Source organism: Abrus precatorius, unplaced genomic scaffold (genome assembly GCF_003935025.1).
Source record: "Abrus precatorius isolate BTA unplaced genomic scaffold, Abrus_2018 Scaffold9, whole genome shotgun sequence".
Lineage (NCBI taxonomy): Eukaryota > Viridiplantae > Streptophyta > Magnoliopsida > Fabales > Fabaceae > Abrus > Abrus precatorius.
Window position 1 is genome coordinate 20,840,724 of NW_020874439.1, and position 101,762 is coordinate 20,942,485.

The following is a 101,762-nucleotide window of genomic DNA, read 5'->3' on the forward strand; positions in this document are numbered from 1 at the left end:
CGACAACTAGAAATACGTCACCGTTTTAGAGCAAAGACCTGAAGACCAGTGTTTCCCTAGCAGGAACATTTTGGCGCCCACCGTGGGGCTCGATTAGCCTCATTTTTCAGATTAATCATGGTACTAACAAGAAAGTCAGAAGGAAGGACATACTCAACAGGGAGGAGCCTCTCGGCAATATGTGGAGGAGGTTACACCAGATGACCCAACACCTGAAGTTGTGATGCAAAGGGGAACCGACGAAAGTGTTTTAGCTGTATTGAGGCAGCTTAAAGCAGAAATGACGGAGATGAAGAAGGAGAGGGAGAAGGATGCACTAGAGCTCTCGGCTCTGAGAAGGAAAAATGCTAACTTGAGAGAAGAGATAAGAACACACATCCCTTCCCAAACTACACCCATCTTCCAGGATCAGGGGGAATCCTCAGCGTTGCAAGAGAAGTCAAAGCAGGTTTATCAATCTGAAGCCAAAAATGACTGAAACGATCTCGTGAATCGAAGCCCCTTTGTTCACCATATCCTGGAAGCTAAGTTGCCCGATAATTGGAGAGGATTAACAATAGATAAATATGATGCCACATCTGATCCGGGGGAACATTTGGATGTCTTTACAACCCAAGTCGGTCTGTACACCGAGAATGATTTTTTATGGTGTAGGATTTTTCCCACCTCACTCCGAGGGCCTGCACTCAGTTGGTTTACCCGGCTCCCCCTTCATCCATCGACTCTTTTGCAACACTTGCAAGACTGTTCAACTTACAGTTCGCCACAAGCCGACCACATCCCTTTACATCCCTGGCATTGGTTAATATTCGTCAAGAAAAAGGAGAGTCACTTAGAGCGTTCATGGAACGCTTTGGCAAAGTGACCCTTTCGATTCATAATTTGGAACCAGCAGTGGCTATGCACCACCTCACAACAGCTCTGAAACCAGGACTTTTTGTTAATAGCATCTGTAAAAAACCACTTGTCGACCTAGACGAATTAAGAAGTAGGGCTGCAAAGTATATGCAGATGGAAGAATTGTCTGAGTACCGAAACCAGGTGCGGATGGACCAAGGTTCTAATTCAAAAACGCAGACAGGAGAGAAACTTTCAAGGCTTGGCAGGAAAATAAGAAGAGAAGAAATGAGCTTGAAAGACCGACCAAGGGACCAAAATATCCTTCCTACACTACGCTCAACACTAATCGATCCAGAGTACTTGACCAGGCATTGGCCACAGAAATATTGAGAATGCCTAGACGCACCAACACCCCTCCTCGGGCAGATAAAAGCAAGGCTTGCCACTATCATCAGAACAGGGGTCACACCACCGAAGAGTGCACAACGTTAAAAGATAAGATTGAGGAATTAGTTAAGGAAGGGCACTTAAAAAATTTTGTACAAACAAATCTCATCGGTCAAACTAACAGAGGAAGAGACTGATACCCTGAACCACCGAGGAGATCTGACAGATTTGAACGACAGAGAAGTCGGTCCAGGGAACCCCCAACTAGAAGATACAATGAACGTGAGAAGTATCCTAAAAGAGTCATTAATACCATAGCTGGAAGGTTTGCCGGCAGAGGACCTACCCATTCAGCCAGAAAGAGACATTTGAGACAAGTCAGATCAGTCAACAATGTCACACTCGGTAGCAGGATTCAGATTCTCCCTATTACATTTACTGATGAAGACTTTCAAGGAGTAGATCCTATACAAGACGACCCTATGGTGATAAGTGTAGACATTCTTAACTGCACTGTCTGGAAAACACTCATAGATCAGGGGAGTTAGCCGACATCCTCTACTGGAATACTTTCAAGCAATTGAGAATACCAGAAGAGAAACTTAAAGAATATCGTGAACCCCTAGTTGGTTTTTCAGGAGAACGGGTGGAGACTCGTGGGTGTATTGACCTTTACACCTCATTCGGATCAGAGCATGAAGGAAAGCGCATCAAGGTCACGTATCTGGTAGTTCATGCAAATACCTCGTACAATATACTACTCGGAAGACCATCCCTAAACAAGTTAAAGGCTATAGTATCTACTCTGCACTTGGCCATGAAGTTTCCATCTGAAAGGGGCCGAATTGTTATAGTCCACGCTGATCAGAAGACAGCTAGAGAATGTTACTTCGCAAGCCTACGTCTTAAGTCTTTCTAAGGAGGTAGTCGAGATGTCAACATTGTATCCCCTCGGTCCAGAAAGGAATTGGATGTTGAACTTGACCCTAGAATGGATGAGGGGTATCGGGTTGAGCCTAGTGAAAACAAGCAGCCGTTCCAACTTGGATCAAAGCCAGAACAAGTTACTTACTTGGGGGTCGGTTTGACTATACAAGAAAAGCAACTCTTTCAAAAAAATTTGCAGAATAACGTTGACTTATTTGCTTGGGCAGCTTCGGACATGCCTAACATTGACCCGACATTTCTATGTCATCACTTATCGGTTTATAAGGGGGCTAAGCCGATAGCTCAGGAAAAAAAGGAAGATAGGCGGTGATAGAGCAAAAGCAGTAGAAGAAGAAACTAGTAAGCTGCTACAGGCCAGCTTTATCCGAGAAGTCAGGTATTCAATTTGGTTAGCCAACATGGTCATGGTTAAAAAAGTCAATGGTAAATGCCGAATGTGCATAGACTTTAAAGATCTCAACAAAGCATGCCCAAAGGACGCGTACCCCCTACCAAACATTGATACCTTGGTAGATGGCGCAGCCGGTCACAAGATACTAAGTTTTTTGGATGCTTATTCTGGATATAATCAGATACGAATGTATCCCCCTGATGAGGAAAAAACGGCATTCATCACGAACTCAGTGAATTTTTGCTACCGAGTGATGTCATTCGGTTTGAAGAATGCAGGGGCGACATACTAGAGACTCATGAATAAAATTTTTGAGAGGCAAGTGGATAAATGCATGGAGGTGTATGTAGATGACATGGTAGTTAAATCCATCGTACTGGAGCAACATCTCGGCCACTTGGAGGAGGTATTCGGGGAGGCCAGAAAGCATGGTATGAGGTTTAATCCCAAGAAATGCACATTTGGGGTAGCCGAAGGAAAGTTTCTAGGATTTATGTTGTCTGAAAGGGGAATCGAGGCTAATCCTGACAAATGTCAAGCCATCATCGAAATGGTTAGCCCTCGAAATGTAAAAGAAGTTCATAAACTTGTCGGTCGGATCGCAGCCCTCGCTCGATTCTTACCAATCATGACAGAAAGGTCTTGACCTTTCATAAAACTGCTCAAAAAATCCCAAAAATTTGTTTGGTCTAACGAGTGTGAGGCTGCCTTCGTTCAATATAAGCACACGTTATCAGCACCTCTTGTACTGACAAAACCAAGGCCTGAACAAGATATGATTGTTTATTTGGCCGTATCAGATAATGCCATCAGTTCAGTATTGTTGCAAGAAATACCTGAACCGACCCCTGTGTATTTTGTTAGCCGAACACTTCAAAGTCCCGAATCCCGTTACCAGTTGATGGAAAAAGTAGTATTGGTTTTACTCCATACAGCGCGTCAGTTAAGATATTATTTCTAAAGTCATCGAATAATCGTACGCACCGATTGTCCAATGGCCAAAATTTTGAGAAAACCAGAGTTGACTGGTCGGTTGGTAGCATGGACAATAGAACTCTCTCAATTTGACATTCATTTTGAGAATCGACGCCCCATTAGAGCTCAGGTATTAGCCGACTTTGTTAATGAATTCACTGCAAAAAAAAAAACTACTTCGGATATGTGGAACCTGCACGTTGACGGATCATCAAATCGACTCGGTAGTGGAGCAGAGGTTATACTCGAAGGACCAAACGCAGTTTCCATCGAACAGTCCATTCGGTTTGGATTCAAGGCTTCTAACAATCAAGCCGAATACGAAGCTTTACTTGCTGGTCTCAGATTAGCAAAGGAGATGGGAGTTAAACGCATTACTGGCTGGAGTGACTCAAAAATTGTGACAGAGCAGGTTAATGATACATATCAGGTTAAGGACTCGGTTATGCTCCAATATTACAAAGAATTCAAAAAAAATAAAAGATGAATTTGATGAGGTATGTGTTCGACACACACCAAGAAACATGAACGACCGAGCTGACAAGCTTGCTAGGCTGGCTAGCCAAAGGAAACCTGGGCAATTACAAAGCATAATTCACCAGGAAATCCTTAAACTGAGCGTAGCAAAACAAGAGTGCATAGATATAGAAAAAATGCCTCACAATTGGATGACACCCATTATCCAATACTTGACCGACAGTAGTCTGCCAAATAATCCAGATTCGGCAAAGAAAATAAGGATGCATGCAGCTAAATACCTCCTCCTCGGTAAAAACTTGTACAGAAGAGGGATTTCAACACCTATGCTTAAATGCCTAGACGACGACCAGGCAAACTATGTTATGAGGGAGATTCACGAAGGTATCTGTGGTACCCATTCGGGTGGACGAACCATGGCGGCAAAAATACTTAGAGCTGGGTACTATTTGCCAACACTCTCGCAAGATTGCCATATGTTTGTAAAGAAATGTATCCCCTGTCAACAACACAGTCCACACTTACATCAACATGTCGACACCCTCCGCCCTATTAGCTCTTCTTGACCCTTTGCCATTTGGGGTATGGACCTCCTCGGCCCTTTCTCCTTGGTAAAAGGGCAATGTAAATTTCTAATTGTCGCTGTGGATTACTTTACCAAATGGATTAAAGCTGAATCCCTTGCTACCATCACGGCCAACAATGTACAGAAATTCACCTGGAAAAACATCATCACACGTTTCGGCCTCCCTCATGCATTAATAACAGACAACGAATTGCAATTTACAGATCGACGATTCAATGAATTTTTGGAAGGGCTTCATATTAAGCATAGGGTTACGTTTGTTGAGCACCCTCAGACTAATGGTCAAGCTGAGGCCGCAAACAAAGTAATCTTGCATGAATTAAAAAGAAGATTGGGTTCGACAAAAGGAGAATGGGCAGAGAAGCTGCCCGAAGTGCTATGGACTTGTCGGTGCACGCCGCAAACCACAACAAAGGAAACTCCTTTTCGGTTTACCTATGGTACTGATGCCATGGTGCTGGTAAAGATTGGAGAACCTTCATTTAGAAGGGAGAATTTTCAAGAATCAGCTAATAATGAGGCTCTGGCCATCAACATGGACTTAATAGATGAGGTGCGTGGCCAAGCAGCCATTATGACCGAGGCCAGTAGAAGAATGATGGCTATAAAATTTAACTCCAAAATCAATCCACGACAATTTTATGAAAATGACTTAGTATAGCGAGTAACAGGAGATGCACGAAGAGACTGGCGAGAGGGGAAGTTGGCGGCTAACTGCGAAGGCCCCTTCCGGGTAGCAGTAAGATTAGATAATGGAGCATACAAGTTAGAAACACTAGAAGGAAAGCTTATACCGAGAACTTGGAATGTTACACACTTGAAGCATCATTATAGTTAAAAGCTTGTAATTTGTAATTGGTGTACTCTTTTCCTCTCTCAGGTTTTGTCCTCTTAAAAGAAAGTGAAAAAGAGATTTTCCTAGGAAGGTTTTAACGAGGCACCTTCTCAATGAAATACTTCTTCTCATCTATACGGTTTTTTATGCATCACGATTTCTTTCAAGCACTTCATTTGAATTAAATTCCCTCTTGAGTACCCTACTCGGCCAAGAATGAATCTATTATAATTCCCTCCCAAGTATTTCTACTTGGTTAAGGTTGAGTTAATTCCCTCCCGAGTACCCCTACTCGGCCAAGGATGAACCTATTAAAATTCTCTCCCAAGTATTTCTACTTGGTTAATTCCCTACCGAGTACCCTTACTCGGCCAAGGATGAATATATTAAAATTCTCTCCTAAGTATTTCTAGTTGGTTAATTCCCTCCCAAGTACCCCTACTCGGCCAAAGATCAATCTATTAAAATTCTCTCCCAAATATTTCTACTTGGTTAAGGTTGAGTTAATTCCCTCCCGAGTACCCCTACTCGGCCAAAGGTGAATATTAAATTATTCCCTCCCGAGTACCCCTACTCGGTCAAGGATGAATCTATTAAAAAATTCCTCCCAAGTATTCCTAATTGGCTAAGGTTGATTCCCTCCCGAATACCACTACTCGGTTAAGGATGACTCATTATTTTATTCCCTCCCGAGTGCCCCTACTCAATCTAGGATGAATCGTTAAAATTAATTCTTAAGTACTCGGCTAAGGATGAATCAATTACCTATGACTAAGAATGAATTCATCAATACCGTCACATGTACCCTTATTTGGCCAAGAAATGAAACAGAAATATCTTCGGCTAAAGAAAATTTGGAACAAGGAGGAATTAAAACTTCTATTTCATTGTCAAAAAGATTACAAAATTTGGGCACTATCGGCCTATAAATGCAAAAGAAAATTAAAAAAAAACTATTAATTCCCCTCTTCTCCTGCATTTGGACTGGCGACATTAAGGTCAGGAGTTCCAACACCAGGGGCTTCGCGATCAGATGTATTTTCAGCATCAGGTCGAGGAGGGGCTTTAGCGTCAGGTTCAACATCCTCATCATACGATAAAAACCTGCCGCCAAAAAAGTCCTTGGTGAGGTCAAATTGAAAGTCAGCTGGCACTTGACAAATTCCATAACATTGGCGAACTGCCTTATTAAAACTCAACTCATGTTCAAAAGCAACTTGCTCCGAACACTTGTTGGCAAAAGCTTTCAGGTCAGCCTCCGCTTTTTGCTTTTCAATAGCCAAAGCCGCCTCCAATTCAGCAGATTAGGTTTTTAAAGCCTCAATCTCCAAGGACTTTATTTTTAAAGCTGCCTCCATCTCTGAAGTCTTCACCCTCAGCGCCTCGTCCATCTCCTCTTGCTTAGCTCTCAAAGCATGCTCGACCGTCTGAAGCTGACTTTCGGTTATGCAATAATGCTCTTTATATTGAACAACCTCGGCTTCCAATGACTGCATGGTCTTGGTCAGACTTGACTGAGCTTCCCTACTATCAACCAAAGATTGTTGGGACGCCGAGTATGCCTTCTGGACATTTTTTAACTCATGTATAGGGTCCATAATTAATCTTCGGAGCATGGTTGCAGACCGCACTTGCATCTCCGCATAACACTTCCACAGCGCATCAAGCTCCTAGTTGTTGACCATATCTTTTCCTAAGTCAGAAAGAAGGTCTGGCGCAGTTAACCGGCCGGCATGAACCCCAGGAATAAGGAAGGAATCGGATAGAACAACTGAAGGAATTATATTATTTGAAGAATTGCTCGCCATAGCTGTCACAGGACTTCGAGCTTGCTTGCGAGTTCCTTCGTCATTATTCGGCCGAACCGAATGACTGTGCTTCCTTTTCTTCTCTCTCTCTGGTTCTTTCTCCTTGCCTTTTCGGCTGCTTTTCTGCAATGACAAGGTCTCGGGGAGGAGGTTGGGGCTCGGTCACATCAGGAATATGATCCAGCTGAGGGTTTCGATGCTCCTCAATGAGTGTGTTTTCAGGTGCCTTGGTCTTCAGAGTTTTACGATATGTTGGCACATGAACACCGCGCTGAGCCATTATACCTACAATAGAAGCGAAGAGTCAAATCAATACAACTTAAATATAAAAATGAAACCATAAGGACGGAGCATACCATCCATGTCAGACAAGGTTGAGGGGATTTTAATACTAATAGTATGTGTCGGGCAGGAAGCTCTCGGGGAAGAGACTTCAAGTAATCCAAAGCCGACAACTCCCTAGCCGACAACATGTCCTCAGGAATCCAATCATACCAACGAGGCACCCGGGTCCAGTGGAATGGAAAAAGGGGGTTATTTGCATTATCAAAGAAAAAATTTCTACCTACAAGGTGAACGATTACTTTGAAGTAACCAGTTTTAAAACATTGAAAGACGAAGCATAAGGCTTAAATAATAGCAATTCTGGTTGCCTTATTAAAGATATCCATCTTGCCAAATTAGATGGACCAGTACAGAAAAAATAAAGAAATAATCCTACACTTGGTTCTATATAATGAAATTTACATAGTACTCTAAAAGCTTGAATAGCCGCCCACCCGTTTGAATGGAGTTGCATCGGCGCTACGTTTTAAACTCTTAATACCCCCATTTAGAAGTCGTCAAAGGGTAATTTTATACCTAATTCTCTAAACATATAATCATACACAAAGAAGGTGTCGACCATCCCAGCACCTCTTAGAAAAATAAATTCAGGGTCTTCGGTCTCGTCTCCTCAACAAGGTTCAATGGATATAGGGTAGGGATCGGAAGGTTCCCATAATGCAATATCAACATGGTCAACAAAAGATTGAAGAATCTTGTTTCTTTTAAAACGAGAGAAGTAGGCGACTACTTCATCGTGTACCCACTCGTATCCAAGAACTGTACAGGGGGGAAATACGAGTCTTTCCCTAGGAGGGCTCATACTCAGTAGTGGTTCAGAAGAGTCAGAATCAGTGGATTCAGACTACTCGGCTTCGTCATTGCATTCCCTAGAGCGAATCTCTACCTCTTCCCCACTCGGTCTTGAAGCAAAATTCACCCCTCTTCGGTTCTCTCAGCATTTTGAATATTGACACTAGTCGGCCTAGAGGAGTCCAATAACGAGTCCTCCCATTCCAAGGATTCGGCCATGATAAAATAAAGAAGGTAGAGAAAAAACTAAACGTACCTCACAGGTAGTCAGTTTGGAAGAATAGAGAAAATTTGCACACCCTTCAGTTTGGAGCGGTAGTATATACTTCTCGGTTTAGAGATAAAGTGGAGAACAAAAGACCTGGACCACCATGTATTTATAGGGCCTTGGGCCCTCAGACATATGAAGAGACACCTCTCTTCCGAACCAACAGATCTCTTCAAGATTGGATGGTTAAGATCAAACACCCTTTCGTTTCGCACACACAGATCAAGGAAACCCTAAAAACCCTAAAGATTCTAGAATAATCTTTTTTATTATTTATTATTTACCCTTTACTTCAATATTTCCTATAATGATTTTCTGAAGAACCGAGTACTCCTTTAAAGTACGTCAGCTCGGTATTTTTCCTTCAAGATTGGATGGTTAAGGATTTCATATCTTAAGCTTAATACCCCCTCGGTATCCTTACACTTCCAACAATATGGATACCCCCTTATCTCTGTGTTTTATGATACTTTATATTTACAGCCCTTACTTCGTACCTCTTCGGGCTTGGGGGGCTAGTGTACTGGATAAGGAATAACTCGGTCCTAGTTATAGGAAAAGCAAACCGAATACCTATTCGGCCTAAGTGGCCGGATACTTTTTGTCAGGATTAAAAGGTAATTAAACCAATTAAGGTAATAATCAAGATATTATTTATTTTAATCAAAGGGCTAAAGATCAAGACTGACTTAGCAGGCCTATTAGCCCATTACAGTGCCTATATAAGGAAGGTAAAAGTACAGGTAAACGGTTAACTTTCATTATTAAATACCATTTATTACTCAGAACCGAATCTTGACTTCAACATCTAAGTGCCTTTTGCAGGTACCCTCCCCACGTCAGCGACAACTAGAGATACGTCACTGTTTCAGAGTAAAGACCTGAAGACCAGTGTTTCCCTAGCAGGAACAAAATTAATTTAATTATGAGTTTTGTTGACTGAATTTAAATATTTATAAATAAAAAAGTTTTATAAAAAAATATATAGTTATTGTGTTGAAGATTTAAAAATATAATAAATATTTTTTAATAAAGTTTTATTATTATTAACTGCTTATTTTTAATCTTTAAAATTGAGATTAATAAACTCCATTAAATATATATATATATATATATATATATATATATGAAATTTTGAAAATATTGTTTAATTCAACAGATTATATGTTAAGTTGATAGAGTGGTTTGATCGTGAATTTATGAAATTGAACCACTGGGCCCAGCTAGACTTGACCAGGGGAAAAATGGGTTGAACTGTTCAAATTTGACCTGTAAATTTTTTATTAATTTTATTTGGTTAGTAGGGATGGCAATGGGTAGGGTATGGGTAGGGTACTACAGTACCCATCCTCATACCCGCGTTTTAAAAAAATACCCGTACCCGGTCCCATACCTGCATAGGTATGAACATTAATCCCCGTACTCGTACCCTCTGGGTACCCGCATACCCGTCTTGTACCCATTACCCGCGCTTGTTTGAGAAAAAAATATTTATAAAGAAAAATATGTTTATATAACTTCACATAAGTAGCATAATAATACAAAAATTCAATATGTAGTTGTCGAATAAGGTACAAATATAGATAAAAAACAAATATTCAAAGATCATAAATGTTAAATATATCTTAATATAATAATTTTCTAAACTAAAATTCTTAGAAACAATAAGCAAAACAAAACACACAAGTTATTTATCAATGATAATCCTATCTTGTGTGAGATTTAATTGTTGGTAATGTTAGAACGACAATGAAATAGATCTGTACAATGGTTGTCCTTTCGTGTGGGATCACTTAGTAAACTCTTGTGACGACATTAACAACTAACTCTAATGAATAACATTTTAGCGAGACAGACATTGAGAATGAGAATAGAGTTAGAGTAGAGAAGTACAATACTAACAATAGAAAGTTGATACATAAAATATTTTTTTTAACTTTTGAATTTGAAATTGTAAGAAAAATAATAGATTTAATTAAAATAATATAATATAATTAATATATATATATATATATATATATTAATACTAGTATTTTTTAACTCATATACTATACGAAAGTATTTATCAAAAATATAAATTTTTGAAAAATTATTTGAGTGAATTAAATATTTATAATGTATATAAATTTAAAAAAAAGAATTTGAATAAAAGATAAATAGTTACAATAAAATTTTATAATAAAGAAATATACGTGTATATTAAAAAAATTATACTTTTTTATCTTAAAAAAATTAACAAATAAAAATTAATAATAATTTTTTATATTTATATCTTTTCAAAAACTTCTTTGAATGTGAATAAATAGTAAGAATAATATTATTTAGATTCAATAGATTATAGTTGTACTTGTAATACATATGTTACATAGAAAAATATTATTTTAAATTAAAATATAAAAATAAAATTTAAATATTATTAATAAATAATAAGTTTACGGTAATAGTAGGTGATTGTAAAATTTATAAAATATTTATAATATATTTATTATTTATCATTCACTTTATGATTTAAATATCAATATGATTTTATTAACAAAAATATTTGTGTAAAAAATATTTTATGTGTCATATATAAATAATATTTTAAAAAAAGTCAATCTTATATTAACTATGTAATAATTAAATTATGTTAGCCTAATTAAATGATATAAAATAGTAAATAAATTTTTATATTAAAAATATAAACCAAAATAAATTTTTTGGTTTACTTTATTATTAAATATATTTTTATATTAATCTTATATAACTTCACATAAGTAATATAATAATACAAAAATTTAATGCATAAAAATAGAATAAAGTTCAAGCATATATATATATATATATATATATATATATATATATATATGCGGGTATGGGGCGGGGTGGATACTTAGATACTCATACCCGCACCCATCCCCATTAAAATTTGCGGGTAAATACCCTACCCATTGTGGGTAAATTTTGCGGGTGCCCATCAGGTACTTTACCCATTGCCATTCCTATTGGTCAGTTAAATAAATAAATGTAAGTTAAAAATTATATTTACTTAAATTATATAAATTCAAACTTTCACTTTATAAACACTTAAATAATTATAATTTTATTTATGATATTTATTTAAAAAATATTTTTTATTGTTATCATATACACACACACATTATTTACTTAATTTCAGTTTTCAAAAGCTGTATTTTAAAGATTGATCATAATATATTTTTAAAGAAATATGTTATTTTCTAATTTTCATCAAAAAATGGTTTCGTTATATAAAAAAGTAAAACAAGTTATAAACAAACTAATGAATTAAATTTAGAGTTCAAATTTTTTAACAAATTTTAAATTTGACTTATTTAATAAATAAATAAAATTAAAACATTTGGCTAAGCTCATTTACTCTCCCAGTGTAAACGACTCATGATAGTTCACTACTCAATTAAACTAATTCACAGATTTTTCTTTCTTTCTTTCTTTTAATATAAGAGCTTTAATATGTTTTCAACCTTCATATGTTAGGGACTTTTTCAATTTTAGGCTCTTTAAATAATTTTTTATTTTTTTATTTATATCATTAATGTGATTTATTAAGAGATTAGAGACTAAAACTAAAATAATTTATTCAAAGGAATTTAAAAAGTTGTTACGTTATATAATATGATATTATGCAGATAGAAAGAATGCAATCAAGTTTATATATATTTACATATATTTTAGTCTAATGGTTGATTAGATACGTATTATTTAATAACTTTTTATATTATATAATATTGATTAATCTAATGGTTGAATTATTTCATATTATCTTTGAAATAATATATATTAAATTTTATATAATTTAAATATTTGTTATAAAGAAATTAATAATAAGTCAGTTAATTTAGCCACAGTTACTGTGAATTATTCTCATAAAAATGTGAATACTTCTTGCTGTTGAATATTAGGGAACTATAAGTAGAAAGGACGTTAAAAACTGAACTAAATCGATTTTAAATTATTAAATTAATTAAAAAAATTAAAACTGTTGAGTGTGTTTTTTTTGTTGTTGTTGTTGATCAATAAAACTATTTTTGTTTTGAAAGCTTAAAAAGTGATTCAATGATTGAAACAATCTATAACATATACCAGAATAGTTTGGGCCATAGTCTTCAGTTTCCACTCTGCTCTAGACAAACTCTATTTGTTTTTCCACCCCTTCAGATTCTTACAAACTTGATCTTCCTTATAAAATAAAAAAATTGAGGTATATGTTTCTCAACCGAGTTAGATTATAAGAGTTATATTTAAGAAAGAAAGAGAAAAGTCAAAAGGAGTTAATTTTTATTTAAGAATTGTTTAATTAATTAAGAGAAAAAAGTTTTTGAATTTTCAACCTCTTCTAAATACTGAATTTTTTAACTTCTCTTAATTTATTTATTTTTTTCTCTTCTCTTCTTTCTCATATTATTTTACGAATAGAATTTTAACATTTTTTTTTAAAATAACTTAAATCAAATTGTAAATATAAGTTTAGCTTTATTAAATTTGAATTTTTTAAATAAAAATTAAATATATAAGACTCTACCGTACTGAAAAAATGAACCTGAAAAATCTTTTAATTTAGAATTAAGATTTGGACTAAAGCATTGCACGTCTAATTTTATTTTTATTTAAAAAAATAGAAAAAATGACAAAAAAAAAAAACTTTTTGACTCATAAAAAAGACGTGGGTATAGGAGGAGGAGAACGAAGACATTAGATATGGAAATTGATAAAAAAAAATGTTAGATATAAAAAATAAGAATATAGAAAGTTAAGAAAAGAGACACAAAATTCACTTAAATTAATTTGATGTAAAATAACTTTTATCATGTTTTTCAGTTTTCCTTAAACGACTGCAGCACAGTCGGAACAGTGATGGGTGTAGTTTACTCAAAATGTAAAGAATCCTTATCCCTAATTTAGGCGACCTTTTTCTGGGTTGGGTCTCCACTCTCGAATGACCCTTCTTCACCCAACGCTGATTTTTGCCTTTGAAGTCGTGCTAGTGCATAGGTAAGTAATTAATTGAACCCTTGTTATGTTCACCAAAAAATCAATATTGGGCCTTTATTATATGATCCGAAACTTCAACAAAGATCGCTAAAACAATAAAAATAACTTAATGAAATATAAAGTATAATAAAAATAATTCAATCAGAGTTTTAAAGAAAAAGTGTAAAATATAATTAAGTTCTCATTCCTAATAGTAATATAATTTGCTAAAAAGCTTTCAATTTATATTTGTTATCCTCTAATTTATTTAAAATTCCTAAGTTACTGTAAATGTAGTCAAATGACCTAAATCCAAAAGTGTGATATTCTTACGAGATTCATGCCCTCCAAACATATGATATAATATACACTTCTATTATAATTTAAATTTATTTTCTAACTTATTAACATAGCACTCTCAATCAATCTTTTATATATATAACATATATATATATATATGTTATATAATTATCTAAGGTTGTTTTGATTTTACAATAGTAAACCACTATAAATTAGAATGAAAATAAGCTAATTTAACTTAACTATTTGAAGTTATTGGTGATCATCAGTTAAATTTAGATGATTTTAGTATTAAAAGAATCTATTCAAACAAAACTAATTTATTAATAGTCTAAGCCTATCTCATCTACTTTAGATTTTAGGTGTATCAAGTGACAGGTTTATTAGTTTTATGAGTTAGTAAATGGGTCAAAATGAGTTTGTTGCCAAATAAAATCAATTTCACCACTACTACTTTGATAAGAAACTCAAATTTAGAGATCTAACCGCTATAACAATGAGTCATCAACCTTTGTCAGAAGCTACTATATATCTTTCTTTATCTCATTCTTTAGTATAAGGGTGTTAACCTTGGCTTTAGACTTTGAGTTCTCTTCCATCGCTAAGCCAACATTTAAATTATGTTCCCTTTCTTTGAGACTATGTTTAGATTTAATATTTAGGAAAAAAGAGAAGGGAAAAAGAGGGTTTAATAGGATTTAACCATTGTTTGAAAGTTAACTAGTTATGAAGAAAAATATTAAGAAATTTTTCTAAACTCTCTAAAACTCTTCTAAAATTAGTTTTTTGAATTCTCTATGAAGGTTTTTAGATAAAATTTTAAAATAACTAATTTATCCCTTCTTTCTTTCTTATCATTTTTTCTTCAATTTGATTATTAAACAAATGAAATAGTAAAAAAATATTTTTAAAAAAGTGTGATGTTAATTTTAAAGAAAAGAATAGCAAGAGAATATTTTTTTCAAAATAAGTTAGTTTATAAAGTGAGAATTTTTAAAAAATATATAAAAAATTAATTTTAAGATATTAATTTTTAAAGAAAAAATATTTAATTTTTTGTATTTTTTAAAAAAATTAAAAAATGTCAATAAAAGATATAAAAGAGAATAATGTGATTTGCATGATTAAAATTTCATATCACATTTCTCTCTTAATATTAAACATTTAAACCAAAAAAAAATAAAATTAACTCTCATTCCCCTTCCCTTCTCCTCTCCACTTTCTCCATTTAAATCCTTTCATTTCCACCTTTTTCAAACATCTAAATAAAAGCTAAATAAACAAACATAACAAATGAAGTCAAGTCCATTTGATTTTATGTTAGGTATAGAAAAAAAAAACTAAAGGTATGTTTATTTGCATTTTTAAAAAGAGTTTTTTTCTTTTAAAAATTAAAAATGTAAACAAACATAGTTTAAGTATCTAGTTTTTGATAAGAATAAATGAAATCCAAATTTGCAAAACCGATTCTAAGTAAATCTAGGAAAAAAAATATAGGGACTTAAACATTTCATTTTATTAAAAATTATATTTTAAAACTAGTTTGATTTTTAATATAAATTGGACTTGTATATTTAAATTCTTTGTCCGACCTAATTTTAACTAGCATTTATTAGTTTGCTATTAATATATTTTTTTCATTTGTATATTTAATCATTTGAATAATTTATACTTATAAAATAATCTTTGTTGTTTTTCAATCTTTTAACACACTTTAATTAATAATTTTTTAAAATTATGCCGCATGTGTGAATACACATTTTTTTATTTCAATTAAATAATGTAAAAAAGAAAATAAGGCTTCGTGAAATGAGAAACAAGCAACCTGCTCTTGCTGTCGGTAAAAATGGCTCCCACCGAATGAAAAAGTCCCATAAAAAATGAAATTGCAAGAAATAAGAATAACATGTATGAGCAAATGAGAAAGAAAGTGAAACAGAGGCAACAAATAAACATACAAAAATTTGAAAAAAAAAGAAAAGAAAGAAGCAAGAGCATAGAGTAAGAGAGATATAAAAAGGGGAACGAGAGCATTCGGGGGAGGTTAGTTGAAAAGAAAAAAAAAGAGAAGAAAGGGAGCACCAAAAAATATTAAGAGATAGAACAAAGAAAAATAATGAATTTTTGAAAGAAGAAGGGAAAAATTAACAACAACAACCAACAATCAAAAACAAAAAGTTTCAGATAGGGAAAGCAAGCCTAGGAAAAATATGGAAGGAAGGATTAAACACACAAAAATCAAGTAATTTATTTCGTCTATTATTATGAGTTGTATAAATTGAGTCCAGTTTTATTTATTTATTTATTTTTGTTAATGTTTGAGATTGCTTGGATTTTGTTCTGGATATTCTTACCATTTCTTAACATAGATTAAAAATATGAAAACATAATGCATGTCAAACACAAAATACCAAAGTCCAATAATGTAAAATACAATGCGTATGGCACTCGATGCACATAAAAAAAAAAAGGAAACAAGAGAAGTGATAAAAAATAAGTTCCAAATAGTAATCTTCACTTTACCTCCATTGTGAAACCATGACCTTTGTTAATCAAGGTTGGCTATGGAGTTCTAATAACTCAACTTACACATCTCCTCCCAAATCACATCTCCCTTTCATTTCCATATATCACCCCACCTTATTGGACGTCTAATGAAAACCCAATGGTAACCATCATCTTCCTATTTTGTTCTTTCCTTTTACTTTTTGCATCACTAGTGTGTAGTTTCTCTATCACTATGCATTATAAATAATCGAGATTCATGTATGCACGCGTTACCATGGATCTCTTACGATATTCTCAATAAGTCAAATCTCATTTTCAATTTAATCCATTAAATATATTTTCAAAATAATTATAAAGTATCTTTTTAAACATTTGTTACACTTATCACTAATCAATTTATTTATCTATTTATTTTAGAATCATATTTCACATTTAAATAATCAATTAAATATTTTATCAAAATATATATGTTTACTCTCTTTTTAGATATTTTTCTTTATAATTTATTAAAATTATTTTATGCAACAATTAATAACGTTATCCTATAACATCTCTATCATTGTACGTTTTAAATTGATAAGACATTTGTATACCCACGTTATCTTGGTCTCACTCAATATAAACTTGTTAAAAATATATTTTAATTTTTCTCAATTAAATGTCTATCTTTATTGATCAATTTAAATATATTAATTTATTCTCTTTAAATATTTTTTGTTAAATAAAATTAATATTTTTTATTAAATAAAATTAATTTCATATTTAAAAAGTTTAAATCATGTTTTCAACTCTAATAAATTAAACAGTCGATTATTTAAGTATACTTCTCCATTTTATAATATAATGTTTTACAACATCGATGTGTGATTTACATTGCCTTCGATTGTTTATTAAATTATCAAAGATTTATGTATAGCTTACGCTATCTTAAAATTTCTTTCAACATTAATCATAATCAAAATTAAAATTCAAATCCTACAAATAAAATATTTTAAACGATTTACAATGTAGTTGTGTGATATTCCTTCACCTTCTATATTATTTCTTGTAGGACATATGCATAACCGCGTTATCTTGTATATTATACATTACAATTTTATGAAAATAATTTTAATCTCAAAAGAAATTTTTTTTACTAAACTTAATTTTAATCAGCCAACTTCGTAATTTTTTTTATAGAACTACGTGACTTTAAGTTCTTTATTTGACTCAAAGATACGTAGAAGTAGAATCATATCTGTCGAGTTAAAATAATTTTTAAATATTTTTTTTCTCCTTCTCTTTCACCTTTTTCTAAGATAACTTAATATTTTAATAAATAAATCTTTTTTCTTTAAAAATAAAAATAGCAACATTTATTAAGGGATTAAATAAATGCTTTTCAAAATTATAATAAATTTGGTTGTAAAGATCAAAATTTTAAGTTTTTCAAAGTTTTCTTTGATAAATTTTGATGGTAACTTTACTAATTTTTTTTTTTAAAAATATTTTTCGTCGTACCGTTGTGACTGTCCGGTTGCTACAACATGATAAAAAGTTATATAATATAAATTTTTATTAAAAGTTATATAATTTAATGTTATATCCGTTGAAAAAAATATTTAATTAACTGTATAACTAATTTTAATTTATTTAATTATAAAAGATAAAATTTTAATTAATTTTACTAGATAAAATAAAATTTTCTTCAAAGTAAAAGAATACAATAAATAAACCTGCAAAATTTTTCAATTAATTTTTTAAAATTCCCAACTAAAAACCAATTTAAAGCCTCCCATTTCCTTGATTGTCCTTAATTTCGTAGTTGCAAACAAAACTTAAGTAGCTATGTGTTAATACATTTTCACGCAAACAAAATTTCATGAAAGAAACTTTTATCCGTCAACGTTTGCCTAAATTTGTTGGCATTTATCTACGTGCCAAAGCATTGACACGTGTAACAATTTTCTGTATATATCAGCTTCATCTCACTTTGTCTTCACCGAAGTCCGCCGCTATAAATTTTGGAGTGGGTTTGGACCCCATTCATTAAAGACTCTGTTTCACCAAAGTCTAACACAACAGGATCGTGTTACTCCTTATTTTTTAGACTTGGTTTTAAATATATTAAAACAATAAGATTTTTTAAAATTATTTAGTAATTTTCATTTTATCAGATATAAATAAGTTTTGAGGATAAGTATTTTTCTACCTTATTTAGCTTTCCTTGTCATAACGAGGAATAACAATATAACATTTTCATAAAATTATAATTACCTACTTCTAAATAAATACTACATAAATGCATCGATCAATTCTAAATTTAGTTTCTTTAAATATTAAACTAATTTTTTATAAAAAAAGTAAAAGATAAAAAATGACTATGTATAAAATACTACAATATAAGGTTTATTTTTAAAAAACTAAACCTAATTTTTCATTAATATAAAATTATTTTATAGAATTTTTTTACTATTCTTTCCTTTTTTAAATAAATAGAAAATTTTCTATGAAGTATTAATTTTATTTTTAATTTTTAATATTTTTACACTCACCTTCCCTTGCTTTCACTTACTCTCTTTTTATTTTCTCTATCCTTATTAGACCCAAAAATAAAAAAAGCTTAGTTATAATTATTCCTCTTTCACTTTTCCCTCTCTCGGGTAAGACTTTACTAGATATTTTTTAATATAAACTTAATCATCGTATAAATTAACTAGAAAAGTTAGTACACAATTTTGCTTTATTAAAATTTATAAAGATGTTAAATTTATTATTAAAGTAATAATTTTTAGAAAAATCATGTGGTATTTTGTTAGTGAATGAGTTTTAAAAATAAAATATATAATATTTTTAACTATGTGTGATTATTGTATCACTTGCAACAGTACTCGCAAGTGACGTTCATAATAATAATGTGTCAATTCTTACCAAACTGAATCCAAACCTCATTATCAGATGTGAATCAACTAATACCTAACCATTGCAATAACTTTATAGAGATCTAAATTCGTTTGGGATGACACAATTTCAGAATAATTAGTTGAGAGGATAGCATTTAACTATCTGAGAGAGATTTGTGAATGATATGGTTTCATCACAGGCACGTATATATTAGATTAGTTGAGAGGATATCATATTAAGTGAATAATCCACCACTCTTTGGTTGCCATCGTTTCAATATACGAGGACTACATAGCAAAATATGAAAGCAATCTATAACGTTCTGATTAATTAGTTTTACAAGTTAATTTAAATATATTAACAGTAATTCAATAATAGATTGTGATATTAGAAAAATTTATTAATTTTTATGTAATTAAAATAAATATCATATAATTCATTTTAATTAATTTAAAATACTAACAATGTAGTTAAATTAAACTCTTAATTTTGTAAAATAAATAAGAAAAAATATGAAAATTATGAAAGAAAATTGAAGAAATATACAAAAAAGGAAAAGAAAAAACGGAAAGCAGAAACGATTTGAAACCCCGCCCCCAAGCCGCTCAATCAATTAAACGTCGGTGCATATAATAATAATTTTAAATTTAATTGTAATTTAAATTCACCATGTCTTGATCCCTCGACATAATTTTTTTAATGAAAATAAATATTAAAAAAAGTGTTTTTCATTTTTAATTTAAAATATATTTCAATATAAATATATAATTTTGAATTTTGAATTTAATTGTAATTTAATTAAATGCATAAATACTATAGTTTTTATCAGCTTCATTTGATTATAAATTATCATACAATCAAAAGTTATTAATTTTTTAATAATTATTTCAAAGTTTATTTCTAAAATAATTTTTAATATGACAGTATACAAATATTAAACTTTTTAAATTAATATAATAATAATTTATCAAAATTTAAACAAACCGACATTTTTTCAGCTAACATGAATATGGTACAGCATGACAGTGGAACCTTTTCCACTGGATGTGAATCATGAGACTTTACAGAATTGGAGAAGTCAAAATCAAACCTATGATATTATGCCAGTTGCATAAACGATAAAAAATGTTATTTCAAGCATTGAATTCAACACAACGACCAACTAACCACTCATGCCAGTCAGCAGCCACAAGTGAATTACTTAGTTTGAGAGAAGGATAAATACACTTAACTCTCTTTAAGTTAATAATAACTACATTAAACTTTACTTGATTTTAAAATAATATTTACATTTAAATAGTACAAGAAAATAGTTTATTTGACAAAAGCATAAAGAGAAGGTAATGTTAAAATCGTGATTAAAATTTTCAAAATATTTTCAACACATCAAGAAAAGATATAAAAATATAAGATAGATAATATTATAGAAAACATATATTATAATAACCCAAACATTACCGATACTCATTTGATACTATTTTTTTCTATCACTATTAATTGCATGATGATAAGAGATGTCACACTCACATCTATACTTTTTTATATCTTCCTCTCTCCGAATGTACACGTGTCAAGCAATTGCAAATATGTTTCTTTAATTATTATACTCCTCCTCCTTCTATATAAACAACACACCCTGCGGCACTAATACACACCAAGTGAATCAATAATTTAGCAAAAAAAGTAGTACTAATTAGCGAATTAATTGCTTTGTGAGTTCAATGGCTGGGCTAAAGTTTGCTTGCGTGGTTGCGATTATGTGCATGGTGGTAGTGAGCGCACCCATGGCAGAGGCAACAATCACATGCGGTCAAGTGACGTCAGCCCTAAGTTCATGCATACCTTACATTCAGAAAGGCGGAGTACCGTCCAAACCCTGCTGCAGCGGAGTGAGTCAACTGAATAACGCTGCCAAGACCACCGCCGACCGCCAGGCCGCATGCAACTGTTTGAAAAACGCTGCAAAGGGTCTTGGGAATAATTTCAATGCCAACAACGCTGCTTCTCTCCCAGGCAAATGTGGCGTTAGCATCCCCTACAAGATCAGCACCACCACTAACTGCGCCACGTATTTACTATAACTTTCTTCGCATCTTTCTATTTATTTTATATATATTGCTAATGAATGCATACCTAATGAGTGTCTGAAAATTCTTTTGTCATCCCTCTTTAATTTTGGTAATTATAAATATAATAGAGGGAAAGAGTTGTTACTTTGATTTGATCGATTGTTATATAATTAATTTTGATTTATTTGTTGGTTACACTTACAGCATCAAGTTCTGAAGAGGATGTGTCGAGAATGCAGAGCATTGGTAACTCCTCACTAGTATGAGAGTGGCCTTAATAATATTGGGAATAAGAGTGAGGTGACGAGGGCTTCACTTATGCCCCTCTCCTCTTGTACGAGATTTGTATTCCATAGTTTTCAATTATGTTTACTTTGTTGTTTCCTTCTATATATGAGTTAGAAAATAATAGTAGTACTCTATTTTAATATTGGGTTCTCCCAAGTTGTCTTCTTCCTCTATTTTGGATTCATGATCATCCCTCACGACTCAATTGTTCAATAGCTAAGGGGAAAAAAAAGGACTGACACTCGATTGATAATGATTAATTGGATTTAACTTTTAATTTTTTATAACATATATATATATATATATATATATATATATTTATCGAGATATCATAATTATTTTACAATATAAGTGAACTAGAAATTGTTTTCGTACATGGTAAGAATATTTAAAACTTTAAATAAAATAAATTCAAAAATTCATTTATTATATCATTAATAATAAATATTTTATTAAAGGAACCAGATTTTAAATTTTGAAATATTATAGCAATAAATTATTAAAATTAGGATAAAAAATATTTTGTTAACATAGTATAGTATGTCAAAATTTTAAAATTAAATTTAAATTGAGTTTGATTAAGATTATAACAAGCTGAAGTCTTAATTTATTTAAAAAATAAAGGTATCTTTAATTTTGTGAAGATTTAAAATTTAAATTGAATTAAAATTAAGGAATAGAATTTGAAAATAATAAAAATTATAAAAATAAAATAAACTAAAATGTTCAATATAAAAAAGACATCTGACTTAACGAAGATGAAAATATTTTCTAAAATTAAAACTTAAATTTATAATATGAAGATGTCACCTGTTTAAAAGCTAAAGTTTTTTTTCCTTCTAGAGATGTGTAGTTAAAAATTAAAAAAGTTAAATGAAAGTTGAAAATTAGTTGTTAAACTAGCTAATAAATATAAAATAAAAAATAAAAATACCATAAATTTTTTTCAAAATGTGAAATTTAGTAATTATATATTTTTAAATAATTATAAAATTTAAATTTTACTATTATCTTAAAAATCTTTTATTAAAAATAATGAAACTATATGAATTAATTTATATTATTATTTTGATGCTTTAATAATTTAGTTATATTTTAATGAAATTTAATGAGGAAAGTAGTTTAAAATAGTTAAATATTAAAGTAATAAGGTTTTTAAAAGTTGGAAGAGAAAAAAGAAAAAACTTATTAAATAAAATATAAAAAATTTAAAATTTAATTTCAACCAATAATTATTAGCGTTTTTTTTTAAAAAAAAGCGCTTGGTAAAGCAACGTTCTAAAAATGTTAATCACCATCTGTTTCAACTATCTCATCAAATAGAACAATTTTTGTTAAACAAGCTTTTTCTAGTGTTGATGAAACGTGCTTTTAGCCAACTGAATGCCAAACACATTCTAAATATAATATATTTAAAAAAAATTAAAAAGTAAAAATTCTTAGTAATTATAATAATATATTATCCTTTTTATTTATACTTATTTAAATAATTCTTTATTTTTAGTCTATAATTTGTACCTTAAAAAAATAATTATCAATTAATTAAAAATAGAGTATAATTTTAGTGCATTATTAAAATAAGAATTATATTGTTAACTAACAAAAACATATAATTGAACTATTCAATAAATTTTTTTTACATTGTTAATATATTTAAATTAAATTATTATAAACAAATATAATGTGATAAAATTATAAGGATTTTTCAAACGATTATATTTATTTAAATAAAATATTAATAAATGGCTCTTTTTTAATAAATTTTTTATTTTGAAATTACAGAAACATGAATTTTTTAAAAAATTCTCAATTTACAATATTTTATTATTGTTTTAAAATTTGTTTTTGATGAATTTAAATTTTTTAATATTTTAAAAAAAAATTATTGACAATTTTTAATATTCTATAATTTTATAAGTTTTTATAGTTACATAAAAAATTGTCGATGACAATTTTAAATTTTATATTTCATAATAATTTAAAATTTTCATACTTTTTAATATGTTATTTTTAAATACTATGTACAAAATATAATTCAAATAAAAAATTAAGCATTTACTGTAGTGGAAAAGTAAAAAACAAAAAAAGAAAGGTTGCTATTTTTAATTTAAGTAATTAAAAATAAAAACCATTGTTTACCGTATTAATTGGACTCTCCACCGTATTTGTGCCTACTTTACACCATTTTTTTAGATGACATTAAAAATGATTTGAGCCACAAGATCCTCTCCATCACATCTGTGATTTGTCAAACCCAAATAGGATGAATATGCCAGAAATTCATTTCGTGAATAACCACTTCTAAATCTTTATTACAAATTTTTTTCTTTCTAACTTTTAATTGCAGCTATTTTTTTAATTATTTTAAAACTTCTATTTCATTTTAATGTAAAAAATATTAATTAAAAATAACTAGATAAAAGTAGTTGTCGCTATTTTAAAAGAAAGAATATATATATATATATATATATATTATAAGACTATTGAAAGAGTTTTCCTATCGAGTAGATACTCCTATAGTACCTACTTTCTTGCATTTGTTATTCTTTGTTTGATAATTTCATTAGTGTTCATAGATGTTTTGTACTAATTTTGTATGTAAAAACATTATGAAATTCAATAATTGCTGGAATGTTTTGAAAAGGTTTTTCACTTGCAATAAAGTGTTTCTAACATTAATGAATAATTTAATTGTTATTCACTATTAATATACAGTAATTTTACACGAACATAACTTTGTATCTCACCAACTCATATCCTTTTGTCCCGTCACAATTATCTATTAAACTAATTTCATTCAAATAAATTTTAAAAAAGTAATCTTAATTTTCTTCTTGTGCTTCCTCTTGACTCCCTTCTCCTACCTCCATTCCATCAATGCACCTAATTCCTTAGCCGTTTGAAGTTTTTCTTGCCACGTTGTACTATTTGTTTTTTATTTGAATATAATTTCTTAAAATAATTAAAAATAATTAAAATGCATATTTAAATTAGTTTCAATTTGGGACGAAATGTTAATTTTTTTATGTAGAATGAATAGGCCATCATGAAAAATGACACCACATAATGTGCTGACCAGATTCATGGAACCACCACCAATGTCATATCTAAAACGGCATGGGCTCATTATGCATTCATTGGAAGATGATGTTAAGTTTCAACGATCACAAGGGGGAACATTTTGGGTTAGCCTCTCTTATTTGTAGCATTTAAGAGGGCAAATCATTAATGACCAAAAAATGAAAAGAGGGTAAATGATTGATATTTTCTACAATGAACTTGGCCAATGCAAGCCACAATGTTTCCTTTAGTCAACATTTGCACATGGTCACTTATAGGAGCCTTACTTCTGCGTTTATGTCACTTCATCATATTCAATCTTTGTATAAGATTTTTTAAGCATATTTCTCCGTTTTGATTTTCTAGGTTTTAGCTATTTTTTAATTTTCATCATTACAATAAATTAATATTTATTTGTAAAAATATATAATAATAAGTTAACTAATAACTTTTTCGTGAAATTTATAATTTTTTTTGGTAAACTCTTAAAATTGTTTCTACAATTGTATGAGTTATATAATTTAGTCCCTAAATTCTCAAAATGGTTTCTCAAATTGTATGAGTTGTATAATTTAGTCCCTAAAATTACAAAAATTTTTACAGTCTCCTCATTTTATCTTCCACCCAGTTTAATTCTTAATGACAGCTACTATTTGTTCATGTTAACGTAATCATAAGCTAAAACATGACATAAAGAAAAATAAATTTGTATTTCAATGAGTAAACCTACAAAATGGATCTTAAGATTGTAGAGGTCATCAATTTAGTTCATAAAATTTCAAAATTTATCGGTTAGTCCCTTACATTCTTTCTTCTTTCTTTGATATCATTTATTGCTCTTACAAAATATTGAGTTGTTATGTTAAGCAATAAGTAAGATAATAATATGAGCTCAACGACATATTTCAATAAGAAAAACGTTATATGATTTTTGTACTAAAATACAGTCCTAACATGTCTTCTTCCACCATTTTCTCACAATCCCGATTGTTAAGTTCTATCTTTTGATGTCTTATACCTTATTGTTAGATTTTTTATTTTTTTTTGTAGGGACACATGCATTCATCTACGACAAGAATAAGATGTCTTATACCTTATTGTTAGATTTATTTGTTTTTTGAGTGACACACGCATTCATCGACGACAAGAATAATAGTGTAAGTTCCAACATAAGTTGTGCTTTAAGACTTCCAGGACAATGGTATAAGTTAGATACCAATGACAATGCAGATAAAAGAAAATAAAAATTGGACCATACAAGGGAACATTCATTGAAACTAAATTTTGCAATATCATGCTTATCATTCTTTTGCAACTAAAGCTAACATTAAAGACTAAATTATATGATGGAACAAAACTTAGAGAACTAAGTAAATTTTGAAATCTAAGATTAAATTACATAACTTTTATAATTTTTTTGTTGGATATTAGACTCTCATCTTATATAAAGAAATGTCTAAAATAGTCAACCTAATTTGTCTCATTTATAAAAGTAGAGATGAATTTTTAGGTCCGAAAAAGATGAAAGAATAACCACCATTGTGAGTGAAGAAGAGAAAAAAATCATTCTTTAACAAATTCAAAACAGTTTTAGTAAATATACTTTTATAAAGTCGTTTACTGTTAAATAAGACTAAAACTTAAGAATAGTTTGTTCTTTATTTAAATAATTAGATCAATAAAATAAGGTACGATTAATCATATTTACATAGTAATTCAAATTTTTAGATATTTTTATATTTTTTTTAATTTTATAAATTTTGTTATTAGAGTTGATTAACCGATTAATAAACACGATTTGTGAATTTATTTATAACTCTATTGTACCTTTATTTAGTAGAACTATTTATTTGATTTAAATTACTAATAAAAAAAGGATCAAAACATAAATTATTTTTAAAAGAGATTAAACGGTGAACCTGTTTAATCTCTGGCTTACTAAAATGCATAGGAACATTAACTAACAAAGATGCATTGAGGAAATTTACGAACAACAGTGACATTGTTGGGCTTCTCGTTGTGGCTAGGCTATGGTGGCTATTGTTCAGATTTTTTATTGATTTACTTGTCCAACCAGAGCAACTCATGCTGTTACCTCTATCTGATAAGGTTGCTTAGTGGTTGTAAAATCTTGTCAGTTCTTTATCTCTCTTGTTTTTAGTAATTTGATAGTGGGCCAAACTAAGCGTCATTATTTTGCTAGCGTCCACGATTCTTGACATGTTTTTTCTTAACCCTTGAGGCTGTTCTATAGCTACAGATTTCGGCCATCTTGTTACTCTTGCTCGGTGGTCCTTTTCCAAGGCCCTTTTCCCTTTTGTGCAATGAAATGCTTTTGAAACAAATTTGAAAAAGGCCACGACTAAAATAAAAATAAAACTAAAAATCGGTAAAGGCACAAGAAAACATAAAAGGAAAATTAAACTTCAAACAAATTGTGCGTGGAATTAAGGACAACTCGTTATGAATTATCCCAAATTATTTCTATCAACTTGAGTTACTCAACTTTATTTAAAACTAAATAGTAAATTTATGTAAATTAAATTTAAATAAAAAAATTTTAAAGACCCGTTTGATAGGTAGGATAAGAGTAAATAAAATAAAATAATATATCATATTTGTTTTTAATAAATGTTTATTGAATCATAAAAATATAACTAATTTACTTATCTTACTTTGTTAGACTATTGTAATTTTTTTTATCGTGCAAATAAAGTTGAGTTGGAAAGAAAAAAGTAAAAATAACAATTATTTTTTTCAAAATTACCTTTAGTTTATTCTATTATTTCTTCTCTATTTTTTTATATTTATGTCATATCCTAAAGTTATTTAATCCACTTTAAATATGAAATATGATAATATATATATATATATATATATATATATATTATTCAGTATATTGTTAAATTTACATCAAATTTTAAATATAGTTGATAAGATTTTATTATACTTTTATCTAAACTTCTTAACCTATTTATCCTTATTTTATCCTGTCACCAAACGAGTCATAAATGATCTCAATTATTTATGACATTCACTTTAATGCGGGTAATCCAAGCTAATGCAATCAAGATGTCCAAAACCGACTTGTAATATAGGTTTAAATGAATCAAGTTAAAAAAAATTTATATAATCGAATATGAAATTTAATAATTCTAATATATAATATTAACAAATATGTTTAACTTATCAATGATACTAATTTATTTTATCAACTCTAATAATGTTATGATTCGTTAATTAAAAAAATATATGTTCAACATGACTTCTATGAATATAAGTACGTGTTTAATTTATTTTATTTTAAAAAATAATTATTTCTTTTTATAAGCTCTTTTCAAATAAATGATGAAACAGTTCTCTACGATGGAACAGTGAAACAGAGAGGGAACTAAGGCCTATAAGGAGACAAAGTATTGGTTATTTGTTTGATGGGTACACGAATGAAAACAGATTCAGCAACATCGTGGCAACTTTAACAACCAAATGTTGTCGAAACTGGTTGGAAACATGTCTGATATGGTAAGAGAAGAGATTTTAATGGAGAAAGCCCCTGCAATCTTTGCAATTAAATGGAGAAATCTGAGATCCTGTGTAACTTGAGAACTGACTCACTGAGGGTGCAATATTATTATAATTATTATCTCTATTATTTAAATAGAGTAATTAATAATAAAATTATTTTCTAAAATACTATTAATAAATAAAATATTTTGGTATCACATATATATTAAGATGTATTGCACCCAATAGGAATATGGCCATATCATTTCTCTTCCCATGACCATAATACTCTTTACATCAAGTTCGGATAAAGCTTTTGAATATGATTTAAGCCTTTAGCTTATTTTCTAATAACATAGCATATCATAAATAAATATTATATTATTACTTAAGTAAAAGGTATTATTTTTTTATCACCAACTAATTAATACGATATTGTTGTCTTATTGCTATTTCTAACATTTCTTTGATGTTAGTTTCATATTATAAATTTTTGTAATATCAAGTAAGTTTTTATTAAATTTAAAATATTATAAATTAATTATTTTTAATTTTAAAACTGAATAAATAATGTAATATTAATTATCTTTTAAACTACATAATAATTTAGATAATATCATCATAAGAATAGAAGAATTCATATCCGTATATAGTAGGAACTAGGAATACAAAGTCTAGCATATTATACTATAATGATATTTTTTATTTATTATAAACATAATAAAATTTGATTTAATACATAATAATGAATATTACATGCGTGTTACTATAAACCAATAAAAAAGCTATAAATAAATAAATTCTCTTCAGTAAGTGTCCACGTTTCGTGTATCTGAAATTAGGCCACGAAAAAACAAACCACATGGTTATATGTAAAAAGTTTGATCACTTCTGTTTGTGTTTGGGTCTCATTCAGTCAGGAACATTTTTTTTGTAAAGATTTAACGGTTCAAAATTTTATATAATTGGAGATAATAATTTGTAGGGAGAGTTTACAAGATAGAACATCTATCTGAATAATGAAATCAAGGCTATGCTTGCATGAAAAGAGCTTGAAAAACAAATCAATAATGATAACGTTTTAAATAATTATCCTAATTTGATCATTTTTACAATATAGATGAACATACCGAGATGTTATCATATAATCTTTCAATTGTTCTTCATTTGCTTTTGTAAACTTTTTGTTACTCACTAAATTACATTTTTTGTTTTCTGAAGACAAGATTTTGTAATTAAACATTACTATAGAAGGTGAATGAATTACTATAAAGGGTCGAGGTACGAAATCTTTTTTAATTCCTAAGAATTATATCCTTTGGGAATATATTTTTTGGAAAATTTTATTTCCTGAGAATGTTAAAAATACATTTGGTACATTTTAAGTATTCTTGAGAATGTTATACAATAATTCTTGAAAATATTTTAATAGTAAGTTTATTTTAAATATTATTTCTTGAAAGTATTTAATATTTCTTTCAAAAATTCTCTTTACTGTTTGTGATAATTAATAAAAAATTGTATTATTAAATTAAATAAAATAAAATGAAAAAGTGAGTAAAAAAAATTAAAATTATACAAAAATAATATAAAAATTGAGAAAATGTTATACCCCATGAAAATTTTCGATTCTCACTCATCCCATAGGAACATTTTCTTGATAAAATTAATTTAAAAAATTCTTTCAAATGTTAGTTTTTCGAAAAAAAAATTGAATATTTATACTAAACATGGAAATTTAACTTTCCAACTTAAGATTCTTAAAAAATTTTAAAGAAGTTTCCTACCAAACTTCCTCAAAAGAAATGTTAATAATATAATATCTAATATCATTTTTTTATTAATTAAAATTTCTTAAAATTTACAAAACTTATGTAAATCTGACTTTAATTTAGTGAGTTTTATTTACTGATTAAAATTTATTAAAAATTAAAAGTTAGACTTATTAAACTAAGAGTAAGATTTACATATTTTTCAATAAATTTGAATCTATCAGAAAAATATATTATTAACATATCTGATAATTAATTAAAATAATTATTAAAGAGTTTATTCCCGATACACCATTTCTATAAAGATCTCTAGGTCCATTTGGTTCGGAAAAAAGGTCCACTTTACATCACCAATGAGAGTCGTTGCATGTTCTCACGTGTGTCCCTAAGAAAATTCTACACAGCTATGGAAGATGGAAGATGGAAGACGGTAATTACTATATTTGAAATTGCCAGAAAAAGATGTAGCTTTGCTCCACTCTTATAAAGTATAAGGCATTGGATTTTTATTAATATTAAAAAGTTGGCATCATATATAATTTTTTTAATTTTTATATAAAGTCTTAAATATTAGCTAAATATTCAATAATATACACTTAAAATCAATGTTTAATGAGCACAAAAGTATTTTTTTTAAAATATAAGCACATATGAACCATATACATCTCCAAGTATATATCAAATAATAGTTTGAATGCTTATTATTGCTCATTGCAAACAACAATTTTAGTACCTTGACTACACTGCCAACATCTGACACAACATATACCAAAACCGAATTTTTATGATATGGTATTGTCTATATATAGTCAAGCTATAGCATCGATCATTATTCTCCATACCAAAAATTCAAATTAACTACAAAGCTCAAAGTCCTTGATCACCCTGACCAATATGGCTAGCTCAGTGGTCATGAAAATAGCTTGCATGGCGATTATGTGCATGATGGTTATGGGTGCACCACTACTAACCCATGCTGATATCACTTGTCTCAAGGTGGAAAACACTGTGATACCATGCAGTGAGTACGTCACGGGAAATGGTGGTGTTGTCCCTCAACCATGTTGCACTGCGGTTAGGACCCTAAACGACGAAGCCAAGACCACACTTGATCGTCAAGACATTTGTTGGTGCATCAGAAACGTTGCTCAGAACCTGCGAGGACTCAATCTTAGTACTTTTGCTGCCCTCCCTGCCAATTGTGGGATTCATTTGCCCTTCAAGCTCAGCCCCTCCACTGATTGCAATAAGTATATGCATACACCATATTAATTATATTTTCTGAGTAATTAATCAATTTAATTACCTCGCGTTAAAAATTTTCTCTCATCCTTTCTTTTCTTGTGAATAGGATAAAAAAAAAAGATATGATATTGTCTTTTAATCTTATCTTAATTTTAATGTTTGTTGAATTAGTGAGATATGATTTCATTTTTTTTCTAGTATAAATTTATCTTCTAAAGAAAGTTAAGTTAAAAATATGAAAAATTATGATAATATAATTTATCTAATTTATTATTTTAAAATGCATTAAATGTAAAATAAAATCAAAAATTTGCGAGTACTTACGAAGAGTATGTGAATTTCTTTATGAAAAGGTAAAACCTTAACGTGGGAGGATTCATTTTTTCATCTTAAATCCATGTGATTAAGGTCAGAACTTCAAATTGAGCTTATATATATATATCCATTCACTTTGATTTTTGCTTGCAGGATTCAGTGAGCAGCTATGGTGAAAGTAGCAACTAAGGAATAAGATGGAGGTAGCAAAAGAGGCAATAAAGACGTACGTCGGGAACTCCAAGATATGGATGTGGATCACCCGAATCTAGACTTTGTATTTAATATGTGGGTTGAGATTGCCATACAATATATTATTATATCGGCATATTATAATATTGGTCTTTCTTTACATACAACCATTTGTTACTTAAAAAACAAAAGTCTATCCTACTTTTTCCCTTGAAGAGATAAAGTTGCATTTCTAACAAACCATATAACTAAGAAAAATTATAAATTTATTACCATGACCATGAGATTTAAATTTTCGTAAAATTTTAAAATTATATCCGACTCCTTAGATTTTAATATATGCATAATGAAAGTTTTGATAATTTAATTCTAAAATTACCCTTAAAAAATAGCGTAAAAAATTTAGACCATTTGTTAACGAATAAATTACATATAATTTAAATATTAAATAATAATAACTTTTGGGTGAATTATTAATTATTTTTTATATTTATTTAAAAGTGAAAAGTAAAAATTCTAAAAAATATATAAAATTCATACTTTAAAATATAATAATACAAAGTACCTTCGTGTCAAAAAACTTCATTAACTAGGATTAAAAGATTTAATGACATTTTTATCTAGGATATGTCTTAAATAAATGTGTTGATATTATCAGAAAGAATATTTCCTGTTTTATATTTGTAATATTTGTCACTATGTTAAGAAAAGAAAAAAACTTTTATTTTCCATTATTGCATTAAAGAAAACACAATATTTTAACCATATACACATTGATATACGAGGACCTTAATTTCAACCATTCATTCATGGACATAAATACTTTCTTATAATCATTGATGATTATTCACATTTTATTTGTGTTTTTTTTTAAAACAAAAATTTGAAATAACAAAAATATTGCAAAATTTTGTGTCCTTAATCTAAACGCAACTTGAATCAAACGTAAAGATGATTAGAAGTGACAATAGAAAATAGTTTTTTATGTTTAATTTTAAGCTTTCAAATTAAAGAATAATTTATCAAACCACTTATGTTAACACACCTCAATAGAATAGTATTATTGAAAGAAAGAAATATAAATTAATGACTAAATTATACTAATATGTTATTGCTTTTGATACTATTAATTTAATTTATTTTTAAAGTTTATAAAATTTCACAATATGTCACAACCTGAATATGTTTTTGATAAAAAAAATTCTTTGTGTGTAAAAAGATTTTACATAAAAAAATAACTGAAATAACTATTAATTGTAGAAAAAAAATTCTTTGTAGTTTTAATCTACTAACACTTGTTAGGTGCTTGCAAAATTGCAAATAAAGGTATTTTTTGGTGTATTATTCTCTCTCTATCCATCTATCTATGTATGTATATGGTTGCAATTATATATTGCAACATGTGTCAAATTTAGTAAATGACATTTACAATAACTTTGTTAATTCAGCCATTGAATTTAAAGTATCATGAAGTATATCAATAAGTAAGAAGATATAGCAAAACTCTTTAGGATATTTTATTGCATAACTTAATTTATTTTAACATATAATATATCATTTAAAATATAAGTAAATCACTTATGTTGAATTATATGCTTACATACGTTTAAGTTGTGTATAATTTATATAATATTTTTTATAATGATATACATTACAAAGATTAATTATTTCATTGTTCAAATTCACTTTTATAAAAATACTATTGAAGGTATTTAATCCTGACCCAATATATATTTCTTCTAAAACAAAATTAAAACACTTATTGTCTAAATATGTTTAGCTTAATAAATTCATTTAACTTTCATTATTAACATTTAATTTAACTCATATACATATTTCTTGACTTTTGGGTTCCATCTTTTTAAGTTCTAACTTTAAAAAAATTACAGCTATCCTTTCTTCTTTTATTTTTTTCCAACTAAAAGCAATTAGAATATATTACTTTTAACAAGTTTTATTTTATCACACGTATTTATTTATTTTTCATTTATCTCATGCATATATTTCTTGATTATTCATATTTATAACCCTCAAATATAATTTTTTAATTTTATATAATAGAAAATTAAAAGCACATTAAAATTTTTAGTAAATGAAAAAAAATTCTTTCGTTATTACATTTATTGATCTCAATTAAGGAATGTACTCATAAAAATATTTTGAGATTTTTCAAATTTGAGAAAAAAAATTGAAGTTTTGATTGATGAATGTTGAGTAAAAGACAAGTTAAACAATTTAATTTGTATACATCAAAAATTTTAATTTATAAATATTTCAAATGGACAATAAATCTATACAGGTTAAAAGTTGATTGACTTAATTAACTAAAAGAATTAGAGAATCAAAGTTATATATAATTCAAATTAGAGAGAATACCGATGCAATTAAATCTATTTTAAAATTTTATTATCTTTCAATCTTACCATTGTACTACTCAAGAAAAAGAATAATTGAATAATGTCTTTTAATTTGATTTATTTTGTGTTATTTATAATACAGTTCAGTTTTATATTAACATAATGAGCACTAAATTAGATAATAAATTTCCACAGAATGATATAACTATTTTAGGAAAATAAATTTTTGTTTTACAAAATTTATAAAAATAAAATAAAATAAAAGGTTAACGCATTAAAGGTTGTGTGTGTGCGTTTTACAAAAGAAACTGTAAATTACATTTACACACTTTAAAGTTTAACAAAACTTTATTTAATATATTAAGTGCTACATTAGTGATGAATTTTATGATTTAATTAAATATTTGTTAAACAGTTTATATTTACACATTAAACCTGTGGGAAAATGATAAATGATAAATGAAGCTTTCAGGATGAAAGACTGCTTCCATTTAGCAAACTTAAACAAAAATGTCCCTAATGCACCACTTAGTTAATATTGCATCTACTCCAATTCCAATTTCCCTTCAAGCATTAAATTTAAATTTAGTACCTCAATCCTGTCACTTCCCCTCTTGTCAATGCCACCCTCAATTATTTTCACTTTAAATTTGCATCACTGTCTACTTAACTTCATGACCTTTTCGTGATTCACTTATTGAATATTCACAACTAATCAACAATATCTAAATATTTTATCTGGTAAATTCTTTGTAAGCCTAATCAAACTTCTACCATATATCTAATTATTACAATCACAATTTTTGTCTCTAAATATTATCGCTTAAATTTATCCAATTTATTATCCTTTTTTATACTAATATGATACTGAAGTTGACGAAGGTAAATAGACAAATTAAGGTTGGTCATAAGTGATTGATTAGAGAAAAAGGATTTTAATTTTTCTTTTTTGTGCGTTGCGGGGTTTGAAGGACATGCTTCAGTCATGGGAAAGGGCTAAGCTTGATGTGGCCAGTTCTCAAGAAGGGACGGTAGAACGATAAAAAAAAGATTAAGTGGTTGTCATATAAGGCTACATGGTGACTTTACAGTGATGAGGAACGGAGAAGACAAAAGGGTCTGAATATGCTATTTTTTTAATTTAAAAAAATAATTTAATAAATGCATTAAGTATTAAATAAGAAATTAGAATGTTTTTTCGTTTCTTTTGCATGAATCTTTTCATTTGTATTTAGTGATGGAATAATTTTTAAGAATTTATAGCGAATTGTGTTATGAGAAAATGCTACTCAACACACTTTTACTACAATTTCTAACACATTCCACAATGTGATACTAAATAAAAAAATTGATCATTTAATTCTTAATCAGTGCCTTTTTTTTCTTCTTCTTAGAATACTCATTAACACCACCTTTATTTTTAATATTATTCTAACGATAGCCTTCAATCAATTTCCAAATATAAATATTAATATACTATTTGATTATATGGAAAAATTGAAATCAATTGGAAAGGAAGGAGAGGGAAATTTTGTTTATAAAATTATTTTATTTAGTTTACTAGAGCATTTTGACCAAAAGGGGATAATTTAAAAAAAAAAAAAAAACAAATAGCATGCTCTTTTGAATTTTATTTTATTTTTATAGTCAAACCTTGGGAGTATATATATATATAATTAAAGAAATGCTGAATTAAGTTGTGCACCTAGATACACTATTATATTATACTAAAAATGAACTAACCCTAAACTCATTTAGTATCAAAGAATTATTTAAATTTTATAAGAATTCGTTTCGTAATATTTCTAGTGAATAAAAAACATCTTAATAATTTATTGTTGAAAAGGTGGATGATAGAAAAAATCGGTGCTACATTGAAAATGGGTACAATGATTTACTTCCTGATATGTAGCAGTGATTCCAGTTCAGTGTTTATAAATGTTACTTCAATGAGTTCTTACCTTCCTTTGAAATATAGACATAGTTATGGTTGGCCTGGATCTCTTTCCTCAGATAGTAAATGTGGCATTTAACTTACCCAACCATAAGCCATTATGGCACTGAATTCATCTCAACTACCAAATAGCACAGGCACATGGCTGGCCACATGCACTTCCTGCTTCCACCGCATAGCCCCATATCCATATACCATACCACACCCTTCTTCCATTATATATATAAAAGCCTCAACCCACAATAGAGTAACTCAAAAAAGACCATAACTTGGAATATAATCTTTAGAGGTAAGGCTACAATACATAAACACAATCTCATGGCTAGCTTGCAAATTAGGCTTGTTTGTTTGGCAATTGTGTGCTTGGCACTTGGCGCAACCATTCCCAAGGCCCAAGGAGCAGTGACATGTGGTCAAGTTGTGAACAACTTGACCCCATGCATTTCCTATGTGGTTTATGGTGGAAACATGGTTCCTGCCCAATGCTGCAGTGGTGTCAAGAACCTCAACAGCATGGCTCGAACCACACCAGACCGCCAAACCGTTTGCAACTGCATAAAGAATGCTGTTAGCAACAGTGGTTTCACTTACACTAGTTTCAATCTTAATCTTGCTGCTGGCCTTCCCAGGAAATGTGGTGTTAACATTCCTTACCAGATCAGTCCCAATACAGATTGTAGCAGGTACTTACGTTATATTATAGGAAAATGTTAATTAGTGCTTTTAGAACATTGATTAAAGAATTAAAACTAAAATTATTTTATTAGAAAACATAAAATAAGTGCATTCTCATTTTTAAACGTATTCTAACATGAATTTTAATTAATACGAATTACGGTTTAATAATTCTTTAACTAAGGTCTTAAAAGTACTGGTTAATTAGTAAGACTCAATATTATGATTTATTATGGTTATTTTTTTATCGTGCATCTAATTTCAATGTTTGTTTTTGTTTTGATGCAGGGTGCAGTGAGGTTGATGCATGATGTATAGAGAAGTGCCTCAAGAGGGATGCTATGTTGGTAGTGTTTAAATAAGAGGCCACATGACATGTCATAACATGAGCATGACTGGAAATTGCTTCTTTATGGCTTGTACTAGTTTTCTTGTGTCTGGAGATGATAGGGTGTAGCTGAGGTCGTAGTGCTGTTTTGTATGCCTATTGTAGGCATTAGTAGAAGATAGTGTCATTAGAAGAAATGGGTTTGTAAGCTGCTGATGTTCCTCTTTAATGATATAATTTTGAGTATTACTCATCTTAGCTAATTGAGGCAATGAAGTATTTAAAATCCCTCCTTTGTTCAGTTTACATATAAAATTGTCTTGTATTTTTTTTTCGTATAAAATGATTACTAAAACTCTAAATACTTAAAATGAACATTATTTTATGCATAGTTTTTTATATTAAAATAAATAAATAACAAGTCTTTTAGATTATTTTGTTTCCTTAATAAGTACCACAATCAAAATATTTTTGTTGTCCATAAGCTGAGTTATAATCATAGATTTGAGAATTAAATCCAACCAATTGGTTGAGCTGGTCCCATTTTGAGCTGACCACTAGCAAGATTGAACTCGAGCATTACTGGTTAAGCTTAAGCACTTCCCCATCTGCACATGCATATAGTATAGTGTCAATATCTAACATGAATGGTAACAGACGTTATATCCATTTGTTATTTATAAAAACATATTCATAATCAATGCAAAATCCTCGCTTGACGGATTTAATTTAGACGTAGAATGGATAAGTATCCATATCTATTTACCTTACATATTATTAAATTATAGTTTTATACTTTATTTAATGTACATATAATTTATTAAATAAATGAATAATTATTAGTTCATACTAATTGTACCTATAATTTTTTTTAAATAAAGGTATAAGGGTTGACATTATAATACCCTGCACAAACTCTATTTATTACATTATATTTATTATATAGTTGCAGTGAATATCTATTATTCCTATAAAATGTTTATTATCACATTTTTGTTTAAATATATTATTAGTAATAATTTAATTAGTTAATAAAAAAATATTATTTATATGAAACTATTTAAAAATGTGAGGCAATAGATATTTTCAAGTGGTAACAGAGTAATCATGATTTTGAAGTCAAGGTGATATGAAATATGAGAGAAAACTAATGCCTTTGATCACTTTTGACAAAAGGTTAACACACTTTTAATGGTAATAAAAATTGTATGTTTCTTCATTCTACAAATATAGATAGCAAAATTAACAATTATGAGTAGTACATGTATTATGTAACATGAGATACAAAAACAGGTTGAAAAATAATAAATTTTTACATCCTCCAAAATCAAATTTTAACTCCAAACGAAAGGTTCAAAACTTGCTAGCTAGTAGTAAAAATTGATTGTGACTCTTCACAAGTTGAGTCATAATATTATATTATATTATATTTATTTTAGTTAAACTAATCTGTAAGTTCTTCAATTATTTAACAACTTTTAACTAAATTTTTATATTTACAAAAATTATAAATAAAATTTTAAAATATTTTCATATAACTTATAAGATGACAATTTTGCCTGCCTAACACCTCACTCGACCAACCACGCATCCTTTAAAAAGGGTGTACAAGACTGGTGTTCTCTCACTAACCCATTTCAATTCCACATTAATTTTGATAAATTTAGATTTTTAAAATTAAATTTAGTGTATTTTGAAGATAAATTTGGGTCATAGTTTAGGTTGCCCTAACGTGACTTTTTTTTTTAATTTATATTTTTAAGTAATTGTGTTAATAATCAAGCTTTAAAATTTGATAAATAATATTTTGCATATCATAATATTATATTTATATTGATACAATTTTTTAAAAAATATATGTTGTAAAATATACTTTGATTTTAATTTTATATTTTGTGATTTAATTATACATAATAATATTAAGATTGATATATTTTATTTATAAGTTGAGATAATTCAATCATGTTCCAAATTATTAGATATCGATCAAGTTGAATTTGAGTTTAAAATTATGATCTTATCAAAAACTTGGATTCGAATCTTCTCCCATTGTGGCGAGAACTGAATAGCCAATTTCATCTTATTTATGTTAAACTAAACACATGAAAGCAGAGTTCGGGGAGAATAATTTTGTTCAAGTTACCTGTGAGAACTATATGGATGACATTGATAAGGTTAAGTCAGGTCTTAAAAAATTAATACATTTTGACATGAAATTTTAAATCCAAACATTGTAGCATTTAAGGGAAGACCTAGAGAAGAAGAAAACGATATATGCTGAGTCTTTTGCCATGCATTGCATATTTCCCAATATAACACGCATAAGCGCCCATACCTTTACAGAATTATGTCAAATTTTAAGATCTTCAAGTAAAGTGAAAGATTCTTTGAAATCCACGGTTGAAGAGAAAGTTGCCAAATTCATTCCAATAATTGGTCATAATACAAAGAATCAAACTGTATTTTTCTTTTTCCACGGTTGAAGAGCATGTTTTGCACGGTATCATATCTTTAGTGAAACAATACCTTGTCCAACCAAATGGTGTAGATTTACTAGCACAAATTCTTAGTAATAGGAAATTTTATCCTTTCTTCAAGGTAAATAATAGTGTTTACTATTTTGTAAGGCTTATGATATGTCTATGTTTTTTCATTACTAACTTAAGTTGTATTTAATAAAATAAGGATTGCATTGGAGTGATAGGTAAAACACATATTCGAGTCATGGTCCCATAGATAGAAGCCCCAAAATTCCACGGTAAGAAAGAGTATCCCACACAAAATGTCTTGTCAACGTATTATTTTGATATAAAATTAACGTATACTTTAATGAAGTGGGAAGGGACAACCTTAAATTCTAGGATTCTTAAAGATGCATTGACTAAGGAAGGCCCTTTACTAATTCATCAAGGTTAGTCTGATGACCATGAATAACCATTACAGTATATTGTATAGTTGTCTATTTTCTAATATACTGAGTTATATATGTATATATCTTTTTTGTAAGGAAATATTTTCTTGGAGATGCAGGTCTTACGCTAAAAGTGGAGTTTTAACGTCATATTTGAAGGATTATTCATCTCGAAAGCCATAAAATTTCAGAGTTATTCCATTTGAGACACTCATTATTGCAACATATGATTGAGAGATCATTTGATGTTTAAAAAAAATAAGGGATAGAAACAAGTTGTATTACTCATTTTAGACTATGACAGAAATTGTCATTGCTTGTTGCATATTGCATAACTTTTTTATGAGAGTTGATGTTGATGAAAAACTATTTGTTGAAGTATACCATAAGTTGAAACATCGTGAGATATATCAATCTGTTACTCAACTACGTGATGAAGATTATAGGCAAGGTGTAACATCCAAAACAAACTTTCATATAATGAACTTCTTATCTCTAATTCTTAGACCTGGAATGGAGGAAACATTTTGTCTTTATTATCACTTATATATTATTTGTTATAATAAATAAAATGATTTCACGTGTCGTGAGCCATGTAAACATAATATGTAACATCCAGCCATGATGTAAAGAATAATTAATCCCTTAATTTAATTCCCATTAAATTTTAAATATAAAATTATTTAGAAGCTAAATTAACAAACTTTAAAAAAATAAACTTCAAAGCATGCATTAAGAATTAAAGCCTAAATGATGATAGAGACTAAAATGTTTAACAATTGTATATGTTAATAACTAAAATGATCAATGATTACATATGATAAAAATTAAAATGACATTTTATTTAGATTATGAACTATGTTAATGAATTTTTGAAATTAAAAAAAAACTAAAATGAGTGGCAATTTCATAAGTTAGGGACTAAAATGTTATTTTACTTAATTTAAGGACTATTTTAACGAATTTTAAAATAAATAGAACTATTTTAATGGTTTACTCTGTACTTTTTTTATTGTATCAAATAAGTGAAAATAATTTTTCTATTTTTTTAAATTTATATATAATAAAAAAATAGAAGAAATAAGAGAAGAATTTTTTTTATGGATCTCACCACAAAAAAAAATTATTTTTCTTTTTAAAATATTAAAATAATATTAAAAGAGTTAAAAATAATTAAGAAAACTATTATAATTAAAAATGAAAATTTTAGATTAATTTTAATTTTAAAAATATTTTTATTTTATAATTTAATTAATTTCAATTTTTTTGTTCATTAAAACGATAAAAAAATATTATTTTTGATTATTTTAACTAATTCAAATATCAAATATTTTTTACTTTATTTCTATTTTATTTTTCATTTTATGATTTCTTTCTCTTCTATTATACATATAATCTAAAGAAACCATTAAGCATGGTATAATTTTAAAAATTATTTTTATTTTTAATTATAAAATTACTATTTATTTTATTTTGTTTCATATTTTAAAATATTTACATAAAAATAAAAGAATTTCATTTTATATAAATACTTTAAAGTATAAATTAAAATAAAAAGTAAGGTGATATTTTCATAATTAAAAAAATTACCTCCTTAATTTTTCATCTCATTTGTGTTAGTTGAAATTTCTTTTTGGCGTCAAAACCAGTTTCTTTCATCACGGGACCTTTCTCGCTATATACAACCTTCAGAAACTTCACCAAAACAAGGAAACATGTACCTAACACATCACCCACTCCACTTTTAAGCGTAATGAACCCTTGTCATAAAAAACACTGCATAGACGCCGCACCAAGCATACGTGCCCCCCACAACAACCAAATCACACCAATGCCCTCAACAATCACTCCCTCAAGTGAGTCCCCACCGTCAACGTTGTCTCACCTTCCCATGCCTAGAAAGATTTGTAATATAATGGTTTACACTTTAATTTATTTCACTATCCATCTAAGCCAATAATAAGTTGTTCCTATGAATCTTTGTTACTCCTATATTATTCAACTTTTTCATATTTTACTAGAATTTTTTTCAATTGGTAAACCAAGAAATTTAACAAGTTATTGTTCTAAAAATTAAGTAATGGTTACTTAACAGTGAAAAACAGTTAAACTTTTAAAAGTAATTTCATAAAAAAAAAATACTTTTGAAGTATAAGACAGTACTAACATCATTTGAAATAACATGGTCATTAAAGTTAAGAAAATTATTAGAACAATTTTTTATAAATATAAAGGTCTTAAACTAAAAGACAAAAAATTATGATTGCAGAATAAAAGTATCTGAGAAAAAATTGAAGATAAAAAAATGTGTTTTAAATCTTTACATGTATACCTTAAAATTGAACATGTATCAAAATATAAAAAAAAAAAAAGTAGTGAATGAAACACGTTTATGACTTTTAAAGAGTTTTATCAAAATTTTGAAGAAAAGTACAGTAAAATAAATATTTATAAACTTGTTAAAAATAGAGAAAGAAAATTTATAAATTTAGATCATGTTAAACATACAAAAGAGCATCAAAGTTAAATGTGAGAATTATTTTTGTAAACTTTTTAGTTATAAACAAAGAGCAAATACAAATATAATAAGATTAGAAATGCAAGTTATTTATCTAAATTTAACAAATTATCATAGATTTTAAATTAAAAAAATAAAGAAAACTCTTAAGAAAATGGATAATAATAAAGCAGTTAATTTAATAATATCCTTATTGAAGTTTGAAAAAACAAACAATTAAGTGACTTAATGAAAACATGTATGAATGGAAAAAGACTACTTTGATCTTTATATACAAAAACAAAGATGATAATCAAAATGGTGCAAACTATAAAATGATTAAATTTATGAATCACATTATGATGTCATTGTAAAAAAGTGATTAAAAATATATCAAAGGATGAAACTAGAATTGCAAAACATTAATTTAATTTTATATTAAAAAAATTTACAACAAAAATTATATATCTTTTACAAAAGTTGATGGAAAAGTATCACTGCAAAGAAAAAATTATTTATAATTTTTATTGCCTTGAAAAAAAAACATATGATAATATACCAAGAGAAATATTATAGAAGACTTTAAAAAAGATAGAAGTTTAAATATCATATATTCAAGTTATACAAGACATGTATGAGAGAGTAACTATACGTGTAAGAACTTCTAAAAACATATTTAGAGATTTTCTTATAAAGTTAAATTTACATTAAGACTTACTTTGAGCCCTTGTTTAACCTAGTCTTAGATATGCTTATAATTAATTTAAAAAAATTATCTATAAATACATATCTTTATAGAGTGTTAATTAAAGATTTAAAAGAAGAGATTAATACTAAACTTAGTTATGAATGGAGAGTTTAGAATCTTAGAATTTTTACTTAAATAAAAGTAAGACAAAGTATAAGTATATAATTTTAATACAATAAATAAATAAATATCATGTGTTGAAATTTTAAATTTGATATGATATTATATTACAAGTCTTAAAATTTTAATAATTAAAACTAATTTTTTAAAATAATAGAAAAATTAATAAAATATTACTCATATAATACAAGTAAGGGCTAAGCAGTTAAAGTGGAATAAAAAACATAAAGAATTGTTTATAATTGTAAAACACTTAATAAAATAAAATAAAAAATTATTATTATTACAATACAACCAAATTGTCCTATTAGACCTTAAAAGAATAACACGAAAAAGAGTAGAACAAAAAATTATATATACATAAAAATATTAGAATACACTTATAGTAAAAAAATAATAATTAAAAATCATCTTAAATAATTTAGTCACATATGATAAGACTTTTAAAAAATAGATAACATAACTTTTTACTTCGAAAAAAAAACTTATAAAAATTATTAAGAGTAATAATAATTTTAAAAAATTATTTTTTAATCAAATTTAATATTGTCAAATTATTTATATAACCAACTTCACTTATTCATTTGATAACGTCACCTTAGCCAAGCCTAGAGTCACTGTCATTTGCACCAACCCATGCCACCACCTTAGCTATCCTTGCCAACCAGGTGTGGCAGACAAGTCTTTATCAAATGTGAGTGGGGACAAGAGGCTGGTTAAGAATAAAAGGAACGAAAGAAACGGTGCCAGGAAAATATGGGGACCAGTTTCGGATCTTTTTTTCTTTCCTTTTCTTTCCTTTGTCTTTTTGCTTTTACCTTTTTCTCTGTTTGGGAGTTTTCTTCTAATTGTGAGGGAAACTACAAAAAATTTTCCATCCCATACATAAACAGCTGTTACTGCTGTTGTCAGGAAACCCAAAAATCCAGGGGATGGAGGATAACAAGTAGATCAACTCAACGATCAAAAATAAAAATGTCCGAAGAAAAGTTTACCGGGGCTCTTTGTTAGGTCTCATGATGCTCATGAAAAGAAAAGGATAATTATATATCATTTGGAACTCCAACCTTTTGTGTTTGGATAAGTACATGTGCAATCTGCTATATAATAAACAACAAAGGATGTATTTCATGGCTTTACATAAAAGAAACCTCCTAACACTACCTACACGCAAATTAGAATGAATATTATTGTTTACCTTAGCAATACATATATACATACACTTCGCTAATCTGTACTTCGCAGAACTGGGATTGATCAATGTAGCGGCTGCAGCAAGGTCTGAAGTTTGGGGTTGTTTGGGTGCAGAGCTCTAGCGCTATAAGCAGCTAGGTAAGATTAGGATGAAATTCAAGGATAGCATGTTTACTCAGTTGAATTAGTTTCAAAATCCAAAACATGTCTATCCATTCGGTCCAAAAATGTACTTATTGACATCCTTAAAATTCTGCTTTCTTCTCTCAACAAGTCCAGCTCTTTCTTCAAATCGGAGTTCTGCTCTTGAAATTGGGTATTCTGCCTACGAAGTAGTTCATTTTCCTCCATTACTTGGCCTATTTTCATCTTCAATTCAGTGTTTTCCTCTCCTAACATGACATTTTTCTTTGTTAAATCATCCTGCTAATCAAAGAAGTTAATTTTATTTGAGATGATTCAATGTTGAAAAGCTAAAGATATATATGACAACACCCAAAAGAATAAAGCAGAATAAAATCTCACATCATAAGAGCTCGACTTTGGGGCAGTATCCTCCACTATGAGAATCTCACCATTGAGCTCTTGCTCTCTGTCTACTTCGTCAGCATTGCTCAAATATGTCGTGGTGTCCTCAACCACCACTACCAGGTTTTCAAGATCCATCTCTTGCTCTCTACGTACATTGCCACAAATGGTCAAATTTGGGGAAGTGTCAAATGCTATGAATTTTTCACGATTGAACTCTTGCTCTCTGCCTTCTTCATCAGCAATGCTCAAATTTGTCGAGGTGTCCTCAACCACCACTACCAGGTTTTCAAGATCCATCTCTTGCTCTCTATGTACATCACCACAAATGGTCAAATTTGGGGGAGTTTCCAATACTATCCAGTTTTTGAGATTGATCTCCTGCTCTTTATTCTCTTCATCACAAGTGCTCAACCTTTTGGGAGTGTCCTCCACTACCTGATTCTCAAAATCATTATCGTCCTCTCTATGTACTTCATTGGAGATACTAAGCTGTAAACCTGAATCTACATCAGGAACCTGTCGATGTCCAACTATCAATCAACAGTGAACGAACAACCATATTCCATGTGAGCATTGAAATAGAAGAAATAAAACTGTACAGTATTGATTAATATTTAAACTTCGAACAATAGATAACCATTTTAATAATTCATACATTCTAATCTATGAATTGAAGAATTGATGACCAACAATCTAACATTAAATTCATGTCAATTAAGGTTTAGCTCAAAAGATAAGATCATCCTACATCAACTCAAACATTTTGACTCTCAAAGTTTGCTATGGCTGGTGGTATGCACTAACCTTAGAATGGGGTAACTCCTCACCCCAAACTTTTAGGAGCAGGATAACGTGCAGTTCATAAAGAAACTGCAGGTTCCTACAGTTAAAATCAGGTCCAACAATTTTGAAGTTACATTTTGTTTCATTATGCAATGCATATTAATTAATTGTGATGGTGAAGATCTTCTGCAGTTGAAAATTCAACTGCAATAACCTCGATCCAAACTTTTATGTATCAGAAATAGAAATAGAAATAGAAATATAATCACTCACCTTAAATGGTGTGATTGTCGAACATTTTTCTGCACTTACAAGAACTTTATTTCCAACTAGCAACCCCAGTGCTTCTTTGATTATCTCTATTTGTAACTCTCCAGAAGTAGGTTGAAGTTTCCAAATCACCTGCATACATATAGGTATAGACAAAGGAATTATAACCCACTTTTCCTCGTCTATTTTTTGATAGGGACTTCAGTGTGACAAATAAAACCAAGGTAACCATCATTAATTCAAACACAAATTTTATTATCTGCAGATTCAGACTAAAGCTTAACGGATTGGAGAAATGCTTTGCTACTTCAACGATTACGTCATCGACTGAATATAGCAAAAAAATGGCAGTACGTTAAGACAAACACACGTTTTCTCCACTGTCCATGTTATATGAGGAACCGATGACTTAAATAATGCACTCAACATTTAACAGATATATAAGCAAGTTTCCATGTTACCTGGTCATCATGCAGGTCTTTAAACCCTGAAGTACCCCGTTGTCTTTGGTTAGATTTACTATTACCCCAACGACAAACGCGAGGAAAGGTTAAATCATGATCTTGCAAATGTGGCCGTGCGACATCAAAATGCTCATAAGACCATGTCTGCTCGCCAAAGAGAAAAACAAAAATTAAAAGTTAAAAACATTTTACCCAATAAGCATTTTACAAATGGCACTAAACAAATATTGCTCCTACACATCTTATCCATCAAAAAACTAATGCATACACACTTTTTACTTCCAGGACAAGACAACGCATATAGCTTTTATAATCTATCTAAATAAGACAATGACAAGACTACAACAGCAAGAGAAACTGAAATATTCAATCGACATCAATTTAGTCTTCGAGAACTTGTTTTCACTGATTGATTACCCTAACCTTAAACTTTAATTCAGTTGTCTACATTTTATGAACTAAATTGATACTACCTAAATATTGGGGGTCCTTCTTATGAGTCAAATTCGCAAAATAAGCACAATCCCGAAAACATCAATTTAGGGGTATTAAAAGAACTTACAGAGTTTGTGAAAATATGTTACAACTCACTAACTCTTTTTAATTTATTTCAATAAACTTTTGGAGTAGTTCATCAAAATAAAATCCTTTCAACTTATTCAAATAAATTCCATGATCAAATTTATATCATAAACCGTTGTGTGATAAGTGCTTAATTAAACTGTTTATACAAACACAATTATACTCAAATAAATTAAAAATAAATATCAGCCACACCCCTAGTATATATGATGAAAAGAGCAACATTAACAAACCAGTAACTAACACTCTTTATTATCAGCTTAATTTCTTTTAAAAAAAAAAATACTTGTCCATAAATAGACCACTTTTCCATGTCAAGTATCAACATTTCCTACACAGCTTAATGCCAAACTGTGACATGGAGAAACTTACTTGGAGAAAGATAAGACAACCACCCACATACTGCACATTATGTTCCTTCCTCTTATCCAACCACAAACACAAATCATGAACAACAGCAGCACCCCAAGCGAATCCAGAAACCTCACTCAAGTTCCGTAGAAAAGACAAGTATCGCGAATCGACCTTCCCATCATTTGAAGCTAGAAACGTCCCAATCGTGTAAAGCAAAAAGCTCCTCACAAAATCATCGCTCACAACATCCCCAACTGAATCAAGCCTGTTCTCTAGAAAACTCATTGCCACCTTCCTCTTCCCCTTCGTTGCCCCATACAACTCTTCCAAATCGGAGAACGGTTCCTCCTCCTTCAGCGTCACCGGGCTACCGGCAACCGGCAGGCCCAGGATCAGAGCAACGTCCAGCAACGTCATCTGGATTTCGCCACCGGAGAGTAGAACAAACGCGCGCCTCTCGCAGCTCCACGTGTCCATCAGCTCCGTCAGGAAAACCTTGTTTAGCGAGTGGTTCGGAACCGATAACAGGTTCCCGAAACCCGTTCGCGCTATCGCGGATCTTTGTTCCGGTGTGAGAAGCTGCACGCGCTTCGCGTACGACGTCAGAGAAAATCGAGTACTGAAATTCCTCACCTAACATGGAAGGGAAAAAAACGGTGAAACTTGAGCGCGAAATGTAGTCAAAATTGAAATCGAAATCGAAACTGAAATTGAAATTTGATTTTTTTTTACTTGAGCCTGCGTGAGGCCGATGGAAGAGAGTCTGGTGGACTTTCTCATCGGAGATGGGACTTGCCGGCGCCGGCGACGAAGAAGGGAAGGGTTGAAATCAAATGAACGAAAAGAAATGAGAACGAACACTACTAGTGCAGTGCCAAAGCTTCCGAGAGAAGCTTCAAAAATTGAATGACGTGTACATAAGATAGAAAAAAAAAAGGCGCCAAAATAATAAATATCAAATTTATCATCCTTTTTCTTACTTGTTTTTCTTCCTCCCCCAAAATATTACTAATTTATTTTCATTTATAAAATTATCTACGACATATCTATACCCTATCCTTGTTTGTTTGAAAAGTAGTTGCCGCTACGACTTTACATTATGATTTTTTTTTAAAATTTACCTAAATACTCTTTTTAAGAAATTTCAATATTTTAGAACGATAATCTAGCTCATTTTAACACTTCACATATTTTTAAATGTGTTTTATAACTTTTTACATTTTTTATTAATAAAAATATCATTATAATAATTAAATAAATTATCAAATATATTGTCATTTAATCCAATAAAATATCATTAGATCCATAAATTTTATATTTTGTCAAATATTGGTTTTTTAATTAATAATTTATATCAATTTCATACAAATTGTATACTACATCTGATCATATTTATCATAAAAAATTACCAAAACTTTTTTCTTAAATATAAAAAATAAAAACTTTTTTTAAACATGTCAATTACTAAATTCTCTTCATACTCTTATTTATTATAAAATTAGTGTTAACAACTATCCACTTTTTACTAATAAAATTTTATATATTCATTCATTTAATGTACAATATACCAATTTGACTATTTAATATTGTAATTATTTTTAGAACAGAGTATAATATGATATATATATATATATATATATATATATATATATATATAATGATGAATTAAGTACTTTTTTTATAAATAGAACAAAAAATAATATATTATAATTAAGTCTAGTAATTTTAATTCTAAAATTTATGATACTTCAATACACATGTCATAACATGTATAAGTCTCGTAACTTATATATACTTTGTAATTTTTATACCTCGTATTATTAGTATTATAATTATTATTAATATTATAAATAAAATACTATATTTATTTTTAAAAATTTATTTTTTTATTTAATTTTATAAATATATGTACATGTGTATGTATACATGTAAATAAAATAAAAAGTAATTCTATAATTTTAAAATACGAAAATTGAGTAGCATGATTCTTTTCTCTATTTACCAAGTGATTTTTTTATCTCCTCTACATTTTCAGAATGGATTTTAACTAGGGATGTGCATAGATTAAATTTTTAAAAAATCAATCTAGATTCATTTAAATCTTTTTATATAGATTAAATTTTGAATCAATCTATTTTAATTTTTTTAAAAATAGGTTTAAATTTAATTTTAAAATTTAGATTTAGTTTAAAATTATAAACTGGATAAAAATATACTATAAATATTTTTAATAATATTATTAGATTATATTAAAAAATATTAAAATTTTATAATAACTAATATAAAATTATATTTACATATATTTTAATCTATTAATAATATAATTTTTCTTATTTTTATGTTTTATTAAAATAATATATATTTTTATATATTCTACTTTTTATCATATGTCTACCACACAACCTAATTATATAAATTAAATTTTAAATTATTTTATTTTATTTTTTTAATCAGTTTAAAAATAGTTTTAAAATTTAAGTTTAGTTTAAAAATTAATTTTAAATTTAATTTTTATTGAAACTAGTTTTAAATTAAATTAGTTTAAATTTATTTTTTAAGGTAAAACTGATTTTTAACATATTAAAATAAAATTAATTTGTTGTATGTACTATTACATTAAATTAGTGTTTTAAGAAGATTTTGATAATATTTATTAATTATATTATATTTTATAGAAATTTATAAAATATTTATTATAATTTTTAACTTATTTTTTAATAAATCGAGTTCATAATGAAAGTTTAAATTAAAACTTATAAAAATAAAAATTAATAATATAAATAATAATAAAATTATTTGTTATAATATTTTAAAATTAAAAAATAAATATAAATATAAAATTATATATATATATATATATATTATTTATATCTAAATCATATGTATCTTTCACTAAAATCATGTTCGGATGTTATATTATATTTATTGGGATTTAAACTCAATATCACAAAATAATATATTACTTTAAAATATAAAAATATTAAACATTTTAATTAATAATTAAAAACATAAAAAATACAAAGATCTAAAATTATTTATTACAATGATTTAAATATTATTTTAATTTTTGTATAATTTTTTATTTTTAATTTATTATTTATATAAAAATTGTAAATAAAATTTAAAATATTATTTTTAAAATAGTCTTTTCTATTAGTTTTTGGAGTTACATTATCATCTCATATTCTAAAAAGAATCATATATATATATATATATATATATATATATATATATATATATATTATTTCCAATTATTAGTTGTAGTCCAAGCTTAAAGTAAAATTTTAAGCCGAGAATGAAATTGGGACCCATTGGAAAGATTATATAGAGGAGGGACTAAAATCAGTTCTGATACAATTAAATCTAATTTTATAAAATGAAATCTAAATTATATTTAGACTAAAAATAAAAGACTGAGTATCTCATTTTTTTTAAAAATCTGAATTTTTTTAATTCAATTTAGTTTAGGTTATTGATTGGATCTCAATATCCGAATTTTTTGACCACTCCTAATTTTAACTTATATTTTTTGTTGGGGCTAACCCCACAAGGATGAAACGCTCAAAACTAAGATCCTAAATGAATCAATTACCCATGGGAATGCTACTTTGATAGTAAAAAATATTATCCATACTTTGGGCCAACCCGACATCTTAATTTTAATTAAATTTGCACATCATTGAATACTCTTTCGGCCTAGAAACAATATTGGATTTAACCAATTGAGTTGACCAAAAATCAAAGTCAAGTGAAGGACAAATGTAACCCATAATGGGTATTCTGTTGGGGATTCTTGAGACAATTCACCTTTGACATTAAAATATGGAGTTGAGTTATTTAATTACATCAGCACGATTTCCTGTGAGACCTGGATGATTACGATGATCTAAAACACCATCTTAAGATACTCTAAAATACAAAAGATCAAATGCACTCTTAGGTCTCCATTCTGTGTGTTTTTGGCCATGTATCACATCTAATCACCTATACCTGTTCCATTAAAATTAGAAGTTTTGTTAAGGACATGAGAAATTTAAAATCAATGCTATAAAAACTGTACGAATTTACCCATAAACTGAACTATCAGTCAATCTGGTCAAACCACTTAAATTGATAAGTAGCAACTAGCCAAATCACACAGGCTTTTGTACGGTTCAATCGATGAACGATTGTAAAGATTGATCACTTAAAAATATGGTCCTTTCAAAATGAGGGAATCAAGAACAAAATGCAGACAGCATATTTATGTATGAGTTTTCATTAATAACGGCATACAAAATGAGAATTTACCTTATGAGCCAAAACAGAAAATGCAGACTATTAAAAACCACAAGCCTTGAAATGTGTGGTAGTTTGGACAGATAATAAGTGACAGCAAAGATACATAAACAGCAAGTATACCACCATAATTTTCTCAACCTTCCATTTCGAATTTCATGGTTGATCTTCAAAAATATAAATGCAAAACTTATAAAACAATACTCGTAAAATACAGATTGTCATAATGTATGCTGGTTATATCCCCCAATTAATTTATTTGAACTGTTTAACATTCAAAGTGACCAAAACAAAATTATAGGCCACCCTCATGAAACTATCAGATTTTATATCAAACAATAATAAGATGTGAAATACAGAAACCATTAAGAAAGAAAATATGCATGCCTGAACAAATTCCTGGGTAAACTTATCAAGCTTCTATTGCTAGGAGTTCCTCACATTAAAAATGTACAAACCGTTAAACAATTAAAGTTTCTTACCAATTTTCAGTTCCTCCAAACTTTCCTTGAGATAGACATCTGATGTTCTATTCAACTTCAAATATATTTAACAAAATGTTTAGGATGTTTCCACCCTGACACTTAACCCTCAAGTGTGTCCACCATATGTAAATGTTTGTTCAGTGTGGAACCAAGGTCTACATGTAGAATTCAAATCCTGTCAAAGAAAAACAAAGAAAGATATTACCTCTTTGTTTTGCTAGAGCCAAAACTCAGTAAAAGAGTATTCCAATTAACTACCTGACTAGAAATTGAAAGGACCAAACATCTGGCAATCAGTTAATAGTTCCAAAATATTTGGTTCCTTCGATAATGTTTCTTGAGATATTTTTGTATCAAAACCCGGTAAGTCCATTGCCTTTGTGTTTTGAACTCAAAAAATGCTTCTGAACTCATGTGGAAGTCCCCTTTACCTAAGGCCTCATACACAAAAGGATCTGTTAACAATTCTGGAGAATCATCCAAGTTCATTTTGTTTAGAGCAAAATCCAAGTTTCTTCCAAGCCTTCTATCCAAGTATGCATCAACAACACACCCAAAAGTCACTAGATCAGGAATGACCCTTTCATGCTTCATATGTTCAATGCTAAGGTGGAGGTCCCAGAATAGAGACATCCTAGAAAAGGCAAGAGCACGGATATTAAAGGTTGTAAGATCAGGACGGAACCCAGATTCCACCATTGTAATAAATTCTTTCTGCATGCTTTTCATTTTGAAATTGGCAGCATAAGAAAGTAGCATAAGATTCCATAAAAGGTTTCCAACATTTTTCCTACCTAGACCCACATCTCTTAGGAACTCACCCAACTCATAGAATTTTCTCTCCTTTATATATGCAGAGGCCATGGCTCGAATCACTTCCTCCATTATCAGAAATCTAGATTTCTTAAGGCGGCCATATGCATTCTCCATCTCTTTCAAAGAACCAAAAATACTATAATACAAAAGGAAAGCATTAGCAGTTCTAGAACACATTTTCAAACCTCTAGCAACCATCTCCTTTGCCGTTTCTTCCATCAATTCAAGCTGTCCTTCTCTTCCAAAACAAGAGATAGCCAATGAGTACACATCAGGTAATATACTCAAATTCCTCATATCCATATCATGTAGAACATTGATCACTTCATCAAATCTCCTATGTTTTCCATAAGCATCAAATAATTTTGAAATGAATCTAACTGGAGGCACAAAAGAACTATTGAGGAGCTGCTCCCATATAGTCTGTGCTTGAGGAAAGAGACCATTCTCTGTATAATATAGCATCAACACACACAAAGTAGATTGTTTGGGCATGTAACCATCCACTTTCATATCCTGAAAAACACCATCGGATTGATGAAACATTCTTTTCTTGCTATAGTTTCCAATCAATGAAGAGCAATCTACACACTTTTCATTCCCCTGCCAGACCACCTGCTCAAAGCACATCCCCCAAACGCAAAAAAATTAAGCAAACTGTTGGCATTTGAAGAGTATTTTTAAAAAAAATTTGTTCCTAGAATGATAACAAAGACATCACTTTTCTTAGAAGAATCCAAACAAGCACTAACTGTGTCTAAATTAAAAATAATAATAATGAATTTTTTATTCAGAGTAGAGTAAGACCACTATAAAATATTTTTTTAATGTATTTTTTATCCGAACAGTTAGAATCACTGCGAACAACAAAATTCTTCTTTTTTGAGTATTTGCAAGTTGATTCACGTGCTCATTGGTATAAAATCAATATATTGATAACATTAATTTTAATTTTTTATTTCGCTCTTAAAAATAAACAATTAAAAAGGCGATAAAATATTGGTACAAATAACTGAGCCCCAGCTCTTTTTTGTATACTCTAAGTCACAGCTCTTAACACTGAATTTAAGCACCTAAAAATAGTAAGTTTTATTAAAAAAAAAGGTATATATTACATATTTATAACTTTAATCTAATAAACGTATTTTATTTTTAATGTATTTTAGGTGTTTAAAATCGGTTCTAAGGACAGACAAAACCCAACAAAGAATTAAGGGAGTTCAACTGGATCAAGTGTACTAAAGACTGATAAAAATAAATAAATTCTTGGAGAGATTATTTAAAAAAGAGATGAATAATGAGAAATTGAGAACCTTGTTTGGTTGATGTGGAGGTGGGGTGGCAGAGTCCTTTAGCAGAGTGGTGATACGGCATGAGGGGAGTGATAGAGAGTTGATTTGCATTGAGAAGGAGAATGATTGAAGAGTGCAATGAAGAAGGAATCATAGGAACAGTGATAGAATGGAAGATGTTTGTGCGTGGAACTTGAAACCTTGTCCCTGTGTTGTGTCCAACCAATAACTCCAAAGACCAAACTGACCCTTATCTCGTTTGTTTCCCAGTTCACGCTCACTGCTTTCAGTTCAGTTCATTCATTTCAATTTATTTACGCCTTGTTATGGGGAGATTGGGCCAAGTCTCCACACTGAAGATAAAGCCCAAGGAATCTTTAAATTGAAATTTTCACTCCTCTCCTTATCATCGTTTTTCAGTTATTCTCAATAAAAAAAAATTAACATATGACTAACAATACATGTTAAAAATTTATTAAATAATACTTATTAAAAAATTATTAAATAATAAAATTTTATTGAAAATAGTAATCATAAATTCTTATTGAATTCTCTTGCATGCGCATTAAAAATAATAAATAAAAACTTAACAGTTTACTTGTGTATACATTGAATATTTTAAAATTGTATACATCAAATATTTACTTTTTTATAAAATTAGAGATTTTTAAAATATTATCATAAATTGATAATCACATGTTGATCAGACGAATTAAGCATAAATCAATAAACCAAAGTCTCAAGCAGTCCATGCATGAAAGAGGTAATTAATACTGTTTAAATTCATAAAAAATTAAATGAAAAAAAATTTATTGTCTTTTTCTAGTTACTATAAAATTTTAAAAGTATTTATTGTTTGTTTAAATATTTATCTTCATTTAAACTTTTTCAACTTCTTAATAGTTAATATATTAATGAAATTTAACCTTAATTATGAGTAAAATTGTATTATTTATAATTACCTTTTTAAAAATAATACATTAATTGCTTATAATAATTTGTTTTAATTCTTAAAATATCAAAAAGAAAAAGTGTTAAAATAAGAAACAATGAATATTAGAATTTGATGCCATTAAATAGACCATTACGTAACAAATACACCATAGAATTACGAACATTATACATAATTTGAAAATCGAAATTAAACTCATAAAATATTGAAATAGAAAATAATTAAACGACTTGGAGTAAAATTCTCCCTTCAATAAAAAATAAATATTATTTTTTTAATAATTCTTTCTTTAAATTGAACATTAAAATACTTGAGTTTAAATTTTTAGTAAAAACTTTAACATCATTCAAAGTGTAAACTTCCATCAACTTTCTCAAATTTCAGAAAGGAGAAATTTTGAGAGATTTTGTGAATATATAGATACCTAATCTTCACTCCTATAAAATTGCAAATCAACAGTGCCCATCATTTATGCGCCTCCTTAAAAAATTGCATCTTACATCTTACATATATATGTTTGTTTCTTGCATGTAACACTAGATTCTTGGACAATTTAATAGTTGAATTATTATCATAGAATATTGTGGTTGCACTCAGTTGTTTGTTGCATCCAGTTGTTTGAAATTCATTTCTTTAAGAATTCTTTAGCCAAATGACTTAACATAGGCTGTAACAATAATGAATTTAACTTCAGTATTTGACAAAAGTAACAATTTATTGCTTCTTAGAGGTACAACATTTGTCCCCCACATAAACATATAACTTAATATACTTTTTCTATTATTTTGATTGTCTGCATAATCATTATTAGTAAATTTTAATAAATTGGATTTTTGACCCCTTTTATAAAACAATCCAAATTCTCTTGTTCCTTATAAGTAGCAAAACATCCTTTTTCAGCCAACAAATGCATTTATGTAGGATTCTCCATATATTTGCTTATCATACTTACATAGAATATTATGTCTAATCGTGTCATAGTTAAATAATTTATTTATAAAGTGTTGCTATCAAACTTCTCCCCTTCAAGATCCTTATGAAGCTTCAAAATGGACTCTAACGGAATATTTACCATATTACAACCTTCATTTTAATTCTGTCTAAAACATCTTTCACATGTTTCTTTTGACAAATAAAAATTTCATCAGCTAATTAAATCACTTCTATGCCTAGAAAATAATAAATCAAATTAATATCACTCATTTCAAATTTATACATCATATATTTCTTAAAGTACTTAAAAATGACATTGTAATTTATTTAGTAAAAATAAGATCATCAACATATAAGAAATAAGTAATTTACCTTTATCTCTAGATTTAACAAAGAGTGTGTGTGCTTAAAACGACATTTTGTGAATCCAACTTTAAGAAAATAAGCTTGGATGCAACTATAACGTGCTAGTGGAGTTTGTTTCAGCCCTTAAAAGAGCTTTCTTCAATTTGTATATGCTCACTTTTATCTTGACATAACATGGTGGTTGTTCAATAAAAACTTGTTCCTTTAAGTACTCATATAAAAATATTAATTTAACGTCTAATTGGCCATACATTCTGTGTCCAATAATCTAACTGTGTCATGTCTTACAACAAGAAAAAAAAAAAAAACTCTTGTATAGTCAATTTCATATTGTTGCTTGTATCCCTTTTTCACAAATCATATCTTATATTTGTCAATTTCACCATTTTCCTTCAACTTTGTTTTAAAGACCCATCTCTTCCTTGATAACACTATCAAAAATTGTAGGATCACAATAAGATAACAAGGCAAAATGATTAATTCAATCCAGAATTTCAATTACCCCGAAGTCTTCCATCCAAGCTGGCCTTTGTCAATATACAAGAAAGTGATTAATTGGTAATATTAATTAATATTATTGTAATGTTAAGAAATTATAAGGATTAATTGATTAACTTGTTTCTAAAAACTAAAATGTAAAATCTTTAAAGATTTAAATGAAAATAGATGTTAAGTATAAAACAACATATTTTTTTAATTTAACTTTTTAATTTAATCATATAATTTCAAAAAGCGACATTTAACATTGAAAAAAAAATTACTTATCATAACTTGATTTGCTAATATAATAGCAAACATATAAAATAACTTTATGCAATATTTTACTCCTAATCATGATTGGTCTAGATCACTTTCAATAATGATTCATGATATGTAAATTAGCTTAAATAGGTCTCATTATAGCGCTTTTTTTTTTCTTTTTTTTTTTCTCTTTACATTTTATAACCTAAGCAACTCTTATATCTAATGGCATATTTTTAAAAAGGTCACTAAAGTTACCCACCCACCAATACATATAATTTAATTTATATTTATTTGGATTTTCTTCTTTCTCGCTCATGAACATTGACATAATAATTATAATGATTGTGCTATTTGTCTATTGGGTGCTTATTTAAAGAATCGTTACTTAACTTCTTTTGCCACCATATCTTTCTCCATCTAAAACCAGTTTAGAAACCGTAACTTTTCTTATGCGTGGGAAATTTTAATAAGCAACATTTACCGATGACGACCAATATTTATTAGAACTCGAATAAAATTGTCATTAATGCTGACACACAGCTATGATATAGATGGAACACTTGACTGAAAATGTTTGGGGAACAAAAAGAAAAGAAAAGCGTGCAAATAATTAATGCCATGTTATTTTTCTCCTTTTTAATATTTTTTATTTTAATACTTAAAATTAGATTTCATAATAAAAAATATTATTTGAGTAAAATTTTTGAACTATAGTTTTTCCACTTATCTAAAAATGTTAGCCACTTCTATTGCAATATATTTTCAACGTCTTTGTGTTTGAACTAATACCTTGATTAATATTTTAGATAAATATTAACATACTCAAACAATACATGCATGCAAAATAGCTCTAAATTTTTAATTAAAAAAGGTTAATAATTAAACATGAGTGTTTTCTTCGTATAAAAAAAAGTGAATAAATTTTGAACCGTTTGTTACATGTTTTAAATATTTTATCTATTCAAAATATTCATTGACATACATATAGTAACCTTAATTAATAATAAAATTGAGTAGAATGGGACAAATAAGGTAACAATAAACTTTTAGGTTTATATAGAATAATAAGACTGAACAATAATTTACATATTTAGATCTTAAATTATTTGTTTGTATTATAAATTGATCAATGTTTACCAATTAGGACATAGAATAATGAGATATTGTAACTAGATTGAAATGTTCTTTATATATATATATATATATAAAAGATTTTCTTACATCAGTGTAAGTCTAGAAATTTTTATATATAATCTGAATATTTCATTTAACTTAAATCTAACGGTCAATGAAGTAATAAATTATAACTCATTAGATTTAAATTAAATAAAAAATTCAGATTGAGTGTAAGAGTTTTTAAATTTATACTGATGTAAAAAAATCCTACTTTTATATTATATTATATTTCATAAGTAAATTTGTCATCATCTGTACATGACACTAAAATTGTTTAGATACATAAGTGTATTTAGTGCTTGGTATATATGATATGTCTAATAAAATTAATAATGTGTCAAATATTAGAAAGATAGTTATAGGGTTTAGGGTTACCAAATTCAAAATGAGTCTAAGCAAATGGTTTACCTGCAAGTTAATAGGTGACATGTAACTAACATAATATTTATGAATACAGTAAATAATGAGCTCGACAAATGTTTCCTTTCATGATGGATTCGAGCAAAGAGATAGTGGTAAGATAGTTTGATAAGACTCGACTATTTGCCTCTAAATTATAAAGAAAACATTAAAAGATTAATTTTTGATTTATTTTAGTTATATTTTAAAAATATTCATTTAATAATTTTGAAATAATTTTGTGAGATATTTCTATTTTTTTTTGTTATGAAAATTATTCGATAGTTTAATTTTTTTAATTACCTTGAACATAAAACTGTTATCTTCGGCCATGTTGTGACTTTTTATTTTAATCAACAACATTTTATATTCTACACATCATGTCTATAATTTAATGAGTAAATGTAAAAAAGAAATATAATATATATCAGTATAATATTTTTAGAAATTTTTATTTCTTTAAATTTATTCTATGCACTTAGTGCATGACATAGAAGAATGATTTAATCAATGGTGCATCGTCGTGTTTTGCTTTCGAAATCTTGGCTACGATGCGGTGCACTGGGTTGGATTTTGTTCCCTTTTGTTTTTAAAAAGAGGAAGGAAAGTGGGACCCACTTCCATTTTTGAGTGGTCAAAATTTGGTCAATTTCTTCGTACAAAACAAAGTTTGAGTCAACAATAAAGTTTGACCACCGTGCTGACTACGCCTGACCAATCACCTTCTTCTTCGACACGGCCCCACAAGTCCTGTCACGCCCATCTGGCGCGTGGAATCACAACCGAGACTCGCCTAAAAAAAAATTAAAAAAAACAAAAAAAAATTACAATTCAAAAGTATTATTATTAAGATAGTAATAAAATCATGTGTTTTGAATAAAATATGTATTTCTTACTCATAATGAAAATTTCATTTTAAGATACAAAAAAATTAAAGATATAATATTTTTAAGGGGAAAATAAAATTTTGAGAGTAAATTGTATGAACAAAGACAGATTATCTCTATGGCTATTAAAAATTACTTTGATAAGTAAAAATTTAAAAATTAAATTCAAATTAAGATTGATTATAATAATCATAAAACATATTTATCTTAAAAAATATCTCCTTAATTTAATAAATGTGTCCAAAATTGAAATATAATATTTAATGCAACATAAATTTAAGATTTATTAAATATTAGTAACAGAATTTGATATGAACTTTTTTTAAAAAAAATAATGTAATTAATATAAGAAAAATTCTATGAATTAGTGAGAATATCTCTTAAAAATCTTTTCATTTAAGAATAAATATGCTATTTATAATGAATGTGTATATTGTTATAATTATCGACAATGCTTTAGTTCAAGCGAAATGATTTATGTTTCTTAAGCTTGTAATCTAAGTTTAATTTTAAAATGTGTGTATTTAAAAATATCATACAGAAGATTTTGTTTTTAATACATAACCATATCATGAGATTAATATCTCACTAATCAAGTTGCTATAAGCAAAGCTTCTTAATTAATTATAATCAAAGAGAAAAATATAAAAGATAATAAAATACAAAAAAATATTTAAATTTATGTAGATAGAATTATGGAAATGAGTTGGGTGACTCTGTCTTGCTTTCAAATTGTAAGCCTTAAGCCTGATTTATTTATTTAATACATGCCTTTTCTTTAATATCTATTTACCCTGATCATTTTAATTCATTAATTTAAAAAAAAATTTAAAGAGTCTAGCTTAACTTAAAATTTCCACTAACAGGTTAAAAATTACCTCAAATAAGATTATAAACCTAATTTATATGTAAACTACTGAGTTTAATATTTTAAACAGACCAAAAGGTATATAGCTTTAAAATATTGAATATAAATTTAATATATTAGAAATTATAATCTTATTTTTTTATTACTAGTACAACAATTACTTAAATATAGCGCAAACTAAGTTTAAAAGATTTTTTAAATAGTCTTAATATATTTTTTTTTTGAAAAATTAGCTAAATAAATAACTTTGATTTAACTTAAATTTAATGAAAATTAAGTTATAAACCCACATAAATATTCTATATTTTTTTACTCCTTTGGGTGGTATCCACGTAGATTTTGAATGGAGACTTGGTGGCTGTGGTATTATCAAAAGGGCCATGCTTAGAGTCAAGGACCAATGTTGAATTCTTCTTCTTTTCTGAGATATATACCAATTTTGAAATCCTATTGGGTCTCGTTGATCACTTTGGAATCATATTTGTTACTATTTCAAACTTTGACTGAGCTTCCAAGGTGCACTTCTTTGGAATTGGAGCATTGTAAAGTTACCAAACACTGGTTATTTCTTTTTTTAAATATTTTTTAATACTATTTTATGCTGCCTTTACATTCATATTTTTTGTTAGATAAAAAAAGTGCATGAATAATTTAAATAATTTTTAAAAAATGGGGTTGCTCATTTTGCCCTCTTTTAGCCTTGAATTTTGCTTCTTTTTTGGCCCCACTATCTTTTGTATCATCTAAAGAATTAGATATATCCCTAAGAGTTAAAGTCATAATGCCAATAATTTTCGTTGTCTAAGTTAGAGTATCATCTAAGAGCACAACAAAGAGATGGTAAAAGGAAGAAGAAGAAAAAAAAGAGACACTTGTATGTACACACACACACACTTTTCTTATACTATTTTCTATTTTTTTTTATCATATTACTTATTATATATTATTTTTTATCCTTTTAATTTTCTTGTTGGTATATATACCTTTTTCTAGGTTTGAAATGATTAATTTTCATGAGTGTGTTTGTGTGTTCATGATCATTTTTTATAGTAGTTTTTTTGTCCTTCCCAAAAAGTGAAATAATAATTCATTTGAATATTATTTGCTGTTTGTTATAAAAGGCAATGAGTCTAAGACAACTAATAAAAACGCTAATTATATTCTATTAATATTTGTTTAATTACTTAATCCCAACTTTGAAAAATTATACTTTAATTTTTCCGAAAAATAAATAAAAAATTAAAGAGTATTTTCTTATATTATAAAGTAGACTAATTAAGCACATTTGCCTTAGACAGATAGAATGATTAAAATTTTGATTGAAGGTTAGAATTTTAAATTAGATATCAATTCATCAATCAGAATTTGTTTAATAAGTATAATTGAACTAATTTAATTTCCTTAATAATAATTCATTAATTTGGCAGTTTTTATTCTCTTTACACATAGTTAGAAATAATATTAGGATATGAATTCATTAGCGTACCATAAAACGTGTAACCCCACATCATAATGTAGATTTGCATAAGTAGAGTTTGAATATCTTTGACCATAGATTTGATTAAGAAAGAAAATAAATAAAGTAGAAATTTCTTATTTACATGAAAAAATAAAGAAGAAAATCTAAAACAAATTCAAACTCTTGTTTCACATTCAAATGGAAGGAATTAGTCAGAGTTCAAACCACGGTAGAAGAAACTGTGGAATGTTTACAAACGGTTTTGACGAGCAGTCATCAAAGAGACTTTCCAACATAAGTTAATTTTAAACCCGAAGTGACACCCATGTATATATGAAACTGGGCTAACGTAAAAGATAATTAACTTCAATTATATAATCATAAGTTAATGTTAATCATTGTCCTTGATATTGATTACAATTTTAAAATATTTTTTATTAAAAAGTGTTATTAATATGTATTTTTAATTTTTAATGTATTTTAACATAAATTTTAATTTAAATAAAATTATTCTTAAGTGCAATTATATAATTAAAATATAATGAATGCCAGCAGCATATCTCTTACTCACTCTTGATCTTTGAATAAAATATAAAATTTTAAAACACAAAAGTATTTTAAAAAATATTTTTAATATATATTCAATGATATTTGTTAAAAAATAATTATATTTTATTAAAAAGGTTAACATTCAACGTTACTAATTTTTTAATAAAATATTTTTTAACCAATAGCCTAAAATATTTATTACCATTTTTTAAAAAAAAATTACATTGTCATTCAATATATCTCCCAAAGCTGACAAAAGAATTTTTGTTAAATTTTACTTCAATTTTTAAGATTAAATTTAAGTATCTAAAAATAATAACTTTTTTTTTATCAAAAATATAGTTATTATATTAAATTTATAAAATTATAAGAAATATTTTTTAATAAATAATATTATTTTAGGGTGCTTGATATTTTTGTTTTCTATTTTATTGGTTTTGGATGATAAATCTAATGTTATAGAGCATATTTAATGCACTAAATCGCTAAATTAAAGGATAAGATTTTGATCAGTGCTCATAGATTTTCCTTCCCGTTTGAGACCATTTCTCTCTCTCATTTTACCATTCAAAATTGAAATTTCCACATATATATTAATTCCTCCCTCTCAATTTCTCCTTAAAACATCACTTCCCACCACCCAGCTCTTTCAACCTGCTTTCTTTCTTTGACTTCATAAGGGGAATTTCGTGGTTGAAGCAGAACCACATGTTGTTATAATTTTTAGCCATTTTAGCTTCAGTTTGTGTTGCATGAGCTTCTACCTCAACAGGCTGTTAAAGTTCTTTCCTTTTGGTGGTTTATTATATTCATATGATTTGAACCTTCTTGTGTTGCAAAGTTTATAGGTAGGTTATTATTATTGGTTTCATCCTTAAAAGCCTTGGCTTTATTGTAATTTGATTTGATGCATTACCAGTTTTACTTGATTTTCTTCGAAAAAGAAAAATGATAAAAAGTTTGCACTTTTTTTTTTCTGTGGTGGGGTTGTTTTGTTAACTTCTAGTGGGATTGGAGATAAAATGAGTAGTTTTTGTGAAATTTCTTTTATGTTATGGATCTGAATTGTTTTCATGTAGTTGAATGGATGCCAAATCATGGTGTTTTATTAGTTTCTGAGATGAATTGGGTGTATAGAACTCATGACACGATAGGAATGAAATAGTTTGTTTTTTTTTAACAAGATAGCATTTTGCTCCACTTGCGTTTTCTTATATTTGTTGTGAAGATTGAACAATATTGTTCTGTTTATCGGGAATGTGATGGGCATAGTATACGCAAGAGCTTTGTTAGGGGACGACTTGATCAATTCTTATTACTTCTTTTTTTTTTCATTTCATTTAGGAGGGAGCAAGGAATGAGAGGTGAGAGGAATGAATAGAGAAATGGAAATGAAAATGAGGGAAAAGGGATAAATTTATGATTGTATTCATTTTATCGTCGTGAGTTATGCTCACTAGAAAATCTAATTTAAAAGAGATTCAAAAGTGAGTGAAAGTTTTATTTTTTATTTTTTTCAATTTCCATATATCTTCCCTGTTGGAAACATTTGGTAGAAATTTACAATATTTTTCATAATAACATTCTTTGTTATAATTGTCAATCTATGGCATGATAAAGTCCACTGAGTTTGCTCAAGTCTCCTTTTTGTGTGTGTGCAGCAATAGTCACTAGTCAGTTGTATTCAACAGCTGAATTCTGTACAAAGCATGGGGTGTTTCATGGTCTTGAAGAGCAAGAAGAAGAAGACGGATCAAATTTTGCACTCAAAAAGCGTCTGCCATAATTGTCATGCACCTATAATACTGCCTGAACCTCAATCTCGTACTCGTTTATTAAAATCTGCACCTCCTAGTTTTAGGACTAGAGCGAAACTCGTTCACCCCATTAATAAAGTTAACAACAACATAACACGGGCATTATCTGCTCCATCAGCTCTTGATGTAGCAGATCAAGAGGCTCTGGCCTCAGTTGAGTATGAGGAACGAGACGAGTCAAATTACCAAACAGGCTCAATGAAGGAGCAGCATTCATTTAGTCCACAACCATTACCTCTTCCATCTGGTCAGGGTGGTGGTGCATTGAAGGTTACTGGCAGCTTTAAGTCAAGGACAGCTAGTGGTCCTTTATATGCTTCTGGACTAATTCCTGATTCAGCAGAACAACATGGTTTGGCCTTATTTGAGTATGAGGAACAAGAAGAGTCAAAACACCGAGTTGGATCGCTGAACGAGCAACGTTCATCTAATCCACAACCTTTGCCTCTCCCATCTCATAAGGGTGGTGGTGGTGCATTGAAGGCTTCGGGGATGGCTAGTGGTCTTCTACATGCTTCTGGACCTTTGCCACTTCCACCAACTGGACTGCTTAGAAACTTTCCATATGAGGAAATTGCTACTGCTTGCCACAACTTCTCTTCAGATAGATGCATGTCAGAATGTCTTTCTTCGACAATATATAAAGCTTCATTTGGTGATGATGCTTCGAGTTCAAAGAAGTTTGAAGCCACTGTGACGCGCCTTCAGTCGTCAACTCAGGTAATGTTCTCCATTCTGCATTATCACTTTCATCTCTTTGTATCCTCATACCTAGTAATAGTAAATGATGACTTGTCATACTAATAGCTGCTGCTTCCTTACCAAATAGGGAGAAATGATGCCTTCTTATCTTTGAATCGCTAGATTTCAATACTTCTTGTACTTTTTTTTTTCATTTTTCCATATGAGATATGTTAATATGTTATACCTTCTTAATTTCCCAAAATACACACAAGTGAATTTAGGTGTGATGCCTTCTTATCTTTGAATCGCTAGATTTCAATACTTCTTGTACTTTTTTTTTCATTTTTCCATATGAGATATGTTAATATGTTATACCTTCTGAATTTCCCAAAATACACACAAGTGAATTTAGGTGTTTAAGAGAGGCATTTAAGATTTTAGGTTTGTTGATTGGTGTCATCCAACTTGCTAGTTAACAGCAGCCTCTAAACCTTATATTTCTCTGTCCTCCATATTCTGTTTTTTCTTGATGCATATTTGAATGTTTTCAAACCATATTGGAATAAAATGCTGGAAATTGTTAAGAATTGCATTGATACTGGTTCAAATGTGAATGTGAATAATTGTTAGCCTTGTGTTGAGAGGAATATGATTTTTCTCCCATGACAGAAGTAGAAAGCAGCTTAGAACTTTCTGACATGGTCAACATGTATGTTATGTCTCTTGCAGGGCTTGAAGGAATTCATAAATGAGGTTAATACTCTTGCATCTTTGCAACATGCAAACCTCTGTAAATTGCTCGGATTTCATGCACGTGATGGCTCTGAACCACGGATGTTGGTTTATGAGAGGCTATACCATGGAAGCTTGGACCGCCTGTTGTTTGGGAGATCTGATGGCCCTTCAATTGATTGGAACACACGAATGAAAATTGCCATATGCGCTGCACAAGGTCTTACTTTCTTGCATGAAGAAGGGCCTTTCCAGGTAATGAACTCTCTTATTAGCTTAGTTTGGTGTAAAAGGTATGTTGAATTTTCAAAAATAAAGCAGCCTTGTGTGGTCATGCATACTATTTTTTCCTCCCTTCTTTCCATGTGGATTTTAGACCTCATTGAGTGAGTGTCATTGAACCTGAGTTATTGTGTATTTCTTAATGTGGACTGAACAATTATATGACGAGTAAACATTTTTTACGTTCCTTTAGTAAACTAAAAATTAAAAAAATGGTACATACATTTCTATCTTTGCTGATGCACATCTTTATCTCTTGCAGGCAATGTATAATGAATTTTCAGCAGCCAACATACAGATTGACAAGGATTTCAGTGCAAAGCTTTCTGGATACGGTTGCGCTGGACATGTTCCTGAAGAAGAGATTTCAAGCAATTCATCTGTATGTTCATTTACTCAAAACTGTTCTATTATAAATTATCCAATTATTCTACCTGTATCTTATTTGGGATGTATGATTATTTCGCAAGTCTTGTTCTTAATTCATTCTCTTCTTCAATTTATTATTATACAGGCTGTTGGAAACCTATCCATGGAGACATTGGAAAGAGGAATTCTTACTCCAAAAAGCAATGTATGGAGTTTTGGGATTACCCTTTTGGAACTACTTACTGGCAGAAAGAATCTTGATAGCCATCACCTCAAGGAAGAGAGGAACTTAGTCAAGTGGAGCCGGCCTTTCCTGGCTGACGATTTTCGACTGTCACTGATTATGGATCCTAAACTTAAAGGTCGTTTTCCTACCAAAGCAACGAGAGCAGTAGCTGACATTGCACAAAGATGCCTCCAAAAGGAGCCATCAGAAAGACCAACCATGAGAACCATTGTTGGGCATCTCAAAATGATACAAGATATGAAGTACTCTTGTTGGTTCCCTCTACAAGAGCCAGCACCTATGTCTTCAAAACAAATTTCAAGATCACCAAGTCTTGATGGCATCACATGTCATGCAGGTAAATCGAGTCTCTCTCCATCGCCACCATCCTTAGCCAGACCATCTGATTCGCCTCCAAGATGGTCTGGCATGCCCACACTGCATCCTCCTCTCCGCGCCTGTTCCTCAACACTATCTATGGAGGAGCATGGTAGACAGGAAAGCAGGAAGTCATCATCCTCAGTGTGTAGGAGAGCAAGTATTGAAGGATATTGACTATCTGTAATGTTTCATTATTTCTTTATATTATTATTATTGTGTGATTCAACACACATGTTTATAGGAGATAAAAATTTGATTCTTCCACCTTGCCATCTCTCCATGATGCCGAGAACCTGTTCTTTTGTAGATAGTGCAAAGGGTGGTCATATTAGGTTGAATTAATTACCCCATTAAAATAAAAATTTACATGGTCTCAAACACTTTGCTTCTTTCTCCAGTCAACATTAACATGGCAAGAAAATAAAATAAAAGGACTTGTCTAAGTTACTTCTAGATGTAAATAATCTTATCATAAAATGGACTACTGAAGGTAAGATATTAGATTAAAAATTGTATCAATTTTTTATAGATCAATTTTATTAATTCATTTGAGATGAAGTTTGATTGGCTGAGATTTGGATGGGGGTGTGTTTTCTGGCAGGAGGAGCAAATTTAAGGATGTTGATACTTGTCCTGAATTTGACCATAATAATATTTATATCAATCACAACAATTGTTAATTATAAAGTTTAATAACATTTTTGGACAACTAACGATAATATGGTTTGGTTCTTATTTTATTTTAATTTTTTAAAGTTCTTAAAAATCATTTTTATGTATTATTTCATTTAAAGTATGTTTGATATTTGAAAAATTAGTTTTTTTTATCTTTTTATTTAAAATCTTCCTTTCTTTAGCAAATTCTTTTACTAGTTCTTTGTAATTATTTATCAATGAAGATATTATAGAAAGTTTCTTTTTGTTTATAATTTTAAAATTTGTCTGTTCTAAAAATTGGTCTATAAATTTATCTATATATGTATGTTTTCTAGTAGTGTTGGTTAATTTCTTTCTTTTAATTTTAATTTGATTTACGTATTATTTACACATATAAATATTTATAAAGTTTTTTAAACCTAGATTTATCTGTAATATTATCTTAAGTTCTGCTTTGTAATTTCAGGAACACCTCTTCATTTGCAATTTTGTTAATATAAATCTTAATAATATTGTGTCAAAAAAGCTTATTTCAATAGAAAGTACCTCTTTCAAACTTGTTGACATGGTTAAAGATTTGAAAGAATTAGTTACTAAGTTTTATAATGTGACTAAATTCTTTAATGATGCTTTATTTGTTCTATTTAAGTTGATTTAGAACATAATTAATACCAATTTTTCCAAAATTTGACTTATCTAATGCAAATCTCGATAAGGATAGAAGATTTTATTGTTAATACTTTAAAACTTTGCATTTATATTGGACCTTACTTGAAAGATGTTTTCAAGAATCCTACAGAAAAGGTTAGTTTTAAAGGATAAACTTTAAACAACTAATGATAATATAGTTTGGTTATTATTTTATTTTAATTTTTTAAAGTTCTTAAAAAATTTTATGTATTATTTCATTTAAAATATGTTTGATATATGAAAAATTAGTTCTTTTATCTTTTTATTTAAAATCTTTCTTTCATTAGCAAGTTGTTTTGTTAATATATTAAAGATTAAATTATAAATATTATAACTTTTAATTTTATTAACTTATTAAGGATTAAATTCTAAATATTATAATTTTTAAAACATATTCGACCTATTAGCAAGTTGTTTTGCTAACTTAGTGATGAGTTATTTTATTTATTATATCATTGTAGTCTTCACTTTCATTATTTTTGTATAATCTTTTTAACAATCAATTGTTTAAATTAAGTCTTATCTTAAAAATTTTCAATTTAACATCTTAGAAACAAAATAAACTAATTGATTATTTTAAAAATTTCCATCAAATGTTTCATTATCCATTTGAAACTAATTAACAACCTGATTATGGTTAATAATTATTATGATATAAATTATTATAATATTATATAAGTTTTAAAATAATATAAAAAGTAATAAAAAACTAAAAAAATTCAGAAAAGTATTATATTAATTTTTTTTATTATTATAAAAATATATTTTATACAACATATCTTTTTACTTTCCTTTTTATTTATTCAAACAAGCAGAAAGAATTATTTTTATTTATTTTTATCTCTTATATCTATTTATTCAAATAATAAAAAAATTTATTTTATTTTCTCTCGATTTCTTCTATCATTCAAATTTATGATGCAAATTATAAGTTTTTAAAATTTAAATAGAGACATTGATTATTGGCACTGTTTGACAGTAAAAGAATATTGAATGAGAATAGAAAATTACTCTTGTTTGCCTGTAAGACTGTAACTATAATGATTCTGAAATTAAACGGTATAATTTAGACTATGATATTTATTATGTTTCACTTTCACTCAAAATGCACAAACATAATCAATTATTTGTTGAGCAGAAAATCTTTCTATTAAAATATTGTATCTATGTCAAATAATTTGTTAAAGGCAAAATTAGTCTTTTGGTCCTGTAACTCTAAGGTAAAATTCACTTTCGTCCTATATCTTTTTTTTTGTTCAATTTAGTCCTTTAAGTTTTATTTTTTTTCTCACGTTAGTCCTTTTCGTGATATCCGTTAGGTCCATTTGCTGTATATATAATAGACTTATAAATTGCTGCATAATGTTATTTCCAATAATAAATAGGAATATAGTCTTCAGGATTGATATTAACATGGTTCATGGAAATAATTGAATGATAATAAGGTATTCCAGTAAGCATCCATATTTTGCAAGAATATGCTTTTAGTTTAAGGTTCACCACAAACTTATTTCTCTTTAAATTAATATGTTAGACCTCGAACATATGTTGTCCAGACAACCTTACAAAAATAAAAATAAGTGTAAGTTGTAATGTGGGACTAAAATGAATCAATTTGAAATAGTTAAAAGACTACAATCATTCATTTTAAATAATTTGAGGACTGAAATGAGCTTAATTTAACCTTGACTTGCTCCAATATCTTGGAAGATTTTAAGGAGATGCTTGAATGCTTCTTTATTGATGTTCCTTATTTCTTTCATATGTCTTTCCCATTCTTGTGGATAAGTTGTTTTTGCTGCCTTTCACATAAGCTCTTTTAATTGTTTACCTGGATATATCTTTCTGAAATTATTATATAAGTGTCTGACGTAGAAGCTTTGTTCTACTCCAGGCAACAATTTCTCAATGGCTGGCAATAATCCCTGAAATAAAACTATTCAGTGTCATATCAATAAGTTAACCAGCATATAATGGATCAAGTAAAAAGAATCACGACATGTAATGGTAATATCTTCTGTTGGTCAGACATAAAGGTCACTGTGTTGCATACTCCCACGCCTCCTAAATCAGAAATAAGTAGGTTTAAAAACTATTGTCAAGTGTCCTTATTTTCACGTTTGACAACAGCAACTACTAATGGTAACATTTGCTCATTAGAATCCCTACCTATAGTAGCCAAAATTTGTCTATCATAATATCCTTTTAGAAAATAGCCATCTAATCCTATAATTGGTTTGCACATTAAAAACTCTCCTTGCAAGCATAAAAACAAATATATAGTCTCTGAAAAGTAGAGAAAAGTTGTCTTAGGACATTTTCACCTTCCTCAGTTGCATGATTATATTGTCAACTTTATAGTTGAATAAGAGTTTGACCGTAACATTTGATGACAATAATCATACAACATTTTATATTGTTCTTTAAAACTCCCATCAACAAGGTCAATTACTTTCCTCCTTGCTCTCTGTGTTGTGGACTTACTCTAACATTCCACTTTTTTTGTACTTTTTCTTTAATGTCATTAACTTTTATGTTAGAATTTTTTCTTACACCATATTGTAATTTTTCACTCAACCAAACTGAACTTAACATCTTCACCTTATACTCTCTGCTGCATGTGTATTTATCAATAATTTTTCTCAATTGCCAAGTGTCATCTCTTGGTAACTTGGCACAGAATGCCGTCCATTTGCATTCACCGTTACACACCACTCTCACTCTTTCATTATTATTCTTTTGAATCTTTAAGTTTCTACCGGAGTGAATAACATATGTCTTTAACAACCTTTTTAAAATCTTCTTTGGATGCAAATAATATACCTATTTCCCATTTTTCATCAGTTATGTTTTATGGCAACTTAAACAATTTAAAGTTGTTTCTATCTTACTCCTTATCATAATTTACATCAGTCTCTAATTCCTCAGTGCTATAATCCTTATCAACATCAAAATTCTCATTGCTTGCAACAAATGACATTGGATTAGTAGAAGTAGAACCAACCTCAAATTGAGATTCAATTTCAAAGTCTCATCAGAACTAGAATCAATATGAAACTCAACATATGAAATTATGGCCTTTCTTTTTTTCTCACTTGTTCTTGTTGTTTTTGTTGTTTTTTCTTCTTTTTCTTGCTTTCTTGCTTATTTTTTCTGACTTATTCTTGCTGTTTTGTTTGTTTTTTCTCACTTATTCTTATTATTTTGCTTGTTTTCTTCTAATTTGATCTTGTTGTTTTGTTCCTTGTATTGTTACTTATTCTTGATGTTTTGGTAGACATTTTTTCTGCTTTCCCCCCCCTTTTTTTTACTCAATTTTTTTCCTTTTGCAGAAGATTTTTTTTTTCTGTTTCACATCTATCAACTTTCTTTGGTTGGTCTTGATCTCCCTGTTCCATATGAACCTCTTCTTCTTCTTCCATATGTCTTTCTTCTTTTTCTACTTGAACATTTTCTTGTTCCACTTCAACCATGTTATTCACTTCAAAATTTTCTTCTTCTACTTGTTCTCCACCACCCATCTCTCCAACTTGACCCATCAATATTCATGGGATATTCAAGTAATAGAACATCCAAACATATCTCAGCTTGTGAAACTGTATGTACTACATACAACTCCATTTTTTCATAACACTTTGATATTGTGGCCATCTCCATAGCTCCTTTATCATCTTTTAGTTCCTTCAATCCAACATCAAGACCTTTTCTACTAATCTTGTACCACATACTATCAACTACATCATATTCCAATTCATGTACCTCATCCAAACACCCAAAATAACTCCATAAATCTTTTTCACAGTCCCAAAATATTTGTCTGACCTCCAGCATACTTAGTTTTTCGTGACTTTTTAAACTTCTCAACATGATGAACTTTTATGCAGAATTTATCCATCTCCTATGATCCAAAAAAGGTAATAACAACAAAACCTAAATTTTAAAAAGATGAAATGTTTCAAATATTCAACAATGTCCTAACTCCTATAACCTCACAAAACACAAATAAAATAATATACCCAACACATATAGAGAATAAATTTTAGAAATATAAACATATCTTATAACCTTGATGTTTGATTCCACTTCAAAATTTCAACATTTTTTTAATAAAAAAGTCTAATAACCCTTTATAGATTTTCAATATTTTGCTTTGCAAACTGATTTTTTGATTTCAATTTCTGAATTTTCTTCCATAACACAGTGACCGTTTCCCTCCTCCTTGAAGTGTGTTTCACATAACTACAATCTCCACGTGGAATGACTTCCAATTCAGGCTTCCTTTATAGGTCCAGGTAGGATAACATAAATGTCATTAGTGGCAGATAAGATGCTTCTGTTATGTTCTTTAATGGTTGTCATGAAAAAGACTAGCATGGGAAAAAAATAAAACTTAAAGGACTAAATTGAACCAAAAAAAGCTAAGAAGACTAAAGTGAATTTTACCCTAGATTTAAGAGATGAAAAGTGTAATTTTTCCTTTGTTATATTTAGATACGATTTCTTTAACAATTTAAAGTTTAAAAGTATGTTATCCAAGTACACTTGAATTACACTCCAACTTTTAGCTATAAATAGAGACTCATAAGAATAATTCCACACAATTCTTCCATCCAACTGAGCTGAGAGCAAAGCACAGTGTGAAAATTACAACTTCTTCCACTCACAGTCACAATGACCTTGATGAAATCAAAAGTACCATTTCACATATCAACAATTCAAAAACCACAAGATGAATATCAAATAAGGGTCAATAACATGAACCAACAATTTGATAATGTTTGGTTAGAATGGAGTGATAAAGAGAAGTGATTTATTCATCCACTGGTTACTTTCTTTCTTTCTTTTAATTTTAATTTAATTTACATATTATTCACACATCTAAACATTTATATTAAGTTCTGCTTTATATTTTAGGAATATCTCTCAATTTGCAATTTTGTTGATACAAATCTTAATGACATTGTGCCAATAAAGCCTACTTCAATAGAAGGTACCCCTTTCAAGCTTATCGACACGATTAAAGATTTGAAAGAATTAGCTACTAAGTTGTATTATGTGGATGAATTTGTAGTAATGATAAAAAACTACATTTTAAGTTTTATTTATAATTTTTATTTTGACTTATTATGTGACTTAATTCTTCAATGATTCTTTATTTGCGCTGTTTAGGTTGATTTGGAACATAATCAACATCGTTCTTTTCAAGGTTTAACTTATCTAATGCAAATCTCGACAAGGGTAGAAGATTTTGTTGTTGATACTTTGAAACTTCACAATTATATTGGACTTACCTAAGAGATGTTTTCAAGGATCCCACAAAAAAAAGGTTAGTTTCACACGATTGACTTTGCATTTAATTTGAGATATTTGTTTCATTAAATTGAATCTATTGGTAATCAATTAGGTTATGCATATGGTGCTAATTGTGACGTTGTATGGCTTCAAAAAGACTTTAGCATTTACATCTGTAATTTGTTTGACACTCATCAGGTTTGTCTTAAAGTTTTAACTTTTCAAAATTAAGATTATTATTATTATTATTATTTTTACCTATAAGCTAACAAAATTGTATTAGCTTATTTGATAATATGAAAAGCTATGATAAAAATTTTATTACTATAATTCTCTCATTTTTTATAACCTAAACTAATTAACTTTATTATATTAATTAGGCTTCAAAAGTCTTAAAATTGAAAAGAAAGAGTTTGGAGTATCTTCTAAGTCATTATTGTAAGGTCACAACAAACAAAGAGTATGTTACTTTCAAATTTTTTTCTCCTTATATTTTTGGATTAGCTTATCTTATCATAGTCTAATCTTCTATTGTTCCTTTTAGCATGATTTTTTTCCAAAAAAAAAAAAAAACACTTATATTATGGAAGTTTTATGATTAAAATTTGTATAGATATCAAACGACAGATTGAGAGTGCGTCCAAATGAGATGTTAAGATATAAATGTAACATGAACTTATCAAATTTTCTCTTTCCTAAATTCTTTCTTTGTTTTAGCTCATATTTGACTATTATTATATATTAGTTTTGTTTTATTATTTGAGTCTGTTACGAATATTTAGTCATAATCATATTAATTACTTCAATCTATTTAATTACTTTTCTAATAATAGATATGCGAGAGACGATACACATTATTTGCTATACATATATGATTTAATGAGAATTGAGTTATTTGACTTGCCTAAAGAGCCTGAAAGTATTGATATTCCCTTAACGGAGGTAATTTTCTTTTCATACATATTAATTATTTTAATTGTTTAAACTTTTACTCTTGTATTCTTGCAAGATTAGACAAGTTTGACCTTTTTCCCTATACATATTAATTATTTATTAAATCTTTAATCAATTAACATATAACATGATGAACGATTGATTCAATAAATATTTTTTTTATCATATGACTGAAATTTCTCTTAACCAACAGGTTTACAAGCATAGTTATGACGTTTGCATGCATCTATACGAGAAAGAAGTTCTAACGGAGAATTCTTACCTTCATATTTATGGGGTATGTTACCTTTCCAATTGTTATTCTTTTTATTAATTTAGTATTTAATACAAATAGTAAGTTTTTTAAACCTTTTTTATTTATTATTTTTTTTGTCTCTTTTATATGAGGAATATGATGTAAATCTTATTTTGCTTATAATATATTTGAAATAGAGTAAAATAAAATCCAATTACTATTTTGAAACAGGTTGCAAGAGGCCCATTTTAATGCTAAACAACTTGCCATTGTATCTGTAAGTGACTCTTTAATTTCTTGTTTCTAGAACTAAAAGATTATATTACATATTTATATTGCGCTCATTTTAAATTTTCCTACTCTCAATTTTCAATATCTATTATAATTCATGTGTTCCATTCACGTTGCTTATAGGCTCTATTTGAATGGCGTGACTTTGTTGCATGTCTAATAGACGAGAGTACTGGATATATTCTGCCAAATAAAATTGTTCTTGAAATTGGTAAATGATATTATTTTTCAATTGTTAGAAAATTTTTTGTTTAAATATTAGCAATTAATTATATAATATATGCTAATTTAATTTTTATTTTCTTTTTAGCTAAGCATATGCCAATCACTACAAGCAAGTTATCCATGTTGTTGAAGTCAAAGCACTAGTCAAAGCACTCTTATCTTGCCAACAATCTTGATGTTATCGTTAACATAATTTGTTATTCTATTGAAAATGCTGCTGAATTTGAAGAAGTTGCTAGTCTATTGAAAGAAGGAGCTGATATTGCTTCCATTAAGAAAGCAACTCAACAATCGAATAATGACATAGACCGCTATCGGTGATGTAGTTATGATCAATGTTTAAGCATGAATTTGTCTATTTTATGTCTACATATTGTGTACTTTTAAGACATATGTAAACTTGTATGATGGTGAATTGATAATAATAATAATAATAATAATATTTTTTAAATTTATTTTCTCAATAATATTTATAATTTATATCTTTATAATCGATTAAAACTTCCTCAACCTCCATATGGCAAGTTCCACAGCAATACAGAGGGTGAGTCCACGTTCATACATCAATCACACAAATCCAAAGAGAAAGATGGGTAATATTTGGATTAAAAGCAAAGTCTATTTAAATGCAGATTTTAGGTAAGACTTAGGGAAAGGAAAAAGTTTGCATGCAGGGTTAGAGTGGAAATGCCGACAGTCAATTACAAGGGATAAAGTTATTAGCAAAAATTCAAGCTAAGGATCTCGGCTCACCACATGTATAATTGGAATTTCCTAAAGAACAATTGCAACAAGAAGACTTTCAAGGTTAATGTTCGCTTGTCCCATAAAATCTAAGGATGTCAATAAAATGGAAGAACTGTATAAAATATCGCAACCAATCTTATGGGCAAAACAAACAATCAAACCAACAGCAGAATAATAAAAGAAAATAAGGATATAGATTTCTACCAAAAATAGGTTTCTAATTATATCCTTTAATAAAAGCATTCACTTAGCCGTGGTCAAATTTATATAAAAAGGGTGTTACATTTATATTTTATTGAATTGCTATTTGCTAAACATGTACTTGTAGAAAAATAAGGAAGATAAAAAAATTGCAAAAATTGAATTTTATTTAGCACAACAAATTCTTAATGATAGAAAATCAAATATTCTGAATCTGGCCTAAAACAAAATAGGGAACCGAACTTCAACTCACCAAGTAACTATTTTGCCCACATGAGTTTAAAAGTTACCATAGGCATAGTATGATATTCAGATTCAGATTCAGTACTTGATTGAGAAACTACTTGTTCCTTGCTCTTCCAAAATATGAGATTTCCTCCAACAAATACGCAATAACCTGCAGTGGAGCGTCTATCGGGATAACCACTCCAATCTGCATCTGAAAAACTCACAGCACCAATGTTTCTTTTATCTTCATATAATAGCCCTTGACCTAGAGCACTCTTAATTTATCTAAGAATAGAGTCAATGCATTCCGGTGATAACATGGAGAGATTACATAAATTGACTCACTATACTAATTACAAAAGAAATATCTTATAGCCAAGTAATTAAGTCTTCCAACTAATCTCTTATATTTGTCAGAATCTTCATAAAGTTTTCCCTGATCTGGCACTAACTCGCTGTTTAGATCCATTGGAGTATCAACAGGCTTACAATTCATCATTCATCATGCATGTATTAATATACATGTATTTTAAATGAATAAAATTAAAAAATATTATCCAATTAATACAAAGAAAATATGTATCTTTTGTTAAAAATTTAAAATTTTAATCTCCTACCGCCAACGTCCTCTCCACCGGGATTCTCGCCTAGGGTGTTTAGTTCCCACCACCTACATCTCTTCATTTTTTCCTTATTGTGTTGAAAAATTTTAATTTTTAGCTTAATATAGTTAGAAATGTCACTTCAAAAAATATTTAGGTACAAGTAATATTTTTAAACTAAACGGATATTGAATGGATAAATGAACATAGTTAAATTAAATTCAAACTAATGATAATTAAATATATTTTTAATATCATGTAATATATTAAATAAATAATAAACTACGATCAAAGTATAAGAAAATAAGTAAAATTTTATATTAACATAAAAAGATTTTACTATATATTTTACAAGTTAAAAATAGTTTAATAATAGTAGTAGTAGTAATTCATATTTAATTATCGTATATAAACCTTTATTTATTTCAAAAATATTTTATTCTAAGTACAAAAAAGCAAATATATATAGATTAAATGTTGGTTTAGTCCCCGTTCACTGACATCGGTTGACCAACTCATATCGTGTTTTGACTGATTTTTTGCTTTTTGACCAGTTTGCTTGGGTTTTTGTTCCATCAATTTTCTGGTTTGCCTGAATTTGCGACTTGCTTGGTCCAATCAGTTGAATCGGTCTGTCTACTCTTGTTTTCAAAATCATGATAAAAAAAAAAAATTTGAAAAATTATTAAGGTTAATTTAGTCATAACAGTAAGGTTAATTTAATCGTGTTTTATAATGAACACAAAGTATACAACTCCCGTCATCGTGGTTTTAAGCTTTCTCAAATACTTCGTTAGTTTTAATTTCTCAAATACGCTATTTAATTTCAAAACTAATCTTCGAAGCTCGTCCAAATTCCAAACATTATTTTTTAAAGACATTTTGTAAGTAAATAAAAAATGAAAATAGTATCCAAAAAGAGCATTTCCCATTAAAATAAACAAGACAACTAAATGCTATTCAAACTGGACACCTGTGCTAGAAAACAATGTGTCCTCTACCATCATAACATTATAGAGAAGACAAACAATGCTTATTCAAACACACCACACACACAAAAGAAACAAAACCACGTATGTTATGACTTGGCATGGAGGTGCTTTTCTTCAACTCCTTGCCTCACTAGTTTACAACCTAAAACACAAACTTCAGCATATAAAGCTTATTGAGTTTGTGGGGAAATTTCACAACCACAAGATACAGACAAAAGCAAAAACCAATATAGACATACAAATCAACAACCTATAATTTTATAATTTATGTAAGAAGGATTCTTGTGAAATGATTTCGGAGTAAAAAAGGAAAAAGAAAATGAAACTGGCAAGACTTCATGAGGGTGAATTGTTTTGTTTATCTTGCCCACTGTTCTCTTCAGGACTGCTTTCCTGCTCACGAATAACCGAAGCAGTACCGCAATCCTCATTATGTCTTCCCTCACTCTCATTCGTTGTTTGTGCCTGCACATTTGACGCTGAATTTGTTTGCTGCTCTGATATCAAGCTAGTAAGACCATTTTGCTTCAGGTAGGTCTCAAGAGGGAGATTTGCTTCTTCAAGAAGACTCGTCATGCTCACATTGTTTGGCCCAGCCTGCACGTCGTCTCGATCAGGTTGGCAATTCAAGTCTAATTGTCCTTTGGCAGCTTCAGCCACATGGTCTTGACTCCTAGAATCCAACTCATTTGGCACCCTCGCTTCATTCTCTGAAACATCAACTGGAGTTAAATGTCGAGAGGTGCTGTCTACTACTTCTGATTCATCCTTGGTCCGCCATGATAACTGATTTCTCTGAGCAATCTCTGCCTCACGTTCGGATTGACGCTTTTTCTTTCGCATCATCAGGGTTTTGAATCGACGTTTAACTGTCATGCACACATTACAGGTGCATGTAGGTTTGTGTTTGCCCTTCCCACTTGGTGGCTGGATACAGACAATGCAGGAGCACCCAGGTCTATGCCGAGGATGTTTTGTAGTGGTGACGACTGGTGTCCTGCCAGAGTCACTTGCATCATCTCCGAGTACGGCTGCATTTGCCAAAGCATCCAATCCTGAAGATTCATGTTCCAGGGATGGTCTGTGGATTGCTGCCAATCTTTGTTTCCTGAATTCTATTAAAAATAAAGAATTTAAGCATGTTAAATATCATCAAGAATTTGATAACAAGGAAAACATTCGTGCATTTATAATAGTCAAAGAATCACCATCCTTGATCATGCAGCATAATTTGGGATTACAGATTTGTTAGTTTCTTCAAGAAATACAATTTGACTAAAAAGGGTAAGCACAAAGACGAAGTGGCAAGACAGAACTGGTTAATATAAGCAACATTGTGCGGTATCCACCCCTTACAATAAATCTTAGTTGTCCAGGTCATTTTTGTCATGTTACTGGCACATAAAGTATGTTCTTAAAGTGGCGGGTCAAGATCAGTTAAGAATGTTTAAAGAAGTACTACATAGCATTTGAAAGCCATTATGTGAAACCCTTAGTATGCTTATGAGTTAGGATCAGTATTCCGGCAATAAAAAATAGAACTATAAGATGCCTAAGAATTCAATACCTCAATATTTTAACCATCCCGTGCACATTTTAAGTTTTTTTTTTTTTTTTTTATTATTATTAATTGATATACTCAAATAGTTTTATATTACCATGCAAAATTCCTCTCCAAATAGCTTTAAAATGATTGTAATGACATAACAATGCATTAATACTCGGGCATCCAAACACTTGCAGATATCCGTCTACAATATAGTAAGTGTTTAGCTTGACCAGTTTGAAGTAGAACTTACAGACTAAATATTTAAATAAGATACTAAAGAGGTTTTTGTCTTCCAGTTATGTGAGCATGTGTGTCTGCGTGTTTTCCCTTTTCAGAGACACAAAAAGGGAAGAAATAGAAGGACAAAGCTAGGAGCAAGGAACTAGCTTAATAGTTAATACAGATACTCTTCAATGATAAACCCACTCATCAAAAACAGCATCTGATCCCAATTTAAATTGGAAACAAGTTTGGCAGCCCCAGTCTACCAATATCCTAAGAAAATCTATTTACCAAAATATTCAAAACTTAACATTTACAAAAGGAATCTACTTTGAGTTACAAATACAAGTGTGTGGATCAAAAGAAAGTCTATGTAAATACCAATAGGAAAATGCTTCTAGAAAAGCATGGCTTCACAATGCAAACTTTTCCCATGAAACCATTTCTACTGGTAAGTATTGATCAGCAGTAAATAGAAAGTATAATGAATGCAAGAAATGGAGAAATACCTTTGTTCAGTCTCAGAAGATTATCCAGTTCCCTTGGGTTCAATTCACTGGGAGCAGAACATGAACACCTGTTGACAGCAATACAGAAGCATAAAGGTCTTCTTACTAAGAAAAAGTATTGGTAACAACAGCATTGCACTAGAAAGTCTTCTGCTCACCTGCTCTGATCCCATAAATTCTCCATACATGTCCACCTTGGGGGAATAAGTACATCAATTGGCAACTTCCGCCATTTTGAGCAACTATCACACTGTGTCCACTGCTCATTTACCCTAAGGTCCAACAGTTGAAATACTCAATCAAAATATAATGCTTATGTATTGGTACAACTTGTAAAAGAAATCATAAAGTTCAATAGCAAATATAAAAGAAAATAGAAGGGATGGTAGGAGAGGAAAAAACTGACAAATGCAATAAAAAGAAAAAACTCTAATGCACATATTCATCTTACCCGGTTGATCGAACTACGAATATACTCCTCTTTCCAAAGACGGGAGGCTCCTGCATGAATTGAAAGTAAGTCAACTCCTGTGCAAGGTCATAAACAGGCTATATCATAAAATTTAATGATGTTCACCTAGTCTCCAAGTGGAGGCTTTACTTAAAAAGCTTATGTATTAACCACAGAAACAAATTTCATATATTTTTGCTTTACATGTAATCCACATAAATCTAAGCACCACCATATGAGAAGCATAACATGAGCTGAGACACAATTTATAGCTCCAATATTGGTTAGTGTCTTGACTTACACTGTCGCAAGCAAATTTCCTATACACACATTCCCTAAAAACAAAGACTTTCTATAACCTGAAATTAGAGGGGTTTTTTAAACAATTTCAAACTAGAGGGCTGTTCTAATAGATCTGAAAATTGCAAATCGGAGGAGAGGTCAGCCACTGATGTATGCTGTACTGCCCATTTCTTTTTTATAAGTCATATTTTCTTCTTTAGATTTAGACTCAAGAAGATGGAAGAAGTTTAGGACAAGGTGAATGCATTAAGAAACACGTTAGAATGAAAGGCTCCTATTATGTATTTTGGTGAAAGTTGGTGTCTGAGTTAAACAGACACCAAAAATATCAGCTTGACCACACACACACTAACAGAATGGGTGATTTTCATAAAAATTGCTGCTTTTTATCGAGAGTTTGCTTACTTCATATTCTTCAAACACATGATCCTCAATCCTAACAATGCTTGGTTTAACAGTTGGAGGTGGACGGAGCAAATCTTGAGCTTCTTCCCAAGTAAGTTTCAGCTCCAGTGCATCCTGGCTATCAATAAGTAACCTCTTGCTTTTTGATCCAATATTCCGAGTTCTTTTCTTCTCAGGAACCACCACATGTGGCAAAGGTAGCCCCTCTCTTTTCCTGTTTTCGGGCATGTCAATGTTATGCCAATTCATGTCACCACCAGCTGAGTTCCAGTTTTTAGATAGCACATTTAGGTGGGTTTCTGCACATCCCTTTTGTGACTGAAGAAGGCCAGAGTAACCACTTAATATAGGTAGATTCTCATAAACACCAGAATAGGAAGTTTCACTTGAATGAGAACCATTGGGCATATTAGACGGTAGTGTTTCCTGCTTAATAGGTGATTAAATATCAATTCTGAAAAATTGAGCTTGCTATGTGAACTAAAAGTGGCTTTTACCTGTACTGCTGTAGAATTTGTTGCCTTCCTGAACCCCATTATAAGTTTCCCCTCAGGGTCCATCCGGCTAAATGTTACTGCAGAAATATTAGAAAAGAAAAAGTTTTAACAAATTTTTGTAACCAAATTTGAAGATGAAACTAAAATTAAAGAATAAAAAAAAAGCCAAAACATGTTGCAATTGAAACTTAGAAATGGTACAGAAATCAATTGCTTTTCAATTAAGAGAAACCAATCAAATATATACCCAAAAACACAAGCAACATTTAGTTCAGTGCTAATGGTACTTTGTTCAAAGAAAAAAGTAAAAAGCAGTAAAGTTACACAAAACATCATAGTCATTCTCACAAAATAAAGAAAAGAATAAAAAATGCTTTGGAAAAATCATTTGCAGTCAGTATCTTAAAACACCACATCTTTTAGGTATGATTATTGATTAATAGGCTGAGTTAAAAATTGGCAGAGATTCTTCTGAAAATTTTTTTTGTAAAAGACCCGTAGCTTATCTATTCTAAGAAAAGGTAAGTTTCCATGTGGTTTATCTGATCTCAGAATTCGCAATTTAACAAATTAAGGTTTCTCAGTAAACTATACCAGTATCTCCAGCTTGCAATTGCATAGACTGAATGCAGGGCGTTACACCTTCTAAAACATACATCCTACTGTTATTATTTGGCCAAAATCTAAATTGGAACATCCATTCTTTTCCTTTCACATCTTGGATTCGTAAAGGAAGGCCTTCAGGTTGAGAGATTGGAGGGAAATATGCCTGCACAATGCTCTTTTCTTTCAGTTCTAACAAATTACAAAACTCATCAAGAAAAATAACTTTTAGTGGAGTGTTAGTTAATATAAAATGACAACAGTAGAAGCCAGTTCAACAGATAAGATAAATTACTTCAGCACATGCTTTTGGCAAAACCAAGCGACCAATTCGACCAGCATCACTTGCACTAAGCATCTTTTCAAAGAGTGGCACAATTGTGGAATTTGAACTTGAACATATCATGAATCATGGTTAAGGAAATATTAAGGTAAAAAGTGCCAATCAAAACATAACAAGTTTATCACCCAGCATAAATCTCCTGCCACTGATTAATAATTTATAGTACTAATTACAATGCTGGATACTCTCCTGATATTTGTTGCAGCTCTTGATCAGTAATCCTAGGCCAATAACGTGGAAGCAACTGATTCCTCCCCCGTCCTTCAGCAGGAGGCCTTGCTACACGAATCTGGGATACCATGCCTGCATTTGCTTCTAAGCCTGTACCAAGAGTTGACCTGGGGGGCTTAGGTAAAAGATGGCGAGACCTTGACCCCAACAAAAGTGGAGGAGGTGTTTTACTTTGTTCCCTCTCATCAACAACAGCACTATGAAAGGGATTTGAATTTCCTAAAGGGGCAGCAAGGGTCATACTCAAATTTGTCTGTGCTAATGACTCATATATATCTCGCATGTCAGTGTCAGCCTTACAGTTCTCTGCTTTGGAAGCCTTAAATGATCCATTAGACTCACAATGAAATTGTGATATCAAAGTGCTTCCAAGTTCTCCAACAGAAGGAAAAATTTCTGGTTTCATTTCTGTAGATGGTCCATCTGTTTCAAGATTATGGGGTTTGAGCCAGCACCTAAGCCCATCATTCTCTGCATAATGCCCTGCTTGCGTACCCCTCACATTTAATTGGTTAGCCAGAGATCTGCACTGCTGTGCACCTACATTTTTTACCTTTGATGTCCCAGATACATTGGGCTTTTCATTACTTGCAACCTGTCAAATTATCATATAGTCAATTTTGTGGACATACAATTAGACTTGAAAATTCAATTATCAGCACAAAATAATCATATATGTAAGAAGCAACAGCCCATTTATGGCAGCACAGATTTGAATAGCAGATCTTCCAGAACAAAGTTTTTATTGTTACCTAGATTATAGAACTTTCAATTTACCTCAGAATGCTGAATAATTAACTAATCAAACCTAATGATAAAATGATTCAGTCAAAATTAATCTAAAAGTTAAGACTTGCTAACATCATAGATATTAATCTATTTGAAGGAGTTGAGCATCAATAAAGGCAACAATATTTCATGTGTTTCTGTAGTTGTGAACATAAATGTTTATCTAAATAAGTGAAATGATAAAAGTATTTTACAGGTTGGTGTCCTGAACTCCTTGCACAGCTTATACAGCTTACACCACCAGTATCTAGTAATTCAAGCTGAGACACGGAAGCAATGCATCCGCAATGGAGACGCTGCAGATAATAAATCATATAGGATCATCAAGCTTTGCGTAGCACATGGAAATACCAAAATTGGGTTACAAAAATTTCTGCTAGTCTCATATATACTCTGCCAAAGTACCAGAATACATAAATTTTTCTGAAGTCTACCTTGCCACATGAAGTGCATTCTCTCCAACCAGAATCATTTGAGTGGAACATATCACAATATGTTGATTGCTCGTAAGCAGAACTAGAGTAGAGAAAAAAAGCAGGAGTAAGAATCTGAGCATGAACTCTTGGTAATGTACACAACTTCAATTAAGTAAAGAAGGTTTGCAGGCTTATTGATCAAATCAATACATAATCTGAAGGTCACATGTTATCCAGATGACTTTTGTTTACAATTTACACAGAACTTGAGTTTGGAAATGAAAATTGTAAGAGCAATCCCTCATGATATCATCATTACTTGCTTGAAAACTGTCACGAGACAAATTAATGGAAGCATATGCATTAATTTCAATAATTTGTATCCGAATTATCATATGATGTCATCCTATACTCATTCCATGTTTCCTAAACGGAATGAGTTTAGGCACCGTTCAAATTCAACATGTTATGGAAAATAAAATTTCAGCCAGATGAAAGCCTTGTTGCAGTGTATCTCAGACAAACTTTATAATCATACAAATTGGTTGTATAACTATCATGTTTTCCAGTCTTTACTATTTATTTTTGTTCCCATCGATCTATCTATATCCATATCTATATTCTATATATCTATGTAAAATTTACTACAAATCTATTATTTAATTCTTTTCAGAATTTACTTATATATAAATTAAATTATAATTGATTTAAGATTATTAGAATTCATAAAAGACAACAGAAAATTTAATAACAATTGATTGAATTTAATTCCAAAAATTTATTTAATAACTATGAAATGTATTTAAGAAAAAATTATTAGAATTTATTGGATATAAGAATTTTATGTTGGTAGTTATAAGATGTTAAAAATGGAAACAAAATATTTGCCATAAAATATATTTAATAAAATTTATTCAAATTGATATATAAAAGTGGAGAAGCTGACTATAGAATATTTAAAAAGAAAAAATTATTAATTACCTTAGTTATCTTTATTTAAATAATTTTATTAATTTAATATATTTATCAATAGAAATTTGCATTAAAAATTAAAATAAAATTATTTTCAGGCATAATTAAAAATTATTATTTTGTATATTATTAAATTATATTTTCTATATATATATATAAAATTCACTCCAAACTATTATTTAATACTTTACATAACTTAATTATATATGAATTTAAATTATAATTGATTTATGATTATTATGAATTTCTAGTTTTCTGAAAAATCTATGCTACATCGTATTTATTACAAAAAAAAATTTGGTCACTTATTCAAAAAAGTAAGAAAAATTAATACGGTGAGTCATGAACAGATGTCATAAACAATGTTTTAAATTGTGGTATTTGGTCAGCAGCCAAAATTACGCCTCGGCGACCCAATTTTACCGACGATAAATTCAATAAATAACTCCCTATTTTTAAGAAAGAAAGAAAAGAAAAAAGACTTATAGGCGTGTACACGGCACTACACTAACTTCAGAAAATCGGGAGCAAAAGAAAACAAAAAAGTATCCACAAGTCAAAACATAGATTAAGAAAGACATTAACTCCTTCAAAGTGAATTTAAAAGATAAAAAAAATTAAAATCCCAAAGCAACAAACAATTAACAATAAGAAAACCATAAATCTCATATCAATTAGAAATCTAACGTATCATTACCCGCACTTATCACAGAGATCGGCGATTTCGCCGGATCGCAGGGCCCAACCTTTGCGCCACCGAATCGAAGTTAAGGTGGCGCATGCCACGTTCATGCAACTCCTTGACTCCATTTTCAACTTCAATTCCACAAGCTCTATTTTCACTGCATCATACAAAAATTCCGAAAAATCAAAACAAAAACCCTAACCGTTACCTCACCTACTGGTTCAACGGACGCGAAATCCAGCGACGGAGGAGCGTCCATACAGAAATTAAGCCGAAGATAGAAGCTCGAGATGCTAATCTGCTTCGCCGGAAGCTAGCGAGGAGTAGCTCTGGTCGCCGGAAGTTTTAGGGAGTGGAGGCGCGGCGAGTGCTGCGGTTAATTTGGGATTGGCATTCGCGTGGAGGAGCGGCAAAGCGAATATTGATCGGAAGGTAGTCGGAATCTGAACGGAGGAGAAGAATCGGAGAGAGATTTGAAAGGAGGGTGACTGGAGAGAGAAGAGAGGGTGGAACAGAGAGAGAAAGGAGGCGTGTGCATGCAGAATAAGAAAGGAGAAAGAAAGAGGCACCAAAATGCATGCACGATGATTATACTTCAAGACTCGGCCAACTCCTCCACTTGCTTACCTTTTTATTTTTAATTTATCATTATTCTTTTTGTAAATTTATTATTATTATTAATGTGTTTAATGACCCCAAAAAATTATAATAATTTTATGAAAATTTAAATAATCTATCGTATTAATAATATTAAATATTATAATTTTTAATAAATATTTACTATTTGTTAATATTAATACTTTTATTGAATATGGTATCGTACATTAAAAATTCTATTTTCAAATTATTTTTATTATCATTTTTTTTTTGGTGTCCCTGTTACTTTTACGTAAATGTTAAGGGTTTATTTGTACAGATGACCTTCAAAGGAAATATGGAAAGAAAAGTTTTTTTTTTTAAATTATGGTTTATTTATATTTTAAATGCTTAATTTTATTTTAGTTCTTATAATTTTATTTATGTTTAATTTTAATCACTCAATTAATAATTCTTAATTTTTTGAATTGTGTAAATTAATTTTTTTTCTAAAATTTTATATAATTAATAAAAATATAAAAAACATGTATGATATATTATTAATTTGTACTAATTCATATAATATAATTAAATGAAATTAAAAATTGATCGTATTTTTATACATATTATTTATAATTTGTATGTAATTATTTACTATATTTATATTTATTAATTTGGATAAATTAATATTATATTTTTTTATTAATTATTGATGATATTTTTATGTGAGAAAATTTATTTGAATAAATGAAAAAATTTTAAAATTTAATATATATAATTAAGATTAGAGACTAAAAGATAAAAGTAAATATGAAATGGTTGACAAATTTATTATTTAAAATGAGAAATATCGCAATCCTTCGTCTCAAACTCTTTTATTTAAACATAAACTATATTATCAATAATTCTCAACATAATTAATAAATAATTAAGGCTTCTAAGTGTGTTGATTAGATTTTGATTTTTAATTATGGTCGTTAAAAAGGTTTAATTAAAACATATTATACTCATTTCAGTAATCATTTTATTTCAAAAGGTGTTTTATCCAACTGTGGATAAGAAGATAACATAATGTACAAAAATATAAAGTAAATAATTAGAAAATACATTATTAGTGTACATATAAAAATATAAACTAAATTATTGAAAAATGCATAATGTATAATATGTTTTACTTATAGAAGAAATTATATATTTTTCTCTTTCCCGTTTATTATATTTTTATAATATAAATGTAATGAATAGTTTTTAATAAAAATTTATCACTTTTAATGGTTTAAAATAGATTTTAAATATTAAAGTAATTTTTTTATAATTCATTACCTATTTACCTCAACTTTCTCTGTAATGCATTATTCACTCATAATCTTATCTTTCACTATATATCCACTCTTTCACCTGTTATATTGAGTTTATTCTTCTTAGCTTTTTACCGTCCAACACTCAGCTTCATATAACATTATGTCTTAAAATCATGTTATAATTTTCTGCCTTAATTATATATGAGTGATACCTTTTATCACAATAATATTGAAGGCGATCATCCATTCATCGTGTGGGTAGCAGCATCAAGCTTTTATTTTTGTATTGTTTTATTCAATTGTTTTAAAAATTAAATTATCTTGAAAGTCTAAAACAAAAATATAAATAATTAAAAGATAAACTATAATCAAGCATTAAAACATTGAACTTGAATAACAATGATTGAAAATATCGTCATTGAAATATAATATACTAAGAAGTAAAATCATAAAATTGAAAACCTCAAATGAAAAAATACAAATACAAAATATTCAAAGGCTTCCATTTTTTAATATGACTTCTTAAACGAAGGAAAAATGTTTTGGAAGGAATTAATTATTAATTTTTTTTTATTTTCGAACGTATTCTATGAGCATCATATTTTAACTTTTATGAAAATTTATATTTTAATTTCTCAACATTTAATAAAATATAACTCCGGAATCTTTTTTCAGAATAAATCAGACAAAAAAATCCAAAATCTAAAGTAACAGATAAATACGGAGAAAACAAAGCTTGTAAAGCGAAAATGCGACGGCTAGCACCGGAAAATGCGCCACTTAAGATACAACACCTTTTGATGGATTTACTTTAGTATCCTCCACATATGTAACTGAGCACTGTATTCAACACTCGACGAGCTTTGTCCCTTTTCGTCCATTCGCCAATTTCCATTTGAATGTGGACCCGATTTGACAGTGGTCAACGATCAAGTTGGTAGAATGGAATTTGCGAAGCATTTTGCGGGTTACAATTATTTGAAGAAACAAATATTAAGATGTATTATGGAAAAACATTGGTATACGATGATGAAAAGATTAGGGGATTATAATAATTAATTAAAAGTTAAAAGTAATGTTAATATTTGAGAATAGTTGTAGTGACGTGAATGTGTTGGGAGATGACGAGTAAGGGAGAGAGGGTGACGCAAAAGAGAACGAAGAATGAGTGAGGAATCACGTCGACAGGTAAAGGACAGTGACAGAACCATCTCCATCTGAGTTAGTAGTGGCAGTGGCACGCGTGATCGGTGTGGCTGCGCACACTCACTGTTCTCAACGATAAACCTGCTTCTTGGTTTTCGTTTGCACACTCCCAATATATAATAAATTCATCATCTCATTATTTCAATTCATTATTATCTTAGTATTAAATTACGGATTGTATAAATTTATTCCTATAAATTATATTAATTATTAAATAAAAAATATATAATATATGTTATGTATTCAACGTTTACTTTTATTTAATATTTTTTAGAATAAAATATTAATATATATACTAAAAAAATTATATTATACTAATATTAAATGGATCAATAGTATATATTCATATTTTGTATTAATAGAAAAACATTTTGTTAGTTTTTATATTATAATATTCATATAAAATCCCAATGTTGAATTAATAATTTTTTTAAAATTTAATACTAAGGAAGATTAATTTAATATTAAACAATAATAATATTTTTTTGAAGTGTTAAAAAATGTGTACAATAAATGATATTTTTACTTACTAAAATAAATTAGTTATTAAATTCATAAAACTTGTTTATTAAATTTTATCAATTTAATTTTAATCTATTATTAGTGTAAAAAATTATATGTACATTAGATATTAAATTTAATTAATTATTCTAATTAATATAATAATTCATAATTAGATTATAATATATGTAAAAAATAATAATTTAGTATAATTTTTATGATTTTAAATACATTCATAAAAATAGCTTAGATATACTAGTATTTTTTGCACATCAACTTTTTCTAGGCAACTAACGTTCGTTGTGTATGTATCTTGTCTTGTTGAACCAAAATATCTCATTGATTTCACCGTTCATATGATCGTAAAAAAGGCATCTCATTTACAAACTTGTAACTTCACTTCAACAGGTCTTAAATAGATTTTGGTCATTATACGAAACTAATTTTTATGTAAAAAAATTTATAAATGAATCTTTAAATAAAAAATATTTTAAAATAGTCCTTTATATTAATATTTGTATAACGAATTACCTCTCTCATGTATATTTATTTTTATTTTTATACATAACATATTTTTTTATTATAATTTTATATATTTGTTATTCTAGTTTTATATATAAAATATAAATTATGAGAATTAAAGTAAAAAGAATGTGCCATGCGTAGAAATTGAAATTAAAATGAAAGAAAAAATATTAGGTAGAAAAATCAAAATGAAACTTACTCTTTAAATTAAATGAGGTTGTGGTAATTCATGATAAGTTATAAAAGAATTTATTAATTTTGAATAATATAGCTGTAGAATAATGGGATTAAAAAAATTGCTATGAGAAGTTAATTTTTGAAAGTTTAGTAAAAGGTATTTTAGTGTGCTTTTTTTTTAATTAAAATTAGAAATTTATCTTAGAATCATTCTTTATTATATTAGTTATTTAAGTAAAATTTTAATTTTAATTATAGACTAATATAAAAAATTATATTTAAGTTTTGTTCATAAAATAAATAATTTATTATAATTAAACTTAGAAGTATGAGCAACTAACCTCTGTTTGTGAGTTTAAAGGAAGAAGGAAAAAATAAGTTTGAAGAGTAAAAAAGAGAGAAAAAATGAGGAAGAATAAAGGTTAATAAAAGAATTTTAAATTGAGCAAACTTAAAAATATAAGCATAGAGTATTTTAAAATATTTATGATAAATTTGTATTTTGATATATTTTTATAACATATTTTTTATATAGTTAATTTTTTTATTTAAATAAATTTTATATTAATTATTTTATTGATTATCGAAGTTTGACATGTTTAGAGTTCTAATAGATTATTAAAATATTTTTAACATGAATTGATAGAAAACAGAGTAAACATCATGTTTCGAGCTCTTGCATATTAGTATGCATAACCATGTTCCTTTATTGGTGCTTCCAACTTAGAAACTTTGAAGAGATTTATAAAGAAAGAATTTGAATTTTAAATTAACAAATAATATCTCTTTTTATATATTATACTTTATATCTTATAAAGTATAATATATAAAAAGCGATGTGATTTGTGTTTGTAACATAATCATGTTTCAAATTGTATAAAGTAAAAGAAAATTAACAAAATCAACCGCAAACTCCATTTACATGTTTATAGAAGAGAGGACATTAATTTACATATATGACAAACAATAAATGTCAAATGATGTATTTTTTTTTATACTGTGTATACAAGACTAGTTGATTACATAAATTTTAGTTCATGAAAAGGTAGGGCAGGACTTATAAAAACTTTAGAAAAAATTATTAAAAAGGATTATATAATAATCAATATCTTAAAGAATTTAATTTTATCAAGTTTAATGCTGTCTTATAATCTATGTGATTAACTTCTATTAATGGGATAAGATTTGATTAGCTATGATATTATCAATATGCCAAGATACAGTTGATTTTTTATAAATCTCTAACATGCTACTTATACTTGGGATCTAAATTCTAGACCGCATACACACACGAAGACATATAACCATTTTTCATTACATTTCTAACACTGAAAGCATATATATATGTCTTGAAGCAAATTGAATGAGCATAAACACAAGTTGTTCTTATAAATTAATAATAAATATTTTTGAAATCTTAAAATGAAACTACCAGTGAATGGTAGAACATGAAATAGAAGTAAATTGATGAAGTTACCAAGAATATGAAAAAAAGCTATTATCACCATTGGCATGCAAGTTATGAAAGAGGGCATTGCAATTTCAATAAGTTGTTAACGGTTCACTTATAAGTGATATCAATCATACAACAGTTTATCTTAAATACGGTTGTGATAAATGCAATGAGAATACAAAGCTATGACTATCCCAATCTTAAAGCTATGGAATCAGAAAAATGCTAAAAGTAACAGAATTACCATGCAGAAAATTGAATAAGCTGCCCGCTGTCATGTGATCATAAAGAAGCAGTTTCACATCCCTGCTGAAGTAGTAAGCACGAAGATGAACTACATTATTGGGTGTTCAGAAAGCACTTGCACAATCTTCAATTGTTCAAATTCTATTTTCCTATCATTACTCCTTTTAAACTCTTCATAGCCATCGTTCTCCCATCCTTTGAGGTGGATTTGTATGTTGCTCCATATCTTCCTGTCCCAAGGACTTCAACCTTCAAACGGGGTGGTAGAGGAGTTGCCTTCTTAACTTCAAAGCTGAATCCACCTATCTCAGGTAACAATATACCTGAGAATTTCTTATTGGCCGTATGAAACTGTTTAGAGGATTTCTCACTCATCAAATGCTCCTCTCCTTGATTATTCTCTGCTTTGGCTATGATCTATACCACAAGAAAATGAAAAAGTGAACAACTGAACATGGAAGATGTTTAATGTTCAGTACCAGTATTGTTAATGAAAGGTAAAAATTAGCAGATAACCAAAATTGCTAAATCAAAGTTTCCCTCAGGATTATTTTCCAAAGCAAAATATATCTATAGCATTGTTAAATAATGGAGTAACCAAAAAAAAAAAAAAATGGACGAAATCATCAATTTTTAGTCCTAAAATTGTCATTACCGGTTAATCTGGTTCTTGACATTACCAAAAAGTAAATTTGGTCCTGCACTCTAGCACCTCTCAGTCAATTTGGTGCTTGACATTATGTAAAAGTAATTTAATCCTTAATTTTAACAATTACCAATCAGTTTGTTCCTTAATTTTGGAGTACACTAGTCATTTTGGACCCTAATGCCAACGACTATATTGACAAATGGTTTACAAATCCAGGGACTAAATTGACTATTTGGTAATGTTTGGACCAAATTGAATGACAGTGCCAATGTTAAGAACCAAATTGATCTGCAGTAGTCAAAATCAAGCACTAAATTTGCTTTTTGGTAAAATTAAAAACCTAATTGAAAAATGGTGTCAATTGTAGGAATGAAATTGAAGTTCTATTCATAAAAAATGGAAAGGGGAAATTATTTTTCAGGAAAGAAAAAGGTTAAGGGAGTAAAGTATTCACAATTCACCGTTCCAATCAATGATCTTGTCTTAAGTACCATTTATAAACAGATTGAGGAAAGAGTGAAAATGTTGGAAATTCAAGTCTATTTATGGAGCCCTACAGTAGTTTAAAAAAGGATTAAGTGACAATGGTATATGTCAAATGATTCGCATACTCATTATCTTAAAGGATTTGGATATATGGGGTATACTGTGTCAGCTTCTTTTGTTGCTTAGCTTATTGACAGAAGTCTCCCACCCTTTTGGTGCTTGGATTTGTGTCTAACATATGGTGAGGGGCATCGGTAAGCATGAAAGACACATATTCGTTGTCTTGAGGTTGAGTCAAAATGTGGTGTCAAACTTATCATTACAGTTTGTTATTTGATCCATTAATTGAGGTCTCACACCCTTTTGGACTTCTCCTAACTGGTAAGAACTCAAAATATTTCACATTTGCTTTTTATATGCCTACTACCTATTGAAAAGAGCCTCTTTTGCTCTCTCTTTTCTCTATGTAAATAGTGATTTGACACATTATAAGGGGTTTAAAGAGAGTATAAAAATTGATGAGACAAATATTTTTCCAACTGGCAAATATGAAAATGAACAGGAAAAGTATGAGAATGAAAGTGAAAAAGTGCAAAGTTATTCAATGAAATTTCACCTTTTGTTTTAGATGAGATATAACGAGGAAAGGAGAGTGATGAAATTGAGAAGCAAGTAAGTTTCTTTATTAGAAAATAATAAAAAATTGAAGGAAATAAAACTACTGACTGTATATTCATGAAGAAAGTTATATTTTTTATTTCAAATTCACCAGTTATTATTATAAGTTAGCTGAAATGAAGTTTTGTCTAAGACTTGTAAAGAATATTTTGACCATATTCCTATAAGATGTGGGAATGTTAATGGTTGAAAGTACTTTGGCTTATTGGTAAAATCTCATTCATGAAGCTATTCAGAGGTTCCGTAGCTTGCTCAGCAGAATTAGTCGCAGCTGCATTGTTTCCAAAACGACCTCCAGCAATTCTCCAAAAGCAGCTCCTCCTAGCAGAGCCTCAGCCATAATTTACATGACAAGATCACGGCGGAAACAACCACGATAATGAAAGAAGATGAAACCGTGTTAAGTTACTTCCACGCCTCTCAACTGAACTTTTTGCAACTTTCCTTCTTAACCAAGGAGCCAAAGCTGAGAAGCACATTTTATATTTGTCCCCTTATTATAATATTTTTTAAGGCTTGGTTTTTGGTTCTTAATTTTTGTTTAATTAGTTTGAACTGAATGTTATTTAAGTTTTTTTTTATTGATAAGTGATTTTTATTTTTATTTTTTGCATTGGATGAGTATTATTAAATTAAAATATTTTTAAATATTATAATTATTAATAATAAATATATTTTATTCGATAAACATTTGTTTGATATTTTTTTAAAAATAACATGTATATACTATGAGATTTTAAATTTGGTATATATCATTGTAATACAATAAAATAAAAGATTAAAAAAATATTATAATACAACAAAATGAAATATTAAAAAAAATAATAGAAAGCATTATTTATAAATTTTAATTTTGTTGAACAACTCATTGTTTATATCTTCCTAAATTATTATCTTAAATGTAGATTCTAATAATTATTATTTTTTACTCGTTGTTAATTAATGAAAGTTTTTGTGTTTTGAGTTGTTCATTTTATATGACATTTTTCTTCTCACTTTTTCTTCATCTTTTACTAATAATTTTATAAAATAATCATATAAAAATAAAAATTATCATTAATTTTGAAACAAATATACTATATAAATAAATAATCTATAAGCAAAATGATAATTTATTATTAAGATAGCATGTTCTAATTTTTTTAAAACATAGTCTTACTAATATTGAAAATAATTTCTTTCATTTTTTTTATTTTTATTAATTAACACATTTTATATAAAAAGCAATAAACTCAGTTACTATTTTGATAAGACTTGTATGCACACGATAACGTCTTTATTATATATAAAAATTGAATACTAGTTTAATAGAGAGAATGACTTTAAAATTATACAAAAATTAAAAAAATCATAAATATATAAAAATTAATAATGTTCATCAAATTTTTAATGATAGAAATTATACCAAAATATAAAAATAAAACAAAATAAAAAAATAAATACTCAATTTTGCAAGAATGATGAAAGTATGAAACTTTATTATTGTGTTTTAAACAATAAAAAATAAAAAAATTATGAGAGAAAAGGAAGAAAAAAGAAAAAGATGAGAAACAAATATAAAGAAGAAAAGGAGAATTACTTACAACAATAAGCACTTGAATAAAAAAGAGAGAGAAACACAAATTTACTTAAAGAGTAAAAAGTTAATTGAAGTATGAATAAGTGAATACAATGGTTTAATTAAATTAGATGACATTTTCAATGGTGTCTCATGTTTTCATTTTTCTCACTTTCAAGTATTTCTATTTTAAAAGAAAAGATTAAAAATAATTTTTTTTCATTTTTCAAATTTAGACTGAAAAATTTTTATGGGTTGTGGTTTTTTCCTTGGGAAATATATTTGTTTGATAGAATGGAGCCACACCTTACGAATTAACTTTACTTGACTTTTAATTAATTTTATCACTTTAAGTTGATTTTTGGCTTTCTAGTACAATTGATTTGCGAGAAAGTACTCATGTTCTTTTTAATTCTTACGTATGAATATATATATATATATATATATATATATATATATATATATATATATATATATATATTAAAGAAAAGTCATATGAAACTAAAAAAAATCTCTTTAAATAAAAAAAATAGGAAAAAATATATTAAAATGATAAATTTATCAAAATTTATTTACATATTTATTATTATATTATTAAAAGGTATAAAAGTCACTCAATATAATATATAATTTTTTTTCAAATAAATTAAACAGTAACTTTCTTTATGTTTACTTTTTTTTTTTGTTAGTCCAAATAAAACGTTAAGTTATGAATTACTTAAGGCTATGTTTAGGAGTTATGTTAGGAGAGGAGAGGAAGAGAATAGTTAAGAGAGATTAATTATTATTTAGGATTAGTTGATTAGGAAGAAAAAGTTTTAGGAATTTTTTTAAACTCTCTTAATTTTTATTTTTTTTTTGAGTTCTTTTATTTTAGATTTTTTTTTTCTACTCTTGAGTACTCTTCTATAAATAGGATTCTAACTTTTTTTTTTAAAAATGTTAAATTTTCAAGTAATAATTTTTTAAAAATATTTATAAAAAATAAAAATAATAATTTCAAAAATAATAATTTTAAAAAAAATTATTTTTATAAAAATATAAAATATAATATCATTTATATAATTAAACTCTCGTCATTCTTCCTCTCAATCTTAGACATTTAAACAAAGAAGAGGTTTAATCCTCTTTCTCCACCCTTCTCTTTCATTCATTTTTCTTTTTTTTTTTTTCCTTTTCTTTGTTCTTTCTTCAAAATTCTTCTCTTTTTTTTTTTCTTTCAAACTCTTAAACAAAGCCTAAAAAACTTCATAACTACATATCACTATATACTTTACTTTTGAATTATGTTTATTTAAAAAAAAAAACTCCAGTTATAATCTTGTGTTAAATAAAGTAATTTCAAATATGAAAACGGTTCAGTTTACATCCTCACAATTTTCAAATGTGTTCATAAACTTTAATAAAATAAATTAATCTTAAACTGCACTAAGAAAATATTAATAAAATTTAAATCATTAATATAATCATAATAATTTATACTAATTATACAACCTATTATACTGATATTTAATAAAATTTAATTTTGGCATACTATATTGTTAAATTTTTTTCGTTGTTGACTGATTACAATACATTATGAATATGAATTTTATATTAATTATTATAAAAAAATAAATATATTTGTTAATAAGACAATCTATAATTAAGTGACAGTTTGTTAGTGTATTTAAATTAAATTTTATTTAATATATTAGATATTTATATTGATATATTATATAATAGTATTTTTTAAAATATGTATCATATTAAAAAAAAAACTTGTTATATCTGTAAGTTTGTATTAATATTTTAATCTTTAAAATTTAACAATAATATACTTAAATTTTAAAAGTTTTTTTTATATGTAATCTCATGATTATCATACAAATAAAAATTAATAAAATTTATAATAATTAATTTAAAAATATATCTATCCAATATTTTAATTAATTAACAATATAATTATTTTTTATACTTATAATACATCAAAATTAGATTCTAAAGTATAAATAAAATATTATACGACTTTGAATTTTATGTATCGCTCATTCGCTCTAGTGAAAAAAAAAATTATACAAGCCAATTTTTTTTTCTAATACAAGCCATTTTTTTTATCATATTAATATAATTATTTAATAATTTTATTTTATTTTATTAGTGAATCTCTGTTTAACCTTTAAAATATTCAATTAATGTAAATGTATTTCAATAATAATTAATGTTATTTTATATTTATATATAAAATATAAATATAAATTTTTTTAAGTGTGCTAATAAATTACATAATAAAAAATATATTTTTATTAAAAAGTATTATTTTATATTATTATTGTATTAAATTATATAATATTTCATAAATTATTAAACATGTTCACGTCAATGATGATTTTCTAATTTTGACTAATACAAATGCATTTCAAAAAGGTAAATTAAGTAAATTCTTAATTTAGTCTTTTAAATTATTAATATTAAATATTTTAGTTTTTAAAATTTTAAAATATTTTTTGTACTAATTGATATTGTCTTTTGCTTATAATTTACTTATTTCAATTGTTAACCGTTAATAATAATAATAAAATACTAAATTATAACGTTAAATAATCTGTATAATTCGATTAAAATAATATTATATATAATTTTTTATTTATTTTAATTTTTTAAATTCTTAACAAAAATTTATCTTTTAATATTATCATCAATAAAAATTAATGTTAAAAATAATAATAAAATACTAAAATATTATATTATTAAGTAACATGTATGATTGATTATATAATAAAAACAATATCTTATATGATTAGATATAAATGATTAATTATATATATATATATATATATATATATATATATATTTTAGTTTTCTAGTTTCTTAAAGCTTTCTTAATTACTATCATCAGAAACTTTATTGTTAAAACTGATGATAACACTATTCCTCTCTTTTTTAAAGTTTTTCAAATTTTTCTATCTTCACCACACTTGTTGCTTTGAGTAACAATGCGAGTTTTCAATCAATTTGTTGTTTCTATGAATATTTTGTCAATAAAAAATATACTTAAAAAATATCCTTAATTTTTTAATAGTTTTTATAAGTATAACAAAGAAACTTAAGAAGATTAAGAAAAAAAGGATGAATATTATGGTAGTTTTTAACAATAATAATTTTGTATGATAATAATGTTAAAAAAGAAAGAAAGAAAAAAATAAATGATGAAATATTTTAAGAAAATGAGAAACTAAAATTATATATATATAACACATTATATATAAAGTTAATTTACCATACAATCGATCATATATGTTAATTAATTTGAAATTTAAACATTCTATTATCATTTGTAGATCATATATGTTAATTAATTTAAAATTTAAATATTCTATTATCATTTGTAGATGATTAAAGAGATTAAATTAATGGACGAAAGACAATCACAAACTAATAAAGACATTTTAAAATCTCAAATTTAAAAATGTATAATGCTGATATTTTAAAGACTAATTTAAAAGTTTATTTAAGATAATTGATTTTTTTTTCTAAAATTTAGTTTGATTTAATTTTTATCTTTATATTTTAAATGTTTATTTTTATAGTTTTATTTCATTATAATGTTGTTCTTATTATCTTTCTATTTTATATTTTGTTTGGATAAAAGAATGAAATAGAAATAAAAATGAAATAATATAATGTTTAGATAGATAGAAATAAAAATAAAAATAAAAATAAATGAGATAAATTTAAATGTAAATATATAAAGACTATTTTATTCTTACATCAATTATTAGATTTTTTTTCAATACGAACAAAAGTGTCTAGAAAATTTTAGTCTATTTTGATACTTGAGGCAAAGTTATATTGAAATTTGTTTACATGGATCTCACTATACTTTGAATACTTTATTCGTACATTTTAGCTTAAACAATCGGATAAATGACTTGAAATCTTTAATTTTATTGATCTCTATTTCAGCCCACATTATATCCCTAGAACGTACCAAGCAATGAATTAGTGTTGAAAGTTTTGTTTTTCCAACGTATGATGTTTTTACTTTGGCCAAAATAACATATAACATGTTTTTCTTCGTTGCAACTAAAAATATAAAAGAGATAAATAAGAACTAAAACTTAAAACATCACAAGATTATAAACACTAAAACCTATGAAACTAAATTTATAAGTATCAAGAATATGATTTTGAAAGTGTAGTTGAAATTTTAATTTTAATCGAAAACAAATTATATAGTAATGAAAGAATATATTTAAAACAGTCTTTAACCAATGGAGATATCACAAGTACTGTGTGATTTATTCAGTTTCTTTAATCTTCGAATAACTTCCATTTCATAATTAACAGACTCCACGTTGAACTCAACAAAATGTCATTTCATTGTTTGATGACGCATTGATCATTATAGTTTATAAAAGATGGAATAAAGGAAACACAAAACTAACTCCCGGATCTGAATCATAAGGTATCACTGATCTTAAATTTATTAAAATAAAAAACAAGGTTCAATCATTCGAAGGACAAAGCATATATCATTCATTATTCATTACTCATTACAATCATCTTACACTAGATGAGCACAGTCAGATATGAGGCTAAGTTCAGCCATAAACAAAATAAGAATTTGGATTCAACACAAAATTATAACTAGTAGGGTTAAAATAAACATAAATTCATGAGTATTGAAAATGTGAATTAAAACAAGCACTTTGTATATGTTTGCAACAGAAATAAGTTTAATTTTTAAAATGCTTAACTAGACAAAAATTAAACACGAGTTAGAACCGTAGTGATCTGCTGAAGGCCTTCCAAGAGAGTGGATTGTTAGGATCTGGGGTTTGTTTCCTTTCTCCATTACTCTTTCTACCAAAAATGGGTCTAAACAATTTCTTGAGGACCTTGTGGAAACCTGACCCACGACATGGCCTTTGCTTCACCTGATTCAAGAGGGGTATTGTCGGAGGAACACTAACGTGTCGTGGCTGTGACACAGACCTTGGGAAGCCTGGCTCTGATAGGCTTCTTTGGAGCATAGCTTTGTTGAGGTGAGACTCAAAGGACAGCCTCTCAAACTGGTCCAACAGAGTACTCTGTTCGTCCCCAAACCTCTTTCGAATCTTTGCTATGTCGTCCATTGGTTGTTGTTGTTGTTGCAATACCATTGTACAAAATAATGTGGCATGTTGGAAGCTTAAAGGGCTCTGTTTTTTTTTATATTTATCGATTTCTCTTACCTTTTGAAGAGGCAGGTGAAAAGTTTTTGCTTGGACGCCTTGTGAAAGCAAGGTATCAGATTGGTCATGGCAGAAAATGTTGCTAAATATTGAAGCTTTTCTTAGTTCTCTCCGAAGATTGAATTTGGAAAACTGTTTGATTTTAGATTATTTTTTTTAAAGAATTTGTACACTGAAAATAATTCTTTTCATTTTCTTTATTTTTTGTATAAATTAAAAAAAAACAGAATAAAGTTAAAGTGATAAATATGTAATTAAAAACAAAACAAAAATAAAATAAAAAACCTCCTTAGTTTTCCTTGACAGTATGGGTTTGTTTAAGTTATCTATCAGGTAGATAAATAATGAAATTAAAATATTATATTACTTTTATTTAATTTTTTATGAATAAATATTATCCTATAACGTTCCATTTAAAATTAAATAATTTATGACATGAAGTAATTTAGATAGACAAATCTTGAAATAAAATCTTGCATAATCTGTAATTCATTATTAGTGGCACCTGCATACAAAAGAAAGAGAACAAATGAATCACTTTTTTTTTAAGTGAAATCGTATTGTTTCAAGAAATTCCACCCTCATTTTGACCAGCACCCCCCACATAAAATTTCTTTTTGTAATTTAATTCTTATAAAAAAAATTATATATTAGTCTCTAGACAAAATTTTATTTTTAATTTTATAAATATATTATAGTAATATTGGTGTTCTCTTGACAAATGACTATCCAACATAATAAGTTTAGATTGTCTTTTAATCTAAGATTTTTTTGTAATTTAGTTTTTATAAGTTAAAAAAATTTGTATATCAATTCGTTTAAAAAAATTATTTCCAATTTTGTCTTTATTATTAGTAATAT

General features: G+C 28.3%; 9 protein-coding genes and 1 pseudogene across 12 annotated transcripts; 5 read left to right on the forward strand and 5 right to left on the reverse strand.

Moving 5' to 3' along the window:
• Positions 1–20,972: 20,972 nt before the first annotated feature.
• Positions 20,973–21,845, forward strand: LOC113848937 (non-specific lipid-transfer protein 1-like). Its single transcript, XM_027478370.1, has 2 exons — positions 20,973–21,400; positions 21,606–21,845. Exons 1-2 carry the CDS (start codon positions 21,054–21,056, stop codon positions 21,616–21,618), a joined length of 360 nt encoding a protein of 119 aa, XP_027334171.1. The 5' UTR covers positions 20,973–21,053; the 3' UTR covers positions 21,619–21,845.
• A 9,074-nt stretch (positions 21,846–30,919) lies between these two features.
• On the forward strand, positions 30,920–31,297 carry LOC113850977 (non-specific lipid-transfer protein 1-like). Its single transcript, XM_027481480.1, has one exon. The coding sequence runs from the start codon at positions 30,920–30,922 to the stop codon at positions 31,295–31,297; it is 378 nt and encodes a 125-aa protein (XP_027337281.1).
• Positions 31,298–36,358: 5,061 nt separating this feature from the next.
• LOC113850493 (non-specific lipid-transfer protein 1-like) lies at positions 36,359–37,144 on the forward strand. Its single transcript, XM_027481054.1, has 2 exons — positions 36,359–36,771; positions 37,052–37,144. Exons 1-2 carry the CDS (start codon positions 36,407–36,409, stop codon positions 37,059–37,061), a joined length of 375 nt encoding a protein of 124 aa, XP_027336855.1. The 5' UTR covers positions 36,359–36,406; the 3' UTR covers positions 37,062–37,144.
• Positions 37,145–44,614: 7,470 nt separating this feature from the next.
• LOC113851567 lies at positions 44,615–45,315 on the reverse strand. The gene is made up of 2 exons (XM_027482085.1): positions 45,087–45,315; positions 44,615–44,984 (listed from the first exon to the last, which is right to left on the reverse strand). The coding sequence occupies exons 1-2, from the start codon at positions 45,225–45,227 to the stop codon at positions 44,733–44,735; spliced, it is 393 nt and encodes a 130-aa protein (XP_027337886.1). The 5' UTR covers positions 45,228–45,315; the 3' UTR covers positions 44,615–44,732.
• LOC113850978 (protein MAINTENANCE OF MERISTEMS-like) lies at positions 45,284–48,325 on the reverse strand. The gene is made up of 6 exons (XM_027481481.1): positions 48,278–48,325; positions 47,564–48,178; positions 46,607–46,753; positions 46,149–46,277; positions 45,372–45,608; positions 45,284–45,319 (listed from the first exon to the last, which is right to left on the reverse strand). The coding sequence occupies exons 1-6, from the start codon at positions 48,323–48,325 to the stop codon at positions 45,284–45,286; spliced, it is 1,212 nt and encodes a 403-aa protein (XP_027337282.1).
• A 2,972-nt stretch (positions 48,326–51,297) lies between these two features.
• On the reverse strand, positions 51,298–54,709 carry LOC113849642 (pentatricopeptide repeat-containing protein At3g42630). 2 transcript variants are annotated; one of them, XR_003502120.1, is made up of 4 exons: positions 54,438–54,709; positions 52,567–53,739; positions 52,306–52,483; positions 51,298–51,535 (listed from the first exon to the last, which is right to left on the reverse strand). XR_003502120.1 is itself a non-coding variant. In XM_027479684.1 (3 exons), exons 1-2 carry the CDS (start codon positions 54,525–54,527, stop codon positions 52,606–52,608), a joined length of 1,224 nt encoding a protein of 407 aa, XP_027335485.1. In that variant the 5' UTR covers positions 54,528–54,709; the 3' UTR covers positions 51,436–52,483; positions 52,567–52,605. The 2 variants fall into 2 exon arrangements, 1 of the variants encoding a protein (XP_027335485.1); XM_027479684.1 differs by having other exon boundaries at positions 51,436–52,483.
• An 8,574-nt stretch (positions 54,710–63,283) lies between these two features.
• On the forward strand, positions 63,284–67,628 carry LOC113849641 (probable serine/threonine-protein kinase PBL18). The gene is made up of 5 exons (XM_027479682.1): positions 63,284–63,597; positions 64,411–65,286; positions 65,980–66,237; positions 66,527–66,646; positions 66,779–67,628. Exons 2-5 carry the CDS (start codon positions 64,459–64,461, stop codon positions 67,412–67,414), a joined length of 1,842 nt encoding a protein of 613 aa, XP_027335483.1. The 5' UTR covers positions 63,284–63,597; positions 64,411–64,458; the 3' UTR covers positions 67,415–67,628.
• Positions 67,629–73,258: 5,630 nt separating this feature from the next.
• LOC113850979 lies at positions 73,259–75,905 on the forward strand (annotated as a pseudogene).
• A 414-nt stretch (positions 75,906–76,319) lies between these two features.
• LOC113850981 (uncharacterized mitochondrial protein AtMg00810-like) lies at positions 76,320–77,256 on the reverse strand. The gene is made up of 3 exons (XM_027481482.1): positions 77,118–77,256; positions 76,823–77,025; positions 76,320–76,358 (listed from the first exon to the last, which is right to left on the reverse strand). The coding sequence occupies exons 1-3, from the start codon at positions 77,254–77,256 to the stop codon at positions 76,320–76,322; spliced, it is 381 nt and encodes a 126-aa protein (XP_027337283.1).
• Positions 77,257–78,378: 1,122 nt separating this feature from the next.
• On the reverse strand, positions 78,379–86,946 carry LOC113849879 (B3 domain-containing transcription repressor VAL2-like). Of its 3 annotated transcripts, none has more exons than XM_027480098.1 (13): positions 86,591–86,946; positions 86,342–86,486; positions 84,691–84,772; positions 84,451–84,552; positions 83,422–84,062; positions 83,189–83,285; positions 82,885–83,059; positions 82,291–82,367; positions 81,794–82,219; positions 81,086–81,135; positions 80,793–80,906; positions 80,635–80,702; positions 78,379–79,469 (listed from the first exon to the last, which is right to left on the reverse strand). In XM_027480098.1, exons 2-13 carry the CDS (start codon positions 86,452–86,454, stop codon positions 78,691–78,693), a joined length of 2,724 nt encoding a protein of 907 aa, XP_027335899.1. In that variant the 5' UTR covers positions 86,455–86,486; positions 86,591–86,946; the 3' UTR covers positions 78,379–78,690. The 3 variants fall into 3 exon arrangements, with proteins under 3 accessions (XP_027335899.1, XP_027335898.1, XP_027335900.1); XM_027480097.1 differs by having other exon boundaries at positions 81,086–81,162; positions 86,591–86,900; XM_027480099.1 differs by having other exon boundaries at positions 78,422–79,469; positions 81,794–82,111; positions 86,591–86,877.
• Between the last annotated feature and the right edge of the window lie 14,816 nt (positions 86,947–101,762).

Bases quoted from the DNA above. Each gene is read 5' to 3' on its own strand.
- LOC113849642 (XM_027479684.1), bottom strand. From the start codon at position 54,527: ATGCAAATCAACTCTCTATCACTCCCCTCATGCCGTATCACCACTCTG. The intron at 53,740-54,437 runs GTTCTCAATTTC...TGCTTTGAGCAG, and splicing joins CTCCACATCAACCAAACAAG to GTGGTCTGGCAGGGGAATGA.
- LOC113850981 (XM_027481482.1), bottom strand. From the start codon at position 77,256: ATGAATTGTAAGCCTGTTGATACTCCAATGGATCTAAACAGCGAGTTA. The intron at 77,026-77,117 runs GTAATTAGTATA...AGAGTGCTCTAG, and splicing joins GGCTATAAGATATTTCTTTT to GTCAAGGGCTATTATATGAA. The intron at 76,359-76,822 runs GTAACTTTTAAA...ATTGTTCTTTAG, and splicing joins AATATCATACTATGCCTATG to GAAATTCCAATTATACATGT.
- LOC113849641 (XM_027479682.1), top strand. From the start codon at position 64,459: ATGGGGTGTTTCATGGTCTTGAAGAGCAAGAAGAAGAAGACGGATCAA. The intron at 65,287-65,979 runs GTAATGTTCTCC...TGTCTCTTGCAG, and splicing joins GCCTTCAGTCGTCAACTCAG to GGCTTGAAGGAATTCATAAA. The intron at 66,238-66,526 runs GTAATGAACTCT...TATCTCTTGCAG, and splicing joins ATGAAGAAGGGCCTTTCCAG to GCAATGTATAATGAATTTTC.
- LOC113849879 (XM_027480097.1), bottom strand. From the start codon at position 86,454: ATGGAGTCAAGGAGTTGCATGAACGTGGCATGCGCCACCTTAACTTCG. The intron at 84,773-86,341 runs GTAATGATACGT...TCTCTACTCTAG, and splicing joins GATCTCTGTGATAAGTGCGG to TTCTGCTTACGAGCAATCAA. The intron at 79,470-80,634 runs GTATTTCTCCAT...TATTTTTAATAG, and splicing joins TCTTCTGAGACTGAACAAAG to AATTCAGGAAACAAAGATTG.
- LOC113850978 (XM_027481481.1), bottom strand. From the start codon at position 48,325: ATGAGAAAGTCCACCAGACTCTCTTCCATCGGCCTCACGCAGGCTCAA. The intron at 48,179-48,277 runs GTAAAAAAAAAT...CTTCCATGTTAG, and splicing joins TCGGCCTCACGCAGGCTCAA to GTGAGGAATTTCAGTACTCG. The intron at 45,609-46,148 runs GTGAGTGATTAT...GGACATCGACAG, and splicing joins CGACAATCACACCATTTAAG to GTTCCTGATGTAGATTCAGG.
- LOC113850977 (XM_027481480.1), top strand. From the start codon at position 30,920: ATGGCTAGCTCAGTGGTCATGAAAATAGCTTGCATGGCGATTATGTGC.
- LOC113851567 (XM_027482085.1), bottom strand. From the start codon at position 45,227: ATGGATCTTGAAAACCTGGTAGTGGTGGTTGAGGACACCACGACATAT. The intron at 44,985-45,086 runs GTGAGATTTTAT...TTTGATTAGCAG, and splicing joins CAAAGTCGAGCTCTTATGAT to GATGATTTAACAAAGAAAAA.
- LOC113848937 (XM_027478370.1), top strand. From the start codon at position 21,054: ATGGCTGGGCTAAAGTTTGCTTGCGTGGTTGCGATTATGTGCATGGTG.
- LOC113850493 (XM_027481054.1), top strand. From the start codon at position 36,407: ATGGCTAGCTTGCAAATTAGGCTTGTTTGTTTGGCAATTGTGTGCTTG.